Source organism: Mirounga angustirostris, unplaced genomic scaffold (assembly GCF_029215605.1).
Source record: "Mirounga angustirostris isolate CCGP_5_RB_7025 unplaced genomic scaffold, mMirAng1.0.hap1 SCAF_1, whole genome shotgun sequence".
Classification (NCBI taxonomy): Eukaryota; Metazoa; Chordata; class Mammalia; order Carnivora; family Phocidae; genus Mirounga; species Mirounga angustirostris.
In genome coordinates, this window is record NW_026991709.1 from 148,762,440 (window position 1) to 148,885,400 (window position 122,961).

Consider the following 122,961-nt stretch of genomic DNA (forward strand, 5'->3'; position numbering starts at 1 on the left):
GCTTAACCAACTGAGCCACCCAGGCGCCCTAAATATTTATTTCATATTATAAATCACGATATCACACCTGCCCTGCCCACTGTAATCTCAAGGAAACCCTCATTTGTACCCTTTTTTACATTCACCTCCATTTAGCAGCCTTGAGTCAGCTGGCCTGCCTAGATCATAGATCTTGATTAAAGACTAACCAGTTATTTCCATCACCAGTGAAATGACAAATATGAAACACCTGTTGTCTATTCAACCCCTTTGGTCCTTCTTAGAAACTGCCTACCACCAGGGCTCAGAAATCCAAGTTAAGATGCCTTTATGGCCCATCCAGAGGAGATCGAGTAGGGTTTTGTAGCCCAGAAATTCTAGATACAGGGCAAATACCTACAGAAACTTAATCCTCAGAAACAACCAAATTCCACTCTTTGTTCCCATCCCCTGAGTATAAGCTCCCTGAAGTTTCTGGCCAGCAGTTGCCCTAAATCTGATAATAGAAGGGAGGAGGTCCCAAGGACTGCCCTACCAAAACCTGTGAGGAGTCAGTTTCTTAGGATGGTCACTTAATAAGAACACCCAGCCACTTGATGCCAGGTCTCTTCTTCTCTAATCCAACCAACACTGGCTTCTGACTTGCCTTTAGAATCCAGGAAGACATTCCTCCAGAATCTAGAGCTGTGGGAGCAGGTCATCAGATCTTACTCTGATCTTGTAACCCTGACCTTCACTCCATCTCATGTCCACAGTTGCAGTGGCTTCCACTGCCTCTCAAAAGTAGAACACCTTCAACAGCTTCAGCTATGAGCCTGTAAAATGCAGCTTCCTAGATCTCACCTTAGAAGAGGGGTCCACCAATCTGTATCTTAACTCACACTCCCTGTGACAATGACGCAGCTGGTGCAGCACCACACTGTGTACTGGCACTTGAAGATCACTGCACTAGAGTAGATGGGAAAACTACATTATCCAGAGATCCAGTGGTGACTGCAGAGAACTGAAAGGATGGATGCCTGTTACAGACTTCAGGTCTAACTTCTCTAGAGTAAATCAGGAGAATGCCACATAGATACTGCTCTATCCATCTGTGATGGCAAGCCATCCTGTTTGCTTCCAGACTAGTGCTAGGGGTGATAAACTTCCTGAGAATATTGTAACCCATAGAAAACCTAGTCATTGGAGTGCCTTCCAGGCTTTGTTATGGACCATGGTGGACCAGAGTCCCAAAGACCCTGTCTGGCAGCATTAGAGACCATGTATTAGATCAGGATTTTACAAGCTTATGAACAATTTTTAAATCATCATGACCTGTTAAGTCATCGATAGGCTGTCAGGAAATGTGGGTGCACTTAGATTAAAATAAGCAGCAAAAATGGGCTCGTGAATCAATCATTTGAAAAAGGAAAAATCAAAATCTTATTCATATGATTTTTTAAAGAAAAACTTTACATTAGAAGAAAAAGCAACCAATTAGAAAAATTAAATAATGTATTTTATTAAGAACAAAAAAAAATACAAATATGCTGCCAAGCTTAGAGCATTCAGCAGACAGCACACTCTCAGCTGGCAAGTGCAGCCATGTGCTCAAGGTCCTGGGCCTTCTCCTCTCTCTTGCTGTTATGTCCAGGAATGGCTGTCACTTCTTAAAAGCATATCATTGCATAATAAAAGAATAATAAAAATGTTAATGCCTTCCATACTTTTTAACAAATGCTTTTCAATGGGGAAAATTTTACTAGCATTGTTTTTGCCACAGACCACATGAACAGTCTTTGATGAATGCAGGAGAGTACCTGTTGCTCAGTGGTCATAGAACTGAGAAGAGAGGGCAGTATGGCTAAATCTGGTGGGGGTGGTGGTGGTGGTGAAGGAGCAATAGATGAAGGAGCCATGCCTTAGAAGCTCATGGAGAACATAGCTCAACCCCGAGGTGCCTGGAGGAGGATCGAATAAACAGCCTCCCCTGAGAGTGCCACAGGGGCAGTGAGACTCTGGGGAGAGCTCAGTGTGAGCTAAGAAAGGAACTGGGTTGGGGGGGCACTATTCCATCAAGGAAGTGTGAGTTAAGGAAAAGAACTGGAGGGAGAGGGCCAGTGGGAAGGCTGTTACCTCTCTGTGGTGATGTCCACTTTCATAAGAGTATAAATTCTTCCTGAAGAAGAATGAGAAGATGGAACTCACCTTTGGGTCCCTGGAAACTACCAACTTCCGTCGATTCACTCCAGAGTCCCTGGTGGAGATTGAAAAGCGAATTGCTGTGAAGCGGGCAGCAAAGAAACCCAAAGATAAGCACAGGGAGCAGAAGGACCAAGAAGAGAAGCCTCGGCCTCAGCTAGACTTGAAAGCTTGCAACCAGCTGCCCAAGTTCTATGGTGAACTCCCGGCAGAGCTGGTTGGGGAGCCCCTGGAGGATCTGGACCCCTTCTACAGCACACACCGGGTAAGGGTGATTGGCTGGGAAGGCTGTTCTCAGCTCTGGGAGAGGAAGCTTCTGCCCCACTCAGCCTAGGGAGTTCTCCTGACCTGGGTGATGTGGCTGTGAGCTAGACTCAGTTAATGACAAATATATCCAACTCACCTCTTTGATACTGTCTTCACATTTCTATAATATTTACGGTGGAGACTAATTAAACTCAAATCCTCAAAGCAACAACAACTGCTATTAAATTTTTAGAGGAAGTTGGCTATTCTCTTGGATGACCACTGGCCCAGGATCTCCAAAGATGTTGGCTGTCTTTCCAAATGGGGAGCAGAGATCCTGAGTCTGGGGGTGGGGGATAAAGTAGAGAAGGGGAACAGAAATCAGGATGATTTAACAAGTGGTCCTCAAAGTATGATCTCAGAACCCCTGGGGTTCCCAAAACCCTTTTAGTGGGTTCAGGAGGTCACACACACACACACTCTCTCTCTCACATACACACACGGTATAAGCAAAAGGGTATAAACAGTAACAAAAACTCTTTGGGGTCCTCAATAATTTTTGAGAGTATAAAAGGGTCCTGAAATCAAAACGTTTGAGAACCACTAGTTTAAGTGAGAGCTATTTTATGACAATTCCCCCATTTGTATTGTGTCTTAGATGTTCCACACAGCACCCCCCAGAAATGATGTGTGCATTTTTGGGAGTTGGGAGGGATAGGAATCAGCCGTCTCAAATATGGTTTGTAGAGAAAATAAAAAGACACTAAAATGTCTTTCTCCCTCCTCTCACAGGTCAAGAACCCTCACCTTCCTAGATGCTCAGAGGGAACCAGTAGATAGAGGGCTTAAAAGGGGAGACCTAGAAGGTGGAAAGCAGAGGGAGCATCCCAGCACCAGGGATGATACACTAATCAGAAGAGGAATTTAATGCAGCCAGAACCTTATCATCCTGCTGCCAGAATCCTGGTCCTGGGGCTGATGCATCCTACCAGCCCCAGGTCAGATTCCTGCCCATTGGGTACTCTCAGTGGGCTCATCTTGATTCACAGTCACTGACAGGGCCTGGGGTTTTGCTAGGAGGTGAGGATATGGCTCTCAGTCCCTGATCCTCACTAACTCTGCCCCTCCACTTGGCTCTCCACTGATGGATTCATGGTTCCCAGAGCCCTTCTTGCTCATAAGCCTGAAATGATACCATTCGTGCTCAAAAACACGATTGTGTGAGGATGCATGCTTCTCACTTCAGGTCCATCTTCTGCTTTGTTTTCTTGTAGACATTTATGGTGCTGAACAAAGGGAGGACAATTTCCCGGTTTAGTGCCACTCGGGCCCTGTGGTTATTCAGTCCTTTCAACCTGATCAGAAGAACAGCCATCAAAGTGTCTGTCCACTCATATCCTTTGCACTGTTGCTTCTTCCACATGATTCCTTTTAGAATCAGGCTTTGCCCACTGTGCCCAGTACCTTCTTCAGAGGTTAGCAGAATACATGTCCTCTAATTGAATCCTGAAACAATGAAATCATTACATTGAAAGAAAAATGTTTGTGGCTTTAATGTATCCAATACCTGAAAGCAGTCCTAAGACAGAGGAGGTGCTCATGCAAGCCAGAGGTGGGTTTGGGTCCACCTAGACTAGTCTGGACACACCTGTGCATGCACAACCTAAAAAAATGTCCCCCTTATGAATAAGCTTTGCTGATGCACCCGGGCACATTCTTACAACATAATAAGAATGCTTGTCTCACAACATAATAACCAATAAGAGGGCCCCCAGACTTCTTTGGGCCCATGAAATAGGCATGAGTTGTTACTCTGTTACCTCTAGCCATGATGAGAACTGGCTGTTTATTGGGCAAAAGAGCAGCACCCGCCAGAGGACAAAGAGGACAGACCACAATGGGCAGAGCATAGATTGTCTCAGCAGGATCAGATTGGTCACAGGCGCTGCCAATATCCCAAGTTACCCCCAACTACTAGCAGGTTACAAAGGTCAATAGTCCAAAAAAATGTTAATAGTTCAAGGTTCATGCCACTGGGAAATATAGTAATGTTGAGAGACAAATCAGTCAAATGTCTGTATTATATCAACGGCTTTAGGTAGCTTCAGAATCTGCCTTCAGTTTTTGTTTTATTTTGTTTTGTTTTTCAAGGCAAGCCAAACTAGGACAAAAAAGAGACTTTGGCTTTGTTTCCAAGGATCTTCCCTGGTGACTGTCCAAATTGGAAGTTCCTAATGACAAATTCAGCCCTGGCTTCCAGGAGGTTGATTTGCAAGAACAGCCTTGCCTCAGCTGCCTGACAGATGGTAGCCAGCCTCTTCTCCGGAGGCTCCAGTAAAAGGAGTTCTCTCCCCGCCACTCTGGGGAAGCTTGCTGGATTTCTGGACAGCACTCAGTGAGCTGGTAGCTCTGGCAGAGTCATCTCAAAATGAAACTGCACTGCTCCATGTAGTTGCATTGCATTTTCCTTTTACATATTTTTATCTTTATGGCCAAGCAGTGGGAGTTATATTTTCTTAATTCAATCTTGGATTTTCTGATCCTATAGAAGGATATTTAACGATAATAGTAAGTTACCGTTTGCTACTACCTCCTAAGTGTCATCACTGTCATAGGTACAGAAACCTTTGAAGAAGGGATTTGCATCCCCATCTTATAGATGATGAAACTGTTATTCAAAGGCATTAAATAAATTGTTCAAGGTCACAGAGCCAGTTAAGAGGTCCAGCCTGCACCCTGCTTAGAACAGTATCAGCAATAAGAAGTAGGCAGTTAATGAAAATGAACCGAGGTAATTTATTCTCTCAGTATGGCAGCTCTACTTGGGTGGTTTTTTTTTTTTTTAAATATATCCAATTACATAAAAATTACAAATAAAGAAAAATAGCATATATACAAACTCCTCTCCATATATCCTGGTTGACTTACATCTTAATTAGCTTTAAGAAACAGCTAATTAGAAATAAAATCACTTTAAAGAACCAAGTGACCAGTGAATATTCTTTTCATCTTGAGATTTGGTGAATCATAATTGCTGGATGGAGTCATAGCTGGACAGAAAAGCTGTTAGGTGTCTTCTTCTCACAAAAGCCTGCATTTATATATTTAAATCTTAGGAACTTGGTAGCTCCACTCCAAAAGATATTTTTCAAGGTATGGAATTCTCAAATGTCTTATTATTAATATTTCACCAAAATTATAATTCTAATCAAATTTGCTATGAATTTTTCCACAAGTAATATTGTGTGTAACCTATTACTTTTAAAGGTTTGTGGAATTGGAGATATGATTTTAATTTAATCCTTGGGTTAACATTTTCCCCCCATGTGAACACATTTCTTAATTTAATTGCAAATCAACAGGAAAATGTGGTTTAATTAACAGAATTTCCCTTTTCAAAATAGATGTGTTCCTAAGTAACTGTAAAATAGGGCACATTAAAGACATTTACAGAAAACTAAAATAGATTTAAATACTTCTGCTCAAACTGAAATTATGAAAGATGAGTTGTTCACTCTCTCTGTAGGTCAAGCTTATCTTCAGGTTTTGTGTTTTTTTAGGACGTAATTGTTAGGAACCCAAGCTAGTCCTGAGAAAAACGTCCAGTGGGAGAAATTTCTCTTTGGGTTTTCTCCACCAGCATTTCTTGCCATCAGTTTACCCCCTTTCCACTCACCTTCTTCAGTGTCTCCTTCCCCTTGTGGTAATCCCTTGGCTCAACCTTGAAAATTCTTCTCTCTGGTTAGACAGAGTTCTCCACCCCAGCCTAATTCTATCTGGAATTTTCTCCTTGAGCCAGCATTTTACTTCCCTGTGCCTGCCCCCACCATTCCTAGCCAGGGGCCCATTTCCTCAAAGTGACTGATCTCAGCTAAGTCGGGAAAACAATCGGACTCAACTAATTCCCATGACAGCTGGTAACCCTCCCTTTACTTCTAACTTCCTAGAAGTCGTCTCTTTGTTTTTTAGGAAAAAAGAGACATTCACTGGATGAAATTTCAGGCTATATTGTATAGTGAAGTGAAGGTGTCAGGGCAGAAGGACATTTTGGAGACGGGATTCTTGTTTCCTTCCATCTTGCTGAGGGTTCTGTTATCAATCTGAGGTCACATCTCAGCACCATAGCTGACTAGCTTGTATGACCTTGGAAAAATTATTTAAGATATTTTCAGTCTGTTTTCTTAGCTGCAAAGTGTAGATATAATATTTACCTGCAGGTCCAGTTGTATTAGAAATAATTTGGATGAAGTAACCAGCCCAGGATAGGCACTCAGTAAATGTTAGCAGCTGTTATGCGACAAGACCGAAAAGCTGATCCTAGCTAAAAGCTATGAATTTAATCATTCAGCGTCAAGGTGATCATAGGTGACATCAGAGAAACATGGCGACTCTTAGCTTTTCCTTAACACAGTCCTCTCAGGTGGTTCAGTTTATTTATTACAGTCACTATTTTGGTCAATTGTGTGGGCATGACCCAAACTGAGCTTCCAGAAAGAATCGAGTAAGTAGATTTGCTGTCACTGTCATTCCTGTGCCTCCTCTTTCTGTCCTCCTTCTCTTCCTTCACTTGGCGGCTTTTTTCTTTTATTTTTCTTTGGAGTGGTTAGATATTTCCTTCTCTGTGGACTTTGGTGCATAAACACATGTTATTTTCAACTTTGGAGAACTATCAGTAGTGGTTCTCAACCTTGGAATCCCTTGGGGAAATTTTAAAAATATTAATGCCTGGTCTCAGTCCCAGAGGGTTTGATTTCATTGGCCTGGGGTGGTCTGGGCAGATGAGCTTCCCCCATCTACCCCCCACATTCACCTGCTAGGCGCACACATGAACCAAGTTTAGGGACAGCCTACTCTGAGAGGCAGGAGCAAACCTGAAACAGAACTAAGAACAAATGGTTCTGGAGCATAGTCAGAAAATTATCCATGAATAAAGCTCTTTATGTTATCATGGCTCATATACTTCAAAGTGACCTTAATATTCCCAAGAGAATTCTGTTTTCCTGGGTTAGCAGATGGAACCTCTGTAGTTTTGGAACATGGGGACTTCACAAAAACACTGCACCAACACATCCAGGAGAGGTGCCCCCAGCTCAGGGCAAGACTGATATACCTTTGCCTCAAGAATAGGAACTCTGTAGAATTTTCTCTTTTTCTACCTTTTAAATTTAAAAAACATTTTTTTGCTGATCATAACATTAATACATGCCACAACAGAAAATATAGTTGACCCTGGAGCAACATAGGTTTGAACTATGTGGGTTCACTTTTACATGGATTTTTAAAAAAATAAATACACTACAGTACTGTAAATGTATTTTCTCTTCCTTAGGATTTTAATAACATTTTCTTTTGTCTAGCTTATTTTACTCTAAGAAGACAGTATATAATACATATAACATACAAAATATGTGCTAATTGACTGTTGATGTTATCAAAAAGGCTTCCTATCAACAGTAGGCTGGTAATAGTTAAGTTTTGGGGGAGTCAAAACTTATAGGTAGGTTTTTATTGTATGGGAGGGGTCGGTGCCTTTAACCTCTGAGTTGTTCAAGGGTCCATTGTAAGTTGTATTTCTATTAATAGATTAAAGAAGAATAATCATGTGGTCACCTTAACTGATGCTGACACATAGTTTGATAAAGTTTGATATCTGCTTGTGATTAGAAACACCTAGAAAAACAGGAATAGAAGGGAATTGTTGCACTCTGATAAATGGTAATTACTTTGAAGGAGGTAGCAAACATCATGCTAAATTGTGAAACATGACCAACTTTCCCTTTGAGATCAGAAACAAAAAGAAAAAAAGGAAAGATGCCTGTTTCATCAGTTCTATTTAACTTTGTAAAGGAGAGCCCAGCCAGCATAGTAGGGCAAGGAAAAGAAAAAAAAAAGTATAAGAATAAGAAAAATAGCAAAGATGATGTGATTTACAGATAATACAACTGTGTGATACAACAGCCAATATAATCTAGAGATAAACTATTAAAGTTAACAAGACAGAATAGAAAGGTAGCTGGGTATAAGTCAATATACCTAAATTAATTGCATATCTATATACTAGCAACAAAGATAAAATAGCATGGTTTTTAAAAATACCAGTTACACTGGCATTTTAAAATATCAAGTATCTAGAAACAGGATTATCAAAGTATGAGTAAGATCTCTACAAAGAAAATTTAGAAAAATATTGAGTAGTATTACAGAAAACCCAATAAATGGAGAGATGTATTATATTCCTGGATTTGAAGTCACAATATTGTAAGCTCCCCAAAATGATTAATAAATTTAATATGAGCTCAATCAAAATCCCAATAGGCTTGTTTTTTGTTTTTTGGGGGTTTTTTTCATTACTCAACAAACTGACTCTAAGATTTATATAAAAATGCAAAGAGCAAATTATAGCCGAGACACTTTTGAGGAAGAAAAACAAGGTGGAAGAAGAGAACTGGCCCTACAGGATGTTAGGATGTACTGTAAAGCTCTAATCATTGAAACTGTGTGCGACTGGGGGGATTAGTCAGACTAGCGGGACAGAATAGTTGGCTCATCAACAGGCCAGTACACATACAGACATTGAATTTGTGCTGAAGGTGGCACTGTGGATCAGCGGGGAAAGGGCAGTTCTCAATAAATGATGCTGAAGAATTAGGAATCTCAATAGAATAATTACTTTGCTCATCACAACAATTGTCCTCCTTAATGCCCATCACCCAGCTCCCCTCCAGCAACCCTCAGTTTGTTTCCTAGAGTTCAGCGTCTCTAATGGTTTGCCTCCCTCTCAAATTTCATCTTATTTTTCCTTCCCTTCCCCTATGTTCATCTGTTTTGTTTCTTAAATTCCACATATGAGTGAAATCAGATGGTATTTGTCTTTCTCTGACTGACTTATTTCGCTTAGTATAATACCCTCTAGTTCCATCCACGTTGCTGCAAATGGCAAGATTTCATTCTATTTGATGGCTGAGTAATATTCCACTGTGTGTGTGTGTGTGTCTGTGTGTCTGTGTGTATGTAAATATATACCACATCTTCTTTATCCATTCATCCATCAATGGATATCTGGGCTCTTTCCATAGTTTGGCTATTGTGGACATTGGGGTGCAGGTGTCCCTTCGAATCAGTATTTTTGTATCCTTTGGATAAATACCTAGTAGTGCAATTGCTGGGTCATAGGGTAGGTCTATTTTTAACTTCTTGAGGAACCTCCATACTGTGTTCCAGAGTGGCTGCACCAGTTTGCATTCCCACCAACAGTGTAAGAGGGCTCCTCCTTTCTCTACATCCTCACCAACATCTGTTGTTTCCTGAGTTGTTAATTTTAGCCATTCTGACCAGCATGAGGCAGTATCTAATTGTGATTTTGATTTGTATTTCCCTGATGCCAAGTGATGTTGAGCATTTTTTCATGTATCTATTAGCCATTTGTATGTCTTCTTTGGAGAAATGTCTGATGAATCACTAAATTCTACCCCTGAAACTAATAATATACTCTATGTTAACTAAATTGGCTTTAAATTAAAAAAAAAAAGAAAAATTACTTTGAACATCGAACTTTATGCCACATACAAGAATCAATTCTAGGTAGATTAACATCTAAATTTCTTTGTGAAAGACAAAAACATAAAGATTTTAGGGGGAAAAAAAGAATTTCTGCATTACTTCAGTTTAGGGAGAGATTTATTACATGTGGCACAAGAAGCAATAACCATAGAGGAAAAAACTGATACATTTTAGCATACTAAAATTAAGTATTTCTGTTCATCAGAAGACAACTTTGTAAGAGTGAAAAAGCAAGTCTACTGAGTAGGAGATATTTGCAACACATATACCTAAAAAGTGTTTATATCCAGAAGAGTGAGCCCCTACAAATCAATTAGAAACACATCAGAGCAACTAATTTTGAAATGAGCAAAAAATTTGTATAGATATTTCACAAAAGCAGAAACTCAAATGGTCAATAAACATAAAAATATTCTTCAGAGTCCATCGTCTCTCATGGTTCCTCCCACCTGCCTCCCCTCTAGAACCCTCAGTTTGTTTTTCAGAGTCCATCGTCTCTCATAAACATAAAAATATTCTTAATCTTTTTCTTAATCAAGGAAATGTGAATTAAAATTACACTGAGAGATTATTATATATGCATCAGATGAGGAAATTTTTAAATTGTGACAATACCAAGTATTAAGAAAGATATGGAGTAACAGAAACTCATATACTGCTGGTGGGAATGTAAATTTGTACAACCTCTTTGGAGATCAGTGGATATCATCAAATACAGGTGAAGACACACGTATACTGTGATTCTTTTTTTTTTTTTTAAGATTTTTTATTTATTTATTTGACAGAGAGAGAGATAGCGAGAGCAGGAACACAAGCAGGGAGAGTGGGAGAGGGAGAAGCAGGCTTCCCGCCAAGCAGGGAGCCCGATGTGGGACTCGATCCCAGGACCCTGGGATCATGACCTGAGCCCAAGGCAGATGCTTAACGACTGAGCCACCCAGGCGCCCTATACTGTGATTCTTAATTATACTTTTACATACATACACTCAACAGAAATATGTGTGGGCACCAGGATATAGCTATGAGAAAGTTTATGAACACTGCCCGTAGAAGGCCCCAATTGGAAACAACCAAATGTCCAACGATTTTTAAATACATTAAATATCTCTCTTACATTCTTAAAATGGAATAATGTACAGCAATGAAAATGAATAAACTATAGTTCTACAAAACAAGGATGAAAAAAGCCAGACACAAAAGATTGTGTAAGTATGATTCCATTTATGCAAAATTCAAAAACAAGCAGAACTTAATTATTTTGTTTAGAGATGCTTACTTAGGAGGTAAAAAAATATAAATAAAACCTCTAGGGCAGAGGAAAGAGGACATAATTGGGAAGGGGTTTGTGGGGTGCTTATAATGTTCCATTTAGTGACATGAGTGGCTGTCACATGGCCACTATGGACTGGATTATGTCCCCCCAAATCCACATGTGGAAGGTCTAACCCACGTGACTGTACTGGCCTTTAAGGATGGCACTATGGTTCAATGAAGTCATAAGGGCAGAGCCGTGATCCAGTAGAACTGGTGTCCTTGTAAGAAGAGGAACAGAGTCCAGAACTCTCTCTCTCTGCCATGTGAGGACACAGCAAGAAATCAATCCTTAGCAAGCCAAGAAGAGGGCTCTCACCAGAGCCTGGCCAGGAAGCACCCTCATCTCCAATTTCCAGCCTCTGGAACTGTGAGAAGTCAATTTCTGTGCTTTAACCACTCAGTCTATGGTACATTGTTATGGTAGACTGAGCTAATATACAAGTGTTCGTTTTACAGTGAATTTATGTTTCACGTGTATTTCTATTATGCACATTGCATATCATAATAGATAGCTTAAAAACAAAATGATTTTGGGGGGTGCCTGGGTGGCTCAGTCGTTAAGCGTCTGCCTTCAGCTCAGGTCATGATCTCAGGGTCCTGGTATCGAGCCCCGCATCGGGCTCCCTGCTCGGCAGGAAGCCTGCTTCTCCCTCTCCCACTCCCCCTGCTTGTGTTCCCTCTCTCGCTGTGTCTCTCTCTGTCAAATAAATAAAATCTTAAAAAAAAATAATTAAAAAAAATGGCCATTGCATAAAATGCAGACTACTGAAAAATATAAATCAGAAGAGAGTACCTAGGTAAAGAAATCACTTTTGGTAATTTAGCTTATTGTCCTCTCTCCCTCTCTTAGTCTTTCTCTCTCTCAATCTCTCTCTCTCACTCTTTCTATGTATATAAATAGATATATACATCTATCTATATATATAAATTAGAAGATTTAATTGGCTTAATCAAATGATTCATGCACCAGGCAGCAGCCCATCTAGCAAGTAGAGAGGCATTGAGAGGAGTTGTACAAAATGGAGGGTTTTTATAGGTAGGAGGGTGGGGGCAAGAAAGTTATGAGCAAAGGAAAAGGGTTCTTCCAGAGGGGTCAGTTTGCTAGGGGAAAAAGCAAGGTGTCTTCTCATGCAGATTACCTCATCTTTCTTTGGGGGATGGAGAGGACCCAAGTGACCAACTCTTTGATGTCAATGGAAAGAACAATTTCCTGACTGACCAGTCAAGGCCACATTTCCAGAGGAGGCTGAAACTGCCAATAGATTGGGTTTTAAGCCCCCATTTGGGAACTCAGTCTAAGTGGCATCATTTTGGGTCTGCAGTTTTCTTAACTATATATAGGCTGAGATCATATAACATGTAAAATCTCTATCCTTATTTTGAACTTTTAATGCAAAGCATTTTCTCTCAAAAGTAAGAGTTATTTGGGGATTCTGGTTAAATATGGAAGATAGCATGCATATGTTTTACCCCAACCCTCTCAGAACGCCAATAAAATGACAGCATGGGAAAAGAACGGTATAAATATATAAGAACAAAGAGAAGGAGAAAGAAAAGCGCAGAGGACAAAGATGTCATAACAATCTCGGAAGGCCAAAAGTGGGCGGAGGCCTGGTAAATGACTCAGCACATCGGGGCTTGTTAACCAGGGTGCCTGCAGAGAGAGATAAAAATGATGATCAAGGCATCTTACCCCTAAAACCTCAGAGGCCCTGAAAATGTGGACATGATACAAATAGCAATAAAAGGAAAGAGGAAAGAACGTGGGAGCAGAGTATGCTCACTTACTGCTGCTTCTATAATAGCAAGGAGTTAAAGAGTATTCTTTAAAGTAGATAAATCAAGGAAAGGAAAATAATTATATTTAACAGTACAAAGGTTAACACGGAAAAGATACAACTAAGTACAATCAGATGATGCATAAAACAGAAGCGAAAAGAAAATTACCAAATGGAATGTAAAGAGATAGCACACTAAGGGCAATACATTACACAGTTTAGTTATAATTATGAATTTAAATAAAATTAAAATAAAAACTGTTCTAAATTTAGAATCACACACACACAAAGCAAATAAAACATACCAGACAATGAAATATTTTTTAAAACTATTAAATGCATAACTTAAAGTTATATAAACAAAGATCAAGCAACTCTGTCATGTTAATAAATATAAATGCATTGGACTCATCTGTTTTCAGAAATTCACACATATTCATATATAACAAAGCAATATCCATCTTTATGTTGAACAAAATATACGGAAAGGTCAAAATTAAAGAATGGGCAAAGATATAAGCCAAGGCACACAGAAAGAGAGCAGGAAGTCAGATGTAAATATCAAAGAAGGTGGTATTTAGGCCCAAAGTCATTAAACAGGATAAAAATGACACTTTGTAATGCTAAATAATCCAAAACAGTAACGTATATCTTTGCAATAAATAATATGGCATAAAATATGTTCATAAATTGAAAAATTATGAGTATAAGGGTAAATAAAAACATTACAGGGATTGGAAAGTGTAATTAATTTCTTTCAGCTCATGACAGATCAAGTGTATAAAAAGGTATGTAAAGATATAGATGACCTGAGTAATTAATAGACACATCTGATTCACCTATATCAAACTGTATTCCCTAAAAATAGAGAATATACCTCCATACAAACTGACCAAATATTAAATCACAACAAAACCTCAATCAGCTCCAAAAAGTAAAAGTAATACAGGAAACATTCTCTGATCACACAGTGATAAAGTAAAAACAAAATTAGAGGGAAAAAAAGCCCTTTCCATTTGGTAATGTTAAAAACCTTTCAACTCTTAGATAAAAAAAATACTACAAATTAAAATTATAGAATTTCTAGAGAAGAAAAAATTTAAAAAGCACTTTAATCAGAACCTATAGAATACAGTTAAAGATGTGTTCAGGGGACAATCTGAATAATTAATAATAAAAATAATAATCTGCATTGAAACAGAATATTTATTTCAGTACAAAATGAAAATAATTATTTAAGCACCTAATATAAAACTAGAAAAAGAACAATAATGAAAGGAAAATGGGAAGAATTAACAATTTCAAAGAAAAACAACACGTTAAGAAATAGAAAAACAGGGGCACTGGGTGGCTCAGTCAGTTAAGCATCTGATTCTTGATTTCAGCTCAGGTCATGATCTCAGGATCTTGGGATCAAGCCCCAGCTTGGCCTCCCTGCTCAGTGCAGAGTAGGCTTGAGATTCTCTCTCAACCTCTTCCTCTACCCCTCCCCTTGCTTGTGCTCTCTATTTCTCTCTAAAATAAATAAATAAAATCTTTTAAAAAAAGAAATAGAAAAACAGTAGAAATAATGAATCCAAAAGCTGTTAGAAAATATATGTGCAAGACTTTTATACTGAAAGATAACAAAACACAACTGAGAGAAATTTTAAAGTATCAAATAAATTTAGTAGTATCTTGTGTTCAGGGATTAGACAACTCACCAGCTGTTAATATGCCAGTGCTGCCCAAATTAATCTATAGATTCACTGAAATCCTAATGAAAATCCTAGCACCTGATGTTCTGTAGAAATTGAATAGGTTTCACTTATATGGATGAAGCAAAATTTATTTAACTATTATCCTATTGATAGGCATTTCTGTTGGCCCTAAACAACATAATCCTCATATTCTGCAATCATGATTCTTCAGTGAGTATCCTTCCTTACACACACATCTTTGCACACATAACATGGGTACCTGTGAGAGATGAATTCTCAGAAGTGGAGTTGCTGGGTTAATTTTTGAAATATTACCAAATTGTTTTCCAAAGCTGTGCCAATTTCCATTCCCACTATTACTAAATTCATTCTTCCTCAGATTTTGTATGAACTGAATTGTTGACAAAACTTGCTTTATAAACACACTTTGAAAATAATATAAAATATAAAAAATCTACCTATCTGGTCTCATTTCTAGAAATGTATGTGGTAGGTACTGGATGATGTTCAGCATCTTTGGCCCCATTAAAATGATCAGATTCTTGGTAATCACAGCTTTGTAATATAGCTTGAAATCGAGCAACATGATGCCCCCAGCTTTGTTTTTCTTTTTCAACATTTCCTTGGCAATTCGGGGTCTTTTCTGATTCCATACAAATTTTAGGATTGTTTGTTCCAGCACTTTGAAAAATGTCATTGGAATTTTGATCGGGATGGCATTGAAGGCATCAATGCCTTCATTTTAATTTTATTATGTTAAATTATGTTTATTATGTTATATATGCCGGGATGGCATATATAGACCAATGGAACAGAATAGAGAACCCAGATATGGACCCTCAACTCTATGGTCAAATAATCTTTGACAAAGCAGGAAAAAACATGCAATGGAAAAAAGACAGTATCTTCAATAAATGGTGCTGGGAAAATTGGACAGCCACATGCAGAAGAATGAAACTCGACCATTCTCTAACACCATTCACAAAGATAAACTCAAAATGGATGAAAGAGCTCAATGTGAGACAGGAATCCATCAAAATCCTAGAGGAGAACATAGTCAGTAACCTCTTTGACATCGCCCACAGCAACTTCTTTCAAGATACATCTCCACGATGGACTCTGAAAAACAACTGAGGGTTCTAGAGGGGAGGGGGGTGGGAGGATGGGTTAGCCTGGTGGTGGGTATTGAGGAGGGCACATTCTGCATGGAGCACTGGGTGTTATGCACAAACAGTGAATCATGGAACACTTCATCTAAAACTAATGATGTAATGTATGGGGATTAACATAAGAATAAAAAAAAGGGAAAAAAATTAAAAAAAAAAAAAGATACATCTCCAAAAGCTAGTGAAACAAAAGCAAAAATGAACTTTTGGGACTTCATCAAGATAAAAAGCTTCTGCACAGCAAAGGAAATAGTCAACAAAACAAAGAGGCAACCCACAGAGTGGGAGAAGATATTTGCAAATGACACTGCAGATAAAGGGCTGCTATCCAAGATCTATAAAAAACTCAAACTCAACACCCAAAAAACAAATAATCAAGTCAAAAAATGGGCAGAAGATATGAAAAGACACTTTCCTGAAGAAGACATACAAATGGCTAACAGACACATGAAATAATGTTCATCATCATTAGACATCAGGGAAATCCAAATCAAAACCACAACTGAGATACCACCTTACACCAGTTAGAATGGCAAAAATGGACAGGGCAAGAAACAACAAATGTTGGAGAGGTTGTGGAGAAAGGGGAACCCTCTTACACCATTGGTGGGAATGCAAGTTGGTAAGCCACTTTGGAAAACAGTGTGGAGGTGCCTCAAAAATTTAAAAATAGAGCTACCCTATGACCCAGCAATTGCACTCCTGGGTATTTACCCCAAAGACACAAAAGTAGTGAAAAGAAGGGCCATATACACCCCAGTGTTCATAGCAGCAATGTCTGCAATAGCCACACTGTGGAAAGAGCCAAGATACCCTTCAACAGATGAATGGATAAAGATGTGGTCCATATATACAATGGAATATTCCATATATACAATGGAATATTACTCAGCCACCAGAAAGGATGAACATCCAACTTTTACATCAACATGGATGGGACTGGAGGGGATTATGCTAAGTGAAATAAGTCAAGCAGAGAAAGTCAATTATCATATGGTTTCACTTATTTGTGGAACATAAGGAATAGCATGGAGGACATTAGGAGAAGGAAGGGAAAAAATGAAGGGGGGGGAATCGAAGGGGGAGACGAACCATGAGAGACTATGGACTCTGAGAAACAAACTCAGGGTTTTAGAGAGGAGGGGCGTGGGGGGATGGGTTAGCCTGGTGATGGGTATTAAGGAGGGCACGTACTGCATGGAGCACTGGATGTTATATGAAAACAATGGATCGTGGAACACTACATCAAAAACTAATGATATATGGTGACTAACATAACATAATAAAATTTAAAAAAATGATCAGATTCCAGATTTTATTTTTGAAAGGCAAACTGATAACAGCCATTGGTTGTTTACTATGTTGCTGGGAGCCCAGAGGAAAGGAGTAAATGTCCCTGGCACAGTCTGGGATTACAAAGATCATGCTACGTATTCTTGAGTAGAAATGAGATCACAGCCAGCGAGGAATCAGAAGCCGGTCCTATCACCACGTTCTTGATACAGTGTTTTGGACACAAGCAGTTCCTATCCCTTATCTCCCCTCCCAGCCATGATCGCTCCCTGAAACATTAGCTTTGCACTGCTACCTGCCTCTCTGTCTGCTTGTGGGAAGATTTCATATACATATTTCATTTTTAAATCCCTTCTTGGGCTCTGAAAGAAATGAGAGATTCACTGCAGCCAAAGAGGGGAAGAATGTATCAGATTGGGCCCCAGCTGGAGATGAAAAATGCAGGGGGATATCCCACCATCCCCATCCCCTGAGCTCACAGAGAATCACTGAAGCGGCCCTTTCATGGCCCTAGGACACCCATCACTAGCCATACTGAGAATCTGGAGAAACATTTGATCTTAAAGGTTGCAGGGAAAAATAAATATTTTCTCACCTGGAGAAGAACACATGAAATGAAATGGAACCTGTGGCGAACAGGGGAAGGGGTACCTGGCGCTGCATGCATAAAGTAATGTTTTGAGGGACACCGGGCTGGCTCAGTCATTAAGCGTCTGCCTTCGGCTCAGGTCATGATCCCAGGGTCCTGGGATCGAGCCCCACGCCTGGCTCCCTGCTCAGCGGGGAACCTGCTTCTCCCTCTCCCACTTCCCCTGCTTGTGTTCCCTCTCTCGCTGTCTCTCTCTCTGTCAAAAAATAAATAAAATCTTTTAAAAAAAAGTACTGTTTTGTGTCTTTTCAAATATATATGAATGACATCATATTGTATGCACGCTCTAGCTGATGCTTTTTAAAAATCAATATTGTGTTTTTGAGATGGGTCTAAGTAGATACATGTAGACTTATTTCATTCATTTTTTACTGCTGTATAATATTCCATAAAGGTTTTCTGTATTTTCTTCTAAAAGTCTTAGTTTCTTTCTACATTTAGATATTCCATCCCCCTCTAGACTTTAGTGTGTATGCACATGGCTTGAGATAGGCTCTGATATTTTTCTGTATGGATTATCCCACCATTTTTAATGGATCATCTTTCCCTGAATGATTCCTTCTACTACCTCTGCCATGCACCAGATTCTTGCGCATAGCAGGTCTGTTTCTCCTGGTCATTGATTTGTTATTCCATCAGTCAACACCACACTGGTCTAAATGTTTGATAATAAAGTTTGACCTGTTGATTAGAACACCCATCCTTATTTGCCCTCTTGAAAATTATTAGTCCTTCTCTTTACTTTTCTATATCAAATTAAGCATCACATTTTCAAGCTTTTCACTTATAAATCTGTTGAAACTTTGATTGTAAATCTACTGAATTTATTTATTATGACTGGAAGAATTGCCACATTTATGATATCAAGCTTTCCCTCACATCAGCATGGGATATCTCCCGATTTATACAGGCCTTCTTTTATATTCTTCTGTAATATTGTCTTACATAAAGTTCTTACATTTCTTATCCCTAGGTACATGATAATTTTGGTTATCCTTTTGAATATTTATTTTTATTGCTAAAATATGTTAGTGTTACTAATGTCTACATACTGGTTTTGCACCCAGCAACCTTGCTGAACTGAACAAGTTCAACATTTTTCTATAGATTCGCTTAGTTTTCTATTTAAACAATTATATCATCTGCAAATAATGATGAACTTGTTTCTTTATGCATCTCATATGACTTGTTTGTTTTTCTTATCTTGTTGAACTGGCTGGACATTCAGCACATTGCTGAACTGAAGCTGCAACAGCAAGCATATTTCTTTTGCCCTTGATTTTAAAGAGTATGCTTCTAATTTTCACTATTATCATGATGACTAAAGGAGTCTCATAATTAGCCTTTATCAAGTTATGGAAATTTCTTTCCACTCTTGGTTTGTTAAGAGTTTTATTATGAATAGATATTGGTTTTTATCAATATTTCTATTTCATTAAGATTATCATGTGGTCTTTCATCTGTTAATATAGTAGGTTACATTAATAAATTTTCCAGTCTAGTTTTAATAGTTCCAGCTTGATCATTGCTGGATTCAACTTGCCAGTATTTCATTTGATCTGTCTTGGTAAATGAGGCTGATTTATAATCTTCTCTCATAAATTGTCCCTTTGGGTTGCTTTTCCACCTCTCTGCCTCACTGTCTTCCTTCTGTATTGTCCCCAGAACTCCAAATTCTTCTCTGTTTTGCATAGCAATTCAGGTAGCTCCCTCTCCTACAATGTTTCTCAGTAAGTTGTCCAAGGATCTCCATTGGTCCCTAGTCTCTCAGTAGCCTCTATATCATTTGACAGATACAGAAGGAAAAGCAATGCAACCCTTTCATGCATAGATAGTTTAAAAATCTGAAATGTAAGATTGATCATAATTTTCATAGAATTTCTGATTTTTTATGTTCTTTTTTTTATTCTTATGTTAATCCCCATACATTACATCATTATTTTTAGATGTAGTGTTCCATGATTCATTGTTTGTGCATAACACCCAGTGCTCCATGCAGAATGTGCCCTCCTCAATACCCATTACCAGGCTAACCCATCCTCCCACCCCCCTCCCCTCTAGAACCCTCAGTTTGTTTTTCAGAGTCCATCGTCTTTCATGGTTCATCTACCCCTCCGATTTCCCCTGCTTCATTCTTCCCCTCCTGCTACCTTCTTCTTCTTCTTTTTTTTTCTCTTAACATATATTGCATTATTTGTTTCAGAGGTAGAGATCTGAGATTCAACAGTCTTGCACAATTCACAGTGCTTACCAGAGCACATACCCTCCCCAGTGTCTATCACCCAGTCACCCCATCCCTCCCACCCTACCCCCCACTCCAGCAACCCTCAGTTTGTTTCCTGTGATTAAGAATTCCTCATATCAGTGAGGTCATATGATACATGTCTTTCTCTTTTTGACTTATTTCGTTCAACATAATACCCTCCAGTTCCATCCACGTCGTTGCAAATGGCAAGATCTCATTCCTTTTGATGGCTGCATAATATTCCATTGTGTATATATACCACATCTTCTTTATCCATTCATCTGTCGATGGACATCTTGGCTCTTTCCACAGTTTGGCTATTGTGTTCTTAAAAGCAATGTATGTGTTTCATGGACTGACAGTTCATACTGGTTAACATGAAGTTAATCTTACATAGTTTATCCTAACTAATGTGCTTTATTGTCACCCGACAGTTCCTGTTTACATTTGTTAAACTTGGATTTATCACTGTTACTGTTGAATTGCATAATATCACAGTTCAAAAAAATGAATCATTTCAAAAGTGGTTTGCAGAAATACAACAATGGTGATGAAAATAGAAAAGTAAACCTCACAGTATGAAATAAGGTCACAAATAAAAATAATAAATCGACTCTGTCATAAATACAAAGCTTGAATCTGAGACAAGTCATGAGACAAGTGGACAATGGATGTGGATAATCTCACAAAGACAGATAAAAAATAAACAAGAAAACAGGCAGCATGACAATGAAAATGGATCATTGAATGTTATTGGATTAATGAGCCTTTTGTCCTAGCACCCAGTTTATTATCTGCTAATAACATTTTCATCAAATAATAATATACACCTACTAAAACTTCCATATTATTTTCCAATAAAGCTTATCAGCCTCACTTTTAAACCAGTTGATTATTTCTAGTACAAAACAAAATTAGGCTTTCTAGTACAAATTATCAAAACTTGATCTTAAAGGTTGAAAAGACATGAAAACTATAGTGTCCTCATTCCTCCTTGCAGCAAAAACAACTACAGCTATACCCTTGCTGGTAAGACATGAAACCAGCTTCCAAATCAATGACAAATATTGTAGGTGGAAAGAAAGCAGGAAACAATTGATGGAATTGCTTTATCGGAACTACTAGATTTCTTATAATGTGACTGGCTTTTAAAATCAATGACTGTTATGTATGTAAACAAGCAGACATTTTACTTTACAGTTTAATAAAACTATGATGTATCAGTTTTCAGTATACATTCACCATATATGTGAGAGAGAAGTGCTCAATGACTTTTTGTCTTATTTATCATGAAGCTAATTTTAAAAGAAGAGATTTCTGGTTTAATTAATTAAAGATTAACTTGTAAACTTAAAAATGCATGTTAGCTTGTGCACCAAGGTTCATAGCAGCATTATTCACAAGAGCCAAAAGGTGGAAACAATCCAAATGTCCGTCAACAGCTGAAAGGATAACAAAATGTGATAGATCTATTGTATGGACGATAGAATATTTTTCAGCATTAAAAATGAATGAGATTCTGACACACACTACAACATGGATGGACCTTAAAACATTATGCTGAGTAAAATTAGCTGGATACAAAAGGACAAATTGTATGACTTGTCTGATTCCACTTATATGAGGTACCTAGAATAGGACTATATGGAGACAGAAAGTAGAATTGAGGTTGCCAGGGAGTAGGGGAGGACTGGGGGGTTGTTTGATTAGTACAGAGTTTCTGTTTGGGATAATAAAGAAGTTCTGGAGATGGATAGTGGTCGTGGTTGCACAACACTGAATACACTTAATGCCACCGAATTGCATACCTAAAATAGTGACAGCAGGGGTGCCTGGGTGGCTCCGTCACTAAGCGTCTGCGTTCGGCTCAGGTCATGGTCCCAGGGTCCTGGGATCGAGCCCCACATCGGGCTCCTTGCTCAGCAGGGAGCATGCTTCTCCCTCTCCTGCTCCCCCTGCTTGTGTTCCTGCTCTCGCAATCTCTCTCTGTGTCAAATAAATAAATAGAATCTTTTTTAAAAAATGGTGACAGCAGTAAATTTTATATTATGTATATTTCACCACTTTTGGGAAAAAAAGAAAAGATATGTTGAATTGGTATTGAAGAAGCTCTGGCCATGTGGTCAGCAAGGAAAGGCATCACAATACAAATGAAAGATGCTCCTTCCAAATGTACTACATTCCTCATTCGTGGAAAACAATGGGGGTCCATAGCATGCCTTCAGACCCTGAATTGCCTTTGAGGGACACAGTGGAAATTGTGAATACAAACTGACTGTGGCCACTTAGTATGAGTCTCCTCAGCCTACAGGGCTGAGATGAAAGTGAGTATAAGATGCTGCTTTCCCACACTGAATTGCTGTGACTGGCAAACAGAAAAGGCTTATAGTGTTTTAAAATAAGTAATAAAATACTCTAAAATTACCATCTCTGCTAATACACATGGTGGGTCTCAGTGATACATTCAGGATTTTGAAGAGTATGGATCTTTGACTTCGGGGCCTAAACATCAGAATTTTTTCATGATTAGACACCAGGATTTCTTAAAACTAAACAGTGGGGCAAATGGCTCGATGGCTGAGAGTTTGACTTTTTCTCAATACCCAGTGATTTTCTTCCTCCGTCAGGAGTGTCCTTTGCATATTAAAAATCGCATCCAAACATTGCAACAGAACATGAAAAAATACTTTGTGAGCCAAATGCCACCAGAAAGAGGATGTGACTGTCAGCTACTGTCCCCTGAGTTGAGACCTTCAACCCTCCAGCTTCGGGTGGTGCTAACGCCTCTGCTCACGTCCTCTGGTAAAACACTGAAAATAGTCTTTAGAATTCTCTCCATAATTTCTGGATCTGCACTTGATCTGAAAAGCCAGAAATATCCGTCAAAGCTTCCCAACAACCTATAATTCTGAGTTAAGATTTTCTAATTTAGAAAACATAAAGAGTTGGGGGGGGGGGAACCAACAAGATATGAAAGCTGACAGCTCAAGCAGCCATCCAGCCAGATATAGATTTCTTCGTGAATAATTTCAAACACTATTTCCCTCTCGCAGATATGAAAAGACATTACTGCTATTCTCTTTTTAATGTGATTTTTACTTTTATATAAGATATACAGGTTTATGATTTAAAAGGTCGCAGAGTTCTACAAAAATCCTAACAAAAACAACAATTTCATGCTGCTCATCTCCTCACCTTTAATCCTGTAATTCCAGAGGCAAGTGCTCTCAGCTTTTTTACCTCTTTATTCTGATACTCCCTTCTCTCTGATAAGATACTTCTACTATATATTTTATTCTTCCACTTTAGATATTATCTATTGGCTTTCTGTTATGGAAAAAAAAGAATTAGGTGCACATACCCACACACAATTCCACTCACACTTATCTTCATGTTGTAGTTATACTATCATTTTGGGTTAGGTAATCAGATGATATGTATGTCATCTGACTACAGACATGATTATGTAATAGTATTGCCAAGCAAATGGCATCAGAGCTGTGCCATGCAATGTCCTTTGAGTACATGCTCCTTTTTGCTTTCTCTGGAGTTAATAAAGATTTCATTGCTTCATTTGCTCTGTTTTCTATGTCTTTACCCTAATGTGTTCCCAACTCTTCTCCAGAGTTTATTCATTGCTTCAATTTAGTCAAACATATCAGGCTATCCATCAGGTTCCATTTTTCTTGGCGAAATCACTCCTGGAGTCCTCCATCTCCTGACTCAATATGGCTTAGGTGTTCTTAAAGCATGATGTACGGCTCTTTTCTGGAGATTTTCCCTTCTCCGTTTTCTTTTGGATTCCATTTGTCTCTCCCCTGCATCCCCAGATCTTCCTCTTTGTTGGTTACATTCTTAATTGGGTGGAGCATCCTATGGTAACTTTCTCAGAAGGTTAGATGGAAAGTACATTTTCTGAAACTTGGTATATCTGTAATTGTCTTTATTTTGCCCTCAATATAACAGTTTATCTGGGGAAGAAATTCTATATTATAAATTATTTTCCTCAAAATTTTGAAGGTATTTGTTCCATTGTCTGATACTGTCCAAGGTTGCCATTGAGAAACCTGATGATATTTTGATTCTTAATCCTCTGGTTGTAACCTGTGATTTTCACTCCCTCAAAAATAGTTAGGGTCTTCTGTCTGTGTACAATGTTATGAAATTTGGTGATGTTATGCCTTGACATTCATTCATTTTCCTGAACACTTCTGGGTATTTCTAACTGAATTCTTAGATCCTTCGGTTTGCAGAAATTTTCTTGAATTATTTCTTTGATAATTTTCTCTAGTCTCTCTGTCTATTTCTAGATCTCCTATTGGTCAGACACTGTACCTGCTGGTCTGACTCTCTAATGTTCATGCTTATAAACTACCTCTCATCATTTTTTTGGTCCCACTTCCTGTAAGATTTCTTCATCTTTTTTTTTTTCAGCTCTTCTATTAATGTTTTACTTTTGCTATCACATTTTTCTTTTCAAAAGTTCTGTTTTGTTCCTTGAATAGTCTTTACAGCCTTCTGTTCTTGTTCTATGTATCCCATATCTTCTCATCTCTTAATTCTCTAAAAATATTCATGATAATTTTTTCCTAACTTTTCTTCTGCTCCCTGCATTGTCTCTTGCTTTTCTTTCTTTCCTGTTTGGTTGCTTTAGTCTTTGGTGTTAGAAGCATCCTTCCAATTCCTGATGCTCATTGCCTAGTGGTTCACATTAAAAATACAGCATCTTCTTGGGCTATTAACCTGACTGTCAGGCTTCTAGAAACTAACTGAAAGGCAGAAGGGAGTAGGTGGTGGGAGAGTTGCCTGCCTTTCAGTGTATAAAGTGTCCTTTATACTCTTGTTTCAGCATGTAACTCTCTCTCCCTCTTGTTCAACTCTTGAAAGAATGAACATCCAATCTATTTCCAGAGCAGAGGAGGCAGTTCTTCACTGAATGGGTTCCTCAGTGAATAGCTGTTTCTTGTAAAGACTTTCAAGCAGTATCCAGCTCCACCTGACAACCTCTCCCAAAACCCCACTTTCAGAAGTATTTAGTGTCTCTACGTCCTAAGCAGTCCTGCAATGTGGGTTGGCTTGCTTCTGGGCACTCCCCATTTCCCAGCTCAGGTTTTAGCTTTCTTGGGTCTGCTCTGTCAGTTACTACCCATCCATCTGCTTCCTAGTTTCCAAAATGCTGTTGTTGTGTTCTCCATTATCTCCCTCTTACTGGGTTTTTGCTTTAAAAAAATAAAAGGAAAAATCCTTCTACTAACATTTAAGAAGGATTTCAGAAAGGATAGAGGTAAATACATATGTTCAATCTGCCATATGTAATCAACTCTTTCCATTTTTAATACCAGTGTTTATGTTTATGATTTTATAATTTAAAAAATTGACTGTACCCAAAATTATGTGTGCATCTGAATCCCTTTGGTTCTGGAAGGGTAGTTCCCTCTGGCTAGCAGCATTAACATCAGCTGGGGAATGTGTTAGAAATGCACACTCTTAGGCCCTATGCTTGATTTACTAAATAAGAAACCCTGGGGGTAGAACCCAGAAATCTATGTTTGAACAAGCCCTCCAGGTGGTTCAGATGCTTGCTAGAGTTTGAAAACTCCTGCCATAGGTGACTGAGGGATTGTGAACACTTGAGAAACACTACCTTACTCTCAACCTCAGCTCTAGATCCATCTCTTCACCTCCAAAGCCACAAAGTGCCCAGCAGACTCAAAGGACTATTTGAGATGACTTCCTCTGGCAAGACCCATCCTCCAGAGAAAATGTTTAGATTTTTTTTCTTAAATGACACCTAGTTGTTTCCTGCCTTATATGGCTCTTAGACTGGGATTCCTGAGTCCAAAAACACTTGCAGACCAAGGATGGTGGGCGAAGAAAAGACAGTTGGAAGTAGAGAAGTTTGGAGAGGAGGGACAAAGCAGGGCCTCCACCTCTTCCACATGTCAGCCAACAGCAGGTTGGGAGAGGAGCTTTCAGCTTCCCCCTGGGCACCTCAGCAAACAGGAGCATCCTTGTTCTGAACCTTCTGGTGGTTCTATACCTACCATTGCCCTCTGCCCACGTTTTCAAGCCAAAGATGCTGCCAACTTTCTCAGCTGCACACATCCATCTCCATCTGTGTGACTTCTCTGAGTTCCCCGGTCTTGCCTCCTTACCTTAACTTCTTCCTTTTCCCCACCTTGCTGATGATCTTTACACATTTCCCTATGGAGCCATCCTAGTAGCTCCCCTCTGAACTCTCTCTATGGCACAGTTAATACTCTTTTCCCCCTTCCTTCTCAGGTATGTCTTCACTGTCATTTACACCTTTGAAGCCTTGATAAAGATACTGGCAAGAGGATTTTGTCTAAATGAGTTTGCTTACCTGCGAGATCCTTGGAACTGGCTGGATTTTAGTGTCATTACCCTGGCGTGAGTATTTCTCCATGCTGATGTATATGTCTGCATGGGGCTCCTGGGTGGCTCACGCTCTGGGGATGTTTCCTCATCTCTATCCAGCTTCCTTATATGAAAGTGCATGGCCTGGGGTTTCCTTGCTTCTAAGTGTTACGTTGATGGTCACTTTAGGATTAGTCTCATACCTTCAGGTAGAAGTCAGAGACCTCAACTCTGAGCTAATAAATGGCCTGTCAAAGTGAGCAGACAAGGCTTAGTCTTGCACCTACTTGACCTGAAGGTCTTTGCCTGAGGAACCAGTGTTTGAGGAGACTTGTTGGCCAAGCCCACATGCTTGAATACCCATATACATGTAGTGCACAGAGCCCTCAGGATCATAATGCATCTTCTCAAAGGGGCCATTTTAAAAGCTATTGCAATAATTAAATCAGAGTGTCAGTCTATAGGTGGAAGTGCCACTAGATTTTGTGTCTATTCTGGGCCCTTCTTAGGCTCTTGTTACCCAAAATTGTCCTCGTTTATGCTGCATACATTCCCAGAACCATTTCCTTGCAGAGATACTGACCAACTTCTGGTCCTACAGATACATTGGTGAAACGACAGATCTCCGAGGAATCTCAGGCCTGCGGACATTCAGAGTTCTTAGAGCTTTAAAGACAGTTTCTGTGATCCCAGGTGAGCTGCTTTAACCATTACATGTTTTCATAGAGCATATGCTGGTTTACACAGCCTAATGTCCTACTTTGATTTTTGTAAGAGTCCTATAAAGCTCCAGGGCATAAACTGTTGTCCCCATTTAAAAGACAAAGAAACTCAGGCCCAGACAGTAGAAAACACAATCCCAAGTCCTCACCACTAATGAGGCAAAGTGTCACCTGGAGATCTAGTGTCCCAATTCCTAGGCCAATGCTCTGTGCATAATACCTCATGACATCATCATCAATAAATGACAAGAAGGTCATGTCCTCATTTTATGTTCTTGTTGTGGGGTTCAGGCAAACCTCCAGTTGGAGGTTCTCATTTATACCCTAAACTAAAGGTATAAACTTGAATATAAGGAGGAAGAGTGTAGGCAGTCCTAGGCCCTTGTGAGTGTCTTTGCCATTTCCATATACCTGAAAGCTTGAGCCTCACTCTTGTCTTTGGACCCACAGAGGAGAAAAGAATTGGGCAATTCTTGATTACAGAGAATTCAGAAACAAAAGTGTTCCACCACAGCTTATCTTATCGAGCCTTCAAGACTTCTGTTGTCACCAGTATCTCAGGGATACACCTTACCCCTCACTGGGTTGATGGAAAAGATGGTGAGGCCAGATACCAGGCAAACCATTGAGACAACTTCCACCTTGTGACCTGATGGATTATCTCCTTTCCCTTACCCCTGAGAATCCATGCTTTCATCTGGAAAACAGAAACACTCAAGCCATGGGGGAAGTCCTTTCTACCATTCCATGTCTGGCTCTGCAGTGAAGGATTAGAAAGTCTTTGCCAACTTCCACTGGGCAAGCTTCCTCATGAAGAGAGCCATAGCGAGAAGTAGTCAGTGCTGCCACCTGGTATCTCTCTCACCTAGTCTTAGCCAGGAAGACTCTGAGTCTTGTTTATAAGACCTGCCCAGTCCAGACTCCCTCTCTGATCTCATCTCTCTCCTCTACCTGCCTTGTATCATGTTCTAGAATCTACCTGAGGTTCTACAAATAGTCCTTGCCTTTGCTCATCTCCCAGGCTTTGGCCATGCTGCTTCTCTACTAAGAGAGTCCTTTCTCTCTTCATTCAACTCATACTCATTCCTCAGGACTCTGCAAAGGTTTGTCCTTCTCAAGGAGACTCCCTGGTCTCTCCGAACTTCCTCACATTCCACCCCATCCTATCCCCACCCTAGGCTTCAATTAGGAGTTGCTCCTATGTGTGCCTACCTGCTCAATAATGCAATGGCATTCCCCCTCAGTTGTTAAACAACCCCACCACATGCCCTTGCCTTAGCTCCCTGCTCAGCTCCCAGCCCAAGAACCAACAGAGCTAGTGCACAATAGGTTATTTGTAGACCAAAATGACAAGAAAAGGATCAGTCTCAGACTGCTTCCCTGTTCAGAGCTCTTTCTGCTACTGTGAATCTGCTCTCTGAAAGAAGCTGATATTATTCTCCACAGTTATAAATCCTCCCTCCTTAAACAAGCAGAGACCCCAACTTTACTGCCAGCTGTGCTTGTCCTAATGCTCTCATGGTCTCATTCTATTATTGTGTTTGTCTCTCTGTGTCTTTGTGTTTCTGTCTCTCTTTCTCTGTCTCATTCTATCTCCCTTGCATCTCTCTCTCTTTCTCTCTCAACACACACACTGAGGTTCCATGTGTTTCCATCCTCAAGCTGCCTCCCGGGACTGAATCATTATTAGCCTTACAATGATAAGAAATACATCATCTGGGTATGTTGTCACATTCTTGCAAGGAACAATAATCTCTGTCTCCATCTCAGGGTTATTGCAAGGTTTAAATGGGGAACTATGCTTGGAACTGCCTAAAGTTTGTAAAGTACCTCACACCTATATGTAATGAAAGGATAGGATGGTTAAGATGCAGGCATGCCAGGCATGCAAGTGTGCTCTGTGTGGTATCTCATCCATGTGGGAGTGTTGTTGTCATCTTCCCACAGGACTGAAGGTCATTGTGGGAGCTCTGATCCACTCGGTGAGGAAACTGGCAGATGTGACCATCCTCACTGTCTTCTGCTTGAGTGTCTTTGCCCTGGTGGGTCTACAGCTCTTCAAGGGCAATCTCAAGAACAAATGTGTCAAGAATTGTGCAACTCTCAACGAAACGGGCAATTACTCCTCTTATGGAAAACAAGAGTGGAACTTCTGCCATAGGGACAAAGGTCTGGTTGGCAAGGGTGTGAAGCCCCTGCATACCTATATAGAAATATATTTTGATTCCTCTTTCCTACTGAAATGCTTCTCCTGAGCTATGTTTTACTTTTGGGTCCCCATTTTCTGTTGTCCAATGTCCCTTTTACAAGAAAATAAGCTATAAATCTAGGAGCAAATCATTCTGCTGGGGGAGGCTCAGAGCTAAAGTCACTGATCAACTTTTCTCTTCCCAGATGGGACATTCCCCCTTCCAAATGTCTCAGCATGCCTACTGAGAGCACATAGCCAAGGGAACACATCTTGCTCAGGCAGAAGACTTAGGAGGTGTTGCCTCCACCACATAAGACTTGAGCTAGAGGGTTCAGAACTATATTCATGGCTTTCATTTCTTCCTTTCTCCTGCAGATTTCTACTATAATAAGCCAGGCACTTCAGATCCCTTACTGTGTGGCAATGGATCTGATGCAGGGTGAGTGCTCAACCCATGACAAAGCACCGATGCCCAGCAGTCCTTTCTCTTTGTCATTATCATTTTCTGGATAGAGACTGGTTTGCAGACCCCAAGGTGATGTAGAAATTAATAAGTCATGTCTTTTGCCATCCCAGGCTCATAGGGAGGGAGTGTAGGAGTTAGCTTTTGCTATGTAACAAACAGCCCCAAGATTTTGTGACTTACAACACTAGCCATTTATTTAGCTCAAGATTCTGCACATTAGCATGTTGAACTGAGATCAGCCTGGTGTTCTGGCATTGCCTGAGCTTATTCATACATCTGCAAACAATGGACAGATTAGCAGGGGCCAGCTGATCTAGGACAGTCTCAGCTGGGGCAGTTTTTCTGTTCCATGTGGTCTCATCTCCCAGCAGGCTAGCCTGGTCTTGTTCTCAAGGGCAGAGAGAAGGTTCCAAGAGAAAGAGTGGAAGTGTACAAGGTCTCTTGAGACCTAGGTTCAGAACTGGCACAATGTCACTTCTGCATTCTATTGAACAAAGCAAGTCACAGGCCAGTGCAAATCCAAGGGATGGAGAGATAACCTTTACCTCTTGACTGGAGGAGCTATGGCAATTTTATGGCAAAGGGGTATGGATACAGGTAGGAGAATAGTTGTGGCCATTTTGGCAAACAATCTACCCCAGGAAGGAACTAATATAAATATGTTTTGTGTCAAATGTTCTACATTTAATCATCACAACTCCATCACATGGGTTTTGTTATCCACACATGACAGAGGAAGAAACAGGTGCATCAGCCTTTTCCATTTCAAATTCTTACAGAGGCTAGATACATAACAAATGAGAGGATTAGGCTGGGTGGGAACTAGGTGGTGACAGTTTGTGCCCCATTTAAAAGGGCCAGCCACTGCTCAGCCCAGCTTTTGGTTGCCACATGGAAATGTGGGTCCACTGCTTCCAGCTCGTCTAACTTTTAAAAAAAGAAAGACAAGAATTCATATTTTTATGTGAAATCTCCCAACTACAAACATTGGCTACCAATTCCAAAAAATGTCTACATATTGTGGGCCAAACAAAATATTTCTGCAAGCCAAATTCAGCCTGCAAGCTGCCAATTTGTGAGCTCTGATGCATATACATAAAGATGCTACCCTGTGAAGAAGCAGTGCTGTGCTAGAGGTTCCATGGGCTGAAGGGACACAGTGAGGTGATGGTGGGAGGCAGTGCAGGAGGTCAGGGAAGGTTTCCTGGAGGTGGTGGTTGCGGTGAGCACTGAAGGACAGGCAGGATGTCTCCAGTTTGGTTAAACAAGAGATCGTTTGGATGGAGGCCATTCCAGGTGGCAGAACAAAATGTGAAACAAAGCAAAGGGGTAGATTTCCCCTCAAGCTTGCCTGCTGCTTTGACCACTGGAGCAAGCATGAGCAGAAAGTTCAGGCAACATATCAGCAAGGCTTATCTTTCCCATCTCCATGTTGGGGGTCTGGAGCCCGAAGCCCATAGGACCCCACTCCCTGAATGGCTAACATCCCCAGATTGCCCAAGTGGAGCTGGGTGGGACCTAAATGGAGCTTTGCCTTAATCAGCTCACTAGACAAACAATCTCAGATAGAGCTGAGAATTTGATCAACATAGGGTCCTTGGCCTCTTTCTTCACAAATGCACTTGGCATTTAGTTCTTTGGTTCAGAGATAGGGCTGTTCTGATGTCAGTTTGCCTTTGACTTAAATCTAAGCCAAAGGCCTCCTCAGTGTCTTTTTTCCTATCTGGATAATGGCATTTCTCATGGCAATAGCTCCAGGGTAGCCTAAGCGCTATCTGTGGTAAAGTTATGGGGTCCACTCATGGCCCCACAACCCAGCTCCAAAATAGGCCAGACATCCTGCTGTGCAGGTCCTGGCCAGGAAATAAGTGTATAAGGCTGGGTTGGCAAGGGAGGCCAGCTCAGGGTGAAGGGCAGAGTGAGCCCTGAAGGACATACCATGAAGATGGAAACTGGGTCCTGTACTGGGCCACAGAGAAGCCAGAGCCCTGAGCTAAGGCCCTCACTGACCAGTGGCACTGTGGGAGGAAAGTCCGGGGTCTCACAAGCACTAGGAAACACTTAATGATTTCCAGCATTCTTTCAAATGTATTCTTCTAGTCCATTCTTTTGGTCTCTCCAGGTTAAAAATAGCAGGAATTTTAATTTACAATTTACATATAATATTTATTATGCTGAAGGCACCATGCGAAAAGCTTTCTAGTATGGTCTCATTTAATTCTCAGAGCAGTTCATTATTGATGTGTAGCACCTGTAGTGGAGTTTAATGGAAGACATGGAAATAAGGTTACCCTTGGAGTTAACTAGCAAACCTACAGGTAATGGGTTGACTAGCTCCTTTGGAGAGCAAATCAAAAAACTGTCTGTCTTTAAATGTGGGTCTAGAGAGTCTAGGAACTCACAAATCTCCAATCAAGATTGAAGATAGAATTGGTATTAATTATAGTCAAGTTGCTGGGACCCTAATCAATTGTATGGGTCCCAGGATTGTGTGTTTACATGGATGTCTAGAATAAGGACAGCCCCAGAGATTGGTGTTAGTGGAGGCATGCTGGAGTGGTAGCATCCCAAACTACAGACCAGGTATTACTGTTTTCTCAGCAAAGCCATGCCCTTGAGGTACGTGCAAACACCTCACATGCCTTTAGGTTAGAGATACTTCTTGACATCAACTTACTCCCTTATCATGAGAGAGTGAAGAGTCAGTCCAGCACTGCCCACCCCAATACTCACCATGTGGTCGTCTTCAATTTGGCTTTCCTTCATAAGTCAGTCTTCATAGGCTACTTGACAGTTATATTTCTCCTTTTGAATGAATACATTGGCATCTGTGTGGCTTTAGCAACTGTCTTCTTTTCTCTGAACCTCAGCTTCCACATCTGTAAGAAAGGATGGTTCAGATGATTAATTTATAGCATTTGTAAAGCACTTAGGAGAGAGAAAGAGGCACACAGTAAGTGCCCAGTAAGTGGAAAGTGTTGTTTTCATTGTTATATATAATTGGTGAGTGAACTTGACTAATGTGAGTCCTCCTTTGATGGACAGGTTGGCAGATGATGCCAAATGGCTCAGGTTTTAAGTCTGAATTATTGATACTGATTCTCCCTCCCCTGGTGTGAACCTGCAGAGAGTTTGCCACCTTATGGGATCATGTCTGGGCAGTCAGCTGGCCTTCCCAGGCCACTCCCCTCTGCATGAAACTCTGAAGTGAAAGTATTATCATCCCCATTTAAATGGGCAAGAGGGGGACACCTGGGTGGCTCAGTCAGTTAAGCATCTGCCTTCTGCTCAGTTCATGATCTCAGAGTCCCAGGATTGAGCCCCTTGTAGGGCTCCCTGCTCAGTGGGGAGCCTGCTTTTCCCTCTGACCCTCCCCCCTCTCATGCTCTCTCTCTCACTCTTTCTCTCAAATAAATAAATAAAATCTTTAGAAAAATAAAATAAAAAATAAATGGGCAAAAGGAACTGAGCCTTAGAGAGATCAAGGTCATCCAGCTAACAAGAGGGAGGCCAGGCCTTGAGCTCCAATCTTTGACTTCAAACCCTATGGTCTTCCTATAGCCCTGGGCTGCATTGCCCCCAAGAAGCAGGGGGGCTATGCAATTGATGACCTTCTCTATTCTTGCTGCAGCCACTGCCCTCAAGGTTATATCTGTCTTAAAACATCTGACAACCCAGATTTTAACTACACCAGCTTTGATTCCTTTGCTTGGGCTTTCCTGTCACTGTTCCGCCTCATGACACAGGATTCCTGGGAACGCCTCTACCAGCAGGTATTGATCTGCATGTCCCCCTACAGACTTGTTTGGAAGCTGGGGAGTCAGATGCATGCCTACGTTTTTCCTGGAGGAGCCTGGCAACATCAGAGGCCCATAAACTTTCGATACAGATCTCCTTTCTCTTGAATCTGCAGACCCTGAGGGCTTCTGGGAAAATGTATATGGTCTTTTTCGTGCTTGTCATCTTCTTGGGGTCTTTCTACCTGGTCAACTTGATCTTGGCTGTGGTCACCATGGCATATGAGGAGCAGAACCAGGCAACAATTGATGAAATTGAAGCCAAGGAGAAGAAGTTCCAAGAGGCCCTTGAGATGCTCCGGAAGGAGCAAGAGGTCTGTGAGGGGTGGATGCTTTGTGAAGTCTGTTGCAGGCTGCACATTATTGGGCAGAGATCTGGATGAACCACTTAGATTAAGATTGTCATTCTAGGGAACTGTAAGAAGATTCATTGTACCTTAAAGACCATCTTAGGTCAGGTTTTCTTTAAAAAGAACCCAACGAAGATCTTGTGCCACTGATTTATTGAGGGGTGCTCTCAGGAAAAGGAGAAAGCAGGAAGTAGGATGGGACAGGAGGAGAATTAAACAAGAAGGTGGCCTCAGCTAGAGATGACCTTCAGCCTGATCCCATGGGGAGCTCTGGGGCATGCCTTGTACCACAAAGTTAGCTGTACCTTGAGACAAGAGGGCTGGCCTTTTATACCCCCATACCCGCCCCAGCCAAATGTACAGTCAAAGGAAATATTCTACAAAATACTGTGGCTGCGATCAATTAGCAGCTTACACTCAAGCAGCTGAAGATGAGTATACTGACCTGGTAAAATGGATTTGGTGAGGGCATCAGCAGGGCATACTACAAGGTGTGAATGAAAGGGATAACCCAGAGGTGGCTCTTCCTGCCATGCCTCAATCCCACTACCACCCAGGTTCTAATCCTGACCGCCTCTGTTTTAGATGCCCTCATCTCTGTGACACCACATGTGTAAGGGACACATTCATGTTAAGCTCAATCACATATTGTTGGCTGCAGCTGCTGTTCTCTCTCTTCAGGTGCTGGCAGCGCTGGGGATTGACACAGCCTCTCTCCCTTCCCACAATGGATCACCTTTAGCCTCCAAAAATGCCAGTGAGAGAAAGCACAGAATGAAACCAAGGGTGTCAGAAGGCTCCACAGACGACAACAAATCACCCCAATCTGATCCTTACAACCAACGCAGAATGGTAAAAGGCTCAAGTTTGTTCTCTAAAGATTACCCACCTTTGCAGCTGCCATGGACAATGATTGGAGTGGGAAAATGTTTGTAGCAGGGAGACAGTTGGAGGCACAAAGATTAGGAGGATGTTATAGTAATCCAGACACCACACTGACCCCCCACCAAATGGTGGCCTAAACTAGGACAGGGGCATTATAAATGTGAAAAGGGGGTGGATTGTGATTTCTATTCAAGGTAGGGGACAATAAGACTGGAACTGTGGAATGTGGAAAAAGGAGAGAGGAGTCCAAAATGACTCCCAGTTTCTAGAACTGGGTAATTAGATGGGTAGTGATTCTAAGGCAGGAGCACTGGAGGAAGAACCCAGGTTTGTAGGGAAGGTGGTGAGCCCACATTGGACACACTGACCTTGAGTTGTCCATGGACCTGTGGACATCAAGGGTTAGTTTCCTTCTAACACTCTGATCTGCAATTCTGTCCAAGGTGCTGAAATAATTTACAAACTTATTTCTGACCTCATGTCTCAGCCCCCACAACCCAAACTCTCACCTGTTGTTGGTACAGAGGATTCCAGATCCATCTCTGATGCAGTCCAGCCTAGGAATAACTTCAGTACATCACTTCAGACCCCGTAACAATTCTGTTCACCACCCAAGCCTTCTACATCCCGCTCCAAGATTCCCTATACTCACCAAGTTTCCTCCCACCACCTCACTTTCCCTTGAAAGTCCTGTGTACTCCAAACATGCCCTTTCCAGAGACCTAAGAGATGACAACCCCTTTGTGGAAGTGTAGTTCCCACACTAACAGTATGGAAAAGGGGATCAACATGGCTATTTTTCAGGCCTCCTGACTGTCACTTCCCTCTCAATCTCTTTTCCTATGCTCGTCTGAAGGATGTTCTACTGTTTATAGCATAGTCTCTGTAATCCCCAGACTTATGTGTGCCTATATGTGCACAGACATGCTCACATGCACACTGGTCTCAGTGACATACACACTTCAGCATTTATCAGATTCTGTGCCCTTCCCTTCCTTGCTCTGCCTCTTTTGAGCAGCACCTGGCATGCACAGGGTACAGATCAGAAGATATTTGAAAGAGGATTTGACTAGGGCTCTGACAATCACAGAACAGGATGAATCACAGCTTCCATGGAAATGTCAATGATACTGTGAATTGGGCTTTAATTCCTCTCATTCAGTCAGTCCCACATAGATTAGCACCTGGATGTCCAATAATTGTTTGGTGTGTATGTGCTCCTCTCTCCAACTAGATTTACCTTCAAGTGGACAAAAGAGGAGCTGTGTCTTGTTACTTCAACAATACTAGGTGCAATGGTGTAAAGAGATGACTAAAACATGGTCCATTTCCCAAGGACTTCCATTTGGTGGAGGAGACAGATATAAAAACTATGTCTTATGTACTATATTAGGGAAACATACATGGTGTTTTGGGGATAGAAGAGGCATCCTCTCTTATGGGGGTGGAGGTGTATCAGGAAAGGCTGAATGGAGGAGGAGATAATTGAAATGAATAGCAAATAGTGAGTATTCCTCCAATAATTGGGGACTGCAAGAGAGGGGAGGAGGAGTATTTTGGGGGCCTAAAAGAGAACATGTATGTGCAAAGGCACGGAAGCACTATTTAGGTACTTTTTAATGCTCACTAATGGATTGGAATTCATTCAAGAGGGCATCCCCTTCCTCTTTTCCCAGGTGTGTTCATGTAGTAAATAGCCCATAAGCAGTTTTTATATAAAGCCATTTTCTAACCAGCAGCAGTGAGTGAGAGATTGGGGGTAGCAACTAGGAGAGACACAGCAAGGGTTTCAGGGAAACCACAGGACACCAGTTGGTCTGTCTGGATGATACATTTTAAGGCAAGTCTAGTGCTTAGATTCAGAGGTCATTGCCACCATTTGTCAAATAGGTTAATTCTGAAATATTAACTGGTGACCAGGGAAGCAGTGCCGTCAAATATGGGACCAAAATCTTCTTCTTAGTTTCTTCATTGGTTTGTTTAGTGCCCAACTGCAAATAACTCAGCCATTCCATTTTTAATAAAGATTTGCCAGATCTGCTCCATTACTTCAAAAGTGGGACTGATTTGTGGATTTTTTATGAGTTCCATAATCCTTGGACATATATTCTAAGTAAAGAGTGCCCTGTTTATAATACTGAGATTGCAAAGATAGTTGCTGAGCAGGATTGGGCTCCAAATAATCCAGAAAGGAAACATCAGTTCTGTGGGATAGGGGGATAAGAAAAGAGGACTCTAATGGACAAGAATGTCCTAACTTCAGTAGTTTAGTAAATAAAATTAAGGAAGGAGGAAACATTCAGCAGTATGATCAGAGTTTGCTAGGAAGTCAGTGTGTAGATCTTGAAATACTTCATACGGCCTAGGACAGAACTGATAACTTCTTATGGTCAAGCTCCCACAGTGGTCATGGGTACTAGCCAACCCAGGCTCCAGTGGCTCTAGGCCTGTGAATTAGCTCCTTTCCTCTGGCAACTGTAAGCCTCACAGTTCCCTCAGCGGGAGATTTTGATGGGAAATGTTTATTGATTTGGAGGAATGGCATTATTCTTCCAGGAAATTAGGCTGTAACTCTCCCTTCAATCTCTCCACTGTTGACTATTCAAAGTTTGCCTCAAGGGATCCTGGAAGCTCATTACATTACAAAGCTCTTGTCTCCTTTGCAACACAAACTCTCACGTTTATATAGGCTGGATCTAATGAATTGCAGGACCTAATTTTCAGACAATAAAGTGCACTTGTTCATTCCACAACCATTTACCAGGTTTGTTCCAGTACTGGTGTGCATAAAGGTCTCCTTAGGTCTCAGCTTTACATGTGGAGCAGGGAATTTGACAGCTTTGTCCAGCCCTATGGGCAAATGCTGGTAAAGAGCTGATCCTTCTGGGTGACAAGGTTGTCTTCTGATATTTTTGCCCATCATGACCTATTTGATGATCTTAAGGACCCTATAATCTCTCATCTCTCTTGGCCTTTTCCCAGGCTACATCAAAAATATTCTTCTCCTCCATTCTCTTCCCATGTTTACCTAGAATACCCCTTAGATCTGTGTCTTTAATTTTCTTCTGGAAGTTCATGAGAATAAGGGCAGGGAAATGGGAGTGGGTGGAAGGAGTGTTGAGCTCCAGATTTGCTTATAGGCTCAGCTTCCAGCCTGCCTTTATCTCTTGCTCCTTTGGGGCAATGCCCAGTCTTTCCTAGGCCTCACCTCTGGGAGACGCCGGGCTAGCCATGGCAGTGTGTTCCATTTCCGTGCCCCTTGCCTGGATACTTCAATCCCTGATGGAGTCACAGATGATGGAGTCTTTCCTGGAGACCATGAGAGCCATCGGGGCTCCATGCTCCTGGGTGGAGGTGCTGCCCAGCAAGGCCCCCTCCTTAGGAGTCCAGTGCCTCAACCCTCCAACCCTGGTCCAGGACGTAGAGAAGACAGACACTCCACGTTGTCCACCGGTGAGCTTGCCCCTGGGGGCATCGAAGTCTCGGTAAGTTTGTCTATGCTCCAGACTCTTGGGCTGCCCTCCAGGTAGAGACCAAGAAACCCTGAGTGTCACTCATGGAAGGGTCCTTTAGGCAATACTCTAACATTTCCCAGCGATCCCCATTTTACAGATAGAGCAGGTGAGAGCCAGAGAGAGGGGTTGGGTTTACCTGAGGTCAAACAGGTTTTCTGGTTTACTCTGCAGTACATAAATACAAATTATTTTCCAGTTGATCCCATTTTTTTTTTCAGTGTTCCTCTGTCCCCACTCACTATCACTGCTTTAGAGACAGGCCTGCTTGTTCCCTGGATGAATATGAGAAAAATGGAAAGTTCTCTTTCTGCCTGTAGCTCTGTGCAAACTATGCTGGGCTTAGCACATGGGATCCAGTGAAATTCTGGGAGTTGCCCTGGACAGATATTAGCAGAAGCAAAGTATCCCTTGCTTTACTCAGAGAAGCAATAACTTGCCAAAATGTACAAATTAGGCAACAGCGACTAACTGGCAAGCACTCTTAATAGAATAATGGCAGAGTGTAATGGCAAACCAGGGACTCCTTATTGGATTGAGAGCTGTGATTTAATTTGAGCTCTCCCTTTAGTTTCAGTAATGATGCTTCTAGTGTTTTTCATTTGCCCTCTGTCTAGCCAGGGACACAGAGCAGTTTGCAAACAGACTTGTAAACCGACCATGATATGGCTCTACTGACTTGCATAAGTCCTACAGGGTTACCTTAGCTCCATCTCTGACTGGATGCCATATGATCCCAGCAAGAAACAGATGAACCACTCCAATGGGCAAGTGGGGAGAGTTTATTCAAGTATTTACAGAGGTGTACACTGGGCTCTGACCTAAGGAGGGACAGTGAAGCACCTAGAGATGAGCAATAGTAGGGAGCTGTTACATGCTTAGGCTGAAGAAGTGAGAGGAAGGATCAGAACCAGAACCCAGCAAGAGCTGGGTGGCCCAACAGAACTTGTGAGCCAGGTGGAAGACCACAGCCACGACCCAGCCACAGCCTAGCAGGGAAGAAACCAGGTGACAGCCTACTCCTCTCTCCTTCCAGACTCTGATCTTCTGTCTGTGCCTCTCATTGGCCGAGCCTGATCAGGACAGGATGGTGAGGGTGATGCTGCTTGTACAGACCACCCTCCGCAGGCACAGAGCAGGGTAGAGAAGGTGGAGAGTGGGTCTCCAGAAGCCAAAGGAGAATCACCAACACAAAGAGGTGCTTTAACACTCTAGAAAATACCTCATTCAAGAATTTCTCCCTAGATTACCACTCTCCTAGATATTCTGACATTGATTCATAAATTACTTGGCTAGTGCAAGATTAACTCTTAAAGCCCTTCTGTGTCACAAGGATGTGGGTTTCAATCACAGGTGTGCCACTTACCAGCCAAGTCACCTGTAACAAGTTCCTTAAATTCTTCAAGCCCCCAAGTCTCCCATTAAAAAGGTTTCTAAATAGCTGAAGGGGTAAATAGAATCATAAAGTGCCTGCATTGATACACATGTGTCTGACAAATAACAATAGCTGCTAGCATCTCTTGTTGAGTCTTCATGGTTGAAAACTTTCTGAATGTTCTTTATATGTATTAAGGCACTTACTACTGTGTACCTATGAGCTTCGCCTATGGCAGGTGCTCAAAGATGCTTGTCGGATTTGGATTCTGAATGGTTGTGTAGTGCCGAATCAGCTGCTATGGGCCCCGGACTTCCCATATCCAGGGTAGTGTGTGACTAAAGTTAGGGGAATGGAACCCAGATGGAACTTCCAGTGAAGGCCTAAAGAGGGAAGGCTCAAAGGATTGTGTCAGATAACTAACACTGAAGAATCAAGACACACAAATATTCCTTTAGAAAGAAAAGGACTGTGTGGAGTTTAGAACTGGGTTGTATGCTGGGGAGGGAAACGAGCCTATTAGAAAGGAGGTCAAGAAAACCTGTCCTGGAGAGGAAGTCTTTGTGAACCTGTATGCACAGTGCAGACAAAGTCTTAGAATGACTGCCTGGTCCACTGCTCCTGCAGCTCTCACTTACCTTGTGTAGAAACCCTTGAGACAGCCCTCATCCCCACCCTGGTGCCCAGGGACCTGTTCTCAAGCAGGAGTTTGCAGAGTCTCAGGTGAGCCTGGGTTATAGAGTTAGCTACAAACCTAGACTCTGCTTGTACCCCCAACTCTGTGTCTTGGTCTTCATGCCTAAGTTCTTACCCCAAGTTCAAGAAGCAGCCCCATTTCCCAAAGCACAACTGCAGAGGATCATAGCTTCACCAGGCAACTTGTGACCACACAAGACTGGCCAATAAGAGGCTAAGTGACCTGTATTTGCCACTGATGACTTCAAGTTAGGGGAATATCCTGACTGTTTGTGTCCCAGCAGGCATTTGATGCAGGACAGAAGAAGACTTTCCTATCAGCAGAATACTTGAATGAACCTTTCCGAGCCCAAAGGGCAATGAGTGTTGTCAGCATCATGACCTCTGTCCTCGAGGGTAAGTACCACTCATTGGAATATCCATCCACTGTGCTACAATGAGTCTGCATTTGAGCAGCAGAGGAGATGCCCCAAACATGTGTCAAAGATGTCACCCATCTGTGTCCTGGGATCCTAAATACTGCTCCTTTTTATGCCCTTGGTCCCATCACCCTTTATCAATGTGTTTTTTTAGAAGTATGGATGATTTTTTCAAAAACAATAGAATCCAATGAGTTTTTAATGCCCTAGTTTCATCTCTTGCTCAAATTTACATCTGCTTCATATGTATTCACAAAACTAAATTTGAGAAAGTGATCTGGCAGGCACCATAGAATTTCAAGCTACCTCAGGTATGCAAGAAATTTTACCGTCCTTAATTTTCAAATACAGAATTATCCTGTCATTTTTCATGGTTGTAACTTTTATGGTTATAACTTAATTTTTGTCTCAAGCCCCCATTATGCTGAGCATTGGAAGATAATTTAAGTAAATTAATCAGTCAATTTAACTAAATTCTTGTTAATTCAGGGCTCCATCAATCAAATGGGAATCCACTTAGCCTCCTCAGAGATGTGTTCCAATTGCTTACACCAAACCAGGAGCTGGAGGAAGACAGTGGCACTGGTTCACAGCCACCTGACACTCAAGTTCCCAAAGAGCATGACTGCATCCTCCTTACCCTGAGTATAAAGCCTGTCTTCTTATCCAGCCTTTATTTTGCCTCAGGGTATGGAAAATATGGCTTTTGTCCCGTCCAGTTACTTGCCTCCCCTAGACAAATTTAACATGTACTGGGCTAAAGGAAGGAGAGGAAGCTTGGATGCTGGTGTGTTTCTAAGAAAGGGCTCTCTGTGTGCTCACCCACCAGTCCTGGGCTAAATCCTAACTGTGAGGGAGGGCATGACAAAACAAAAAAAGAAACAAACAAAAAAAAGATGTTTGAGGGATTTGAAAACAGAACCAATCTATGCTTTACTTTCTAGGTGAAGCGAGAGGTAGCAAGTCTTAGGAAAAGACCCACATACCCAGCATGGCACAGAAACTGTACAGTAGAGCAGGCAGATAACCCACCTGGGTAGAAAAGACCTGAGGCAGCCCCAGAGAGTGCCCTGTGACCTGCATGGCAGGAGAGTAGCTGGATGATGACCTTGCCCCCGTTGAGGGCTGGAGAAGGAAGTGAGTAAGAGGCAAAGAGGGAACAGCCATCTGGGCAGCTCTCCCACCAGAAACCACATGAGAACCATGATGACTCATAAAATACACTTGGCAATGACCAAGGACCAGCTCAACACTCCACTGTTGGTGAACCCTGGGCCCTTCAGAACTCAGACACAACTTAAGATGGTGAAGTAGTAGCAGACATTGAATTAACTAAAACAAGGTCCCCAGGTTGGGGACTTGCAGTATATGTTGAATTCATTCATGGGGGGAAAAAACCTTTAAGTTATATTTCTTGCATACATGAGTTTTTTGGTGTGTGAAATGTGTACACATTTCAGTAACAGTGTGTACATATTATACATATTCTCTCATATTATTTTCCCTCGTTAGTCATTATTTAAAAATCACATTTCATTGTAATTATGTCTGTATGCCTAGCAGTTTTCATGGCTGTTTAGAATGTAACTATGCTGCTATGCTTGTGATTTTTTTTAAAAGAATTTTATTTTTTATTATTTTTTTAAGATTTTATTTATTTATTTGAGAGAGCGAGAATGAGAGACAGAGAGCATGAGAGGGAGGAGGGTCAGAGGGAGAAGCAGACTCCCCGCTGAGCAGGGAGCCCGATGCGGGGCTCGATCCAGGGACTCCAGGATCATGACCTGAGCTGAAGGTAGTCGCTTAACCAACTGAGCCACCCAGGTGACCCTATGCTTGTGATTTTTTATTGGCCAGGTGAGTTGCTTGGATTCTTTTTTCTTTTTGCTATTAGCCATCAAACAGTTAATGTTAAATACAAACAGCTTGTTTTTTCATTTATTCCCCAAAACTATCAAGCTCCCTCCTTTTTTTTTCATTTATTTACTATTCAACAAGCATTTATTCAGCACCTACTATATGTCTGGCATTATTCTGGTGCTGGGAATTCAGTGGTGAACAAGATAGAAGCCTGCACACATGGAATTTACATTCTGGGGACCAGGGTATACAGATAATAAACACAAGTAGATATTCAGGTAGTGATAAGAAGTAGGAAAAAAATAAAGTAGGGAAGGAGATGGGGAATAGAGGACTACAGAGGGGCTATTTCAGATAAGGTAGATGCAGAAGGCCATTCTCCCTAAGGAGACCAGAAATCTGAATGAAGTAAGGGATTCAGACTTCTTAGAACCTAGGGGAAAGACTTCTAGACAGATGAATGGCAAATGCAATGTATTTTGCAGGAATGAGACAAGAATTAAAAAAATGAGTGTTCCAAACACAGCCCAACTCAGGTAAGAACAAAAGAGGTCTCAGAATCAATGAGAAACAACAGAGGATAATAGTTAAGAACACAGACCCTGGAGCTAAACTGCCTGGGTTGGCATCCTGGTTCTGCCACATAGGGTAAGCTGTGCAACTTTGGAGCTCTATTAACTGCTCTATGCTTCAATTGCCTCACCTGTAAAATAGTGAAAATGTATTTATCTTGTAATGTTTTTTGAGGATTAAGTGAATTAACATAAGTAAAGTGCTTAGACCACAACGGGCACTTAGTAAATGTTCAGCAGATGTTAGCTATTCTTGTTTACTCAATTGTAAACGAGGGCAGAGATGTGTCTGTTTTGCTCACAGTTAGATTTCCAGTACCTGGAAGAGCAGTGCTTGGCATATGGTAGGCATTCAACAGACAGTTGTTGAATGAATGGTGAATGAGAGTGATACACAAAAGTGACATTTGGGGATGATGCTAATTATAATGACCTGCACTGATAAATAGGAAGAGAATAGGAATGATCAGATATCCTGAGGTAGGACAGACTCCCCTCAAGGAAGATGCTGTGTGAATAGACTAGGAAAAGCAGGAGACACATTGACATTTTTAAGAGAATATGGGTAAAGACAACTTCAGATTAGGGCAAAGAGGTCAAAGTTGTTTGAGCGTAGGGCAGATGACCTCTGATCTTCTCTGGTCAGACATAATACCCACGACACTCACAGAGTACATGAAGGGTGCTTGGCACTGTCTGAGTTGTGATAGGATTTACAGAGGCCACCTCTCTGGGAGTGATTGTGCCTGAGAAAGTTTGGCTCAAGCCAATAAGAACTTGGCAATTCACTGAGCTCAGGGCACGTGAACCATCTATGCTTGGCACACAATCTAAGACTTGGCAGTTGTCCAGACCAGAAGACCAGAAGCAGGAGCACAACAGGAAGTACAACCCAGTCTCTGTCCTCATGCTGAGTGGGAGAGAGGGGCTTGGAACAAGTTATTACTAGGGTGCTGAGTGTCTTGAAGGAGAAGTTCAGGATGCTAAAGGAAATATGGTAAGTTTAACCTGGAGTTGAGGAGGTATTCCAAGCAGAAAGGACAGCAAAATCTCTGAAGCAGAAGAGAGCATAATATTTGAAGAAATGAAAAATCCTGATGTGGCGGGAACACAGAGAGCAAGGAGGAGAGGGGCTCAAAATAAGGCTGGAGAGATGGACTAGGGCCAAACCTACAGAATTTCCTATACCAAATTAAGGATTTTGGACTTCATCCTAAAAGCAGTGAGGTGCCATTAAAGGATTGGAGGCAGGGGAGCTACATTTGCATTTTGTAAAGGTTACTCTGAATACATGTAGAGAATGGAATTAAGAGGGGAAGAGTGTTGGCAAGGAAACCAGTTGGGAGGAAACTAGCTGAGAGATGGCAATGCCTGGACTTTGGGGTGGTAGCCGTAGGAGTGTTGGGAAATGGGAGGATTAAGAGCTATCTAAGGGACATAAGATTCAGGACTTGGTGGTTCACATGGTTCTGGCATAAGCAACTGAAGGGATACTGGTGCAACAGCTCATAAAAGGAATACTTTAGGGGGATTCACTGAGGAAAGATGAGAGGAAAGATCATAAATTGAGTCTGGGACATAGCGGGTTTCAGGCACCCTTGAGACATTCAGGTAAGGATTTCCAGTGGGAAGTCAGATTTGCAATAAATGGGTCTAGAACTTAGAAGATGAGGGTGACCTAGAAATACATATTTGAAAGCTGTTTGAATGTAGATGGTAATTTTGGAAAGGTGCAAGTGGATAAAATGTCAAGGGAATTGAGTAAGAAGAGAAGACCTGGGACAGAGTTCTAAAGAAACTATAATGTTTAGTGATTGAGCAGAAGAGACAGAGCCAGCAGAGGAAGCTGAGAAGGAATGTTCAGAAACAGAAGACCCAGAAGAATACTACACAGACCCAGGGGTCTGAATTCCTTCAGGAAGAATAGAAAAGTCAAAAGAGGCAATGCTGTAGAAAAATCAAGTAAAATCAAGCCCAAAAAGAGTCCAGGGGCTTTAGTTACAGGGATGTCTTTAGTGATCCAAGAAGTGAGGATTGGCAGAGTAGGGGAGGAGTTGAAGAATGGAGGTGTGGTGGGAGGAGAAGGAGATATTGTATATAGACAACTTTTTCAAAAGTTTGCCTGTGAAGGGAAGGAAATAGTAAAACGTCACCAGGGTGTAAGTAGCATTGCTTATTTATTTTCTTGTATGGAGTTTTAAAAAAGTATATTTACATGCTAATGGGGAGGGTCTATGAGAATGGAAAAGACTGAAGATAAAGGAAAGAGAGAGAATATTCAATAGATTCCTGACATGGCAAGAGAGGATGCACAAGTGGAGAGTATTAATAGGAGAAATGGCATCTCTAATTGTAGCAGAAGGAAAGGAAGAAATTTCTTTCTGGATTAGCTTTTTGCAGGAGATTCTTTTAGGGGAAGAGCTGTGATCATGTTCCAAGCTAGCAAGTGCATGATTCTCTTAGACTCTGTATCTCCCCAGACATTCAAGATCAGCAATGTGAAGGCTGTTTACAAGGCTGAGTCTTTTCCTGTCCTGCCTCACAGACAGGCGCTTCCTGCCATAATGGCGCATCTGCAAGATTTCTCATGCAACACTGCTTCCTGTGCTTTTTAGTGCCAAAATAGGTCCAGGGAAGTGCCTGCTTTTGTTTCAACTAGAGATTGTTGATTTTGCCCCCAGGATGTGTCAACTGCTTTAGAAAACTATGCTTTGCTGGTTTACATATCTGTCATCTCAAGTGTCCTTTCAGAGCATTCTCCTGTATTCTGACTGACCTGTGCTATATTTGATAACCTTTGCGCAGAACTTATGATTTGAGTTTTACAGATGTTTCCTAGTTTCATCAAAAATAGAGTTTGCATTTCTATTTCTCAGATTTGATGCCTTTAGTGGTTTCTGGAAGCAGAGGGGCAGCACATTCTTTTATTTATTTATTTATTTATTTTAAAGATTTTATTTATTTATTTGAGAGAGAGAGCACATGAGAGGGGGGAGGGTCAGAGAGAGAAGCAGACTCCCTGCCGAGCAGGGAGCCAGATGTGGGACTCGATCCAGGGACTCCAGGATCATGACCTGAGCCGAAGGCAGTCACTTAACCAACTGAGCCACCCAGGCGCCCATCACATTCTTTTATTTATTATTTTCAGTTTTGGAAGAATAATTGACAAAACTGTAAGATATTTAAAGTATACATTATGATGATTTGATACATGGATACATTGTGGAAGGATTTCCCTATCTAGGTAATGAACACATCTGTCACACCTCACACATTCATCTTTTTTTTTTTAAGATTCCACATAGAAGTGATACCGTGTAGTATCAGTATTTACCTTGCTCTGTCTGACTTATTTCACTTGGCATAATGCCCTCAAGTTTGAGGGCAAACACCAAGATTTCCTTCTTTCTCATGGTTGAATAATATTCCCGTGTTGGGGGGAGGGGTGTGTATGGGTGGGTGGGTGTGTCTCTCATCTTCTTTATCCATTCATCTATTGATGGACACTTAGATTGTTTCCATATCTTGGCTATTGTGAATAAGGCAGCAATAAACATGGGGAGTGCAGGTATTTCTTTGAGATAGTGATTTCATTTCCTTTGGATATACCCAGATGTGGAATTGCTGGATCACATGGTAGTTCTATTTTTAATGTTTTGAGGAATCTCCATACTGTTTTCCACAGTGGCTGCACCAATTTACATCCCCTCCAGCAGTGCACAGGATTCCCTTTTCTCCACATCCTTGCCAACACTTATTATCTCTTGTCTTTTTGATGACAGCCATTCTAACAGGTGTAAAGTTATATCTCATTGTGTTTCTAATTGCATTTCCCTGCTGATTCATGATGTGAGCACCTTTTCATGTACCTGTTGGCCATTTGTATATCTTCTTTGGAAAAAATGTTTATTCAGTTCCTTTGCCCATTTAAAAATCAGATTATTTGTTTTTCTGCTACTGATTTGTAGGAGTTATTTATATATTTTAGATATTAACTCCTTATCAGATAAGTGGCATGCAAATATTTTCTCTCATTCCATAAGTTGCCTTTTCCTTTTGTTGATGGCTTGCTTTGCTGTGCAGAAGCTTTTTAGTTTGATGTCATTCTATGTGTTTACATTTGCTTAGTTGACTTGCTTTTGGTATCAAATCCACAAAATCATTGCCAAGAATTCGCATTTCTGTTTCTCAGTCTCCTGGACGCTTTTGTTGATTTCTGGAAGTAGAAAGAGCAGCACATTCTTTGCTCTATTATTTTAAATAAAATCTCTTTATCAAATTTTTATTTAGAACATTTTTGTTTGAATAGGCAATATTTTTTTAAGGTTTTATTTATTTATTTGACAGAGAGAGACACAGCGAGAGAGGGAACACAAGCAGGGGGAGTGGGAGAGGGAGAAGCAGGCTTCCCGTGGAGCAAGGAGCCCGATGCGGGGCTCGATCCCAGGACCCTGGGATCATGACCTGAGCCAAAGGCAGACGCTTAATGACTGAGCCACCCAGGTGCCCCTGTATAGGCAATATGCTATACAGGATTTAAAACATACTAAAGGACATATAAAAAAAGGGAAATATTCCTCTGTCTATCCAACTCTCCTCTCCAGAAACAATGTCCAAACCAGTTGTTTTGTGTTTCCTCCCAAAAATATTCCATTATGTTCAATCAAAAAATATATAGTCTTTCTTCTCCCTTGCAAATGGTAGCATATCATATATGCTATTCTGTGCCATAATTTTTTTTCTATGAATATATTTTGAAAACCATTCCACATAAGTACCCTTATATTTTCCACTAACTGTTAGTATTATGTTGTATAGACATACCATAATTTAGTTAGCCATTCCCTTCTTGATGGGAAGTAAATTCTGCGGTCAATACATCATTTTCTACATGTACTATAGGTTAAATGCCTCAAAGTGAAATTGCTTTGTCATAGGGGGTAAGCATTTTTAGTTTTGAACAACAATGGATGTTCTGCATAAATATATCAACTTTCACCCACCCAAGCAATGGGTGATACTGGCTTTCAATCCACATCCTCCCAAACACAATTATCAAACTGTTTTATCTTTGTTAATCTGTTCCATGAAATAATATCTTCTTATTTTGCATTTACCTCATTTTGAGTATTATTGGAAATCTCTTCAAATATTTATAAACCACTTGAATTTTCCCTTTAGAAACTAATCATTTTCCTATTGGTTTGATCTTTTTCTCATTGATTTTTAAGAGTTCTTACATACTAATGAAATGAGCATTTTGTCTATGACATGAGCCACAATTATTTTTCTCAGTTAATTTTTTACTTTTTTTGACAAAATGTTTTGAAGATTTTTAAGGCTTACAAAGATTATAAGTCATTACAGCAGTGTGATAGTAAAAATAAATAGTTTTATCTATGGAAGAGAAATGGACACTTGCTTATGAAAGTACATGGGCATATATGGAAATAACTTATGACCAAAATGAAATTTCAAATCCTTTGGAAAATGAGATATTATGCAATAAACAGTGTGGATGTAAATAACCAGGGGTTGGAAAAAAATAAACTGGATCAATATCTTAATCCTTACTCAAAATAAACTCCAAATGCACTAAAATTTTAAGGGAAAGGTAAAGCTACAAAAGAACTAGAAGAAAATGTGTATAGGTATTTTTTTAAATCTTGCAATGAGAATAGCTTATATGCAAGGCATGAAAGCAAGAAAACATAAAGAACAACGTGGATAAATTTGACTACACACAATTTTTTAATTTACTTATGGGAAAATAAAACAGCAAAATTTGGGAGCATATATTTATTTCTATAAATTCCTTTCTTTTGAAAAAATATATATAGCAAAAAAAATTCAAATACTACAGATGCATATACAATGCAAACTATGTCTCTCTCCTACTAAAGATTCTTGCTGCTCCCCAATATCCTAGTGCACTCTCAGTTTCTCTTGTATCCTTCATGCAATATTCTATGCATTCACACACACACACACACACACACACACACCACACACACACATCACATCACATCACATCACATCACATCACATCACATATATATAAAGTTTTTTTTTTCATCTCCATAGATAAATCTGTCTCATCTTTTTTCATAATGGACTTTATCAGTTGTTTCTATTATTATTATTACTATATTATTCTTATTATAAACAATGGACATCATCTTTCCTTGCCACATGGGCTGGTATATCTGCAGAGTGCATATCTTACAGGGGAATTTATAGATAGACCTAAAGCTATATAGTTGCCCTCTGTTGAGGACCCATCCTCATGGAGATTTAGTGGAAACAGCTAGAGATGAGCCTGGTACTTAAGGAAAAGATCATAAACTCAACATATAATCTGGGGGCAGATAGCATAGCGACAGGTTTTTTAAGATTGAGATTACCTAGAGAGAGAAAAAAAGAAATATCAAGGAAAGAATGCTTGGATCTCCAACATTCAGAGGCAGAAAAAGAAGAGACAGGAACTTAAATTGAGAAGAAGCAGTCACTGATATTGGAGAAAAACCGAGAGGTTGTGATGTCTTGGAAGATAGACAAGGGATTTCAAGGACAGCATTACAAATTCTGTCCAATGTTGTGAGAGGCAGAGTAAGGGGATAGCTAGAAATTGATAATTTAAGTGTGGAAGAGGTAAAAGCCTGATTCCAGGAGTCAGGGAGGGAACAGAAGTGAGAAAGTTAAGTTGTGAAAACTTACAAGGAATTTTGGTGTTAAGGGGACAGTAGATGAAGAATAACAAGGGTTCCAGGGAGATCTTTTGAAGAGATACACTTAAAGCATGTTCATGTGCTGATGGGAATAGTCTAGAGGGCAGAGAAAGGGGATGACACAGGCCTTGAGCAGGTACACAGGTAAGAGTAGAGTGAGCTCATGTGCTGGGCAGGGTACAGAACATGGGAACGGACTTGTAGATTCCTTGGAGACTCAGTGAAAGGATGAAGAGGAAGTTCTTTTGTGAGTGGTTCTATATTCTGAGGGAAATCAAAAGGAGCTGGTCAGCAAAGAGAGAGTAGATAGGGGGAGGTTGGAGGAAAGAGAGGAAATGAGAAATGTTAGTCTGGAAGACTGAAGAAGTGGACTGAAATGGAGAAACAGCAGGATTTCTGGATTGTGACAAACCGGGGTTCATGAATTGCTGATGGGACCAGTCAGCATAGTTGTATAGTTTTTCTATATAGTTTTCTATACAACCAGGTTTACATGGTTGGGTGTAGGTGCAGAGGAGTCTGCAGATTCAGGGGAGAAGAGGAGTGGAGAAGGGCAAGGGAACTGAGCATGTCTGCAAGGGGGTATATAGAGGGGTGGATGTGAAATCTAAGCAAGGTAAACTGAGAACTAAGAACATGACATAGGTGATGGGCAATTAAAAAGTGTAGGGTCCATGCTTTGGGGGACTAAATGAGGACAGAGATTGGACTGCACTTGCTGGACTGAAGGAGCTCAGAAAGTAGGAAATGGTCATCAGAGCAGAGTGCTGGGGTGGAGACCACAAGTGATACTAGTATTGACAAAGTCTAGGGCATGGGAGTCTGAGGGGATGCATGGCTGACAGCTGTCATCAACCACATCTGTGATACAGAATTCGAGGAGTCTGAACGGAGGTGCCCACCCTGCTTGACCAGCTTGGCTCAGAAGTATCTGATCTGGGAGTGCTGCCCCACGTGGGTGAAGCTCAAGACGCTTCTCTTTGGGATTGTGACGGACCCTTTTGCAGAGCTCACCATCACCTTGTGCATTGTGGTGAACACACTCTTCATGGCCATGGAGCACCACGGCATGAGCACCACCTTTGAAGCCATGCTCCACATAGGCAACATTGTGAGTGCACTGGCAGCCTTTGCCCAGCTGTCATGGAGGGGAGGCTTTGGGTGCGGTAGCAGCGTGCCTTCATTCATTGGAGTGTTGATACAGCTAGCTGAGAGCAGAGGGGTGGTGTTGGACATGTGGTGGCACTGAGAGCAGGAAGTCAAGTCTGGAGAGCCAGGCTGAGCTGGTGCAAATTGCTTTTGGACAAACCAGCGCAGGGAAATGGACCTAGAGAGTCCTGACTGAAGGGCAGCTAGCTCCCTCTTTATAGAACTTAGGTCAGGCCCTTGAATTCTCTGGATCTCAGCTGCCTCTATGTTGAAATTAGGATAAATGTCACTTCCCCATCTAAAGACAGCCTACGGACTTGCAGAGTTTCCTCCTAGTTCTATTGCTTTTATGACTGCAAAACACAATGGTGATGGTTTTTCAATGATGTCATTTAAGGGCAGACAGAGCGGGGGTGGGGCGGGGAAGACAATGGGAGGGAGGGAACATGGAAATGTTGCTGTTGTAACAAAAGCACCAGGGAGTCAGAACTTTTCTTTTGTATCTGGTTTGGACAGTATGCTACTTTAAGTTGTCCTCCATTATTTCTTTTTAGTATTATTTGCCTTTAATAAGATAAAACCCATACTGGACTTCACTACATGGTAAACAGAAGCTAACAAGGTCGGGATCCTGCCTCCATGTCCCCTGCAGAGTCCACCCCACTAGAGGTGGACTGTTTGGTCTGCCAGGATCGTCCCTCTCTTCCAACTCCTCATACGCTATAAACTTAGGTAGAAGGAGGGGTCTCAGGGGAAATGTGACTACTCTTCCCTAGAAACCTCCCGTTCTCCCAGAATCCAGTGATGTGAAGAGGATTCCAGCAGGTCCTGGGACACTATGGAACCAGCATAGCATGCCTTATGTTTTGGCAGCACCTGGGCTGAGAGGCCGCGTTCTATTTAAAGTTGATATGAAGAGGGGAAGTGGAAAGAGAAGGAAGAGCTTATTTCCAAGAAGTCAGCATAGACCACAAAGGGTCTTATGGAAGAGACCTTAAAGTCCACACTCTCATTTTATAGCTGGAGAAGTTGTAACAAGAAAGGAAAAAGGCCTTTACCGTTGGGACAGAGCATGGTGCCATGTTTTAAAAAGAAAGCAAGAAAGGCAGGCAGAGTTTGGTGCTTTGTAAGTGTTATCTTTATGACACAACAATGCTATGAAGCTATCACCACCCTCACAACCCCAAAGAGGGCACTGAGACTAAGAGAGATTGAGTATCCTGCCCAAGATGGCACAGCCCGTGATGATGGAGCCAGTTGACCCAGGTCTCAGTAGGACACGGGACCTCAGCGCTACCCTCCCACGCCTCACTTGTCTACAAAGGGCACGCTGTGCATGCTCTTTGAATTACACAGTTGCAGTCTGTGGTATTAGGCAGATCACTTAAACTCCCAGCCTTTCCTTCTGTGTAAAGGGGATGCAACCACCTCTGTTTCCCAGGCTGGCGAGAGGCTTTGCTAAGAGCAAAGAGAAAATAGCACCTAACCTTACTTGTCTCCCTTCCCTGCTACTTTTCCCATGACCTGAGCCTGGGCTTGACCTCTCTCAGTGTCAGAATCCTGTCCTGTTTAAGACAAACTAAAGACACTCAGAGCTGAAAGAATCTTAGAATTTATTATTATTGTTCTAGTTTAACAGCTATTATTTATTAATGAGTTGCTGCTATTGGCCAGGACCTTTGCTGAGAATTGCATATGCATTCTCTCATTTTATGCCCATTATACAGATGAGGAAATTGACCTGTGTCTGCTTTCACAAGCTCGAACATGGCTAAGTTGGATTTTTATCTGGGTCTGTGTTGCCCTACAATCCAAGGCTTTAAACAACTGAACCAGATTGACTTCTCATTTAGATAATTACATAATAATTATTATCCTAATGATTATCCATCTCTACCACCATTCTTATGAAAACACTGAAGCACGGGTTCTAATGCATATCACCTAAGCACTGGTCCAGAGATTTCTCTATGCTGTCACGCTGAGTGTTCCCATCCCCAGTCCTTCACGAGCCCACAGAGTATATAGAACATGAATAAAAACAAAATAAAATTATTTGTTATTTTATTTTTAAACTAGACATTTCCCTGTTGCCCTATTTGTTATTACCCCCTGACCCCACAGACCCTGCTGAGATGGATCCTTGTTTCCAACCACAGGTCTTTACTGTGTTTTTTACTGCTGAAATGGTCTTCAAAATCATTGCCTTCGACCCCTACTATTACTTCCAGAAGAGATGGAACATCTTTGACAGCATCATTGTCACTGTGAGCCTGATAGAGCTGGGTGCGGCCAAGAAGGGGAGCCTGTCAGTGCTGCGGACATTCCGCTTGGTAATGTTCTGTCTTGGCAACTTGGGGAAACTCTTTCCACATTCAGGGGGCCACACCCCTCAGAACAGATACTGTCCTTTGGGGACCTCACCAACCAGCAAACTCTTCCTCTCCTGTCCCTGTGCAGGAAGCTGGAGACTTGATCCTTTCTACTTACTCAAAGTGGGGGCATGCCTTCTAATTTCTGGGGCTGGGCGCCTTCATCTGCACCCTCCTGTTCTCTTATCAAATAACAATAACAATGATAATCATAGCAGCTACTGTTTCTTGAGCACTGACAATGTGTCAGGCACAGTGCTAACCCCTTGACATAACATGGCATGGCTTGTTAGCGTGGGCTAATGACCATCCTCAGTATTCTCTCAGTGCCAAATAGGGTCCAGTGTCCAGCTTTGGAAAGAGAGGACAGAGTGAAGGAGAGAATGCCCAGCAATCTCATCAGGTCTACTTCTAGGCCAGAAAGTCTGCTTGGGGCCTGTGGGAGCCAGCAAAGCAGCACTGAGCTCCCCGACTTGGTTTACCTGCAGTGGGGTGGCAAACTCAAAGGCCTGCAGGAATCAAGCAGGTGATGACATAAAGCTGGCCAAGCAAGAGATCTTGGCACTGGATATTTGTCCCACGTACACAAGTAGGCAGATCCAACACAGAGCATGACTCCAGAGAGAGGCATTTACATAGGAGTCAGGGTGACTTATGCCAAAGAGGTAGCCCTATCCATCATTGTCATAGTTTGCAACTTTTCATGAGAAACAAGAAATCCAGATTCTAATACTGGCTACTAATCCAGTTTTTAAAAAGGCACTCTAAAAGCCAAAATGAAGCACGTCCTGGGACACATTTGTGTCATGGACCACCAGTTAGTGACATCTGTCTGAGATGATGTCTTTCATTGTCCTATGGAGAGAAGGGCATAGTGGGCTTACAGGGCCCTTTACCTGTAACCTGGAAACTTGAGAAGATAGGAATTAAAACACTTTTTTTAGTGTTTTAGAAGGACAGATTTTTAGAAGGACATTTTTAGAAGGACAGATTTCTCTAAATATCTAGAAAACGATGTCAAGAGGCAGGCCACCAGTTGATGGTCCATGTACAACACGCATGCACAAACTTTGAGGGAGCAGGATTCCAAACTCCCTATGCCCTGGGAGGGCCTGAAGTTAGTTTCCTACTAAAATACGAACATTTTTGGCACGCTTGGAGAAATACAAGCTTGGTGTTTTCAAGTCTACATGCTTCTTTTGCCAATTCCAAGAAGCCTGTATTCTCAAACAACCACAAATAGGCAGGTTTACTCCATAGCCTAGGCCTACAGAATTCTCCAGGCACCAGTCCCTCTACCCCCACCTTCCTGATCCTGACATGCTGCTCATCTCACCATTCCCTAACTACGGCCACTAACCCCATGCTTTCCTGGGGGCCTTTAGTCCTCCTCCTCCACCATCTACCCATTTCTCATTACCTGACTAAGATACCATGCTCCATCAGTATTACTATACCCTTGAAAGAAACTCAACCACCTTTTGGCTCTAGCCCTTCACATTTTTGCATTTGGCAAAACCCTAGCAAATACTAAAGCCAAATATTCCCTCTGTCTACCATTCTATCCCAAAGCCCAGCATGTAGTAGGAACTCAATAAACACTTGCTGACTGAAAGAAAGAAGGAAAGAAAGGAGGAAAAAAAGGAAAGAAGGAAGAAATGAAAATTCTGTGTCTTCTTTCTTGCTTTTTGCTCCCTCTCAAAGTACATTGCCTAACTTCCCACTGTTGAAATCCTGGCTCCATGCATCCACTGGTCTGTCCTTGTAGCTATACCACATGTCTTAAGTACTGCAATTACTTTGAGGGTATCTGTATCTGTAAGGCAAGTAACCCATCTTGTTTTACTTCTTAAGAATATCTTGGCCCCTGCACCTCCATATATTCATTTTAGAATCAACTTGCCAAGTTACATCCCCCACATACACACAAACTGTTGTTCTTTCTATTGGGACTGTAATAATTTATACATCAATTTGGGAAGAAATGCAACCTTTACATTATGTAGTCTTCTGACCTATGAAAACACACACTTTCCATTTTTTTAATCTTTCAATAGTTGTATAATCTCTCCCTAAAGCTTTATAATTTTTTCCATAAGGAATTTTCTCTATCTTTTGTTAGATTTATTCCTAAATATTCCCTAGTTCATTATGCTATTATAAATGAAATCTCTTTTTAAATGTCCTTTTCTGAATGTTTTTTTTTTTGCTAACATTTTGCTGCTTAGTACTTTTGTATCCAGAAATTTCTTATTAATTCTGATTTATCCATATAATCTCTTAAATTTTTTAACACAGTCATATCATATGCAAATAGTGAGTTTTGTTTCTTTTTTTTCTAATGCTTATAACATTTGGTTCTTTTAACTACACTATTGTGATGATTAGGATGTCCAGTATACTGTTGAAAGGAAGTGTTAATAGCAGACATTCTTGCTGATGTTTTCCTGATCTCAAAGAGAGTGCTTTTAATATTTCACCGGGTCTAATATTTTTTTTTAAGGTAAAAAAGAAACCTTATCAGTTTAGGAAGTTCTCTTTTGTTAAGAATATTTATCATGAATGGATGTTTAATTTTATCAGACAATTGTTCTGCATGTATTAAGATAATCAAATGATTTTTGTCCTTTAATGCATTGAAGTGGTGAATTATATTAATTGATTTTCTACTGTTAAATCAACTTTGCCTTCCTCAGATGAACCCAACTTGATTATGATACATTTTTTTATACAATGGAAGATTCAGTTTGCTTATAATTTGCTTAAATTTTTTTCATCTGTATTGATGAGTAATATTTGGCTTGTAATTTTCCTTCCTACGTTGCACTTGCCAGGTGTTTGCATCTGGTATCAAGGTTGTGCTAATTTCCATAAAAAGAGGTGAGAAGTAGTCCTCTTCCTCTACATCCAGTCTTTGGGTAAGATTGGAATTACTTATTCCTTATAGGGTTAGTAGAATTCACCAATGAGGCTATTTGAGGTCAAGATTTTTCATGACTGACTTAATTTTCTTACTGGCTGTGGAACTAGTCAGGTTTTCTGTTTCTCAAATTGGTTTTGGTAAGTTGTATTTTTCTAAAAATTTCCCTTATTTAAATTTTTAAGTTTTTTGGCATAAAGTCGTGTGTGCTATGCCATTATATTTTAAGGGTCTATATCACCTGCACTTATGTTACCCTTTTCTTTCTTTAAAAATGCTGATTTGTGTTTTCTCTCGTTTGTTCTTTTTTTTTTTTAAGATTTTATTTATTTGTTTGACAGAGAGAGACACAGCGAGAGAGGGAACACAAGCAGGGGGAGTGGGAGAGGGAGAAGCAGGCTCCCCGCAGAGCAGGGAGCCTGATGCGGGACTCGATCCCAGGACCCCGGGACCATGACCTGAGCGGAAGGCAGTCCCTCAACCAACTGAGCCACCCAGGCGCCCCTTCTCTCGTTTGTTCTTATTAGCCTTGCCAAAGGTCCTCAATTTAATTAGTCTTTTCAAAGAACCAACTTTCAGCTCATTGGTCTCCTCTCCTTCATTGATGTTTTCTCTTTGAAGCAATCCTGCATCTTTGCTTAATTATATCCTCCGTCCTACATATTTTACGCTTTTCTAACTTCTTAAGATGGAATTTTCAACCTATTTTCCTTTCCAATATATTCATGGAAGACTTCTTTTCCTTCTAAGAATTGCTTTAATATGTAGAATTTTCCTTGTTGTTTGGGTCTAAATATTTTGTAATTTCAAATTTGATTTCTTCTTTGACTCAAAGGTTAATTAGAAGCATGGTTTTTAATTTCTGGTTATCTTTATGCCATCGAGTTCTATCTTAATTGTATTATAGTCAGAGAACATACACTGCATGTTTAATGTTTTGAAATTTATTGTAATGTTCTTTTGGCCCAGCATGTTGAAAATGTTCCTTATTCACTTGAAAAGGTGTCTTCTGCAGTTGTAGAGTACAATACTCTGCATATATCCATCGGGTAAAGAAAGTTCATTGTGTGGTCCAAATATTCTAAATCCCTGATTATTTTTGTCTGCCTGTTCTAGCAATTACTGAGATGGTAGTGTATAAAAATATCTCCCACTATGATTATGGCATGGTCTGTTTCTCCTTATGGTTCTATCTTGAGGCTGTGTTATTAAATGCATACATATTTTAAGTTGTTATATCTTCCCTGTAAAGTGAAACTTTTATCAGTAAGAGTTGACCTTCTTTCTCCCTAAAACTGCTTTTTGCCTTAAAAAAAATCTCATCTGCCTCCTATTAATTAAATAACCCTGTTTTCTTTTGATATAGAATTTGCATGATGTATCTTTACCCATCCTTTTTCTTGTGACCTTTGTATACCTTTAGGATTTTTGTATGAGTCTTGTAAATAGCATACAGTCAGATTTTGGATTCTTATTTACTTCTGACAATCCAATCTTTGTCTTTTAACCAAAACATTTAGCCCACTTACTTTATTGTGAATACTGATATGTTTGGATTTGTGTCTATCATATTTTGGGGTTCTATTTGCTTCATCTGTCCTAGTATTTTTGTACTCTCTTCTTCAATTATTTTTTTAAGATTTTATTTATTTATTTATTTATTTATTTATTTATTTATTTATTTATTTAGAGAGAGCATGAGCAGTGGTGGTGGGGGAGATGGAGAGGGAGAAGCAGGCTCCCTGCTGGGCTTGCTCCCAAGACCCTGGAATCATGAAATGAGCTGAAGGCAGATGCTTAACCAACTGAGTTACCCAGGCTCCCCCTCTCTTCCTCAATTCCTGGTTTATTTTGGACTGTTTATTTTTCCTGTTCCATTTTTCTCCTTTATTGGTTTGCAAACCTCTCTGTTTTTATTCTTTGAGTGGTTACCTTAGGAATTATTTAATTAAAGTTAAAAGTTAGCTAAGACCTTTACTTTCCAAGACCACTTTTCACTCCAGTTATCCCTTCCCAATTTACTACTGTGCTAAGCATTTTAATTTTATCTTGCTTTTAAAAAGCTATATGATCTAATCAATCATAAATAATTCCCAACTTACTATTATGTTAAGTATTTTAATTTTATCTTGTTTTAAAAAAGCTATGTGACTTAATCGATGATAAATAATTCTAGCTGTTGTACAAATAATCCCCAAAACTCCATAGCTTAACCCAATCAAGGTTTATTTCTCACTCATGCCATCTTCTGGTGCAAGCCAGTCAGCTCCAGGTGGGACTCTTTCAAGTAGTGACATTGCCACATCCAAGGAAGGTCTGTATAATCTTCAAAGCTTGCCTCCTGCTTGTGGAAACATGGCCAAGGCTTGTCTTCAGCTTTAAACAGTCAAAGGCTTTTTCAATCAGGGCTCATGGTTTCTTTTGCAATGCAATTCCTTCAAAACTTAGGTGGCTTCAGACCTTTCTGTGGTCTGTGACAAAGTTCTCAATTCCTCTTTTTTTCTTTGCTTTCTTATCCCCATGCCTTTCTCTTTAAACTGGTGGCTCTCAAATGGTGGCTAGGGCATTTAGAGAATCTTTGCTAAGATTTGCTTCATTTCAATTGAAAAATTTAACTGGTCTTCAATACTTAAAGACTTAATCCTATTGCTTAACTGATTGGGATCTAAAACAGTATACTTTCCTAAAACTTCAAGGCTCTAAATTTCTGGATTCTATTTCCTTTTATTTCTTATTAATCAGCCAAATATTCAATAAGCTCATCTCTTTCTTGTAACAGCTTGACAGATGTAACCATCTACATCTGACCCACAATACTAAGGTTCTGTTTTATAAACCCTTCCCCTAGGGCTACTGGCCCATGAGGCTCATGATCAGCCCCAGAATTATCACAGGCAATAGTTCTGCCATTGCAACACAGATCAGCACTTTCTGAGCCTTCTTATATCAGTTTTCTTGTTGTCCACAACATGACCACTAAGCCAGTGCCACACATTTGATGTCTTGGAATGGCAACAGCTCTTTTCAATGTACCAGTTTCTACATTACTCAAGATAAGTACAACTAGTTACTGTGACAATCTCTACATCTGTGAGTTGACATAATAGAGGTTTCTGTTTCACAACATATTCAGTGCTGGCTGGAAAGTTCTCCTGGAGTGTCTGCTCCATGGAGTGACTCAGGGATTCAGGATGATATGATGTCACCATCTTCAATGGGTGACCTCTACAGTGGCCATGGGAGGGGATGAGAAAGTGCATTGGTGTTTTATGGCTATGCCTGAAAGTAGCATACACTACTTCTGTCTCCATCTGCACTCCATTAGCCAGAATCCAATAACATGACCTCAACTATTTGCAATTAAAGGTGGAAAACAGTCTTCCTTTGTGTCTGAGAGGAGCAGAAGAGAATGGTGACCATATAGTCAGTCTCTGCCATGCCCCATGAGACTTAATTGTTGTATCCACTCAATGCTTATTTAGATTCACCCTCATGCTTAGCACATCCTTGCTTTTTTTACATTCTTGCATGTGATACTTTTCCTCTGCCTGAAGTAGATTTTTTACAATTTCTTTAAGTGGGTGTCTTCTGGCAGGAACCTCTCTCAGTTTCATTTATCTGAAATTTGCCATTTAGTTTGCCTTTGTCTTTAAGAACAACTTCTAATGAATGTAAAGGAAGTTGATAGATGATAGTTATTTTATCTCAGTTCATTGAAGATATTATTTATTCCACAGTGTTCTAGCCTCTATTGTTGCTCATGAGCAATCAGCTTTCAATTTAACTGTTGTTCCTTTCTCTCTGGATGCTTTTAAAATCTTCTCTTTGTCTTTGCTGTTCTGTAATCTCATTAGCATGTGTCTAGGTATGGGTTTATTTATTTTTTCATTTATAATGTTTAAAATTCTTTGATTTCTTGAATCTACAGATTTGTGATTTTCTTCAGTTCCAGAAAGTCCCTAGACATTCTATGGGCAAATCTAGCCTCCACACCACTCTTTTTCTTCTCTTGGAATTTATTAGATGTGTATTAAACTCTCCCACTCTATTCTCTGTGTTCTTATGCCTTTTTGATATTTTCCATCTATGTCTTTCTGGCTACCTCCTGGATAATTTCTTCTGATATATCTTCAATTCATTAATTCTTTCCTAAACTGTATCACATCTCATGTGAAACTCCTCCATAGAGTTTTTTAATGTTGTGTTATATTTTTCATTTCTAGAAATTCTATTTAGTTATTTTTCAAAACTTATTATTATTTATAGTTTCTTATTCTCTTCACATATCTTCCAGTTTGTGTTTTATTTCTTTAAGCATATTATATCTAATTATACTGTTATCTCTGGCTAATAATTTTATTACGTAAGGAAATTGAATGGTGGTTTCCACATACACATCCTTGATCTCAATCCCTCGTGATGCCTCATTATTATGTATTTGTTTGTTTTACTGCAATTCATAGACACCTTTGGGTGGGGGTGCTTTGAGGCCTGGGATGTAGGCTGGTTTCTTCAGAAAGTATTTGCATTCACTTCGGCAAGGCACTTTGCAGGTTTGCTCTAAATTAAATTATCAGGTTGAAATAACTTAGTAGTGTGAATTCTAGCCAAAATCCTGTGTGAGCACCACTTTGGGGTCCAAATTCTCAGTGTCAGTTTCCCACCCTCTACCTGGACCAGACATTTAATTTTCCTGGCATTCTCCTGGGTTTATTTCTGGTTTGTCTTTACATGGAAGTTAGAGCTCTTTGGGATCTAGTCTTAAAGGAGGGAGAAATTCCTGTTAGACCTTTTACCTTAGACAGGCCCTGGGATAAGTTTCCTGCTCTCCATGCTTCATGAGACCATTAAAACCTATGCTAGATTCACTTGGTTTAGCAAATGTCTTCAGAGAAAATGCTAGCTTCAACAATCTGTTTATATATCTGAATTCCCATATTTATTTAATTTTTGGATAAAGAATTTACTTACTTTATTGATAGATCATCAATGCACCTTAGATTTTATTATCCAGCATTTTTAAAGACTTTATGTATTTATTTGATAGAGAGAAAGCCAAAGACAGAGCATAAGCAGAGGGGGAGGGGCAAAAGGAGGGAGAGAAGCAGACTCCCTGCTGAGCAGGGAGCCTAATGCGGGGCTCAATTCCAGGACCCTGGGAACATGACCTGAGCCAAAAGCAGACAGTTAACTGAGCAACCTAGGCACCCCTATCCAGCATTTTTAATAACTTTTTGATGGAAAGGAAAACCCAAGGGGGATCCAGTATAGTCTACCATATTACCCTGTCTATTGATAATTTGTCATAAGGCCCACTTCATCACCAAGTGGTGACCTCCCCAGGAGAGGAACGACTTACCTTTAGACTTACTTTTCATTCTATTCTAAAAGTAAAGCATCTTAATTAAAGTAAGTTGCAAATATAAAGAAAGTTTAACTCTAAGATTCGAGATATTTGGATATATTTCCATACAAATATGTCCATGTTACCAACTTGGTTTATTTCCTTCCAGTCTTTTCCCCTCTAAATAGAAGTTTTTGTATTATGAGATTAACTAGAGAAATGGTTAATTAAATGTGAAGCAATATTCAGCAGCATTTAAAAGCAACAATTTATAAATCTTATGTGATATTATAAAGAAATTCTTTTTGAGGTGCACCTGGGTGACTCAGTCGATTAAGCACCTGCCTTTGGCTCAGGTCATGATCCCAAGGTCCTGGATTCCAGCCCCGAATTGGGCTCCCTGCTCAGCAGGGAGTCTGCTTCTCCCTCTCCCTCTGCCTCTCTCCCCAGCTTGTGCGCTCTCTCTCTCTCTCACTCACTCTCTCTCAAATAAATAAATAAAATCTTAAAAAAAAAAAAAAGAAAGTCATTTTGATGTAATGCTAAGCTGGGCAAAGTGTAGAGAAAGCAATTGCACGGGGGTGGAGGTGAGATTCTCAGGAATCATGGATGCATGTGGGGCTGCCCTCCTGGACCACTCACTCTAGGCACCAACAAGAGCCAGACAGCTCTCGGCAGGCACTCTGTAACTGTGTGTTGACTGATAGCTAACACTAGGGGCCCCCAATCCCAGATATCTCTAGAACAGCAAGTAAAGGGATCTTGTTCTCTTGGCTTCTGTAAAGACAATAAAAGAATTCATAGAGGACCATTCGATTCATGCCCTCTAATGACAATTACACACAACTTGCTTGCAGTTTAACCTAAGCTTAATTATGGACAACAAATTGCTACCTAACAGGACTCTAATATTAATTTCTAAACTCTCCACCCCCACCCCAACTAACTAAGGAACCAGTGGAAACTTTGATTCGATTAAGGCAAGAGTCAATGCCCAGTCCTTTGCTTATGGCCAGTAAGCATGCCCTTGTGTCCCTCACTGTCCCCAGTCATGCCCCACAAGGGCCCTACTCCAATCTCTGCCTTTGTACTTGTCCAGAGTTTACTGTGAGAGTGGAAACCTGTAGCAATGATGTTGCTAAGGAAACTTGGCATTATCCCAATACCCTCCACAAAACGGCTCCATGTAGTTTCCAATGCTCAGTGTTTGTTTGGGCTTATGTGCTGCCTCTATGTTTAGTCTACGAAACTGGTGTTTTAGGCTCTGCTACCAGTATGAGGAGAATAACTTCCAGGTTGGGTCTAAAGTGAACATAGACCATTGCATGCCCCTTCCCCCACCATCACAAAGAGAAGTGGGAATGGAACTTCCTGTATAAGAGGATTAAACCTCCCTTAGGGCTTACTGCTGTGTGACTTCTAAACCTACTGTTGCTCTGTTCTGTTCAGCATTGCATCTTAACCTCTAGGCCAGAGCTACACTCCTGCTAGGTTCTCCATAAATACCCATGACAGCAGAACCCAGATATTTCTTTCTAATAAATTAAAGAACCACACAAATGTATTTTTTTAACTGTCTACACATTTATATGCATAGTGTTTATGCTCCCTTGTGGGACTTAGCACATTCGGGTTTATAATGAAGGCTCTTTGGATCTTTGCCTATTCTTCATAACTAAGCCATTAGTTCCATGAGGGCAGGAGCCCACACATCTCTCTCTGTACACCCTACAGGTTCACACAGAGCCAGGCATATGCGTGGGTGACATTCAATGACGTGAGTAGTTTGGTTAGCCAACTAAACAAACATGTGAATGCTGGGTCCATGAAATCATATACTTGCCATTTCAGAGCTGGTGGTGGCAGCAGAAGCTGTCCATGGCCCCAAGATGAGAAATGCCCTAAGATATGATTCACCAATACCTCTCAAATACGGTGGGTCCTGATCTCCCTGCAGAAGGCTAAGCTTACTTCTGGTCAAAAGCGGGTCATTTTCATTTATTTGTGAGTTCCATCATACCCCCATAGAATAGGCCAACATTCAGGAAGTCTGTGGCTACAAAATAGAATACATAAGGCAAGACCACCACCCCACTATAAAACTCCTGACTGCCACAGTTGCTGAAGCATGTTGGTACATGAGGACCCATAGAAGGCTGGTCATATCTTTGAGTAACTGATGACAGAAAGGTCTCAAAAAGCAGCTTCCTGGGAGCACCCCCATCTTAATGAAATGAGCTGCCTTGTGCTCCTCCATGACCCTTGGTTTCGGGTCAAGACTGGAGATGAAAGGTGATGAGAACTGCAGCCAGGACCTGACAGTCTCTGTTTCTCTGCAGCTGCGGGTCTTCAAGCTGGCCAAGTCCTGGCCAACCTTAAATACACTCATCAAGATCATCGGGAACTCGGTGGGGGCACTGGGGAACCTCACCATCATCCTGGCCATCATTGTCTTTGTCTTCGCTCTGGTGGGCAAGCAGCTACTTGGGGATAATTACCGGGACAACCGGCATAATATCTCTGCACCCAATGAAGAATGGCCGCGATGGCACATGCATGACTTCTTCCACTCCTTCCTCATCGTCTTCCGGATCCTGTGTGGAGAGTGGATCGAGAACATGTGGGCCTGCATGGAAGTTGGCCAGAAATCCATATGCCTCATCCTTTTCTTGACAGTGATGGTGCTAGGGAACCTGGTGGTAAGTGCTGAGCCCCCCTGAGGGCACTGTCTTGGGGGCCATTGAGGAAACTTCTGGGTTATTCTAAAAAGCTTTGAAGTTGCACATTTTTATGCCCCCATCATGCCTCCTGGACTGTAAGTCTTCAAACTTTGCAAAGTCATGTGGGGCATGTTCTAAGAACTCTCCCTTGGGAGGTTACTTCACTTGCTGGCATGAGCACATAGCAGAGGGGTAGAAAGACCTGTTTAGAATCCCAGCTCTACCACTAGTAAGGCTGGAAGACCTAGCACAAGAGACAATCTCCTCCAGCTTTAATTTCCTTAAAATCAAGAAAATAATGCTTGCTCATAGGCTTACCCAGGATATTAAATTACAGGAGATGACATATGCAAATTGCCTAGGCCACAGCAGGAACTCAGTAAATGTTAGCTGTTAGTTGTTGAAGAAAAATTTCCTTTCCCACTCTAGGGGGTCTCAAAAGATATTTTTCTCTAAGGGCATGAGAGCAGACTGATTTCTCTAAGTGACATAGGTCCTAGCTATGAGCAGGAGGGTGGGCACGATGGGACAAGATGAAAGAGAGAAGCTGGGTCATGGACAACATCCAATGCCACAATGTCAATAACAAGATCCACTCCCACATTTGGGGGAGCCCCAATTGGCCCAGCACCCCTTCTCTATCCTAGCTGGCCTCTTGCCCTCAGCTTACCCCCACCCACTGTGGTTCTGGGCACCCTTGCTGTACCAGCTGGTTACTGTAGGGGGACATATGGACCCTCAGAAGCCCTTTTCTGACTGCCCTGAAAGTCAACCAACTTGGATTCTTTTCCTGTAAGAGTTTTACAGACACAAGAAAGCTAAACCAGGAGAGATGAAATAACAAATTCAGACTTCTCAGTCTTTCCAACCCAGGTCATGGAGCCAGAGATGCCTTCCCCGCCCCCATTCCTGAGTTAGGGGGTTGACAGAAGATCCTTTTTTCCAGGCTGAGCTCAGCATGCCTGCAGAGCTACAGGGGCTCCTAACCCTCAGGCAGGAAGTTTCCCTTTCTGAGCACTTTTACAGCCCTAAGGTAGTTTCCTCTTCACAACCATTCCAGAAGGGAGGGAGTCCCCACTCCCTGCTCATGGGGGAAGAATATGAAGTTGGAAACAGAAAGGAGGTTGCCCAGGATCCCAGAGTGAGGAAAAGAACCCAGGGCTTTGGCAGATGACAATGGTCCCAGGGCAGACCCATATATGTTCCTCTCCATTATCCCTGAATGTCCTTGGTTCGGCAGGGTGATCCTTCTCTATGGCAGAAAATGTGTTTCCAAACCTTGTCCACATGAGGCAGGTCACTTGGGACATCCCCAAGACTCTCCTCAGTGGCTCTCAAAATGTCCATTCCCCCAAGAGGGAAAGCACATTGGGTGGGCAGGGAGAGGCCCAGGTGTGGCGGTCCTGCCCTCCATCTGCCAACCTGGCAGACTATGGAGGGAGTCAGTTCATTGGTCGAGCCATCTTTGCTTCCACTCCTTCTCTCCAGGTGCTCAACCTATTCATTGCCCTGCTGCTGAACTCCTTCAGCGCTGACAACCTTGCAGCTCCAGATGAAGATGGGGAGGTGAACAACCTGCAGGTTGCCCTGGCACGGATCCAGGCTTTTGGCCATCGTACCAGGAAGGCCATTTGCAGCTTCTTCACCAGGCCTTGTCTGCTGCCCTGGCCCAAGACAGAACCCCAGCTGGTGGTGAAGCTCCCACTCTCCAGCTCCAAAGCTGAGAACCACATTGCTGCTCATGCAGCTGTGGGGAGCCCTGGAGGTCTTCCGGTGTCCAGAGGCCCCAGGGACGACCACAACGACTTCATCACCAATCCTAACATATGGGTCTGTGTGCCCATTGCTGAAGGCGAATCTGACCTCGATGACCTGGAGGAGGATGGTGAAGAGGATGCTCGGAGCTCCCAGCAGGAAGTGATCCCTCAAGGGCAGGTGAGAGTCCTCCCACGGGACAGCCTCAGGGCTGGAGTGACAGGGGCAGAAGGGAAATTAGAATAAGGAGGTTTTCCAACATTAGGACTGGCAGAACCTTGATGAGCCCCGGGCAAGCCAAGCACAGGAGCACTTGATGTCAGGAAGCAAATACCATGCCAAGCTTTCTGGGGGAGGTGGCATTTGAGTAGGGCCTGGAAAAAAAGGTCAGAATTCCCAGGCAAGCAGAGAGCAGGGGCAGCACCTTAGTCCCAGGCCATTTTGACATTCTTGGGATTGTCTTTCACACAACTGCCCCGCTTACTTCACCCAACTCGGGCTCTGTGCCTAAGATGCTAACGAGACTCCTCTAAGAACTAACAAGACTCCTCTAAGAACAGATGTTTTCCAAGAACGAGATTTATCTGATCTTCCTCAAAAGCCTAGGGAGTCCTGCTCATTAGGTGACTCATTTATCCAGCTTTTCCTAACAAAGGATGTCACAGGGAAATGACACTTGTTCTTTTTGGCACCAAAGAATTTAAAGCACATTTAAGCCTTTTGGTAATATACATATTTTTAAATACTTCGCACAGTTCCCTACTACCTTAAGCTGATATATCAACCCTCATTGATCTCTTCTTGGTGCCTCAGGGCATGCACTTCTGCACAGTATGGGAAGGCAGGGGTCCCCGGGGGGTCTGGAGACAGGCAGGGCTGCTGGCCAGGCCACTAAGTGACCTCAGACAGCTGTGCTTTGAGTCTGTAGCTCTACCACAGCCTTCTCCCCCTGCAGCTGTCACTTCTCTTGTGTCCCAGCAGCTGCTATTATCAGCTGCCATATTTTACATGCCTTTGTATGGGTGATAGCCGAAGGCAGGGCATCACCATCCCCAGAATAAAGGACATGAACTTTGTGATGACTGTCTCCACTCAGAGGCATTTTCAGTTACTTTGGGGTTCTTGGGGGACTTCAGATGGCCAAGTTTGCTACCGCTCTGACCTCTGGACAAGTAATAATGGTCATGGCTAACATTTATTGAGCCAAGCACTTCATGCCAAGTGTCTTACAAGCATTCATATATTTAGTCATCAAAATCACTGAATAAAGTAGATCTTGCCTTCTCAATTTTGCAGGTGGGAAAAATGGAGATCAGGTTGAATTTATTTACCTAAAGCCACATAGCTTGTAAGGAATGGAGCCAAGAGTTAAACAGATCTGGTTATAGAGACTCCAGGCTCACTTCCCACAAGCGTGTGTGTATGCATGCATGTACGTATGTTGCAAAGATTAGGTCCTTAGCTCTGGCAGACTATGAGGGGCAAGATGTCTTCAAACTGAGAAGCAGTCAGCTGAGGGTGGGCACAGGTGCCCAGATGGGACCCTTTCTCACTAGCAGGAGCAGCTGCAGCAAGTCGGGAGGTGTGAGGGCCACCTGGCACCCAGGAGCCCAGGCTCTGGAATGTCCTCTCAGGCCCTGGCTTCCCACGCGGGTGAGAAGTGGAAAGACAATGCTGCTGCCCAGGCCCCTGCAGAGGTAGGTATGTGAGCTTCCAGGAGAGGTTGAACAGCCTGCCAGACACTGACTGGTGTGATGGTAGGGGCTGGAGGATGGGGCTGCTTGGGAAGTGATGTTTCAGAATGCAGTCAACCACACAACCTCACATCTCATCATGAGTAGTGTTAAGGTCCGTCCTAACCTCTGGGCTGGTCAGCACAATTTCTGTGGAAAGAAGGTGGTTCCACAAGTTGGGGGGTAAGGGGTTATGAGGATGAGATCCTCCACCTCTCTGAGTCTCCTTGTCTTCGTCTCTGAAACTGAATGGTAATGCCTACCTGGTAGGATTCTTTTGAAGCTTAAATGAGATGCTGCTTGTCAAGTGTTCTGTTCTTGCCTGAGATGGAATAAGTGCCCATAATATGACAGCCAAGGAACAAGGGAACAAAAGACAATGTGCAGAGAAAGTATATTTCTGAGCCAGCAGATGAAAGTCAGAGTCGCTCGGGGGTGAGGAAGTCTTCCCTGTGACTCCCCCCACCCCCACTCTCTTTTGTCCACATCCTTTTTTCCAGCCAAAAACATTCTGGTGCTCTGGAGAGGCAGTCTAATGAGTAGTGTACTGATAGCCTTATACAGACTGGACAGGAAGCAAAATTGGGGTTTAGGAGTGTCTCACAAGAGGTAAAAGGAAACGTGGTGGTTTCATTACAAATCTTTGAAGAAAACAAGCTACAGGGAAGAGGCATCGAGAAAGATTTAGTGTCATTAATACCACGGCATTAAAGTCAGGAATTGAATTTGACACCTAGCCTCTGAGAGCTGACGCTGTGACAGGCACCAGGCCGGGCAAAGATAAGGAAGACATCATTCATGTCCCAAATTATCACGCCCTTCAGCTTGAGGAATGTCAGCCACTGGCCATGTGCCCCTGGGAAGGGATGACCACAGCAGGGTGAAAGGAGAGGGTGGGCTTAGAAGGGGTTAGGGGACCCCAGCGTGAACAGAAACCACTTGATTCCTGCTGGGCGAGGATTGCCACCTTCTACACATGGACATCGTGTTTCCTTCAGAGCATTCTCAGGATTCCCCTGGCTAGTTGTCTCTACTCTGTGTTTTCAGTACGCAGCTGCTGGGTACTGGTTTGGTTTTGGTTTTGTTTTGTATATTTTTGTCCACGACGCTGGCCAGGCAGAGAAGGGCCTGACAGTGACAGATGGGGACCCACCCCACCATTTGGGTCCATTAGCCGAGCTATCAGGTTTACTAATATGAGAGCAGCTTCAACTCCTAATTGAATTCATCTGGAGACATTACAGGGCTGGAGCTGCCAGGAGGGCAGCAGGGCTCCTGCAGCATTGCTCCGTGATTAAATATTCAGGCCCAGTGACTGCCACAAGTCTTTATGGGGGTAATTACGGTGTCTCGGGCCCTCGCCAGCACTCCATCAGGGGCCTGGAGGTTTAAAGCCTCACACAGCTAAACCTCTGGGGCTCCATAGAGAACATCACTGTTCTGGGCCTCAGCTGGCAAGGCACCAAACACACAAGGATCACTGCAGGGGGGTGGGGGGTGGTCTGGCCCCAACGGGCTCTCCCTGCATCTCGGAGCCCTTGCCGGGCAGACCTGTACAAACCGTGTGCAGACTCACTGGGGCCCTCAGAGAGCTGAGTTCACTGCCCTGGGCTTCTGCTCTGCAGGGAGGGGACGAGACAAGCTCCTCAGAAGGCAGCACAGTGGACTGCCTGGATCCCGAGGAGATCCTGAGGAAGATCCCTGAGCTGGCAGATGACCTTGAAGAACCAGATGACTGCTTCACAGAAGGTAAAGCGGCGACCAAAGGCCTCCCCATGCTGACCTTCATTCGGGCCAGAATCCCACTCAACAAGCTCTCATCCCGGCACCTGTGTGTCCAGGGCCCTGGCCTGGGGTCCACGGGAGACAGACACACAGGGTCCCTCACTGCCTCCTCCCTAAGCTGGAGGGGCCAGCATCAGACACAAACACCATGTTCCCAGCAGCCTAGTGGGGCCATGTCAGACGCGGCCACCAGTGCTGGACCTTCCTCCTCACCCTCGAAAACACCTCGGACTTAAAAACCAGGTCTCTTGAGGCTGAACGGGATAAAAGTAAACACTCTTGTTTGGGGACATAAAGGATGCAGAGGAGGGCCATATCTGTGTCCCTCAGTCTTTGGTGTAGCTCTGAAAGGCAGAACAGATGTCCACAGCCATAGCACCCTGAATGCACCTCATCTTGTCCTAAAGGCAGAAAATACATCTTAGTCTGTTTTCCCTCCATGTTTAGAATAGAGAGGCACATTGTGTTCTCACTAGATCTGCCTGCAATAAGGGGATATACATAGAGTTCACACTATGAGAGTCATTGTGGCTTTAATACTGAAAAATCTATACATTAAAAAGCAACAACACTTCCTTGAGTTTCCAGTTCCACACAACCCAGGGCTGGACTGGACCCAGGCCCCATCCCAGCCATGCGGTGGCCTCTCAAGTGATCAAAGACTCAGAGCATAGCCCCTCAGACAGCACTAGGCTCAGGCCCCACAGCTTGTCAAGCTTCCAGAAATGGGTGGGCATAGGACAGGGGTCACCTGTATCCTCTCCAAGAAGGACGATAACTGGGGAGGAGTTGAGAGTGGGTGAGACCAATGGTAGGGAAGAACACCCGAAGGGCAGGATCGAAAGGCTACCTGAAAGGGGTGCAGCTTCTCTCGTATTCCAGGGATTTCCTTTCCTATGGGGTGGCAAGTGGGTTTCCCAGCAGAGTGCTTTCCCAACAGGGCTAGAGCAAAAATGCTCCTCCCTCCCCAGGGGGACATCCCTCACCATCAGTCACCTCTCTCCCACAGGCTGTCTTCGCCACTGTCCCTGCTGTAAAGTGGATGCCAGCAAGTTTCCGTGGGCCATGGCCTGGCAGGTGCGCAAGGCCTGCTACCGCATCGTGGAGCACAGCTGGTTTGAGAGCTTCATCATCTTCATGATCCTGCTCAGCAGTGGGTCTCTGGTAAGGGGAGGCAGGGTCCCTGCCCCAAAGCCCTCCAGATTGGGTCTCCCACAATCCCAATGCCCTGGAGCTGGAGCAATGAACTCCCCTGAGTCCTAGCCTGAAAGCCCCCAGCCAATTGGCCGGCAGGAGATCTACAGGCCAGCACACTGGGTTCTTCTTAGCAGCAGGGGAGGGTAGGTTCTTGCAGTCCCCGTGTCCCCACCTGGCTGCAAGTATTTCAAGCAGTGAGGGCATGCCTCCCACTTCATAGCTGGGGAAACTGACACTCAAATGGCCTGAGGCAGTTGTCCACGTTTACCCAGCTTGTCAGCATCAAAACCTACCTCTGCCCTCATTTGATCCCAAAGCCCCAGGCTTTCTACCCCCTGGCCTCCCAAACACTGGCCTTCTCTGAAGACCCAGTGCAAAGATTGCCATCCTTCTGTCTTATCAAGCCACTTGCAAATGCTATTACTCATTCAAAGCTCACAGCAAATCATTATATCAGCACTTCTCAAAATGTAATTACCTGGGGAGCTTGTTAAAAGGCAGATTCTGAATCAAATCTGGGGTGGGGCCTGAGAATTGGCATTTCCAACAAGCTCCAAAGACCACACTTTAAATAACAAGACCTTACAGGCATAGAAATTCTGACTTAGGAGCCACTTCCTTAGCCCCTTGCTGAATGGTCAGCTTTGTAGGACAAGGAAGGATGCTTCTGGTTGCGCCATGGCTTATGCTCCCTGCACAATCTTCTCTAATCTTCCCAGTGGACCAAGGCAGCTGTAGACACAGGAAGGGACTCATCATCCCCAGTTGTCTGCCTCTTATGGAATGAAGGAGGCACAGCCCAAAGACATGAAGGGGACTGCCTGGGGTCCCAGCTAATTAGTTAAAGGGAAGACGAGAAACCCTCACTTCTGACTCATGGTTCCAAGTGTTTTCACTTGTTTTGCTCTTAATGTGTCATTTACTCCCTAAAAACAATCTACTGGATATCTGGCCACCTAGTTAAACACCAGATTTCCCAGGAAGGGTGCCCAAACTGCTCAGTGTATGGCCCACATGATCTGGGGTGGGGGGTGGCCAGGCGGGCTATGGCACTAGGGCCAAGGGCGAAGAGTGTCTCTGGGAACAGGGCTGCTCTGTCACCACGAGGGTGGGGGAGGGGTGGCAGCATCCAAAGGGGCCCACTGCTGGGCACAGGGCAGCGATTGTCCCCGGCCCTAGCCGGCTCTGTACAGCTCTGGTGTTCCAACCACATCGTCGGGCAAGAGGGGGCTGGGTGCTGATTTCTCCCTCCCCTCCCCTCTTTCCTGTCCTCCTTGATGAGGACAATAGTCCCATCTGCTGTTGACAAGGTGCTTCCCTCATTACCTCCTCCTCTCCTGTCTTTCCCCATGGGCCTCCTTCCTCTTTTCTCTTCTCCATGCTCCCCTGCTCCTTCCTTTCTTTCTGTTCCCCTACTCCACTCACCCCAGCTGCTCCCCTCCCTCCCAGCAGGGAGGGCAGATCCTGCACCAGCTGCTGGGCCCTCACCTCCCCATCTCCTTCCCCAAGGGACTGAACAGGCTGGCACCAAATTTAGTCTTCCTTATGCTTTTACTTTGAGTACTTAAAAAAAAAAAATAACATGAGTTTTCATCTGACAAAGTAAAGTGCAAAAAAAAAAAAAAACCCTTGGAAATTATGGGAAGATGCAAAGAAAAAATATCATACATTTTCCTATCACTCAAAGAGAATCTCACTTTGAAAACATTTTAGTATACTTCCTTCCCATCTTTCTTATGCATATAATACATAAATATTACAAAACTGAAACCACATTTATGCATTCTGTAATTCCTCAGTAAATTCTCACAGTAAATATACTCCTACTATCTGACTTAGTGGCTGCAGTGCGTTCCATTACAGAATGCACCACCATTTACGTAAATAATGCCGGTGTTTCCTTCTAATAAGCATTGAATAGCCTGTGTCGACTCCTTTGAGGACATTGGCTTCTTTCCTGTCTTGGGTCCGATTAGAAGCAGAATCCAAAGCAGGGATTCTTGGGCAAGCCTCTTAGGCATTTCTGCAGGTGGAGGCAGTTCCCCTCAGCTCAGGGAGGTCCAAGGGCATCTGGGGGGGCACTAGAACATCCAGGGTCCTTAGGCTAAATTCGTGAAGGTGGAATTGCTGGGTTCCTGAAATCTTTGAGTCCTCTTGCCAAATTGGTCTCCCAAAAGACTGGACTGGTTTTGAGCCCCTAGTCAGGTATGAGAGGAGTGACCTCCCCACAGCCACAGCAACGCTAGCCTTGCCTTCGTTCTTTTCTATCTTCACCGATCTCATGAGAGAAAAATGGTATCGTCTTTTTGTTTGAATTTCCTTAATTACCAGTGAGATAGAATATTCTTTTTCAGAGGTTCATGGGCAATTCTTACTTTCATTTTTTGGGAACTGCCTGTGAACATCTTTTGATGCTTTTATTTTTAAACGAAGTCGCTGTTAGGATCCCTTTGGTTCACTTCCAAGCCCCAATTTGAGGTTTCCTTTCTCCCTTGCTTTCAGCTCCCCTGTAAAGAGTGAGCCAGGCTTTAGGCCCCATTGGCTCTAGGGGGTCCTGGTTTGTATGTCACAGTGCCTCTTCCACTATCCCTCTGAGCCCCACCCCACACACATACCCTAAGCAGAGAAAACAAAATGATACAGGCAAGCTGGTTCCCAAAGTCCTCCCAGGGGTTGAGGGCAGGGCTGGTGGGGTCCTTCCTTATCACTGGGCACCAGGGCTGTGGGTCCAGGCAGATGACAATTCTGCTCCCTTTCTTCCTTCCAGGCCTTTGAAGACCATCACCTTGACCAGAAGCCCACAGTGAAGGCCTTGCTGGAATATACTGACAGGGTGTTTACATTTATCTTTGTATTCGAGATGCTTCTCAAATGGGTGGCCTATGGCTTCAAAAATTACTTCACCAATGCCTGGTGCTGGCTGGACTTCCTCATTGTGAACGTGAGTGGCTCATTGGCACACGTGGGGTTTGGGGTCCTCACCTCTGATGGATGGCTGCAGCTAGCACCAAGGAATCTGGGGCTTTGCCTCATGGGCCCCTCCAAAGTCTTGAGCACTTAGCAAGGTCTCTGAGAATAGCCTGCACACTGGTGAATGGTAAGATCAGACAGTACACGATTCTGGCACAGTGGTGATGCTCAAGTGAGTCCTTGGTTCCTAGGCCTCCATCCAGAAAGACCACTGACTGCCTTCTGTATTTTATATCCAAAGCAAGATGACATGTGAGGCTCTCAAGGGTCTTATGACCTTGCATCCCTTGACAGGGCTTCTGGACTGAGGGGAGCCAAGGACTGCACAGCCCAGAGACTCTTCCCACCTGCTGATTCAGTGGTCCTCAGCCCTGGCTATACTTTAGAATCACCTGGGGAACTCTTAAAAATACAATGAACCAACACTGCTACTCCCGGAGATTCAGATCTCTCCGGTCCTAAGTGGAGCCCAGGCATCAGTATCTTATAAAAGCTCCTAGGCATTTTCCAATATGTGTGCAGCCAGATTGAGAATCAGTGAGCTTGCCCCACCAGCTTCTCCCCAGTGGCACTAAAAGGGACAGAGGGCCCCTTTGGAGAGATGCTGAGTTGAAGTACATGTGTTCAGACTCACACTAACCTGGGGCCACTTACCACTGCAAGAGGAGATTGACCAAGTGCCTCCCACGTGCTAGACCTGTGATTCCTCACCACTGTGAGGAGACCAACCTCAATGAAACCTCCTAAGAGCCTTCCTAGCCCCCAAAAGCCAGGAGATGTCTCTCCCTCCTCCTACCCATGACCATCTTCTATCTCTGTCCAGGTCTTTGCCCTCTTGGCTTTGCAGGATGGCTGCCTGAGTGTTTTGCTCACTGTGGCACAGCTGAGGGTCCCCACAGGCAGGGGGAGGTTCATGCTGTGTTTGTCTCTGACTCCCACACTCCAACAGCCACCAGGACCAATGTCTGCACATCAGAGGTGTCAGGAAATATGTCTGTATTCAATGCTCACCTCCTGAAGCTGGACGGGGTCCAGTACAGAACATTCTGTCCAGCCTCCTGTGTTGGCAGGTCCCCCACAGCAGGTCTGTGTACTCAATTCTCTTCTTTCCTGATACCAAAGTGCTGGCAGCATTGGGACACTGTACCACAAGGATTAGCTGTGAGGCTTGAAATCTGAGTCACAGGTGATAGCTTTGTGCATATAAAATAATCATTCATAAATGAAGGAAAAGTGTTTTATTCTGGCTTCACACCCCTGTTAGGGGCACAGTCGCTCTTACCTACATACATCTCACTCATTTAAGTCCTGATCACCTTAAATGCTCACCCTCTCATTCCATCCATCCTCCTCCTAATTCTTCCTTCTGATCATCCATCCTTACTTCCACATATCCCTCCTTCCATCTACCCAGCCATTCACCCTTCCTTTTTCCTTTCTTCTAAACATCCATTCATCTTTACTTCTTCCATCTATCCTGTCAGTCCTCTCCTTCCTTCCATCCATTCTCATTCTTCTTTCTCTCTTCTCTTCTGCCTATCCATTCATCCTAACCTTCCTTTCATCTATCTATCAACTGGTCCTTAATCCTTCTATCTTTCTAGCTTTTGGTTCACCTTTCTGACTACTCAATCATCTAACCTTCTATTCACTCATTCATGCAACTTTGATCCAAGCATCCTCCTAGCCGTTCATTCTTCCATCTTCCCATTTTTCCTTTAACCATCCATCTATCCTTCTTTCTTTCTTAAAAGATTTTATTTATTTATCTGAGAGAGAGAGTGCATGCACAAGAGGGGGAAGAGACAGAGGGAGAAGGAGAAGCAGACTCCCCACTGAGCAGCGAGCCCAACATGTGGTTCCATCCCAGGACCCCAGGATAACCTGAGGTGAAGGCAGGCCCATAACTGACTGAGCCACCCAGATGCCCCCATCCTTCCTTCTTTCCACCCATCTGCCCATTCATCCTTTTTCCTTCCACTCCTCCACCTAACCAATCAACTTTCCATCCATTCTCAAATCTCTTCCATTCATTTATTCTATCCAACTCTCTTTCCATTCATCCATCAATCATTTTACCCAGCCATCCATTCTTCTCCCTTTCATCCATTCCATCTATCCACTATGCTATACTTCCATATTTTATCCTTCTTCTTTCTTTTATCCTTCCTTTCAACTGCCTGTCCTATCCATCTTTGTGTCCTTTTAATACATTATTCTATTCAAACATCCTTCCATCCACCTTCCTTCTCTTCTCTCCTTTCTCTCATCCATCCCAACATTCTTCTATCTTTTCTTAAATTTATCAAATGTTTATTTATGACTACTGAATATAGGATTGTCTTATGAAATGCTCTGGAAGAGGCAGAAGCCAAGAAATAAAAACTCACTGTCTCCAGGAGTTTGTGCTATAATCTTTCAGCAGATAAGACACACAAAGAGAAATAAACCTATTATAAGGGGGGATGTGGTGAGCACTGCTGAAAATAATTAGTGTCTTAGGGACACAGAGACATGAACCTCTGGGGGTGAGGTAGTTGGGAAGGCTTCATATAAGAAATGACATTAAATGTGGGGCTTAAAATAGCAGGAGCATTGAGGTGCAAAGAGAACTGGGGGGGCAATTTTAATTAAAAGATGACCCTGAGCAAAAGTACAGACACAGGTATATTTAAGGAACAATTTTATTTGGGTAGAATATATGAGTGAAACATGGCTGAAAAAGCAGTCTGCAGCTACATAACACAGGGTAAGGAATCTGGAACTTAACCTGAGGGTGATAAAGCACCAGTGAAGTCTGGGAGTAAGAGACACACATGATTATAATCAAATTTGCATTGGAGAATGGATGCAGTACTAGAGACCAGTTGGGAGGCTAGTAGTCCGAGCAGAGGGAGTGGAGCTGGGCTTGGGTGGAGGGCTTTGATGGAGAGACCCCAGACCCTGATTGCTCCAACTATAGATTTTGCACATGAGGCAGCCTTTCCAGGAGGCTGAGCAAAAGACTGAATGGGGTCCAGCATGAAACTGGCCCCAAACCTCCCCACTTTCTGTCAGCCAGACAGCTGGGTGCCACCTGCTGGTGTCTGGAGTCCTGCATGGATGAAGAAAGGGGTTTTTTTTCCATTCCAGTTCTTTGTCTTGGTGGAATAAGCCACCCATTCAGAGAATAGACATTGTTTGAGTCTCTAGCACCCAAATGTAGACCCTTTTCTTTCTGAAGGTCTGGTGTACCTCCCCACCTAGCTGCCAGGATAGGCTAAGCCTGAATTCAGCCCACCAGTCATGGTGCAGTTGGGACCTTCCAGGATTGGGTCACAGTCTCCAGCAAGCCAAGCCCATGTGTGTGGTAACACCCTGGCACCTTCAAAGTTCCTGGAAGGTGTGACCATTTGTCCATGTCAATTTGTATCCTTCACAGTCCTTGGTCCAACACTTTAAAAGAAGACCAACAGGGAATCACAACCCAGTTATTATATCGCAGCCATCTGTCAAAGCTGGATTTCATGGACCCATGCCATTCACTCTTCCTTTGATGCCCTCATTTTATACAGGGAAAAATATGACCTGGACTAGCAAAGTACTGATCCAAAACCACACACACAAAAAAAATCAGGAGTTGAGAGGGAACTAGACCCCACAGAGACCAGGACTCTTTACCCTCCACTTTCCTGAGCTAATACAATTGAGACTCACTTTGCGTTCTTCAAAATAGACTTTCAGCATAACCCCTACGAAGGAAATCATCTCTCCAAGTCTCTGAAAGCCAGAGTTTCAAGGCTGTTGAAGTCTGGCTGGTGCCTCTGGAGGGGAAAAGGAAGGCTAATATAATACATTGACCACCTACACACCACAGCATGGTGATGTGGAAGACTGAGTTTTTCCTTCCCAAGGGTTCAGAGAAGTGATGAATGAAATCTTTAATAAGGGAAAGAGACTGAACTCTCTCTAGAGCTTTCACTGGAGTTCAAAATAAGATGGAAGCCAGGATGATGGCTTGGACAGGGTAGGGCATAGGAGGGATTTCCTGTCTCCTTCTACCAGTGACTTCTGGAATGCTTTTGCTCTCTGCCTGCACTCAGATCTCCCTGACAAGCCTTATAGCGAAAATCCTGCAGTATTCTGATGTGGCATCCATCAAAGCCCTTCGGACCCTCCGTGCCCTGAGGCCCCTGCGGGCTCTGTCTCGATTTGAAGGCATGCGGGTAAGACCTATCTCCAAACTGCTCTGGTCTGCTGCATTTGGTACCCTTCCCCCCTCTCACACCCTCCATGTCCCTGAACCTGAGCTCTGGACCTACCCTAACAGGTGGGCTCTGGGTCCTCGCTTCCTGCTGGGACTTTGGTGGCGCTGCCATGTCCTAATGGTTTTCCTTCGTGTCCCTTTATGAGCACTCTTTCCCTTCTCAACTCAAATATCATGTCTATCAACACTCAGACTCACACTTTCCTGCTCATAGTGAAGTGATCCGGCTTCAACATCTCTTACCTCCATCTCCCCACCCTACTACCTATTGTCCTTTTTTGCCAAAATCTCCAGAACACCCCAAACCCTTCATTTTTCCAAGACAAATGAGCCTTTCCTCTGACACTCCATTTAAATGTGGTGGCACCATCAGCTCAGCACCATGGCCACCATCCACTGGAATGCATCCTCTCCAACACAGCATAGTCATGAGGTCCTATGGATTCTTCCCTTTCATCCACCCCTGGCCTTGCCCATCACTGTCACCTCCACTTTGCCCTCACTCTCTTCCTCACAATGGAATGCTCACAAGCCAGGCCCTTGAATTACTGGAGAGGGGGGGAACAAGGGACTGTTAATTTGTCCCCCTCCCCTTCTTAATGACAAAAGGCTCCAAGTACTAAAAATGAAGTTTTGCTTTCTTCCACCATTGACTCAAAGAGGACATCCTACCTTCAAAAATAAAAGTGGACTTTAAAAATTCACTTGTGCCTTCACAAACACTAGGAACTTATGATTGAAATAGTTTGAAATTTGTTTTATTTTATCTCTACGTTGCTGCTTTACAAAAAGCAAGTTTGTGAATATGGATTTCAATTTTCACTGATTCTTGACTAAGGCATACCTTGAGCTATATTTTTAAAATCCTTTTAAAATAGTATTTAAGAAGAATAAAGCAAGGTCCTAGAAGTCTGTATGTGCAAGCACAACACACACACTCACACCCCTAAAAGAGCATGTCTGTACTATACGTTCATCCATCTTCTCAATCCCGGGAAAATACCCTAAAACCTGCCCAGAATGTTTAGGGAGAAGATCTAAACCCATCTTCAGCTTCCCAGTGCCTCTCAATCTTCTGAGTCTGAATTATTGTCCTAATTAACCCACTTCTCTTGCTGCTTCCAAAGGCCACTGGCTCATGAAGCAGACTGAGTGTAGACAGAAGTGGGATCCAGCAAGAAGGGTTCCAGATCCTTCTGCATTCCCCCCCAGGTGGTGGTAGATGCCCTGGTGGGTGCCATCCCATCCATCATGAATGTCCTCCTCGTCTGCCTCATCTTCTGGCTCATCTTCAGCATCATGGGTGTGAACTTCTTTGCGGGGAAGTTTGGGCGGTGCATCAACAAAACCAATGAACACCTTTCTCTTGTGCCTTTGTCTATTGTGAATAACATATCTGACTGTAAAGATCAGAACCACACTGGCAGCTTCTTCTGGGTCAACGTGAAAGTCAACTTTGATAATGTTGCAATGGGTTACCTAGCACTTCTGCAGGTGGTAAGTCTGGAGATCAACCATGTCTGTTCCTTTGGCTACTTGATAATGTAGAGGGTCTGGTGTCTTCCAGAAGTTGCTATGTAGAGACTCTGCAAGGGGTAGCAGTCAGTGTGAGCTGAAGTCACTACCTATTCCTACAGACCGGCATGAGGCTAAAGGACCTTACCCATGAAAGCAATGTCACAGTGGTACAATTAGACAAGTGTGGGCTGGCAGCATAGAATAAAGGGATGAACCTGCAGTGCAGTTGTATCAGGTGATGACTGAGAATTCACTATTTGTACAAAATAGACATGATATAGCCACCTGTTCAGTCTTCTACTGAAGATCCTCTCCTAGACAGTAATAAATTGTATTACAGGTCTATTATAATGCAAGAAAGTGCTGGTGGTGATGACAGGCAAACACATTCACACTTCCATTCATTCATCCATACCTTGCCTCCATCCAATCAGGTGTTGATGCAATTGCTTACACATTTGTCATGCAGTTACCCACACCTACCTACATTCCACTGTTTGTTCATGCATTGGTTCAACAAATAATCCCTGAGTAGCTGTGGTGGGCCAGGCGCTGTGCTTAGCCCTGGCAGATATAGAGAACTGCCTCCAGGGGGCCTATGCTCTGTGAGAAAAACAGAAAAATAAGTGAATCAAAACAGAGTTCAGTGTAGACAATGCACAGACACTGAGTGACCTCTGCTCCTTGTTTCCAGGCAACCTTTAAAGGCTGGATGGACATCATGTATGCAGCTGTTGATGCCCGAGATGTGAGTCTCAGTCTGCTGTGCCTACTGCCTTCCCCTCAGTGCATCCCACTCACATCAGTCTATTTGAAATAGACTGAAGGTGGCTTTGCTACCAGAAAAAGCAGTCCCCCAACAGCCTGGCCTTATCCCTCCCTAGAGCAGTGTCCAGCTGGCCCTCTATTGAATGTTTAAGCCAACCTCACCTGTTCCCCTACCAGGCACACTCCCCAGGCATTTCAAGTTCTCCTGCTCACCATTGAGGAAAATATCAGATAACATCCCCAGGACTGTGTGTGAGGGCACTTCCTGGGCAGAGGGAGGAGCAGGGTGGTGGCTACAACAAGGGTATTCATGGCAGCAGGGGGAGGAGATGGTGCTGTTGAGGAAAGACCCTTTGCTGTCGTGGCAGAGCTGATGCCGTGCCCCAGTCCCCTCAGCCCACCTCTTGAGTTCACCCCCGTGCTGTGCTTCTGATTCTCTGAGACTTGACTTTCTTCAGTGCATCAGAGCTTGCTCAGCAGCCCCTCCCCCAAGGGTGGGGGATTGAATGTCCACAGGGGCAACCCTCACAGATAAGTTGGATAAATGCTCCAGCTTCCCAATCCCTTAGAGGTACAATTCTGAGGTGCATTATACACAGTTCATTGGAGAACCCCAACAGGATGGAGCGTCAGTTGCCCCCCAGTGATGGCCTGCTTATCAACACCCCCTTTGGCTTTTCTCCTGCTTACCCTCCCCCTCCCTCAGTCCTGCTTCCTGACTCCTGAATAAACCACCCACCCACACCCAGGTTCTTGTCTCAGGGATGAACACAAACATACACCCACCTGCTCCTCATGTTTCACCTTGTCTGTTCACAGGTGAACTTGCAGCCCAAGTGGGAGGACAATGTGTACATGTACTTGTACTTCGTCATCTTCATCATTTTTGGCGGCTTCTTCACACTCAATCTTTTCGTTGGGGTCATAATTGACAACTTCAATCAACAGAAAAAAAAGATAAGTGGGGCTCAGGTGTTTCCACGAATCTTCCATTCCCTGTCCCCTGGCTTCATAACTAAAGCCAACACTATCCCTAGCCCTCATGTCTGACCAGGAGCCCAATTTTGGCCTTTAACACCAATACCCACCTTTGTACCCTGATTGCAGCCCTCACCCCTGCCTGGTGTCCTGGGCTGCTGCTGGAAGAGTTGCATTTCTCTGTGTCAACAACATCCCTGATTCTGTCCGGGTCCCCTTCCACTCTCCCAGAGTGCCCCGGATCTTCCCAGCTGGAACCAGTGTGCTGGGTGTGTCCCAGGTGACCTTTGGGAAACATCAACAGGGAAAGAAAGGGCTCCAGCACTTTCTGCCTCTGTCTGGAGCTCTGACCCCCAGAAGCACTGAGTCAGGAGGCCTCAGCAAGGGCTAGAGCTCCAGTGTTGGCAGAATCCCAACCCTCCTTGGGATGGGGAGGAAGACCCTTGCCTCCATGGATGCTGACTCTGATGAATAGGAACCAAATCCCAGATAACCTCTCATATTTACATTAAAATATTAGGGTATTAAAGGTGTAAAATGCTTTCTTGTCACCCTCTATTAATCCTTTCATTTAATACCATCCATTCCTTTGAGGTAGATAAAGCACCACTTTAGACTAATGTAAGCTGAGATCCAGAGGAAAAAACAGGGTCATATGGATAAGTCACATAGCATAGCACTGAGAGCCCAGCATTGGTTTTGGCATCATACAAACCTGGGCTTTCATTCCCGACTCAGCCACTCACTAGATAGCTGGCAATTCCTAAAAACTCTTTCTCATCCATTCAGTGGAGTTAATAATACTGATAGGATTCTGGTGAGGGGAAAGTAAAAACCTGTACAAGAAGCACCTAGTTTAGGGGTGTGTCAGTTAAGTGTCTGCCTTCATCTAAGGTCATGATCTCAGGGTCCTGGGATTGAGCCCCCAAGTTGGGCTCCCCGCTCAGCAGAGATTCTGCTTCTTCTTCTCCCTCTGCCCCTCCGCCTGCTCGCTCGCTCTTTCTCCCGCGCGCTCTTGCTCTCACTTTCTCTCACTCACTTTCTCTCTCTCAAATAAATAAATAAATAAATACATTAATAAATAAAAGAAGCACCTAGTTTAGGACTGAGCTACTAAACTATTATAGTTTAAAATAAATGTCTAATGACATAGGCTTCCCGCCTATAGAAAGTCCTTGGCCAGAGTTCTGGGCATAAGAAGTGGACAGCCCTTCTCTACCCCAGAGGGGCTCAGCAAGGCAGCTGTGAAGTGCTGATCAATGTCATCAGCACCCTAGAAGGCTCTGAGACCATTCAAGCAATCCCTTCTCCCATTTTATAGATGAGGAAATTGAGTAAGACCTTGACAGGGAGTTGGCCATGTTAGGTGATAGAATGAGATAAGCCAGTGATGAAGCTGGGGAGGGGGAACTATATTTGCTGACTCCTTGCCCAGAATTTTCAGTGTGGCCCCATCCAGTGCTCCCAACCCTCTGCCCCTGCCCCACTGAGATGTCTCTCCCTGGAGGCTCCCTGTATCCACAGATTTTCTAAAATCTCCTCTCAAATCCCAGAGATCTCAGCCCATTTCCTGAGCATTTGCAGTGAACTCAGTTACACAAACATGGTATGGAAATGGGAAGAATTCAAATTATGCGAGGAAGTGAAAGGTGAGGGGTTGAATGAAGGAGGTCTAGAGGGTCCTCAAAGAAAACCCAAAACTAAGGGAGGAAGGCATTTTTGATGGTGGAAATTCTGGCACTGTAACAGCAGAGGGCAATGCAAATGGTGGGGCCTCAAGAGAACCAATCAAGAGTTCTCCCAAGACCCTTGGATAAGGCAGGAACTGTCCTTAGCTCCTCCACTCCAGGAAGGGGTCAAGAGTCTGGATTTCAAAGTCTTTGCTGCAGAAGGCCCTGAGGGAAACTCTTGCCCCTGACAGGAACTATGATTCCAGAAGCCCAGTGGATTTGACTAAAATGATCAGGCTGGATGCAAGGTTCAGATTTAAACTGATATTTACCTTCTCCTTAGGTTCTGCTCCCAAATTCTTCCCACCCTCTGCCCAAGCAGCACCTCTGGGTTCCTGCAGAACCCAGAAACAGGCTTTGTTCCAGAGACTCAGGCAGGGAGTCAGAGCTAAGGCTCAGTCCCACCCACTCTGTCACTTGTTGTGGCACCTGGGCAGGACACTGCTTGATTCTGGCCTTGACATTTCTTTCTGCAGAGAAGGGAGAAGGTGGAGATGTTCTTCTCCAGCATGCTCTGATTTTGGTACCCCTGGGAGTTCTTGTTGCTTTAATAACAGTGGTGTATGTTATCCTCTCCTGTACTTAGGGGGACAGGACATCTTCATGACAGAGGAGCAAAAGAAGTACTACAATGCCATGAAGAAGCTGGGCTCCAAGAAGCCCCAGAAGCCTATCCCACGGCCCCTGGTGAGCCCCAGAGCTTCCCTGAAGCAGAGTGTGTCTGGAAATCCAACCAATAGCTTATGCCTATGGTGGGTAGGGTTTAACCAACACTCTCTGTGAAGGGGGAAATCTGGGTTGAATTTGGGGATGACATAATGAGAGTTCCCAGGCCCAAGGAATGAGAAGTCTAAAAGAAGAAACTCTGGTATTCTGGAGTGTATATATCTCCCACAGGTACTCCAGATAGACCTGTTTAGGGAAGTACTGAGTTCCCCAACCAGTTTAAGGTTCAATCACAGGATTGAGGGTTAGGCTAAATGATACTAAAGGTGGTAAGAGCCCTGAGATGAAGTGTTTGTGTGGTTATGCATCATGATCTAGGTTGCAGTAAATCTCCAGCCTCACCCTACATTCCACACCATGCCTACAGTAGACAGGAAATGGACAAAACCCAAGCCCCTGAGATCCTGGCCCCAGTCATAGTCATGGTCAATAGGAACCAAAAGTTATCCCATTATTGTGTTTAAAAGATTGACCAAAACTTAGAGCTATACTCCAGTTTGATTCCTTTATTCACAAAAACCCTAGGAGACATGCCCTTTTATTCCCCCATGAAATGTAACACTCAAACCATACGTATTATCACCTAAGTTCTTCTCAGTCTTTCTCAGTGGAAAATGTCAAACCTCTAGTTGGCCTCTGTTGAGAGTGGATGAACAGGTTTGAGAGTGGGAGTATTGCTATGTAGGAAATGTACAGTGGAAATTCTTCCAAGAATCTCTGAGCCATCAGAATGGAATTGACATCTTGTCCATTTATGTAACCTTTCTGTGGTTCAGGTGCAGTACCTGTGAAGAAAACTACGGGTGCTGTCTAGGACACTATGCCATTAGGCCCCACCACCACTACCACCAGGGCAAAGCCTAAGGACCTATAACAAAGGAGAGGACCTTTCCCTAGAATTAGGGAAACATATATTCTGTTGGCCAAGACATTAGGATTTCTAAATCAAGGCATGGGGTTTGTCTAAGTTACTAAAAACTTCATGAGCACATAGTCTTGAGAACATTTATGGGAGAAAAAAAATGCTATGACCTTTGGATATACTTTACTTGGAAACTGGTCATAAATGTATCACTGTGCTCAATTCTGATAAGAAGTGTTATAATGAGGGGTGATAGGACGTTCACACCTCTGTAGGGGCAGAGATTTCCTTCCAAATCCCCCATCAGGTCAAAATAACTGGGGTTGAGTGAGCCTTAAGGCTCAGGGAGTACCCCTCTGTCAGCCAATCGAATGGGCAGGAACAGGCTCAGAATTAAAAGATGTAGGTAAATGGCTGAGCCCAACCAATCAGCATCAAGTCAGGGTAGGAGGATCCTGAGACTTACAGAGAAACAAGCAGCTGAGTCCCTGCTGGCCTTCACTGGTGGCTGGACTGATGCTGAAGCTACTCTTGAACCAGACACTAAGGAGCCTGTGCTAGGGACATCCCTTGGCAAAATCATGACAGTTGTTAGTACCTTGCCCTACACACTGCTCAATCTCTCTATAACATCTCAGATTCTCCCATTTTATCAACTAATCCCACAGGCCACCATAGCTTCCTCCTCTCAAGGAGGACAATTTCACTGGGATAGGATGAGCTGCATTTCAAAAAGTGACTGGAGAGGACAGTATCTTAATACAAAGGTAGGAACCTAATGTTGAAATTCCAGGCACTACAGTAGGAGTGGAAGTCAATGGTTGGGCAGGAAGACCTATGACAAAATCACCATTTCTCCTAATCAAGTCATAACCAAGACCCTCCAAGGCTGGCAATGGGGGAGGCCCAACACATGGATAAGGGAAGTGAGACCTCACAGCCCAACTGTGTTTCTGAGATTCATCATCCCTTTGGATGGGAAGGGGGTGTATTACTAATTAACTATCAACACTGTACTAGCTTTAGTTGAGGAACGTAGCTCTCTCCTTAATACTCTGTTCCTAGCATAGCCAACACTTTTGTCCCTTTGTTTCCCTTATCATAGCCAAGGCAAGGCTGGAACATTTAAACAAAACTTTGAAGTCTTAGGGGTCCCAAAGGGGAAACTAGCAGAGCAGGGGCCCAAGCAGCAACTGCATTTGGCTCATCTCCAGGGCCTACAAATCTTGGCCCATCCTTGCTCCTGGCCAGCAACCATATGGCAGGCAATATCTTGGCACCCACCACCCAGTGGGACAAGCCTGATCATCTACCTTCCTCAAAGTCCAGAGCCAAGAAAGAAACACAAGCAAAAAGAGAAATTCCCACTCCTACCTAAGATTCACCTTCCCAGATCCAGCTCTCTTTTCACTAGATTATTGGCACTAGAATGCTCATCTTCTTCCCTTAGCAGTCCCAACAGGTTGAGCTGGTCAGATAAGCTGAGCATTGACACAGGAATTCTGCCCCACAGTTGCATGGGTGCCATTTCACAGCAGGGCCAACCTGGAATACACACACACACACCACACACATACACACACACACTCACATACTCCTCCTCACCACTGGCAAAGTTCAAGTTCTAAATTGTATGCTTCATCCATAGCAAAGACTACAGCTTCCACAAGACTGGGAAATTTTATTCTATAACATTCCCTGCTATAGAAATTACTAAAATCAGGTTTCATATACTTCACTTTATAGGAAAATAATAGGCTCTAGAATAGCACATCATCAGTCACTCACTTCATCATCTCTGAGAGCACTGAGGGTTGCAAAGAAGTGAACCCTGCCCACAGGTTAAGCCAAGAGCAGCCAGCAAGCTGCTCCATTCCCCAGCATCCAAATATCCAGGGCAAACTCAATGCCTACAACTTAGTAATGTTGTCACCTGCTCTGTTTAATTAAAGGTTGTGTGGTCATGAATGACCCTTTATTTTTTCACCATTTTCAGTGATGAAATGGAAGTTATTAGTGGTTCTTCAATATCCCTCCCACTCCAGAAAAGACATGGGCCAACAGTTATGCCCAGAGCCAGACCAGACCCACTTGGGTCTGATTCTTTGCTTTAACCCACAGGGTAACAACCTCTCCCCACCAGGAAGCAGAAAGCAAGACCCAGCCTCTGTCACAGCCCTTCTCCCCCATGTCTGCTTTGCATCTCCTGTGAGCTCCCTGATGAGACTCATGACAGGGTCCTCTCTGCCTCCACTCATGCAGAGCCCAGCACATAGTATACATTCAGTAAGTGCCTGTTGTATGCAATAGAGTGGCCTTCTAATTTTATTTGAGGTATGGGTAATTCAGAGTTGTCCATTCTGTTATCCATTCATTCAACTATTTATTGAGCATCTATTGCATGCCAGATACTCTGCAGACACTGGGGATAGAGCAGTGAGGAACACATACAAAGTTCCTGCCCTCAAAGAGACTATAGTCCTGTGACATTGGAAAAAAATGGGTGTTATACATAAACAATGAATCATGGAATACTACATCAAAAACTAATGATGTACTTAACGGTGACTAACATAACATGATAAAAAATTATTTTAAAAAATTAGCGAAAATCACACACATACCAATTCACAGGTTGGAGAGATTCCTAAGAGAGAAAGAATGGGATGAAGAGCAAATGGTGCCTAAGACTGAGCCTTGAGGTGCTCTAACATCTAAGGGTTGCATAAAGAAGACTCAAAACAGAATAGCGAGAAAGACAAGAAAAGAACCAGGGAAGTAAGGCATGATGGAGACTAAGAAAGAAGAGTTTCAAGGTGGCAGGTGTGGCAAGTAATGCCAAAAAGGTGTCCTTGGACTTACATTCTGGAGGTCATTGGTGACCTTAACGAGAACCATCTCAGTGACAGGATGGGGACAAAAGCCATTTGGAGGTGAATTGAGGAGTGAATGGGAACAGTGACTGCACAAAATGCCTTCAAGAATTTGGCTGTAAGGGATGCCTGTGTGGCTCAGTCAGTTAAGCAGCTGCCTTCAGCCTGGGTCATGATCACAGGGTCCTGTGATTGAGTCCCACATCGGGCTCCTTGCTCAGCGGGGAGCCTGCTTCTCCCTCTCTCTCCCTCTGCTTGTGCTCTCTCTGTCAAATAAGTAAAATCTTTTAAAAAAATAATTTGGCTGTGAAAGTCGGGGGAGAAGTAGGGTGGTAGCTGGAGGGAGATGTAAGGTTCAGGAAGATTTTTTCCTTTAAGCTAGGAACAGGTAGGTCATTAGAGATTGAGCTAAGGAACCAAGAGGTAGTAGCCAAGAGTGGGCAAGTCTGGCCAAAAGCCTCACTCCTCAGTAATGAAGCCAAAGGACCAGGAGGTTGGTAAGTGGCAGCAATGAAGAAGAGGTGATGGTTAACTACTTAGATGACACAAGCTTCAAAGGAGGAAGGGTTTTGCAAGATGCAGGAGGAGCAAAGGTCTGGAAGTTATAGTGGGAAACAAGAAGGACTCCAAGCTTACCCTCTTGCCCTGGAGTACCTGGGGTGGGGGAGAATGAGCAGCCACTGAGTTTGCAGTTCTTGAACTCATGCTATGCAGGCACTATGGGAACACAATGTTAAGTAAGACATGGCCCCATCCTCAAAGAGCTCACTATTTAGTAGAGAAGAAGAGAAGCACACATGAAATGCTAGAACTCAAGACTGACTACAAAGGCTGTGGGAAGAGAGAGGAAATAGGCAATATGGTGTGATGTGATTAGGTGATTAGGGAGAGCTCCCTGGAAGGAGTGGAGCTTAAGAAAAATGGATCACTCAGGACTATTGGGGTTTAGATAGCCAAGAGATGGGATGGGAAGAGCTTACAAATGGTGCACCAGTGAGGAAAAAGTACCCGGTGACTTCAAGGGGGTGGGAAAGGCAACAAGGACTTGAATTGAGGCACTGAAGTAGAATCAACTAAGAATAAAATTTTGGAAGGAGTAAGGACAGGACTTGGCTTCTGTTTGGATGTGGTGTGAGGAAGATAAGAGACAGATTTCAGAAAGCCATCTGTGGAGAATGCAGCCTCTTCAGATCCCTCTTGTATGTTGGCCAGAAAGGCCTTGATGGACCATCTCTTGTTTTTTCAGAACAAGTACCAGGGCTTTGTCTTTGACATTGTGACCAGACAAGCTTTCGACATTGTCATCATGGTCCTCATCTGCCTCAACATGATCACCATGATGGTGGAGACTGATGAGCAGAGTGAAGAAAAGACAAAAATCCTTAACAAAATCAATCAGTTCTTTGTGGCTGTCTTCACGGGCGAGTGTGTCATGAAGATGTTCGCCTTGCGGCATTACTACTTCACCAACGGCTGGAATGTGTTTGACTTCATTGTCGTGGTCCTCTCCATTGGGAGTAAGTGGCTTACAGGTGGTGGGGAAGCCCAGACTCTGTTTGGGGTTGTTTGGGCTGCTTTTTTTTTTCAAAACCAAGAGGGCAACAAACAAACTTTTTCAATATACATTATATGTTAGAGGAGCCCAGGATGTGCTGCTTTCCAAGAGCGGCAGATTTAAAATGCCCCTGTCCTCTCTGTGAAATGGAGAGTTTCCATTGGCCTTCTCCATGCTGTCACAAAATGTTTTTAGGCACCTACTGTGTGCATAGCCCATTGCCTGAACTTTGGGGCTGATGGGGACAATCACTCCTCCAGAGAATATAAGATGATGGAACTTCCAGTGGGCCTTATCTTGATGTGAGGTGAGTCATTAAATACTTTCTGGAAAAGGAGGTGTTGCCAGAAGAGTGAGCAAAGACTAAGAGTGTTCAAAGGAGATTCTTAAGTCAAGGATCTGCAATTAAATCTTTATATAACTGTCCACTTAGGGAATATGAGTGATAGACAAGTCAAAGATCAATGCCTAGAGATCAATGCTCTTAGGGCCTAGTCTGGGTGTTTGAATGATAGGCCCAGTATCTGGGGGCCAATAAGTGTTCAGAGAAAACTCATAAAGTCAGAAGCTAAAGTGGGGAACAGAGCCACCACAGTTGAGTGCTTGCTGGTACTTCTGAGGACTGGGCTGGGCTCCTTGGATCTTCACAACAGCTCTCTGAAGGAGTGTTATTATCCTCATTTTATACATTTAAAATTGAGCCTTACAGATTAAGAAAGTTATGCAAGGTCATATGGTTTGTAAAGGGTAGAACTGAATTTAGACCAGGCTAATGTCCTCCTAATGAACTAGCTGCCTTCTACTAACAACCAAGAGAATGTCCTTAGCCTTCTTGTGGTTTAGGCAAAGTTTGGCCCTACAAAGACCAAATCCCAGTGCGCCAGCTCTACTTTGCATTATAAATATATCCTGACCTGTTATATTATGACCTGCTTACTTTTCATGTCAGAGCATAGCTGTAGATTTAATTTTCCATTGATTTACCATCAAGAGTTAACAGCATCTAAATACAACTTGGCAGCACTTAATCAATCTCCCCACCCTGGTGCTGAAACACAGCCTTGGGTTGTGTTTATTTGTTTGGGAGGTTTACGTTTATTTTTGTTTTCTGTTTTGTTTTCCTGTTGCTGCTGTTTTTGGTGGGAGGTTTGTTTTGTTTGTTTGCTTTCCAAAGTGAGAAACTCTAAAGGTCATTTTGACTTTATAGTAGAGAAAAGAGCTTGCTTATGTGACTTCCCATATCAACACTATAGAAATAAAATATACTCAAAGTACTCCATTCTGTGATGGGGACACCTTAACTACCAGTTCCTATGACCTACACAGCAACACCATCCACTGGTTAGAAATCAGTCATAGAGACAGCTGGAAAACAAGTGAAAGAACCCACCTCTTCATGCTTCTGCCCTCCCTCTCTCCCTTTCTTCCTTCCCACTAGCAAGACATGGATTGAGTATCTAACTGTTGCAAGTATGAAGACTCATACTCCCTTGAAGTATTACATAGATTGGTTGGCTGGCAGGATCTTAGTAGATTATACAGACACATACCCCACGCTGTGGAAAAATATCCCTGTTAAATTAGCTTTAAGAGAGGGGCTTTCATAAAGATTTTGTAATACAATATTATAATTACTTCCCAAATCTCTTCCCATTTCCTTCTTCCTTCTAACACAATACTGTGACCACCCATATTCATATGACAAAAGGCAAGTAGGGGAAGAGGGTCAACGGAAACCTGGCAAGGAGAGAGAGCTTGCCACCACACTCCTCACCATTTGTCCTGAGAGGTTTTGAATCCTGTCTGACCTAAAGGCTTCACCTAATCTTTTGTGGTCCCAATAGGCCCCAAGATCAAGCTTCACAAATCTTCAAGTTAGATATCATATAAGGAGACATATACATTCTTCATCTTTCTCACTTTGTTCATAGTTGGGGGGTGGGAGGGCCATAACTGACCCTAAACAAGCCCATCTCCAGGCCCTAACATAGAGTTCAAACACAGCTGGAGATGAATGAAACAAATAAAAGCCATTATGCAGGCAGCTGGCCATTCAAAGCCAGTCTACTTTAGCTGTCAGCAAGTTGCCTGACTCTTCAGGCTCCCTTATAATTAACACCAGGCTCTGTACAATTATCCACAGGACCATGTGCCAGGAACTGAGTCAATCTTCACAGTAGGAGATGGGGAGAGGAATCACAGGGGATCCTGGCCTTCACAGAGCACAGGACCAGGAAAAGGTGGAGGAAAAGGCATGTCTCAAGGCTGAATTCTCAGGGAAGAGTAGGGCCTGTGTCATAAACAAAGCCAGACAAGGGCTGCGTACATGTGGAATATGGGGCAGTCACTTCCAGTTAAACTAGGCTGCAGAAGATAGGGCTTTGACCATGGTGGTTGACTAAGAAGACATACTGGGTGGAGGGAAAGAAAGATAAGAACATGGTGGGAAGAGTGGGACTTACTTGAGAGAGAAAAGATTTATGCAATGAGCATGCACTGAGCCCCTACTTTTTTTTTAAGATTTTATTTTTTATTTGACAGAGAGAGAGAGAAAGCACAAGTAGGCAGAGCAGCAGGCAGAGGGAGAGGGAGAGGCAGGCTCCTCACTGAGCAGAGAGCGGGATGCGGAGCTCGATCCCAGGCACCTTAACCCAGACACTTACCCGACTGAGCCACCCAGGCGCCCTGAGCCCCAACTTTATGCCAGCCACTGTGCAAGGCTCAGAGGTCCCAGACTCCTTGAATACAAATGCTCACATGGAGAGCAGAGATGGGAGAGTGTGACTGCAGCCAGCTTTGTCAGGGCTCATGCTTGCAAGTATTAATTAGATCATTTCCCCCTCTTCTAAAGGCCTGATATTTTCTGCGATTCTTACGTCACTTGAAAATTACTTCTCCCCAACACTCTTCCGAGTCATCCGCCTGGCCCGAATTGGTCGCATCCTCAGGCTGATACGAGCAGCCAAGGGAATCCGCACATTGCTCTTTGCCCTCATGATGTCCCTGCCTGCCCTCTTCAACATAGGGCTGCTGCTCTTCCTTGTCATGTTCATCTACTCCATCTTCGGCATGGCCAGCTTCCCCCATGTAAGTTGGGAGGCTGGCATCGATGACATGTTCAACTTCCAGACCTTTGCCAACAGCATGCTGTGCCTCTTCCAGATTACCACATCAGCTGGCTGGGATGGCCTTCTCAGTCCTATCCTCAACACAGGACCCCCTTACTGTGACCCCAATCTGCCCAACAGCAATGGCTCCCGGGGGAACTGTGGGAACCCAGCTGTGGGCATCCTCTTCTTCACAACATACATTATCATCTCCTTCCTCATCGTGGTCAACATGTACATTGCAGTGATTCTGGAGAACTTCAATGTAGCCACGCAGGAGAGCAGTGAACCTTTGAGTGAGGATGACTTTGACATGTTCTATGAGACCTGGGAGAAGTTTGACCCAGAAGCCACACAGTTTATTACCTTTTCTGCCCTCTCAGACTTTGCAGACACCCTTTCAGGCCCCCTGCGAATCCCAAAACCCAATCGGAATACATTAATCCAGATGGACCTACCCTTGGTCCCTGGAGATAAGATTCACTGTTTGGACATTCTTTTTGCCTTCACTAAGAATGTTCTGGGAGAATCTGGGGAGTTGGATTCTCTGAAGGCAAATATTGAAGAGAAGTTTATGGCAACTAATGTTTCAAAAACATCCTATGAACCAATAGCAACCACCCTCCGGTGGAAGCAGGAAGACATTTCAGCTACTGTCATTCAAAAGGCCTATCGGAGCTATGTGTTACACCGTTCCATGACAATCTCCAACCCCCCAGGTGTGCCCAGGGCTGAGGAGGAGGCTGTGTCACCCCCAGGTGAAACCTTTGTTGTATTCATGGCAGAAGAAAATTGCACACTCCCAGACAAATCTGTAACTGCATCTACCACGTCTTTCCCACCATCCTATGACAGTGTCACTAGAGGCCTTAGTGATCAAGTCAACACGAGCACATCTAGCTCAATGCAGAATGAAGATGAAGCTACCAATAAAAAAGCAATTGCCCCTGGGCCATAGTGAGGACACTCCAGCATGGACCTACCCAGTTCTGATGTGACCTTCTGCTCTTTGATAACTCTTTCCCACTAAAGGTGGCACCCAGTTACCGCCTCATCAATGCATGCCACTGGTCACAGTGTCAGAACTGGGTAGAGAATGCATTTGGTGCCCACCTTTGGAGAAGCCCTCAAAACCAACAGGAGTCAGAAGCCAAGAGCATCTCCACTGTGACAACCCTTTTGATTTCTCTTACTTTCCAGAAAATGTTCCTGGTCCTTTTATTTTAATTGTGACCAGAGCTTACATTTACTGTGATAAACTTCTCAGGACCAGAACTTCCAAAAATATATGGCAAGGATGTTGCTGAAGGTCCAAGTTAGTCCTCTGTGAAACACCACACTGAGACTGACAATGTTATTTAGGATTTTGCATGACTGCATGTTGAGAGCTGCCAGACAATTGCTCCTGCCCAAGGTAACACCTATGGTCTATGTCATGAAAGGCCTTTGAGATATCCATTAAAATTAATATTTTTTAAGGTATATTAAGACCAATGTTATACCTTAAAGCATCATTTTTAAAAATTATGTGATACTGACATGTGTCATAAATCATTTCTTCATTTTCAGAGTTCCTGATATTATTTTGCAGTTTGAGCTTGAATCTGGGTGGAGCAGGAAGGAACACTGTCCTGAAAGTTTGTTCCAATCCTAAGTATTACACCAACTGCCATGCTGCCTGCACCACACTCTTTCCCCTCTGAACCTCAGTTTCTCCAATTGTAAAAGTGGTAGGAGGTGGAAGACAAAATGGACACTCTCTATAGCCCTTGCATTTCTTGTTTTAGAACTCATTGGTGGTCTGCACCAATTTAGATAAGGAAAACACTCTCTCCTGAAGGTACAATGGCCAGACTTTTCTGCTGTGTAGCTAAAGAGGTAGCTTTTGGATACATTCCAGAACCTGTTTCCCATCTCATGGTCAGACTTTAAGAAGGAAAGTTTTCACATTCCCCTTGGGCCAAGATTCCATAATTAGTATAATCAAAAGAAAAGGGACATTTTGAAAAAGATGATCTGAAAGATAAAAGGTATGGTCAATATTTTCTTAAATACATCCTACAATTAAGTACCTATTATATGACAGGCACACTCTAAGTACAAGAGATAATGGAAACTAAGCCCCAAATGATTAATTGGATTTATGCAGTGAGTGGAGAAAGGGTTTTCAGAAAAGAATATTCAGGCCAAAAAATGTGGTGGGTTTTAAGATGAAGGAGAGCAAGGAGTTTGTGTGACAACATAGGACATAAGGATCATAGTGACAGCCATGATCTTCTATTAGCCCTTGGGACATTTCCTGCCACAATGACAAGGATCAGGTCAATTTGTTGACATATATTCGATCACTTCATAAGATTCCCCATTTATATAATTACAAAGCCTAAAGACTAGTCCACCATACATGCCTCATGGGTACAGATTTTCTGAGGTCTTGATCTCCTTTCTCTGTCACTGTCAGCCCATCAGAGGCTGAAAGGCTGTCAAGATGTTTGTTGGGGTTTGTCAGCACCCACAGATGTAGGTTAATAAGACAATGATGGAATAGCTGAGCGCTGGGCTGTCCCAGTACAAATCAGATGTTCTCCAGATGTTTAGTTTGTATCTTAAGGATGAGTTCAACAAAATGGCTCTTCCTCACTGGTTCCACTGAACAAGGGAGCACAGATACTAATGGTGCCACTTCTTCAACATTTAAATCCCATGCAGTCAATGAAAATGCCATCTAAGACAGCTGGATAGACAGAGAGCTTGGGGACTGGCTTATTTTTATGTTATGTGGAATAATTAAATGTACCAAATCATCAGACTAGTTTTATTAAGTAGATGATATTATTCTCAGAGATATTCTTGATACATTTTTTGCCCCAGGCTGTAGGTTGAATTGTGCACCCCCCCACCAAAGAAAAGATACGCTGAAGTCCTAACCCTTGGTACCTGCAAATGTGACCTTTTTTGGAAATAGAGTGTAGATCAGTCAAATTAAAACACAGTCATACTGTATTTAAGTGGGCCCTAATCCAATGATAAATGGCTTTTAAAACATGAAGGAAATTTGGACATAAACACACAGGGAGAAGAATGCCACATGAAAACACACACAGAGTGAGAAGGCAGCTTTGTGAAGACAGAGGCAGAAACTGGAATGATGTGGTTGCAAGCCAAGGAATGCCAAGTATTGCTGGCAAGTACCAAAAACTAGAAAAGGGCAAAGAAGGATTCTTCTCTGGAACCTTCAGAGACAGCATAGCCCTATCAATATCTTGATTTCAGACTCTGGCCTCCAGAACTGGGATAGAATACATTCCTGTTATTTTAAGCCACCTAGTTTGTAGTACTTTGTTACAGCATCCAGCAAACTAACACATCCCACATTTACTTCCATACAGATGCATTTACCAAATTATGATGGGAACCACTGGAATAGTGATGCAATATACATGGCTTGCATTGCCCAGAGTTTTTAGAAATTTATTCAGTGCAAATGCCCTTGAATATTTCACTAGATCTAGTTTCAAAATTCACCTAGTGGTCCAATTACAAGATAGGAGCAAATCTGAGAGGTCCAGGGCAGATGGAGAGTCAGAGCTAGCTTCTCAGCCTCACCCATAGGAAATGGCACTGGAATCTCTCTGACCCAGATTATGTGAGTATACCTAAGTGCTGAAGGGAAACAAGAGACAGAACAGTGGTTTGACTATATAAATACCTGGAACCTGCAGGATCCTTAAAATGTCTCCACCATAAACACTACCCTGGCTTTTTTTTTTAAAGATTTTATTTATTTATTTGACAGAAAGAGAGAGCACAAGTAGGGGGAGTGGCAGGCAGAGGGAGAAGCAGGCTCCCTGATGAGCAAGGAGCCCAATGCAGGGCTTGATCCCAGGACCCTGGGATCATGACCTGAGCAGAAGGCAGATGCTTAACTGACTGAGCCACCCAGGCATCCCTTACCCTGACTTTTTAATCCATTAAACTGTGTAACACACAGACATAGATGGCCAAGAACATTCAGGAACATTCAGCCAACACAGATGGGAAGATGTAGGCAGAGCCTTGGTTTGCTAGAGCGTTTGCCTTAGGTGAGGTCACTTTCCTAAGCACTGGGGATGTAAAATTGGTAAGACACATCCTCAGCCTGGAGCTGAACATAGGCTGAGGTTTAACTAAAAAGTTTTTTTAAAAATCCCAAGATTTCCAGCAGTTACAAGTTAGGTTATTTGAATCACCCCTCCAACTGAAAACAATGAAAATGCTAGATAAATACTAGACAACAATAATATGTAAGTTGGGAAGATGTGAGTCGAGTAAGTGTTCTAAAGCTTTACTTTTATTCAAAAGGAAAATAAAAGTTTGTATTATTATTAGACTTTGATAAGTTAAGAATTCATGAATTAATTACTAGGATTGCCACTAGCAGAACAGAAACAGAGTATATTCCAAACTAGGATGGGAGCAATACGCTAATAAATAATTAGACAATCAAAAAAGTAAGATAAGAAAGAAGATAAAAGAGAAATATAGAACAAGAGGAATGAGTTCAAAAGACAGAGAAATGTAGTATATTTGAACATAAATATATCAACAATTGTATTAAATGTAAATAGACTCTGTGCTTCAAAAAGTCAGCAAAGATTGTAAGACAGAATTTTAAAATTCCAACAAATAATATTCATAGAAAGACACAACTAAAATCTAAGATTATCAAAAAAGATAAAAAGAGGGGGAAAGATATACCATGTAAATATTTAACAAGTAGCTGCAAAATACATGGTGTTTTTTTTTTTTTCAAGTACTTAGGGAACATTTAAAAAATAGTCATTATACCTAGACATAGAATAAGATTTTGAAAGTTTTCAAGAAATTAAAAGCATATAATGTGTTTTCTGACCATAATTTGATTTAGCTGAGAATCACAAAAGCATATATGGACACTTAATATATGACAAAGATGACATCACATAGCAGTGAGGAAAAGATGACCTTCCTACAAATGGTAATAGGACAATAGTGTTTTCATGAGAAATAAAACAAAATTGGACCCCTACCTAAAACTGTACTTAAAAAATCAAATTCAGGTGTACCCAAATGTGAAAGGCAAATCTATAAAGCTTTTAGAAGATAATGAAGGAAAATATCTACATGACCATGGAATAAAGAAAAGACTGATAAATTTCACCACATTAAAATTTAGAACATCAGTTCATTAAAATAGACCATTAAAAGAGTGAAAACACAAACTATAGTGGAAAAAATATTTAAAATGTTTAGACCCAACAAAAGTGTAATATTCAGAGGAGACTTTTATTAATTTCTTCAAATCAATACAAAATAGACAACACAGGGGCGCCTGGGTGGCTCAGTCGTTAAGCGTCTGCCTTCGGCTCAGGTCATGATCCCGGGGTCCTGGGATTGAGTCCCACATCAGGCTCCCTGCTCGGCGGGAAGCCTGCTTCTCCCTCTCCCACTCCCCCTGCTTGTGTTCCTGCTCTTACTATCTCTCTCTCTGTCAAATAAATAAATAAAAATCTTTTAAAAAAAATAGACAACACAGTAGAAAAATGGCAAGAGACTTAAAAAGGCACTTCACAAAAGAAGAAACCTGAATAAGCAAGAAACATGAGGGTGCACAACCTGATTAGTAATCAGAGAAATGCAAAGTAAAACCATAGTGAAATACCACTACGTATCTATCAGATCTGCAAAGCTTTGGAGTCTAACAAATATCAACTGTTGGCAAAGATGTTGAGCAACAAGAACTGCACCACTGGAAAGTAATTAAATTGGCACAATCATTCTGAGAAACAGTTTACTAGAAGACTTGAAGATACATACACCCATGACTCAGGTTTTCCACTCTAAGGTATGAAACCTAGAGAAATCTATGAACACGTGCTCTAGGAGACATGTACAAGAAAATTTCCTATCCACATTGTTCATAATGGACCCAAATTAGACACAACCTAATGTCCACCAGCAGTAGAATAAATCAATATATTGTGGTATATTTTTGTAAATGTAATTTTATGCAGTAATGAAAATGGATGAGATATAGCTACAGATGAATCTTAGAAGCATAATATTGAGTGAAAGAAGCCAGACATAAAACTACATATTCTATGTGATGAAAAGAGATTCAAAAACAAGCAAAAACAAATATATTGTTTAGGAATGCATAAAGAAAGCAGATTACCATGTAAAAGTTAGGGTAGAAGTTCCCACTAGGAGGAAGGAGGCATTTGTGACTGGGTTTTTGGCAATGTTCTAATTTATCGCCCAGGTGGTTCTCTTTATGAGTGTTGCCTTTATAACTAAATGTTAAGCTAAACTTATATGTCTAATGTACTTTTCTGTGTGTATGTTGTATCTCACAACTAAAAACAATTAATGACTTAGCTTAGATTCCCCTCCCTCACACAGAAGTAGTTACTATCTGCTACTCTGAATCATGGTGTTTCTATCTTGGACTTGGATTATCTGAGCTGAATTATAAAAGGAGGAGTAGGAGTTCAATACAGGCATACAGTGTTTTGTTGTGTGTCACTTTATTTCACTTCACAAATATTGTTTTTTACAAACTGAAGGTCTGTGACAACCCTGCATCAAGCCAGTCTATCGGTGCCATTTTCCCAATAGCATTTGCTCACTTCATGTCTCTGTGTCACATTTTGGTAATTCTCACAACATTTTAACTTTCTCCTTGTCATTATATTTGTTACAGTGATCTGTGATCAGGGATCATTGATGCTACTATTGTAATTGTTTAGAGGTGCCACAAACTGTGCCCATATAAGATGGCAAACTTAATTGATAAATGTGTGTGTTCTGACTGCTCCACCAACTGGCCATTTCCCCCATCTCTCTCCCACTCTTCAGGCCTCCTTATTCCCTTAGACAAAATTGAAATTAAGCCAATTAATAACACTTCAGTAGCCTCTGAATGTTCAAGCGAAAGGAAGAGAGAGTCACACGTCTCTCACTTTAAGTCAAAAGCTAGAGATGATTAAGCTTAGTGAGGAAGGCATGTTGAAAGCCAAGATGGGCTGAAAGCTAGGCCTCTTGCACCAATCTTTCAGCCAAGTTGTGGCTGTGAAGGAAAAGTTCTTGAAGGATATTAAAAGTGCTATTTCACACAATGTCCACAATAGCCAAACTGTGGGAAGAGCCGAGATGCCCTTCAACAGATGAATGGATAAAGAAGATGTGGTCCATATATACAATGGAATATTACACAACCATCAGAAAGGATGAATACCCAACTTTTACAACAACATGGATGGGACTGGAGGAGATTATGCTAAGTGAAATAAGTCAAGCAGAGAAAGTCAGTTATCATATGGTTTCACTTATTTGTGGAACATAAGGAATAGCATGGAGGACATTAGGAGAAGGAAGGGAAAAATGAAGGAGGGGAAATTGGAGGGGGAGACAACCATGAGAGACTATGGACTCCGAGAAACAAACTGAGCGTTTTAGAGGGGAGGGAGGTGGGGGGATGCGTTAGCGCGGTGATGGATATTCAGAAGGGCACATACTGCATGGAGCACTGGGTGTTATATGCAAACAATGAATCATGGAACACTACATCAAGAACTAATGATGTACCGTATGGTGACTAACATAACAAAAATTTTTTTTAAAGTGCTATTTCAGTAAACACAGGAATGATAAGAGAGCAAAACAACCTTATTGCTGATATGGAGAAAGTTTTAATGATCTGGACAGAAGATCAAACCAGCCACAACATTACCTCAAGCCAAAGCCTCATCCAGAGCAAGACCCCAACTCTCTTTAATTCTGTGAAGCCTGAGAGAGGTGAGGAAGCCACAGAAGAACAGTTTGAAGCTAGCAGAGGTTGATTTGTGAGGTTTAAGGAAAGAAGCCATCTGCATAACATCAAAGTGCAAGGTGAAGCAGTAAGTGCTGGTGTAGAAGCTGCAGCAAGTTATCCAAAAGATCGAGCTAAGATAATTAATGAAGGTGGCTACACTAAACAACAGATTTTCAATGTAGATGAAACAGGCTTCTATTGGAAGAAGATGCCACCAGGACTTTCAAGGTGAGAGAGTAGTCAGTGCCTGGCTTCAAGGGATAGAGTGACTCTCTTTAGGGGCTGATACAGCCAGTGACTTTGAGTTGATGCCAATGCTCATTTACCAATCCAAAAATGCTAAGGCCCTTAAGAATAATGCTCAATCTACTTTGCCTATGCTCTGTGAACAGAACAACAAGCTTAGGTGAGAGCACATCTATTTTCAACACAGTTTACTGAATATCTTTTTTTTTAAGATTTTATTTATTTATTTGACAGAGAGAGACACAGCAAGAGAGGGAACACAAGCAGGGAGAGTGGGAGAGGGAGAAGCAGGCTTCCAGTGGAGCAGGGAGCCCGATGCAGGGCTCAATTCCAGGACCCTGGGATCATAACCGGAGCCAAAGGCAGATGCTTAATGACTGAGCCACCCAGGTGCCACCAGTTTACTGAATAACTTAAGCCCACTGTAGAGACCTACTGCTGAGAAAAAAAAGATTCCTTTTAAAATACTACTGCTCACTGACAATGCACTTGGTCACCCAAGAGTTCTGATGGAGATGGACAATGAGATTAATGTCTTCATGCCTGCTAATACAACACCCATTCTGCAGCCCATGGATCAAGGAGTAATTTTGACTTTCAAGTCTTATTATTTAAGAAATACATTTCATAAGAGTATAGCTGCCATAGATAGTGATTCCTGTGTTGGATGTGGGCAAAGTAAATTGAAAACCTTCTGGAAAGAATTCACCTTTCTAGATGAAATTAAGAGCATTTGTGATTCATAAGAGGAGATCAAAACACCAACATTAACAGGAATTTAAGAAGTTGATTCCAATCCTCATAGATGACTGAGGAGTTCAAGACTTAAGTGGAGGTTGTACTTGCAGATGTGGTAGAAATAGCGAAAGAACTAGAATTAGAAGTGGAGCCTGAAGATGGGACTGAATTGCTGCAATCTCATGGCAAAACTGGAATGGATGAGGAGATGCTTCTTATAGATGAATAAAGAAAGTTTTGTTTTGTTTTGTTTTGTTTTGTTTAAGAGGAGCGAGAGATAGCGAGAGGAGGAACACAAGCAGGGGGAGTGGGGGAGGGAGAAGCAGGCTTCCCGCTGAGCAGGGAGCCCAATGTGGGGCTCGATCCCAGGACCCTGGGATTATGACCTGAGGTGAAGGCAGACGCTTAACGACTGAGCCACCCAGGCGCCCCAAGAAAGTGGTTTCTTAAGATGGAATGTACTCCTACAAATCTTTCTCTCTTTCTCTTTCAAATAAATAAATGAATCTTTAAAAAAAAAATGGGGCACCTGGGTGGCTCAATCAGTTAAGCATCCGACTTGTGATTTTGGCTTAGGTCACGATCTCATGGGTTGTGTGATCGAGCCCCTCCTCAGGCTCCACACTCTGTGGGGAGTCTATTTGAGGTTCTCTCCCTCTCCCTTTGCCCCTCCCCCCACTCCCCCACTTGCACTCGCTCTCTCTCTCTCTAAAATAAATAAATAAATCTTTTTTTAAAAAAAGGGTGGAATATACTCCTGGTGAAGATGCTGTGAAGATTGATGAAATGACAACAAAAGATTTAGAATATTATATTAATTTAGTTGATAACGCAGCAGCAAGGTTTGAGAACATTGACTCCCATTTTGAAAGAAGTTCCACTGTGGGTAAAATGCTATCAAACAGTATCACATACTACAGAGAAACCATTCACCAAAGGAAGTCAATCAATGCAGCAAACTTCATTGTTGTCTTATTTTAAGAAATCACCACAGTCACCCCAGCCTTTGGCAACCACCACTCTGATCAGTTAGCGGTCATCAACATGGTGGAAAAGCCCTCCATCAACAAAAAGACTCATTGGAAGCTGGAATGATGGTTAGCATTTTTTAGCAATAAAGTATTTTTAATTAAGGTATGTACATTTTTTAGACATAATCCCATTGCACACTTAATAGACTACAATATAGTGTAAACATAAGTTTTATATGCACTGGGAAACCAAAAAATTCATTTGACTCACTTTATTACTATATTCACTTTATCATGATGGTCTGGAACCAAACCTGCAATGTCTTTGAGGTATGCCTGTATGACTAAAAAGAAAGGAAATTTTAGAGGAAAAGAATAGCAAATGCAAAAGATGAAGGAGATGTGAGAGTGGAGGAAGAGTTTGAGCAAATGTAACTAAACTATTGTGAACCAAGCTCAGTAGGAAATGGAGGAGTGATACGAGCATAACGGGGACAAAATTTTATATCTCCATAAATTATTTTGGATGGTATCATGGGTGATATTAAAATACTTAACAACCTGCCTGGCACAGGGCACCAACCAGGACTGACCATATTGCTAAAGCAGGCTTCTGGCAGCACCCCCTCCCCCCACCACCTCACTGTGCCAGACCCTTCAGCTGTTGCATCAAGGAGAAGTCTAGAGGGAGGTCCCAAAAAAGGACCAGGGAAGCTGGGGAAGAGGTAGGAAGCACCTGAGGCAGCAGCTATTTACCAATCAGTACAGAAATACTTTGTTTTACCTGTGCATACTAATGGAATATTATTAGCCCTGGTTGCAAGTGATAGAAATCCAACCCAAATTAGTTTATGGGGGAAAAAATATCTTCATCTACTAAACAGGAAGCCAAGAGATACAGTTGGATCCAGGCCTACCTAGATCCAGGAGCTCAAATGATGCATCAGGATATTATGTCTCTCCTTCCAGGTTCTGCTTTCTTCTGTATTAGCTCCAATCTCAAGCAGGCTCTCTCCATGTAATGGCAAAAGATTACTCCACAAGTCCTTTACATCTGTGACCTCAGAAGGGAAATGACTCTTTCCCAGTAATTCTAACAAAATTCCCAGGGAGGCATGTCCCTGGCCCAGATCATATCACATCCCTTTTCTTAAGCAAACACCGTATCCAGACATGCAACTCATTGACTATTCCTGGATCATATGCTCACCCTGGAAGCCACAAGCTGAGCTGGGAGCAGTTCCCAAATAGAAAAGTTCTGTGGTCATAAGAAGAGAGAATGGATGATGAACAGACTAAAACAATAGCTATCCACTCTGTCCACCCCTAAGCTACCCAATATCATACACATTCTTCTTTCCAGACATGCAATATCAAAAACACCTTCCTAACATAATGTAGCTATCCTACATACAACTGCACTCCCCCTCTTCCCAAAGAAAGGCGGCCCAGAACTTTGTCCAGTTATTGCACCAGCTTCAACTGAAGACTGTTTGAATAATAGATGAGCAAATCATGCCAACTCTACTTTCAAAACATATCCAAGAAGGGAGGAGTTAAGATGGTGGAGGATTAGGGGACCCTAAGTTCCTCCAATCCCTAGAATTCAGCTACATCATTATCAAATCATTCTGAACACCTATGAAATCAATCAGAGATCTGAGAAAAGAAATGCTGCAATTCTACAAATAGAAAAGCGACCACTTTTTGGAAGGTAGGAGGTGCAGAATCAGAGCGATAAATTGGAGGATATGGCAGCAGGGAGGGAGCCAGCTTAAGGAGGCTACCACAAAGTCTTATAAGAAGGAGAGCACAAAATTGGAACTTTTAGAAGTCTGCTACAGTGGGAGACATCCCTGGCTTAAAAGTGCTCAGGTGGCAGAAGCAGGATGGAATTCCATGTGGGACAGAGTGGTCTCAAGATCCCTGGAGTCACAAGAAGAAAAGGGGTGCCTGAGTGAGGCAGAGTTCCCAGGCATTAAAGTGGGGTAGCTAGCTGAAAATAGCAAATCTAGGCACCGGCTCTCTGGTTGGTGTTGCCATAAACTGTGAACCACTGCAGTCACATGACCAGTCTCTGATCAGCATCCCTGCAAAAGGAAGAAGCATAGGGAGGAATGCTGTGGGTCCGAGCCACAGGAGTCCATAAAAGTTTAACAACGTGAAACTCAGTCACATGCCTGAGATAATAATGCTCTGTCATGGGCTGGGTGAACACAGAGTTCAGTGGGAAACCAGGGGAAAAGTGATTGACTGCTTTTCTGTGAGGGCTCACTGAAGAGTGTAGGGTGTTAAACTTCAGCTCTGGGGCTAGAGTTTGGGGCGTTGCCATTTTCATCCCTCACACCAGTGCCCAAAGCCTTCAGGGAGCAAAACAGTGCCACACAGTGCAATCCAGAGCCACCTACACAGAGCCCGGCCCCCTGGCAAGGGAGGCACAACTCCACCAAGGCAAAGACACTTGAGAATCAGTGCAACAAGGCTCTCCCCCAGAAGACCAGGAACAACCTGCTAGCACCAAGTTTACTGGTCATAGAGAACTGCAAAATCTCAGCTCTTGGGGAAAACAGTATATAGCATTTTCAGGGTCTTAAATTATTCTTCAGTCTTTCAGTTTTTTTTTTCACTTACTTTATTATTTTTTTAATTTTTTAATTTTTATTTTTATATAGACATTATATATTTTTTTTCTTTTTGGTTTCCATTCATTGTATTTTATTTTATTTTACTTTATTTGCGTGTGTGTGTGTATTTCTTTCTTTCCTATTTTGGGATCATTTCTTTTAACAAACTGACCAAAATACACCAGGATCTAGTATTTTGTTTCTGGTTTGATTTTTTGCTTATTTTGTTTTGTTTTTGTTTTCTTCTGGTTTGTTTTGTTTTGTTTTGTTTTCTGTTGTTGCTAGTATTGTTGCCTTTTCTCTCTCCTTGTTCTATTCTTTTCTGAACATAATGACGAGTTGGAGAAATTCAACAGAAAAGAAAGAACAGGAGATAGTACTCATTGCCAGGGATTTTATCAATATGGTTATAAGTAAGATGTCTGGGGCGCCTGGGTGGCTCAGATGGTTCAGCGTCTGCCTTCGGCTCAGGTCATGATCTCAGGGTCCTGAGATCAAGTCCCGCATTGGGCTCTCTGCTCCTTGGGAGCCTGCTTCTCCTTCTGCCTCTCTCTCTCTCTGTTTCTCATGAATAAATAAATAAAATCTTTAAAAAAAAATAAGTAAGATGTCTGAACTAGAACTTAAAACAACGATTATAAAGATACTAGCTGGGCTTAAAAACAGCATAGAAGACACTAGAGAATCCCTTACTGTAGAAATAAAAGAACTAAAATCTAATCAGACCAAAATTACTATTACTGAAATGCAGTCAAAAATGGAAGCTCTAATAGCAAGAATATGAGGCAGAAGAGAGAGTCAGTGATACAGAAGACGAAATGATAGAAAATACAGAAGCTGATAAAAAGAGAGAAAGACAACTACTGGAACACTAAGGGAGACTTCAAGAAATCAGTGATTCCATAAAATGAAATAATACCTGGTTAATAGGGTTCCCAGAAGATGAAGAGAGAAGGGGGGGCAGAAGATTTATTTGAACAAATTATAGCTGAGAACTTCCCTTATCTGGGGAAGGAAACAGGCATTCAAGTCCAGGAGGCACAGACAACCCCCCTCAAAATCAATAAAAATAGGTCGACCCCTCAACATATAACATAGTAAAGCTTGCAATTTCAGAGATAAAGAGAAAATCCTGGAAGCAGCTCAGGACAAGAGGTCCTTAACCTACAAGGGTAGAAACATAAGGTTGGGAGCAAACCTGTCCACAAAGACCTGGCAGGCCAGAAAGGACTGGCATGATATGTTCAGTATGCTAAATGGGAAAAATATGCAGCCAAGAATACTTTATCCAGTGAGGCTGTCATTCAGAATAGAAGGAGAGATAAAGAGTTTTCAGGACAAACAAAAACAAAGGAATTTGTGAACAAATCCTGCAAGAAATATTAAAGGGGATCCTTTGAGCAGAGAGGGAACCCAAAAATAACAAAGACCAGAAAGAAACAGAGACAAGCTACAGAAACAGTGACTTTACAGGTAATACAATGGCACTAAATTCATATCTTTCAATAATTACTCTGAATGGAAATGGACTCACTGCTCCAATCAAAAGACATAAGGCACCAGATTGGATTAAAAACAAAAACAAAAACAAGACCCATCAATATGCTATCTACAAGAGACTCATTTCAGACCCAAAGACACCTCCAGATTGAATGTGAGGGGTGAGGGGTGGAGAACCATTTATCATGCTAATGGACATCAAAAGAAAGCTGGAGTAGCAATCCTTATATCAGCCAAACTAGATTTTAAACCAAAGACCGTAATAAGAGATGAAGAAGGACACTATATCATAATGAAAGGGTCTATCCAACTAGAAGATCTAACAGTTGTAAATATTAATGCCCCTAACTTGGGAGCAGCCAAATATATAAACCAATTAACAAAGTTAAAGAAACTCATTGATAATAATACAATAATAATGGGGGACTTTAACACCCACTCAGCAATGGGCAGATCATCTAAGCAAAAGATCAACAAGGAAACAAGAGCTTTGAATGACACACTGGACCAGATGGACTTAACAGATATATTCAAAACATTTCATCCTAAAGCAGCAGAATACACATTCTTCTCAAGTACTCATGGAATATTCTCCAGAATAGATCACATACTGGGTCACAAATCAGGTATTGGCTGATACAAAAAGATTGAGATTATTCCTTTCATATTTTCAGACCACAATGATTTAAAACTTGAAGTCAACTACAAGAAAAAAATTGGAAGGACCACAAATACATGAAGGTTAAAGAGCATCCTACTAAAGAATGAATGGGTCAACTAGGAAGTCAAAGATGAATTTAAAAAATACATGGGAGCAAATGAAAATGAAAATATGACAGTTCAGAACCTTTAGGAAGCAACAAAGGCAGTCCTAAGAGGGAAGTATATAGCAATACAGACCTTCCTTAAGAAACAAGAAAAGTCTAGGGGTGCCTGGGTGGATCAGTCGATTGGGTGTCTGCCTTTGGCTCGGGTCATGGTCCCAGGGTCCTGGGATCGAGTCCTGGGATTGTTGGGCTCCCTGCTCAGCAGGGAGTCTGCTTCTCCTTCTCCCTCTGCCCCCCCCACTTGTGTTCTCTCTTGAATGCTCTGTGCTCTCTCTCTGTCAAATAAATAAATAAACTTTTTTTTAATTAAAAAAAATGGAGCACTGGGTATTATACGCAAACAATGAATCATGGAACACTACATCAAAAACTAATGATGTAATGTATGGTGATTAACATAACATAATAAAATAAAAAAAGAAACAAGAAAAGTCTCAAATACACAACCTAACCTTACTCCTAAAGGAGCTGGAAAAAGAACAGTAAATACAGCCTAAATCCAGCAGGAGAAGAGAAATAATAAAGATTAGAGCAGAAATCAATGATCTAGAAATTAAAAAAAAAAAAAACAGTACAACAGATCAATGAAACTAGGAGCTGGTTCTTTGAAAGAATTAATAAAATCGATAAACCCCTAGCCAGACTTATCAAAAGGAAAAGAGAAATGACCCAAATAAATAAAATCATGAATGAAAGAGGAGAGACACAACCAACACTGAAGTAATAAAAACAATTATAAGAGAATATTATAAGCAATTATATGACAATAAATTAGGCAATCTGGAAGAAATGGATGCATTCCTAGAAACATATAAACTACCAAAACTGAAAAAGGAAGAAATAGAAAACCCGAACAGACCCATAAGCTGCAAGGAAATTGAAGCAGTAATCAAAAATCTCCCAACAAACAAGAGCCAAGGGCCGGATGGCTTCCCAGTGGAATTCTACCAAACATTTAAAGAAGAATTAATACCTATTCTTCTGGAACTGTTTCAAAAAATAGAAATGGAAGGAAAACTTCCAAACTTATTCTACAAGGCCAGCATTACCTTAATCACAAAATCAGACAAAGACCCCCACTAAAAAGGAGAATTACAGACCAATATCCTGATGAACATGGATGCAAAAATTCTCATCAAGATGCTAATAGGATCCAATAGCACATTAAAAGGATTATTCACTGTGACCAAGTGGGATTTATTCCTGGGCTGCAAGTTTGGTTCAACATCCACAAATCAATCAATGTGATACACCACATTAATAAAAGAAAGGACAAGAACCATATGATCCTCTCAATAGATGCAGAAAAAGCATTTGACAAAGTACAGCATCCTTTCTTGATTAAAACTCTTCAGAGTGTAGGGATAAAGGGTACATACCTCAATATCATAAAAGCCATATACAAAACCCCACAGCGAATGCCATCCTCAGTGGGGAAAAACAGCTTTCCCCCTAAGGTCAGATACACAACAGGGATGTCCACTCTAAACAGCACTGTTTTTCAACATATTACTGGAAGTCCTAGCCTCAGCAATCAGACAACAAAAGGAAATAAAAGGCATACAAATCAGCAAAGAAGAAGTCAAACTCTCACTCTTTGCAGATGACATGATACGCTATGTAGAAAACCCAAAAGATTCCAGCAAAAAATTGCTTGAACTGATACAGGAATTCAGCAAAGTTGCAAGATATAGAATCAATGCACAGAAGTTAGTTGCATTTCTATATACTAACAGTGAGGCAGAAGAAAGAGAAATCAAGGAAACAAACTCATTTACAATTGCACCAAAAACCATAAGGTATCTAGGAATAAACTTAACCAAAGAGGTAAAGGATCTGTACTCAGAAAACTATAGAACACTTATGAAAGAAATTGAGGAAGACACAAAGAAATGGAAAAATATTCCATGCTCATGGATTAGAAGAACAAATATTGTTAAAATGCCTATGCTGCCCAAAGCAATTTACACATTCAAAGCAATCCCTATCAAATTACCATAAACATTTTCCACAGAGCTGGAACAAACAATCCCAAAATTTGTATGGAACCAGAAAAGACCCCGAATAGCCACAGAAATGTTGAAAAAGAAAACCAAAGCTGGAGGCATCACAATTCTGGACTTCAAGCTCTATTACAAAGCTGTAATCATCAAGACAGTATGGTACTGGCATAAAAACAGACACATAGATAAATGGAACAGAATACAGAACCCAAAAATGGACCCTCAACTCTATGGTCAACTAATCTTCAACAAAGCAGGAAAGAATATCCAATGGAAAAAAGACAGTCTCTTCAACAAATGGTTGGGAAAACTGGACAGCCACATGCAGAAGAATGAAACTGTACCATTTCCTTACACTATACACAAAAATAGACTCAAAATGGATGAAAGACCTCAATGTGAGACAGGAATCCATCAAAATCCTAGACATGAACACAAGTAGCAACCTCTTTGACCTCAGCCACAGCAACTTCTTGCTAGGCACGTCTCCAAAGACAAGAGAAACAAAAGCAAAAGTGAACTACTGGGACTTCATCAAGATAAAAGGCTTTTGCACAGCAAAGTAAGCAGTCAACAAAACTAAACGGCAATCTACAAAATGGGAGAAGATATTTGCAAATGTCTTATCAGATAAAGGGCTAGTATCCAAAATCTATAAAGAACTTATCAAACTCAACACCCAAAAAACAAAAATCCAGTCAAGAAATGGGCAGAAGAGGGGCACCTGGGTGGCTTAGTCAGTTAGGCATCTGCCTTCAGCTCAGGTCATGATCCCAGGATCCTGGGATCCAGGCCCACATCGGTCTCCCTGCTCAGCGGGGAGCCTGCTTCTCCCTCTCCCTCGGCCTGCCATTCCCCCTGCTTGTGCTCTCTCTCTCTCTCTGTCAAATAAATAAATAAAATCTTTAAAAAAAGAAATGGACAGAAGACATGAACAGACATTTCTCCAAAGAAGACAAACAAATGACCAACAGATGCATGAACAAATGTTCAACATCACTAGCCATCAGGGAAATGCAAATCAAAACCACAATGAGATATCACCTCACACTAGTCAGAATGGCTAAAATGAACAACTCAGGAAACAACAGATGTTGGTGAGGATGCGGAGAAAGGAGGAGCCCTCTTACACTGTTGGTGGGAATGCAAACTGGTACAGCCACTCTGGAACACAGTATGGAGGTTCCTCAAGAAGTTAAAAATAGAGCTACCCTATGAACCAGCAATTGCACTACTAGGTATTTATCCAAAGGATACAAAAATACTGATTCGAAGGGGCACATGCACCCCAAAGTTTATAGCAGCAAATGTCCACAATAGCGAAAACATGGAAAGAGCCCAAATGTCCATCAACAGATGAATGGATAAAGAAGATGTGAGATTATATATATATGTGTGTGTGTGTGTGTGTGTATATAAAATATTTATTATACATTATTTTATATATACTGTTTATATAAAATATATATTTTATATAAACAGTATATATAAATATTATAAATACATAAATCCAATATATATTTATATTATAAAGTTAAATATATATTAAAATAAAATATTAAAATTAATATTTATGTTAAAAAATATCCAGGATTTGACCACTTCTTACCGCCTTAACAATCAACTTTATCCAAATAATTATCATCTCTCACAAGTGTTATTTCAATAGCCTCCCAATTGGTCCTCCATTTCTACTTTTGTCCTCAAAAGTCTATTCTAAAACAGCAGTCAGAGCTCAAAATCCATCCATAGTACCTATGGTTCTTCGAGTAGATGTCATTACAATGGTTTTACATAATTTGGCTCTCACTCCTCTCTGACCTCATCTCCCAGCCACATTGTCCTTCCTGCTGTTCCTTAAACACACCAGGCATGCTCTTGCCTTGGTATAAAGGCCCTTGTAATTGCTTTTGCCTCAGCCAGTATATCCACATGGCTCATTCCTATACTTTATTCAGTTCTTCTCTAACCAACCTATCAAATTACCAGCTATATCCATAGCACTTATGGCCCTCCCAGATATTATACATGTACTTGCTTATTATCTGTCTTCCCCACTGGAATGTAAGCTCTGTGAGGGCAAGAGCTCTACCTACTTTGCTCACTGATAGATCCCCTATATCTAGAACAGTGTCAAAGTAGATTCACAATATTTGAAAATGAGAGAAATGCTTTTCTCTTGATCAGTTCACAGCTAGCTTCTCATAGCCCACTGCCTGAAGGCTAGTCATCTGATATACAATAATATAGGGAAAACATTTAGTTCCGGTAAAAAACCCTATTCAGAAAAGAAGAAACCACATCCAGAAGTGCAAGTCCACAGTATACACTGGAGCATGTACTGCTTGCCCTGACAGTGGAGGGATTCTTGGTTCTGTTTCTTGGAAAACCCCTCATCCACTGTCCTACTCCCTCACGAGAAGGAGCACTGGGAAGAGACTCTTCCTGAGGAATGGGCAACTTATTGCACTTTCTGTTGGCATCAGTGGGCTCTGGAAATTGTCTTCATGTTTGAGCAATCACAAGCCATTATTTGCCTGAACTGAAGTCTCTCTGGCAATACAACTCCCTTAAAACAATAGTATAATTTCCATCTCTTGTATTTTACCAACTTAGTAGTTTTTGTTGGGTTATGGTCCTTCAATCTAGACTTGGGACTGGATATTACTGCCTTTAACAATAGACAACTTGCCCCCTCTCCCCACCCCCACCTGCAGTCCTTGGCTGAATGGCCTTCATCCTGACCTCAACCAGCCCCTGTATACAGATATTGTTGAAAAACAACTGGCTTGAGTGTGGAGGCATATCTCACCTGCCCAATTCCAGTCTATATCCCACTGGGCAGGTCTATAAATTGGAATCATGTCTCCTTTGCTCTATAGGGAGTGGAGAGACAGGATCACTAGCAGGGAGAGATGTGGGGAAGGGTGTCAGGCTTCTCTCAGCTCCCATTCTTACCATCATCTCTGTTTCCGATCACTGGTGTGCCAGCAAATGCTTAACAATTAGCTCTTCAGGAGGAAAAAATCTCTGATTTGTAGCACTTTCTGATTTATCTGGTATAAATACTCCCACCATGGCCCATGTCAAGCTACCAACATGACATCCCTAAAGGCAGAATGGAGAAGAGATGTGCACAGTCAACTTGAAGCAGTATGAGCTGGCTCCAACACATCCCTGTTTCCAACCATGATGCCCTTTCTCTAGCAACATCAGTCTAAGACAGAAATTTGTTTTTCCACTGTCCAAGGCCTAAGACTCTAAGACCTTAGGGTACTAGCCATAGGCATAAAAGGCCTCCCTTTCTGCTTTCACATGGAGCATTTGAGGCAAAGTTCATCTTTCTTTGTGTGCCTTTACTAGCCAGCAGGAAGGAGCCCACAGCTTTCCAAATCCTAGAGGGGTTTTTTGTTGTTGTTGTTGTTTTTTTACAAAATCCCTTAAACTCCTGCTGCAAAGGGCAGATGATCTGAGTCTCCAGATACAACAAGCTATAGCTAAAAGCATAACAGAAACTTCCAGATTCAGAGGTGCCTGAGTGGTTCAGTTGGTTAAATATCTGACTCTTGATTTTTGGCTCAGGTCATGATCTTAGGGTCATGGGATTGAGTCCTACATAGGGCTCCATACTCAGCAGTTCTCCCTCTCCCTCTGCCTTTCCCACTGTTTGTGCTCTCTCTCTGAATAAATATGTAAAATCTTAAAAAAAAAAGAAAGAAAGAAAGAAAGAAAAGAAGAAAGAAAGAAAGAAAGAAAGAAAGAAAGAAAGAAAGAAAGAAAGAAAGAAAGAAAGAAAGAGAGAAAGAAAAGAAAAGAAAAGAAAAGAAAGAAAACTTCCAGATTCAGATCTGGCATTAGGAGAGTGTCAGTGTCCCACCACTTCTCAACATATCCAATTCCACACTTTAAGGTCTATTAACAGCAATACCCACCTCCAGGTATCAGTTTCTATGTTAGAGTTATTTGATTACAAGCTACAGACACCAATTCCAACATAAAACAAATTCACTGGAAGGCCATGGGGAAGCTCAGAATGGAAGTAAATGCTGAATAATCAGCCAGAAAAGCAGCCAAGTCTGGGTAGGTTTCTGGGCAATAGATACCAACAGACAATCTCTTCAGGGAGCCAGGACCAATTAGTCCCAGGCTTTTTCCCTGCAGGTGTCCAGTCAGGGATTTGATTGGCCCAGCTCCAGCAAGACAGGGGAAGGGCATTTTGATTGATAGCCCCAACAAGACTCAAGTCAATTACCTCCTCCCACCATCATGCTCCCATCCCAGAAACACACACACACACACCAAAACCAAGTTAAGGCACCCTTACCAAATAGGAAGAAGTGACTAGACAGGCAAAAATGCCCAATGAAGGTTACAAATTAGGAGTTGGATTTGTGTGTTGTAGAAATCACTCTGGCCACAGTGATGAGTCATGGAAAAGCTGAAGTTTGGGACAGAGAGACTGGGGAAGAGGTTGTGCCAAATGGGAACCTCTCAAGCAAAATGACTAAAGTTGCTAAGTATGCTCAGCTAGACCCCCCCAACACACGACATGGACCAGAATGTTGGCTCCCATCTTCATCTGTGGTGACAGGTCCAAATCCTTTTCCTCCAGACAAATACTTCCTAGAACCCAAATATCAGCAATATACTCTGTCTCTGGAAAATCACTCATATATTCCCTGAAATAGAAATATGTTTGAAGTGTGTTCTCTTCAGTGGCCCCAAACTCATCCAAGAGAGTTCAGGCAGAGAAAAGCAGGGTTTGCCTGTCGACATCGAATCTATACCAAGAAAGTTCATATCTACTGTTGACCCTTTAAAACACCAGTTCTGACAATAGAACCAACACCAAAAACAAAACTCAGTCGATATGATTCATTATATGAAGATAACAAATTCTAAAGGGGTATGCATGAAGAGGACTCATTTTTTTTTCCTGACCAGAACTAAGTTAATTTATTACTTGAAATGTGGCTGCTTCTGCTTACAGATTTAATCATATTATAAAGCAATATAAAGGCATGCGTGTGTGTGCGCCTGTTGAATAACGATGCTTTCTGTATTTAGAACAGGGAGCCCCAGAACCACTTGGAGGCTGAAGATGTCTGCAAATGATCCACACAAAAACACTCAACTCATCAGGTTAGCAATATGGTGCTCTAGTCTGAGCTCTGGAAGAGAGGGCAGAATGTTCCAATTTGATTCCAGACCTTCCCTTGCTCACATGTCACAACCTCTCTGAACAAATTTCCTTTTCTGTACAATGGGAGTAAAGATTCCTGCCCTGCAGAACCCACCAAGAATGTTTGAAGGAGATAAAAATGCTCTCTCTGCCCACTGAAGGCAGCAGAAAAATAACAGAGGAGAAAATCAGAGAACCCATCCCACAATGTGCCCTAGGAAAGTTCACAGAAAGGGCAATGCCGCAGCCCCTCCCCCATGGAGTTCATATGTGTACATGTAGATGTAGGGTGGGTAACACTGTGCTTCACATGCAAAGGAGCATCTAACCACATGCAGGTTCCTCCCTGGAAACATCCAGCACTTTGAATGGTACACAGGCTGGAGGATAGCTTCTCCAGAACCCATTTTGGGAGGCCATGCTTGGATCCTACAATTTTTTACCCTAGAGCAGATACTACACACTACATTCCTTGCCTCATCTGACATTGAATACAACCATGTGGCTTTCCACTCTCAGGGCTCTCTCCAAAGTCACTGAGCTTTTCTTCACACAGGCACAACAGCCCAGGTGTGCAGAGAGAAGGACAGATGTTGACAGCCTTCAGCACAACTCTCAACCAGTGCAGGACAAGATTTGGAAGACCAGTAAATACCCAGCCTTCCAGGCCTCAGAGGGACAGTTCAGAGTCAGGTTGATCAGAGAAGCCCAAAAAGTCTGAACCCTGGTTATAGAGCCAGATTTTCACAAACCTGAGAGTTAGAGCCCCCTTAACTTTTGTGCCTTAGGTGATTCTCTTGGCTCACCCTACCCCTTGTGCTGCCCATTTGCACACAGCACTATCCCGCTTTCTGGAATTTCTCCTTTCCTTAGCTAACTCTCTCTGCTTCTTCACTTTTGTCACCTTCCAAATACTACCTGCCCCCAATTCTTTGTCTCAGCTCCTGATTTGAGGGAACCCAAATTAAGACAAACTCCCATCACTCAGAATTAGGAAGGTGTTTTCTCATGCTGTCCACATACCCATCGTCCTTTCTACAGGCTTGCTGTATATCATTCCTGGATAAAAGACTGCAGGAAGGGAATCACTTCCCCTAGGTTATATGAGGCATATACAGGGTCCTATCCAGAAGTGATAATGTCATCTCCCTGTTCTAGCTTCCTACCCATCACCCCCTGCTCCTGATTGATGATGCTGGTGAGGCTCCTCTCCCCATCCTCTCAAAGTACTACCAAAGATTTTATTTTGGTGGGAAATGCCTTAGGACTAAGTGGATCCTTGCATCCACTTCAAACCTTTCTGTGATAAATAAAAGGTTCATTACAAGCTCAAGTTTGGGCTTTTCAGTGCATCTTGTAAACTGACAAGATTCTTGACGAGTCTATAACCAGCTATGGCCCCCTTTTCCATCACTGTATTGTACTGGGCATCTTGGAAGTTCACAGTTTGCAACAAGACCCTCAGGTTGGGACTTTACCCAGAAGATGTCATGTGCCTTTTCCTGGCACATGGCATTATGGCACGTGGCACATGCTAAGTGGCCATCAGTTAATAAGAAGCTTAATTTGTGCTACTCAAAACAACAGAAGACTATGACAGAAACTTCCTGGTTTCCCCTTTGTTATCCACCTCATAAAAGAAGTCAGTGAGCATGTGAAGCTCTCTCCTGAACACCAAGAAATAAGGAATCAAACTGGTGCCTTCAGTCCAAGTGGCATCATATGTGTGGACTGTGATGTCCAACTAACCCATTCACTATCCTGTCTCTGGACAGAGTCTGCACTGTGTTTTACAAAGTTCTATATCTCTGAATACGAATCTCCTTGAGGAAAAGAGAGAGCACTTCCAAATGTCTTTATCCTGCCAGTTGAAACATTTCCTATAGCAACCAGTTCTCAAAATCCCTCCCTGGATCTCTCCAATAGAGAATCTATAACCAAGACAAACTTCTCTTACAACCTGATGGGGAGAGGACTCTTGTGTCAGTCTTAGCCCTCCAAGAGCTGATGTCAAGTCATAACTATATGTGCAAGAGATTTATTGAGTAGACCTTTATGAAGAATAAAAGGGAGGAAACAGGAGTCTTCAGGGAGAGCCTCAGACTGAAATGCAACTCTGATGCTCTGGAAGGAGAAAGGGAAGGAAGTAAGATTGGACAGGAAGACCCTCAGACTGCAGTGCAGCTGTGAGAGTTGGTGGGGAGTCCCAGAAAAAATATTGCCCAGCGGAGGACTATTTGTTGAGCAAGAATGGCCCAACTCTAGTTCCCCCACCATCTTCAGTCATTGGTGGGAGCAGCACAGAAAAAGTAGAGCTTCTGCATTTCAGTAGATCCTGAAGGTGACACAGCTGGACCCCACCAGAGCAGATATCCTGCAATGTATAGTCTGAGAATCCTTAGTCATATTAGACCAGAAAAGTTGTTTTCTAGTTAGATCTAGCAACACCTCCTGCCAAGTGCCTACTGTTCTCATGGATTGCCCTCAGTACTGTGGAGCAGGGTTTCTGAAGTAGAGAAGTAGAGAAGAAGCCCCCACACAGTAATTTTGGCCTTTCTCAGTATGCAGAGTACTCAAAGAGAAGGCTAACTTCCTCCCCTCTTTCAAGGATGTCCTTTCCCCTCTAGTACCATCTACTGGGTTGGGACTAGAATGAGGCAAGCCAGGTGATCTGGGGACAAAATTTAGGGAAGGGCTCATTCTCAAGTGCTGATCTTGTACTTGCATTAACCCAAGAGTGAGTGCCTCCTTAAATTTTGCACCCTGGGAACTTTTTTGTCTCATCCTACTCCTGGCCCTAATGACCAGTGCTTCTGATCCATCTACTGAACTCTAGGGTATCATCGACAGTAAGTCTGAGGTTATTCTACACCATTCATCAATGCCATGGCCTCTGGCTCATTGTTCCCAACTCTATACCTATCCTCAGGCCCAGAATGTTTCATCCAATACACAGGTTTCTCAGGCCCAGTGATGATATCCTCCATTCTACGTTCACCACCCACTCAAGCGGTCATACTCTGAATCTTGTCATCACTCATAGCAACACCAATCTCCTAATTTTGCCAACTATTTCCTCTCCAGTACACTTACCTTATAATCCCCACTGAAACAATTCTCCCAGTGCTGTAGGTTTTTGACTTTCCATCACTCCCATTCTCTCCTTACCCACTTTGTTGTTGTTATTTTAAGATTTTATTTATTTTTAGAGAGAGAGAGATTAAGAGAGAAAGAGAGAGAAAGCAGGGGGAGTAGCAGAGGGGGTGGGAAAGAGAGGGGAAAGAATCTCAAGCAGACTCTGAGCTGAGAGCAGAAACTGATGGGGTCTCCATCTCACAACCCTGAGATCATGACCTGAGCCAAAACCAAGAATCGGACACTTAACTGACTGAGCCACCCAGGCGCCCCTCCTTACCCACTTTGATGTCATGGTCTACCTTTATACTCACATGTTTGCAAACACTTTCACATTTTTGCCACCTTCTCTCTGCATCCTACACATCTAGTAAAACCTTGAACTGCTCCTGTTAAACCCAAATTGCTACACTCTCTGCTCCTGCTCCAGACAGTTGCTGGTCTCACTTCAATTTCATGACCACAAACTTTAGATGGGTTCTAAATACTGTACAATGATTCCATTGCATTTCCCTAGAAAGTTCGTTTTCCTTCCCACCAAAATGATATTTTTGTGCCTCTTCTTCTCTTCTCAAATCTCCAATCCTCCTAACCCCTGCCTTCTTCCCCTCCTTAATTCTCAGTCTATGCCCCTAACTCTTACTTCTTTGTTCAGTGATGCAACTTCATTTGTGTCATTAACTGTCCCTTAAATTTTATTCAGAATGGAAATTGCAATACTTCTGAATAAAATCTTGGATTGTCCCATACTTTTTCTGGTTGCTTTTATGTAATAAGAAGTCCATTGATTAAGTCCAAAAACACAGTTGATATGATATTTAGAATCTTAGTCCCATGTAATAGCCAAGGCTTCCAACTTCATTCAGAGTTCTGACTACTCCCCCTCCCTCAAGTTGAGGCCCGCTGCAGTATGCTGCCTGCTGCCTGGGAAGGGGTTGCTGATTGCTGTCTCACTCACTTGCCTTCCCCTTTCTCATAGATGCTCTGTTTGACTCTTACAGGGCTTGGGATTGGAGAGACAAGGGAAGTAGAAAATTCTCTGCTTTCTGAGCCTAGGCAATGTTTAAAAACCACTTTTGGGGAGTTTTATAAGTTCATCTAAAAGCTCTCATTCCTGGAGATCTCTCAGCTGTAGTTCCTTTGTTTGGAGTAATGCGCTCTTCTCCAACTCATCTGCCCACTCACTTCTTTCCTCAGCCCTGAGAAACACTGAGGTGGTCCACCTCCAGATTCTGTCTGCTTAGAGGCCCTACTACTAGATGATCTCTCTTTCTCTCTCTCTGATAACTCATATTTCATGCCTGGGAACACACAAGGTCCTCTATATGGACAAATTCTGGGAGGGTATGTTTATCAGAACTCCTTCAGTTTCTCTGCCAGCAGAGACACAGCCCATCTTTAGCTGTTTAATGTCCCAAACAGGAATCAAACACTACATCTCCCATCCACATGGCTCTCAAAATGGACCTCCTCACACAGTTCAGACAAAAGACAGATACCCCACAAAACACCTCTCCAGGGCATTGGTCTCTATACACTGTCTCAGTACATCCAGTCTCCCCATCAAAGAATTATTCTCAAAAGTCCTTCTACCTTCATCCTGACAACCTTACCTCTTCATCCCTCAATGTGGGTGGAGTTTAAGAGTCATGTAACTATTTCTTCAAAAATTTGAATCTTGGTCTAATACCTCACTTCAGCATATCAGTTCTATTATATTTTGGTGTCTCAATCAGCACTTCCAATTGAACATCCTGTTACACTTCATTGAAAGAATAAAGTTATCAGATGTCTTCCCACTAGCAAGTAGATTAATCTACTGGGCTCTATGAGCATATTCTCTGAATTCCCTGCTCTTAAAATGGAAAAAGAGAGTTTCATCTCCAGTGAAGGCATTCTGTGCCCTGATCACATTATACCCTCATCCCCACTATGGTTACCCTTTTCCTTCATCATCAGTGTTGTCATTCCCATCAGCCTTCCAGTATGTTCTATATCCCATCTTAAAACACACACGGTCCCTCTCCCTTGTCCCCACATCTCCCTCCCGACTCATCTCCCTGCACTCCTTAACAGCACAATTGGCTAAAGAATTGTTTAGACTCGCTCTCTGCTCACTTAACTCTTGTTTGTTTGGTTGCTTTGGAGGATTTCTAATTCTTATTTCTAATTCTTATTCTAACTTTAAGATATAGAGAAAAACACAAAGAACAATTCCACAGACAACCACCCATTTACCCCCACCGCTCTGAATAACAAATGCCAGCTCTTCGGTGATTAAGGGGAGGGCTCTGGAGCCAACCTGCCCAGAATTAAATCCAGATCTGCCCACTTGGGTCTTTGGGTGAGTTATCTAACCTCTCCTGTCTCATCTTCCTCTCTGCAAAAAGGGCTAGTAGTTGCAACCACCTCATAGTATTGTGAATACTCAGGGACTGAATCAAAGACTCAGATCTGTGCTTGGAGCACTGTAACTGTTTAGCAAATGTTAGCCATCCCACTTACTTTGGATCTCTTCCTTTATTCTTGAAAGAATTGAGACATTAAAGATGAGTTGAGGTGCCCCTTGTACCTCTTCTCAATCCCATTTTCCTCCCTTCTCAGAAGCAACCATTTTCAGAGATTTAGAGCACATATATTTTTTGCTGCGTTTTTATATTTATATTACATAAATTTGTTTAATGAATAAGATACAACATTAGGTATTTTTTTAAAATATGTGTAAGTGACATTTCATGTGACTTTCTGCATCTCACTTTTTCATTCATCGTTATTTTTTGAGCTCATCATTCATTTTAACTGTTATTTTTCATCTTATGAATATACCACAGTCTAATAAACTATTTCCAATTGGTGAACATTTACATTGTTTCAGATTTTTAGTATTAAAAGCAATGCTGCTCAGAACAATCTTAAATACACTTGTTTGGGCATATATGTGAAAGTTTCTTTAGGGTACATACCCCTCAAGGGCTGTATACACTCAAACCAAAGTGTTCAAAGCAAATTCTACCTGTAGTGTAGAAAGTTCTTATTTATCCACCTCATCATCCACACTTAGATGTCAGAAATTTTAATTTGTATTAATATGATAAAGTAATAAATCATTGATATTTTAATCATACTTTCCTCGTTCCTTTTTTTTTCTTTTCACTTAGTATTTTTATTTTGTACCTATTAAAATAGCTCTTTTAGATTTTTTTTTCAAGTAGTCTCCACACACTGCACAGAACCCAATGCAGGGCTTGAACTCACAACCCTGAGTTCAAGACCTGAGCTGAGATCAAGAGACAGATGCTTAACCAACTGAGCCACACAGGTACCCTTAGATTTCTTTAGACATGAATTATGTATCATTTCTATGAATACATGAAAAAGAGTATATAAGCAAAACTTTTGTACACCCAAAACTAATATAACACTATATGTTAATTATGCTGGAATTTTAAAGAAATGAGTATATAAGCAAAACTAATAATTTAAGTTATTCCTAAAAATTCTTCAGAGTCCATATTTTCCAAATAATTTTTTTAAATTTTATTTTGAGATAATTATATATGCACATGCAGTTACAAGAAATAATTCAGAGAAATCCCATATGCCCTTCATCCAGTTTCCTCCAATGGAAATGCTTTTCATAACTATAGTACAATATCACAACCAGGAAATTTACGTTGATAGAATCCACTAACTTTATTCAGATTTCACCAGTTTTTCAAGCCTTCATTTGGGTGTGTGTATTTTGTTCTAATTTTATCACTTACAGTGATTCATATGACAGCCAAGGTCAAGGCACAGAACAAATTCATTACAAAGATTTCTTGTGTTCCCCTTAACAGCCAGTCACCACCCTCTCTATCCCACCCCTAAACTCTGGCAACCACTAATCCATTCTCCCTCTCTACAATTTTGCCATTTCAATAATGTTACTAAATAGAATCATGCAATATGTAGTCTTTGATTGATACGTAATTTGTTTTCTTTCCTTCCAAATCATTGGGTGTATCAATAGTCTATTCTTTTCAATTGCTGAGTCACATGATACATGTATGGATGTCACAATTTGTTTAACCATTTACTCATTGAAAGACATCGGGGTTGTTTCTAGTATTCAGCTATTAAGAATATTATGCAGCCATCAAAAGGAATGAAATCTTGCCATTTGCAACGATGTGGATGGAACTAGAGGGTATTATGCTAAGTGAAATAAGTCAATCAGAGAAAGACATTAATCTCAGGAAACAAACTGAGGGTTGCTGGAGTGGTGGGGGGTGGGAAGGATGGGGTGGCTGGGTGGTAGACATTGGGGAGGGTATGTGCTATGGTGAGCGCTGTGAATTGTGTAAGACTGTTGAATCACAGACCCGTACCTCTGAAACAAATAATACATTATATGTTAAAAAAAAAAAAAAAAAAGAAGATAGTAGGAAGGGAGAAATGAAGGGGGGGAAATAGGAAGGGGAGACGAACCATGAGAGACTATGGACTCTGAGAAACAAACTGAGGGTTCTAGAGAGGAGGGGGTGGGGGGATGGGTTAGCCTGGTGATGGGTATTAAAGAGGGCACGTACTAAATGGACCACTGGGTGTTATACACAAACAATGAATCATGGAACACTACATCAAAAACTAATGATGTAATGTATGGTGATTAACATAACATAATAAAAAAAAAAGAAGAAAAAAAAAAAAAAGAATAAAGGCTGCTATGGGGGTACCTGGGTGGCTCAGTTGGTTAAGCAGCTGACTTTTGATTTTGGCTCAGGTTATGATCTCAGGGTGATGAGATCAAGCCCTGCTTGGTATTCTCTCTCTCCTTCTCCCTCTTGCCCCTCCCCCACCCTCACCCCTTGCTAGCACGTGTGCACTCTCTCTCTCTTTAAAAAAAAAAAAGAATAAAGCTGCAATGAACATTTATGTACAAGTTTTCATATAAACATAAGTTTTCGTTTCTCTGGGATAAATGTCCTAGAGTGCTTCTATAGACTGAATGTTTGTGTCCCCCCCAAATTCGTGTGTTGAAACTTAATCCCCATTATGATGGTGTTTGTAAGTGCAGCTTTTGGGAGGTGTTAGGTCATGAGGGCAGAACCCCTGTCAATGGGATTAGTGCCCTTATATAAAAGACCCCAGAGATTTCCCTTGCCCCTTCCACCACATGAGGACACATTGTGAAGACAGCCATCTGTGAACCAGGAAGAGGACCTCACCAGATGGCACATCTACCATGGCCTTGATCTTGGACTCCCCAGCCTCAGAACTGTGAGAAATAAATGTTTATTGTTCATAAGCCACCCAGTCTGTGATATTTTGTTATAGAAACCCAAATGGACTAAGGTAAGTGCCATTGCTGGATGATATAAATGCATGTTTGCTTTTGTAAGAAATTACTATTTTCCAGAATGACTACCATTTTACATTCTTACCAGCAATGTCTGAGTGACCCAATTTCTCCACATTGTCATCAGCATTTGGTGTTATCACTATTTTGTATTTTAGCCATTGGAATAAGTATACAGTGATATCTCCCCATG

The 122,961-nt window shown here is 42.2% G+C and overlaps 1 protein-coding gene across 3 annotated transcripts; it reads left to right on the top strand.

Moving 5' to 3' along the window:
- The first annotated feature begins 2,155 nt into the window (after positions 1-2,155).
- SCN10A (sodium voltage-gated channel alpha subunit 10) lies at positions 2,156-93,775 on the top strand. 3 transcript variants are annotated; one of them, XM_045863746.3, is made up of 27 exons: positions 2,156-2,425; positions 3,681-3,808; positions 6,827-6,907; positions 26,394-26,522; positions 27,091-27,182; positions 29,159-29,350; positions 29,775-29,841; positions 33,500-33,641; positions 33,782-33,979; positions 34,697-34,867; positions 38,092-38,385; positions 40,768-40,879; positions 50,935-51,173; positions 53,371-53,544; positions 64,187-64,546; positions 66,056-66,502; positions 67,879-68,019; positions 69,681-69,804; positions 70,850-71,004; positions 73,805-73,978; positions 78,090-78,212; positions 79,466-79,750; positions 80,466-80,519; positions 81,359-81,496; positions 83,830-83,934; positions 88,955-89,225; positions 92,115-93,775. In XM_045863746.3, the coding sequence occupies exons 1-27, from the start codon at positions 2,156-2,158 to the stop codon at positions 93,326-93,328; spliced, it is 5,880 nt and encodes a 1,959-aa protein (XP_045719702.1). In that variant the 3' UTR covers positions 93,329-93,775. The 3 variants fall into 3 exon arrangements, with proteins under 3 accessions (XP_045719702.1, XP_045719703.1, XP_045719704.1); XM_045863747.3 differs by having other exon boundaries at positions 67,882-68,019; XM_045863748.3 differs by lacking the exon at positions 38,092-38,385.
- The last annotated feature ends 29,186 nt before the right edge of the window (positions 93,776-122,961 follow it).

Excerpts from the sequence above, each read along its gene's own strand:
- SCN10A (XM_045863746.3), top strand. The coding sequence starts at position 2,156 with ATGGAACTCACCTTTGGGTCCCTGGAAACTACCAACTTCCGTCGATTC. Across the intron at positions 3,809-6,826 it reads TCTGTCCACTCATATCCTTT|GTGGTTCAGTTTATTTATTA; the intron begins GCACTGTTGCTT and ends CAGTCCTCTCAG. Across the intron at positions 73,979-78,089 it reads TGGACTTCCTCATTGTGAAC|ATCTCCCTGACAAGCCTTAT; the intron begins GTGAGTGGCTCA and ends GCCTGCACTCAG.